General features: G+C 51.0%; 7 protein-coding genes, 1 long non-coding RNA gene and 2 other non-coding genes across 21 annotated transcripts; 6 read left to right on the top strand and 4 right to left on the bottom strand.

Annotated features, from left to right (window-relative positions):
- The first annotated feature begins 11,203 nt into the window (after positions 1-11,203).
- On the top strand, positions 11,204-13,451 carry LOC101925541 (selenide, water dikinase 2). The gene has a single exon (XR_006694642.3). It is a non-coding gene; the product is annotated as a selenide, water dikinase 2 (transcript).
- A 13,749-nt stretch (positions 13,452-27,200) lies between these two features.
- On the top strand, positions 27,201-33,444 carry DCTPP1 (dCTP pyrophosphatase 1). 2 transcript variants are annotated; one of them, XM_074026938.1, is made up of 4 exons: positions 27,201-27,329; positions 28,047-28,157; positions 28,268-28,371; positions 32,605-33,444. In XM_074026938.1, exons 1-3 carry the CDS (start codon positions 27,229-27,231, stop codon positions 28,359-28,361), a joined length of 306 nt encoding a protein of 101 aa, XP_073883039.1. In that variant the 5' UTR covers positions 27,201-27,228; the 3' UTR covers positions 28,362-28,371; positions 32,605-33,444. The 2 variants fall into 2 exon arrangements, with proteins under 2 accessions (XP_073883039.1, XP_005591714.3); XM_005591657.4 differs by lacking the exon at positions 28,268-28,371.
- A 3,671-nt stretch (positions 33,445-37,115) lies between these two features.
- LOC123570711 (small nucleolar RNA SNORA42/SNORA80 family) lies at positions 37,116-37,251 on the top strand. The gene has a single exon (XR_006694964.2). It is a non-coding gene; the product is annotated as a small nucleolar RNA SNORA42/SNORA80 family (small nucleolar RNA).
- Positions 37,252-37,546: 295 nt separating this feature from the next.
- On the bottom strand, positions 37,547-49,030 carry ZNF771 (zinc finger protein 771). Of its 5 annotated transcripts, none has more exons than XM_045383016.3 (3): positions 48,712-49,030; positions 47,963-48,112; positions 37,547-38,933 (listed from the first exon to the last, which is right to left on the bottom strand). In XM_045383016.3, the coding sequence occupies exons 2-3, from the start codon at positions 48,101-48,103 to the stop codon at positions 38,121-38,123; spliced, it is 954 nt and encodes a 317-aa protein (XP_045238951.1). In that variant the 5' UTR covers positions 48,104-48,112; positions 48,712-49,030; the 3' UTR covers positions 37,547-38,120. The 5 variants fall into 5 exon arrangements, with proteins under 5 accessions (XP_045238951.1, XP_045238950.1, XP_005591716.1 ...); XM_045383015.2 differs by having other exon boundaries at positions 48,768-49,030; XM_005591659.4 differs by lacking the exon at positions 48,712-49,030 and adding an exon at positions 48,462-48,519 and having other exon boundaries at positions 47,963-48,125.
- A 7,814-nt stretch (positions 49,031-56,844) lies between these two features.
- Positions 56,845-60,834, bottom strand: ZNF48 (zinc finger protein 48). Of its 2 annotated transcripts, none has more exons than XM_005591656.4 (3): positions 60,638-60,834; positions 60,379-60,472; positions 56,845-58,921 (listed from the first exon to the last, which is right to left on the bottom strand). In XM_005591656.4, the coding sequence occupies exons 2-3, from the start codon at positions 60,455-60,457 to the stop codon at positions 57,141-57,143; spliced, it is 1,860 nt and encodes a 619-aa protein (XP_005591713.1). In that variant the 5' UTR covers positions 60,458-60,472; positions 60,638-60,834; the 3' UTR covers positions 56,845-57,140. The 2 variants fall into 2 exon arrangements, with proteins under 2 accessions (XP_005591713.1, XP_005591712.1); XM_005591655.4 differs by having other exon boundaries at positions 60,674-60,834.
- Positions 60,835-72,037: 11,203 nt separating this feature from the next.
- On the top strand, positions 72,038-76,774 carry SEPTIN1 (septin 1). Of its 4 annotated transcripts, none has more exons than XR_012428801.1 (11): positions 72,038-72,075; positions 72,236-72,326; positions 72,423-72,509; positions 72,718-72,841; positions 73,139-73,273; positions 73,368-73,485; positions 74,871-74,972; positions 75,364-75,426; positions 75,720-75,885; positions 76,211-76,301; positions 76,391-76,774. XR_012428801.1 is itself a non-coding variant. In XM_015442486.3 (11 exons), exons 1-11 carry the CDS (start codon positions 72,058-72,060, stop codon positions 76,475-76,477), a joined length of 1,119 nt encoding a protein of 372 aa, XP_015297972.1. In that variant the 5' UTR covers positions 72,038-72,057; the 3' UTR covers positions 76,478-76,774. The 4 variants fall into 4 exon arrangements, 2 of the variants coding, with proteins under 2 accessions (XP_015297972.1, XP_005591711.1); XM_015442486.3 differs by having other exon boundaries at positions 75,364-75,463; XR_012428802.1 differs by lacking the exon at positions 75,364-75,426.
- Positions 76,775-76,919: 145 nt separating this feature from the next.
- MYL11 (myosin light chain 11) lies at positions 76,920-80,104 on the bottom strand. Its single transcript, XM_005591650.3, has 7 exons — positions 80,045-80,104; positions 79,010-79,102; positions 78,693-78,768; positions 78,386-78,490; positions 78,215-78,293; positions 77,209-77,257; positions 76,920-77,115 (listed from the first exon to the last, which is right to left on the bottom strand). Exons 1-7 carry the CDS (start codon positions 80,045-80,047, stop codon positions 77,011-77,013), a joined length of 510 nt encoding a protein of 169 aa, XP_005591707.1. The 5' UTR covers positions 80,048-80,104; the 3' UTR covers positions 76,920-77,010.
- Positions 80,105-85,132: 5,028 nt separating this feature from the next.
- On the top strand, positions 85,133-100,567 carry TBC1D10B (TBC1 domain family member 10B). 2 transcript variants are annotated; one of them, XM_015442485.4, is made up of 9 exons: positions 85,133-86,356; positions 90,907-91,006; positions 91,290-91,397; positions 91,496-91,602; positions 97,803-97,917; positions 98,041-98,106; positions 98,283-98,472; positions 98,805-98,959; positions 99,049-100,567. In XM_015442485.4, the coding sequence occupies exons 1-9, from the start codon at positions 85,413-85,415 to the stop codon at positions 99,724-99,726; spliced, it is 2,463 nt and encodes an 820-aa protein (XP_015297971.1). In that variant the 5' UTR covers positions 85,133-85,412; the 3' UTR covers positions 99,727-100,567. The 2 variants fall into 2 exon arrangements, with proteins under 2 accessions (XP_015297971.1, XP_045237985.1); XM_045382050.3 differs by lacking the exons at positions 90,907-91,006; positions 91,290-91,397; positions 91,496-91,602.
- LOC102116496 (uncharacterized) lies at positions 100,560-102,278 on the bottom strand. The gene is made up of 2 exons (XR_286900.4): positions 101,972-102,278; positions 100,560-101,350 (listed from the first exon to the last, which is right to left on the bottom strand). It is a non-coding gene; the product is annotated as an uncharacterized lncRNA (long non-coding RNA).
- Positions 102,279-102,430: 152 nt separating this feature from the next.
- On the top strand, positions 102,431-106,942 carry CD2BP2 (CD2 cytoplasmic tail binding protein 2). 2 transcript variants are annotated; one of them, XM_015442114.3, is made up of 7 exons: positions 102,431-102,500; positions 103,008-103,111; positions 103,392-103,527; positions 103,653-103,810; positions 103,911-104,346; positions 104,427-104,533; positions 104,619-106,942. In XM_015442114.3, the coding sequence occupies exons 2-7, from the start codon at positions 103,034-103,036 to the stop codon at positions 104,727-104,729; spliced, it is 1,026 nt and encodes a 341-aa protein (XP_015297600.1). In that variant the 5' UTR covers positions 102,431-102,500; positions 103,008-103,033; the 3' UTR covers positions 104,730-106,942. The 2 variants fall into 2 exon arrangements, with proteins under 2 accessions (XP_015297600.1, XP_045237987.1); XM_045382052.2 differs by having other exon boundaries at positions 104,600-106,942.
- Positions 106,943-136,722: the final 29,780 nt, after the last annotated feature.

The raw sequence follows: 136,722 nt of genomic DNA, 5'->3' as shown, positions 1-136,722 counted from the left end.
TGCTTAAAATGGATCAAATATTCCATCTGCACGTTAAAAAAAAAACACTTGTTATGCTTGTGCACATGGCAGGCCAGAGGCCCAGATTGTCCCTTTCCACTAAGGTGGTCCTCCAGTCGACCAGGCAGAGGCTGCATGGTAGCTCTTTCCCAGGATTCTACAGCCTGGAGTAATAAGTCATGCCAAGTGTTCTCTGCTATATCCCAAAATCCAGCACCCTGCGGTTCAGCCTCCAAAGGCCATCCAGCCTCCATCTCCCAACACTAAGTTCACTTCGTGTCTCTCACAACAGGGAGGAAACTTAGAATTCCTTGGAGACCTGAAGGGATGTGATGAGCTTAAGAATTTTCAAGAGCCGGGCGCGGTGGCTCAAGCCTGTAATCCCAGCACTTTGGGAGGCCGAGGCGGGTGGATCACGAGGTCAGGAGATCGAGACTATCCTGGCTAACATGGTGAAACCCCGTCTCTATTAAAAATACAAAAAACTAGCCGGGCGTGGTGGTGGGCGCCTGTAGTCTCAGCTACTTGGGAGGCTGAGGCGGGAGAATGGCGTGAACCCGGGAGGCGGAGCTTGCAGTGAGCTGAGATCACGCCACTGCACTCCAGCCTGGGAGACACAGCGAGACTCCGTCCCAAAAAAAAAAAAAAAAAAAAAGAATTTTCAAGAGCTTATCAATCAGTCAGCCCTTGTTCATCCCCGAGCAGATGTGTGGTGGTATTGTGGTGGACCTTTACTGGGCACTCCGCCGAATAACTGGAGTGGCACTTGTGCTTTAGTCCAATTGTCTATCCCTCTCACCCTGGCATTTCATCAACCAGAGGGAGGAAAAATAAGACATCATAAAGTGAGAGAAGCCCCTTATGGGTCTTTCAACTCTCACATCCATTTAGACACAACTGGAGTCCCATGGGCAATACCAGATCAATTTAAAGCTTAAAATCAAATAGCTGCAGGATGTGAGTCAATATTTTGGTGGGTAACAGTTAATAAAAATGTAAATTGGAAATTCCAGGAAAAACAAGAAATTTGTTTTTGCAATTAGTTGAGCATGTAGCCCAGTCTCTCAATGTCACTTCATGTTATGTATGTGGAGGAACTGTAATAAGAGATCAATGGCCATGGGAAGCCCAAGAATTAGTACCTACAGACCCAGTTCCTGATGAATTCCCGGCTCAGAAGAATCACCCTGATAATTTCTGGGTCCTAAAAGCCTCAATTATTGGACAATATTGCAAAGCTAGAGAAGGAAAAGAATTCACTCACCCCATAGGACAACTTAGTTGTCTGAGACAGAAACTGTACCACAAAACAGTCACTTGATGGAGTTCAAATCACACAGAGAGGAATCCATTTAGCAAATTCCCAAAGTTGTAAACTGTGTGGACCCACCCAGAGTCCCACCGGGACTGGACAGCCCCCACTGAATTATACTGGATATGTGGGCATAGAGCTTATGCCAAATTACCTGACCAGTGGGCAGGTAGTTGTGTTATTGGTACTATTAAACCATCTTTCTTCCTACTGCCCATAAAAACAGACGAACTCCTGGGCTTCCCTGTCTATGCTTCCCGTGAAAAGAGAAGCACAGCCTTGTTGCTCACACAAAGCCTGTTTGGTGGTCTCTTCACATGTACCCGTGAGACATCAACTGGAAGTGTAGTAATAAAACGTCAGATTTGAAAGGACTCCCAAATATCATCTAATCCAATGCTCCCCTGCCTCTCACAAGTCCCTTCTCTATTCCCTCCCACTAAGTGTTCAGCCAGCCCCGCTTATGCACCTCCAGACAGGATGCTCACAACTTCCCACAGAGATCCATTGCAGCTCTGCCTATAGGAAATGCTTCCCTGTGACTCCCATGCTGAGAGCTGGCTCTGCCCTTTGGAAATGCCCAGGACGAGTCTGTTCCATTCCACACCTGGAAGCCCCGTCAGAAATTTGGACAGGGTTCATGTCATCTCTTAGTCTTCTCTCTTTCTGGCTGATCATCCTTAGTTATAACTAATATTCCCCCATAAGACAAATTCCCAAGTCCTCTGATCACCACACGGGGAACACGTGCTTCAAATTTTAGGACATCTGATGCCTCAGAATAAAAGTGTAGCAGGACGAGCCGCAGACAAAACTTCTCAGACACCAAGTTGTAGAAGGAAAGGCTTTATTCAGCTGGGAGCATTGGCAAGCTACTGCCTTAAAATCCGAGCTCTCCGAGTGCACAATTTCTGTCCCTCACAACACTAAAGATTTCATATGAAAGGGTTGTGATTGATTGAGCAGTCTAGGGGATACGTGACAGGGGTTTCATGCACTGGTAGTCAGAGAGAAACAGAACAGGGCCAAGAGTTTCACAATGTTCTTCTACACAATGTAAGGAATATAGGTTTCTAAGTCATGAATTGATTTTTAACTACTGGGTTTAGGCCAGGCAGACCCAGGCCTGGTTCCGGGCCCGGCGCCGGGCTGCCTGTCTTTGGTTTTACTTCATTGTTTTTTCTTAAAACAGGTACTGAGTATAAAACAATATAAAACAACATGAGAGGATCTCTCTCTTTCCTCAAAAGCAAGAGGGGCTGGCCCAAGTGCAGTGGTGTTTACAGCAATTGATCACAACCAGTTACAGATTCCTGTATCTTTCTTTTTTTTTTTTTTTTTTTTTTTTTTTTGAGACGGAGTCTCGCTGTGTCGCCCAGGCTGGAGTGCAGTGGCCGGATCTCAGCTCACTGCAAGCTCTGCCTCCCGGGTTTTTACGCCATTCTCCTGCCTCAGCCTCCCGAGTAGCCGGGACTACAGGCGCCCGCCACCTCGCCCGGCTAGTTTTTTGTATTTTTTAGTAGAGACGGGGTTTCACCGTGTTAGCCAGGATGGTCTCGAACTCCTGACCTCGTGATCCGCCCGTCTCGGCCTCCCAAAGTGCTGGGATTACAGGCTTGAGCCACCGCGCCCGGCCAGATTCCTGTATCTTTCTCCACTCCCACTGCTTCACCTGACTAGCCTAAAATCAATTAATCAATCAATCAATGCAAATGCATGTTCCAGGAAATCTTTTTTTTTAATGCAGGGTCTTATTCTGTCACCCAGGCTGGAGTGCAGTGGCACAATCTTGGTTCACTGAAGTGATCTTCTCGCCTCAGCCTCACAAGTAGCTGGGACCACAGGCAAGTACCACATGCCCAGCTAACTTTATTTTTTGTAGAGACGTGGTCTAGCCACATTGCTCAGGGTGGTCTAGAACTCCTAAGCTCAAGCAATCCTCCCACCTCAGTCTTCTAAAGTGTTGAGATTACTTGGCATGAACCGCCACACCCAACCAAGGAAATCTTTTAATTAAAAAAAAAGAGGAAGAAGACAAGACAAATGAAATATCCAGCAATAACCAGTTGGTTAAATCAATTAAATATATCAATTTCATAGAATACTATCCAACCTTTAACAAAATATTGACTGGGCACAGTGACTCATGCCTGTAATCCCAACACTTTGGGAGGCCAAAGTGAGCAGATCGCCTGAGCCCAGGAGTTTGAAACCAGCTTCAGCAATGTGACAAAACCCTATCTTTGCAAAAGATACAAAAATTAGCCGGGTATGGTGGTGCATGCCTGTGGTTCCAGCTACTTGGGAGGCTGAGGTGGGAGGATCATTTCAGCCCAGGAGGCAGAGGTTACAGTGAGCTGAGGTCACGCCACTGCACTCCAGCCTAGGCAACAAAACCAGACCCTGTCCCGAAAATAAAAAGGTAAATTTACATGTGCTAGCATAGAAAGATTGTTATGATAATGTAAGCAGAAAAAAATCAAGTTACAAAACAGTGTGTGTCACATCTTATTTATCCATTAGGCAGGAAATCTGTTTTTTCTCAGCCTCTCACTTCCACATCTCTGCCTACTAAACATTTGTTAGGTATACTTTATTTTTTTTTAAATTATTTTATTTTATTTTATTTTATTTTTGAGACGGAGTCTTGCTCTGTCGCCCAGGCTGGAGTGCAGTGGCACAATCTTGGCTCACTGCAAGCTCCGCCTCCCGGGTTCACGCCATTCTCCTGCCTCAGCCTCCTGTGTAGCTGGGACTACAGGTGCCCGCCACCGCACCCGGCTAATTTTTTGTATTTTTAGTAGAGACGGGGTTTCACCGTGTTAGCCAGGATGGTCTCGATCTCCTGACCTCATGATCCTCCCATCTCAGCCTCCCAAAGTGCTGGGATTACAAGGTATACTTTAAAACACATTGGTGCAAGGAACTCTGCACAGTTATTTCTAGATTTTAGAAATGTCTTATTTATAGAGCACAGAAGACATGAGGTTTTGGGAACCTTCCATGTGCAATGATATTGATATTGACATACACAGTCGTCTCTCCTATATCAATGGGGGATTGATTCCAGGAAGCCCTGCAAATAACAAGTTCCGCAGATGCTCAAGTCCCTTATATAAAATGGTATAGTATTCGTATGTAACCTACACAAATCATTTCTAGATTACTTATAATACCTAATACAATGTAAATGGCATGTAAATCATTAGTACACTGTATTGTTTAGGAAATAATTACAAGAAAAAAAGTCTGTACATGTTCGGTGCAGAGATAACCATTCATTCTTTCTTTTATAATCATTTTCAATGCATGATTGGTTGAATCCACGGACATGAAACTCACAGATAAGAAGGGCTGTCTGTGTATATATCTCCATAATGTTTGCTTTCAAATAAAGAGCACATATTACTTTTAAAATAAAAAAATTAATAATAGATTTGAGATAAGCATGGCATGGTGGGAAGATAAGGCAGGAGGATCGCTTGAGCCCAGGAGTTTCAGGCTGCAGTGAACTGTGATTGCGCCACTGCACTCCAGCCCGGGTGAGTGCAGCATGGGTGAGAGACTTAATCTCTTTTTAAAAAAATAATTGGCTGGGCACGGTGGCTCACGCCTATGATCCTAGCACTTTGGGAGGCCAAGGCAGGTGGATGACCAGAGGTCAGGAGTTCGAGACCAGCCTGGCCAACATGGTGAAACCCCGTCTCTATTAAAAATACAAAAACTAGCCAGGCAAAGTGACAGGCGCCTGTAATCCCAGCTACTCAGGAGGCTGAGGCAGGAGAATCACTTGAACCCAGGAGGCAGAGGTCGCAGTGAGATGAGATCATGCCATTGCATTCCAGCCTGGGCTACACAGCAAGACTCCGTCTCAAAAAAAATCAATTAATTTTTGGCCAGATGCGGTAGTTCACAACTGTAATCCCATCACTTTGAGAGGCTGAGGCGGGCGGATCCATTGAGGTCAGGAGTTCGAGATCCACCTGGACAATATGATGAAACCACATCTCTACTAAAAATAGTCCCAGATACTGGGGAGACTGAGGCAGGAGAATCACCTGAACCTGGGAGGCGGAGATTGCAGTGAGCCAAGATTGTGCCATTGCACTCCAGCCTCAGTGACAGAGCAAAACCCTGTCTCAAAAAAATTATAATTTTTTTTTTTTTTTGAGATAGAATCTTGCTCTGTCACCCAGGCTGGAGTGCAGTGGCGCGATCTCATCTCACTGCAACCTCCGCCCCAGGGTTCAAGTGATTCTCCCACTTCAGCCTCCCGAGTAGTTGGGATTACAGACATGTGCCACCATGCCTGGCTAGTTTTTGTATTTTTAGTAAAGACAGGGTTTCACCTTGTTGGTCATGCTGGTCTCAAACTCCTGACCTTGTGATCCACTTGCCTCAGCCTCCCAAAGTGCTGGGATTACAGGCATGAGCCACCTTGCCCGGTCAAAAAATTACAATTTTTAAAAAGGATTTGCAATGCTTTGATGATCTCTGAAAGTCAGAGTGTTGCACTGTTTCCTTCTTCACTTTTCTTAGCATTTATTCATTCAACAAACACTGTCTAAGACTTTCTTTGTACCAGACCCCATGCTGAGCCTTGGGCACATGGAGACCACTGAAGAGGGGTTCCAGCAGTAGGAGCTCACAGGCGTCACAGAAAACTCAGCATGGTAAATGCTGGAACAGAGGAAAGACCAAGGTGTGAGATCACAGAGGAGGGACTTCCTCTTGAAGATAATAGTGTTTCTTGGGCAGAGAAACAGCCATTCCAAAGGACAACTGAGAGCAGCCACTGTGTTGCCTGGGCTGGAGTGCAGTGGCCATTCACAGGTGCCATCATAGCACACTATGGCCTTGAACTCCTAGACTCCAGTGATCCTCCTGCCTCAGCCTCCCAACTAGCTGGGACTATAGGCTCACCCCAGCACATGTGGCTCTCTTGCTCTTATGGCAAGAGATGATGCACTAGGGCTTCTCACATTTGCCCCAGATACAAAGCCGAAGCTTTCTGTCGCTTGGGTTGGTGGCAGCTGATGAAGGTGTGAGGGTGGTGGTCAGAGGTGTCATCTCTCAAGTTTTCTGAGGCAGAGCCTGATACTGTTAAGTCCCACAGGCAAGTCTAGGGGAAGTGGGGCTTGGGAACTGAGGCCATGCCAGGCCTCGGTCAGGCCCAGGTCAGGGACCGACAAAGGGAGCACTCACTCAGTGGGAAGGACGTTTCAGAGGTTCCGAACCTCTTGAATTTTTTTTTTTTTTTTTTTTTGAGACGGAGTTTTGCTCTTGTTCCCCAGGCTGGAGTGCAGTAGCGTGATCTCGGCTCACTGCTGTGAGACAATTTTGTCTGTTGTGTTCACTGCTGTATCCCCAGGTCTATCTAGCACAGTGGCTGGCACAGAGGAGGTCTTCAGTAAATATTTGTGAATGAACCAAGGGAGTGTTAAGCATCTATAACCAGGTATGCCCGGTAATTTTTAACCATTATTTTATTTCTTACTAGAAATAAATGAGGCTGGCCGCGGTGGCTCACGCCTGTAACCCTAGCACTTTGGGAGCCCAAGGCAGGCGGATCACCTGAGGTCGGGAGTTCAAGACCAGCCTGGCCAACACGGTGAAACCCCATCTTTACTAAAAATACAAAAAATTAGCTGGGCATGATGGCAGGGGCCTGTAATCCCAGCTACTCGCCAGGCTGAGACAGGAGAATCGCTTGAACCTGGGGAGTGGAGGTTGCAGTGAGTCAAGATCGTGCCACTGCACTCCAGCCTGGGCGACAGTGGGACTCCGTCTCACCAAAAAATAATAAAATAAATAAATAAATGAGATTATCCCATTTTTGCTAATTAAAAAAATATATATACATACACAGCACATAGGGCGGGGCTCCCCACAGGGTGGAGGGTGACAGGGCGCCCGCTGGAGTTCGGTGTGAAGTGGTGATGTGTGTAGGTGGCAAATGTTTAAAACACCATCCATTAAGGTATTAATAGGAGTTCTCTTTGGGAAATGGGATTTCAAGTTGTTTTAATATTCCTCCTTTTAACGAAGCTGTATTTTATGATTTTTCTACAATGACAACAGAATGATTTTGCAATAAGAAAAAAAAATGGGACCGGGTGTTGTGGTTCATGCCTGTAATCCCAGCATTTTGGGAGGCTCAGGTGAGTGGATCACTCAAGCCCAGGAGTTGGAGATCAGCCTGGGAAACATATCAAGACCCTATCTCTACACAATTTAGCAGGAGTGGTGGTGTGCACCTGTAGTCCCAGCTACTTGGGAGGCTGGGGTGGGAGGATTGCTTGAGCCCAGGAAGTCAAGGCTGCAGTGAGCTATGATTAAACCACTGCACTCCAGCTGGGGTGACATAGCAAGACTGTGTCTCAAAAAAAAAAAAAAAGAAAAGAAAAAGAAAAAGAGAAAATAAAGGGGAAAATGGGACTAGTGTACTAAAGGTATGTATATTTTACCACAGTGAAAAATAAGAATTTCTTAGGTGTACTGATCCTTCAAGTGTAGTGTTATAACCCCAAAATCATAATTGGGCCACATGCCTGACCCAAATGCTTTTGTTATGTGTGAAAAGCAAACCAGGGACTGGGACTCCAAACCTGTTATTCTTTTCCCAGTCTGGAGTGCAGTGGTGCCATCATAGCTCACTGTCACCTTGAACTCCCAGGCTCAAGCGAGGTCCTCTTGTTCTTTTTTTTTTTTTTTTTTTGAGATGGAGTCTTTCTCTGTCACCCAGGCTGGAGTACAGTGGTGCAATCTCTGCTCACTGCAACCTTCGCCTCCTGGGTTCAAGTAATCCTCCTGCCTCAGCCTCCTGAGTAGCTGAAATTACAGGCATGCACCACTATACCCGGCTAATTTTTGTATTTTTAGTAGAGATAGGGTTTCGCCATATTGGTTAGGCTGGTGTCGAACTCCTGACCTCAGGTGATCTGCTCACGTTGGCCTCCCAAAGTACTGGTATTACAGGCATGAGCCACTGCGCCCAGTCACAAATAGTAAACATAGCTCAATGGATCTCTCAGTGAGAAAAAGAACAAAAGGAATGCTTCCAGGTGCTGATACTGCAGCCCTCACACGGTCACCCTGGAGAGGCCCCTATGGGTCACCTGCACAGAGGCACACGCATGTGTCATTCTGAGCACAGCAGGTTGGTGACTGGCCAAGGCAGACTCTTTCTTTGCATCGGCCCAAGTGAATATTGTTCCAAGTAGAAGCAACATGGAACTGTATGGATGAAAACCTTCCCCCAAAGACCTCTGCTTCCTAGAAGGGCACGGAGTAGAGGTTATGAGTATTATCAAGGAGGCCCCTCAGCCAGGCGCAGTGGCTCATGCCTGTAACCCTAGCACTTTTGGAGGCTGAGGCAGGAGGATCACCTGAGGTCAGGAGTTCAAGACCAGCCTGGCCAATATGGTGAAACCTCATCTCTACTAAAAATACAAAACATTTGTTGGTCATGGTGGCGGGTGCCTGTAATCCCAGCTACTTGGGAGGCTGAAGAAGGAGAACTGCTTGAAGCCGGGAGGTGGAGGTTGCAGTAAGCCGAGATCGCACCACTGCATTCCAGCCTGGGTGACAGTGTGAGACTCCGTTTCAAAAAAAAAAAAAAAAGAATTACAAATTGTGCTAAGTGTGGAGAGGGAGAAGAAGTCCAAAGAACTAAGAGAATGTATAACCAGCAGCTCCTGACCTAGTCACTTTTTAACTCAGGTGAGGTGATTACAGACGTAATACAATGTTTTCCTCTTTCCTTTAGAGATATGAGGATCCTTTCCCTGTACAATAGGCTGAACATTTTGCAAAACACTTCTCAGTGGAGGTTTCCTGTGGCCCTTCCACTAGCGGAGATTGTGACCCTGGTTTAACAGAAGAGGAGACTAAAGTGCAGAGAGGCTAGATCACTTCCTCAAGGTCAGCCAGCTCACTGAGAACAATGCAGACATCACACAAGGTCTTTTGCTTTCACTCTATTTTCCCACTCCATCATATTTTCTTTTTGTTTGTTTTTTAAATTCTGAAATATAGCATACTTACAAAAAGAGTGTGGGAAAATATCTATGTACAGTTTAAAGAACAACCATGGGCCGGGCGCGGTGGCTCAAGCCTGTAATCCCAGCACTTTGGGAGGCCGAGATGGGTGGATCACAAGGTCAGGAGATCGAGACCATCCTGGCTAACACGGTGAAACCCCAGTCTCTACTAAAAATACAAAAAATTAGCCGGTCGCGGTGGTGGGCGCCTGCAGTCCCAGCTACAGGGGAGGCTGAGGCAGGAGAATGGCGTGAACCCGGGAGGCGGAGCTTGCAGTGAGTTGAGATCGCGCCACTGCACTCCAGCCTGGGTGACAGAGTGAGACTCCATCTCAAAAAAAAAAAAAAGAACAACCATGTACCGTGTACCCACCACCAGCCCAAGGAACAGAATTAAACATAGCCCAGAAGCTCCCGATGTAGCCCTCCCCTAGAAATAGCCCCTATGCTAAGTTTTCTATTCTCTTGTCTTTTAAAAAGTTTTTATTGGCTGGGAGTGGTGGCTCATGCCTGTAATCCCAGCACTTTGGGAGGTCGAGGCCAGCAGATCACCTGAGGTCAGCAGTTTGAGACCAGCCTGGTCAACATGGTGAAACGCCGTCTCTACTAAAAATGCAGTAATTAGCCGAGTGTGGTGGTGCATACCTGTAATCCCAGCTATTCAAGAGGCTGAAACAGGAGAATCACTTGAACCCAGGAGGTAGAGTTTTTAATAGATATTGGCAAACTGCCCTTCATGGCTATATATATTTACAGCGATATAGAAATTTTAGAATAGACCAGTCCTGCGGCCGGGTGCGGTGGCTCAAGCCTGTAATCCCAGCACTTTGGGAGGCCGAGACGGGCGGATCACGAGGTCAGGAGATCGAGACCATCCTGGTTAACACGGTGAAACCCCGCCTCTACTAAAAATATACAAAAAACTAGCCGGGCGAGGTGGTGGGCGCCTGTAGTCCCAGCTACTCGGGAGGCTGAGGCCGGAGAATGGCGTGAACCCGGGAGGCGGAGCTTGCAGTGAGCTGAGATCAGGCCACTGCACTCCAGCCTGGGCGACAGAGCGAGACTCCGTCTCAAAAAAAAAAAAAAAAAAGAATAGACCAGTCCTGTGTAACCTACTCTGTTCCACAGATGGATGAGTCAACCGATGCTGAAAGTGACTCCACACACAGCTGGTGGGAAGCACCATTAGAATCCATGCAGGTGTCTGGACTTTCAGTCCTAAATCTCTCTCTCTCTCTCTCTCTCTCTTTTTTTTGTCGGGGGCTGTTTGTTTGTTTGTTATTGTTGTTTGCTTTTTTAGAGTCAGTTTCTCGCTGTGTCGCCCAGACTGGAGTGCAGTGGCGCAGTCACAGCTCACTGCAGCCTCGACCTCCTGAGTCCTAGAGTTCTTGAAGTTCATGTTAACATTTCATTATACTGATGCTGCCTGCAGTTTGCTTACTTAATGGTAGTAGTTTAATTTCTAATTTCTCAAGCTTTCTGTTTTTCCCCTTGGGCTATGTTGCTACCCTGGATCGATCATGTGCGCTGTCAAGTGACCCTTGAATCCTGCCGATCATGAGGTTTGTCGAGTGACCAATCTTCCCTCGTCTACAATTTGTTGGACTTGGAAGTTACTCGAAAGGAGCAATGTTCCGTCAGCCGCTGCCAAGAAACCATTTACATTACTACGAGAGCGAAGGAAAACACGTGACGTTCTGCAATCCCTTTGCAATGGGTTTTGCAAGCCTGAGGTTGTTGCGCCTTTTAGAGTCTAGGAAGCCCGCCTCTCGGTGGCGGAGTCGTCATTGGATGTTGCAGCTGTCAATCACCTGGGGTATAAATAAGGGAGTCCGGCGGCTCCTCTATCAGGAAGATTGCGCCTGCCGTGGGGCTCGCGGTGTGAGTCGCGCTGGGTAGAATCCCTGCAGGTAATATTTGACTTTTACTTCATATTAACCTGAGTGGAAAATAAAAGGGCCCTCTTCTCCCCTCCCTTCCCTGCCGGGCAGGCGCGATGGCGGAAGCCTCGGCGACGGGCGCCTGCGGAGAGGCGATGGCGGCAGTGGCAGCAGCGGAAGGCTCCTCGGGCCCGGCGGGCTTGACTGTGAGCCGGAGCTTCTCGAACTACCGGCCCTTCGAGCCCCAGGCGTTGGGCCTCAGCCCGAGCTGGCGGCTGACGGGCTTCTCCGGCATGAAGGGCTGAGGCTGCAAGGTCCCGCAGGAGACGCTGCTCAAACTCCTGGCGGGACTGACGCGGCCGGACGTGCGGCCCCAGCTGGGCCGGGGCCTGGTGGGCGGCCAGGAAGAGGCGTCCCAGGAAGCCGGCATGCCAACAGGAGCGGGCTCCAGCCCCACCTTTCCAGCCCTGGGCATCGGGATGGACTCTTGCGTCATCCCCCTGAGGCACGGGGGCCTGTCACTGGTGCAGACCACGGACTTCTTTTACCCCTTGGTGGAAGATCCCTACATGATGGGGCGCATAGCTTGTGCCAACGTGCTGAGTGACCTCTACGCCATGGGGATTACTGAGTGTGACAACATGTTGATGTTACTCAGCGTCAGCCAGAGTATGAGTGAGGAGGAACGCGAAAAGGTAACGCCACTCATGGTCAAAGGCTTTCGGGATGCCGCAGAGGAAGGAGGGACAGCAGTGACCGGTGGGCAAACGGTGGTCAACCCTTGGATTATAATCGGTGGAGTTGCCACTGTGGTATGCCAGCCAAATGAGTTCATAATGCCGGACAGTGCCGTCGTTGGGGACGTGCTGGTGTTAACCAAACCATTAGGAACCCAGGTTGCTGTCAATGCCCACCAATGGCTGGATAATCCTGAAAGATGGAATAAAGTAAAGATGGTGGTCTCCAGAGAAGAGGTGGAGCTGGCCTATCAGGAAGCCATGTTCAATATGGCTACCCTCAACAGAACTGCTGCAGGTTTAATGCACACATTTAATGCCCATGCGGCCACAGATATCACAGGCTTTGGCATTCTGGGACACTCCCAGAACCTTGCAAAACAACAAAGAAATGAAGTGTCCTTTGTTATTCATAATCTGCCGGTAATTGCCAAGATGGCTGCCGTCAGCAAGGCCAGTGGACGGTTTGGGCTTCTTCAAGGAACCTCAGCTGAAACCTCTGGGGGATTACTGATTTGTCTGCCAAGAGAACAGGCGGCTCGCTTTTGTTCCGAAATCAAATCCTCCAAGTACGGAGAGGGTCACCAAGCGTGGATCGTTGGCATTGTGGAAAAGGGAAACCGAACGGCCCGGATCATTGACAAGCCGCGAGTTATTGAAGTCCTACCTCGTGGGGCCACAGCTGCTGCTCTTGCTCCTGACAGTTCAAATGCCTCCTCTGAGCCTAGCTCGTGAGATGAAAGAACAGAAGTTGTTTGGACTTTAGAGCCATTGTCCACAATCACGGATGGTTCTCAAGAGATGATTTTAAGAAATTTCCAAAGAAGGCTGCCTGCATAGTGGTTCTGGCTGCCCTTTCTAGGTGATTGGAATCAGCCCATCAAAAGCAGCCTTTATGTACATTCTGAGGCCAGAGTAACATTTTGAACTTTGGGGGGATGTTTGTTCATCACTTGGGTAGAAGAGGAGCAAAAATACCTCTGTTTTCTCTTTCCAAAGTAAGATGAGGCTATTCCAGGTTGAGGGATTTTTCTTTGCACTGGGTAGATTAATTTCTGCACAGGGAGTGAGATTATTAAAATAACACACAAAGTAAATTGCAAAATGAAAAAAATTTAGATCAGAAGCAAATGAGTTTTGGAGCAATATTGTTGATAACTAAATTGTCAAGAGAGATCGTATAATGCAACATCAAATTCTTTATTCAGTGTTACTGAAGTACTGGCTCTTTCCTGCTCTGGACAAGAATTGAGCAGCTTGTCTGATGACTGGGAAAGGAGGACCTGCAACCATCTGACTTGGTCTCTGTTAATGACGTCTCTCCCTCTAAACTCCATTAAGGACTGGGAGAGGCAGAGCAAGCCTCAGAGCCCAGGCCTTGGTGGTCATTAAGATGTTAAGTCTTTTGCTGCAAATTCCTGGTGATTTGATCAATAAAGAGTAATTTCTTGCTAAATAAATAAAAGAGACCTTGAAAAACTCTTCTGGCTAATGTTTGGTTGTTTGAAATTCAATACAGTCATAAAACGATACATTGAGTCTGGTATAGCAGAGTGTTTTCCCTGATCCTGGTGAATTGGGGGATTTAACACCCAGATTTAGGGTTGTACGTTCCCCCTGAGATGACAGAAAAGGATTCAAAGCAGGCATACACCCCAAGGGTTAGAGGATGGGGCAGGAAATAGCAAAAGGAAGGTGTCAACAATTCTTGAAAGATGGAAAGGAGGTGGAAGAGGGGTAACTGACTTAGAGGAATCCTTCACAGTAGGGGAAAACAAGAAGCAAGAAGATTGCTCAGAAGATGGGGTAAGGGCTGGGGATAAAAACATACTGGTTGAGAGTTTATACACGGTAATTAGATCTCTAGCGTTCTCCACACTCTTATTTCACACAGCCAGGTGACTGCCCCTCACCTACGCAGGTAAAGTTGGGAGCGTCACACACAGCAGAGGATAGGGAGCCTAACTGAAAAGAGGATAAAAATCTAAAATGAGACTGCCTAGCCCGCTGCCTCAATTAGCTATTAAAAACACTGGCCAGGCCAAGCCCAGTGGCTCACGCCTATAATCCCAGCACTTTGGGAGGCCAAGGTGGACAGATCTCTTGAGCTCAGGAGTTCAAGTTCAGCCTGGCCAATATGACAAAACTCGGTCTCTACTAAAACAAACAAAAAAAATACAAAAATACCCAAGCGTGATGGTGTGCCCCTATAGTCCCAGCTATTCAGGAGGCCAAAGTGGGAGAACTTTGAACCCGCAAGGCAGAGGTTGCAGTGCGCAAACATTGCAGTCCAGCCTGGGCGACGGGAGTGAAACCCTGTCTCAAAAAAATAAAGCCCAAAATCACTGTACCACAAGGCCTCCTAGGTGAAAGCCTTTATTGAATGATGTTAAATTGTTTTTTTTTTTTTCTTGTTTTTCCCAGAGTCGCTCTGTTGCCAAGGCTGGAGTGCAGTGGTGTGATCTCGGCTCACTGCAACCTCCGCCTCCTGGGTTCAAGTGATTCTCCTGCCTCAGCCTCCCGAGTAGCTGAGATTACAAGTGTGCACCACCACACCCGGTGAATGTTGTGTTTTTAGGAGAGATGTGGTTTCACCAAATTGGCCAGGCTGGTCTCGAACTCCTAACCTCAATCTACCGACCTCAGCCTCCCGAAGTGCTGGGATTACAGGCATGAGCCACCGCGCCCAGCTAATGTTAAGCTTTTTAATGCCTCATTCTTAAATATGAGCAGTCAAGGATCACCAGGTGTGTGAGGAGAGCCTCCAACTTAAACAGAAAAAGGAAACTCAGAGGGACAATACAGGAAATAGGAAAAAAGAATTTTAAAAAATCCACAAAGCAATAATTAAGAGAACCAGCCACTTAGAATATAAAGATAAAGCTAAAACTTGAAAATTTTTAGTAGGGGGCTGGGAGTGGTGGCTCATGCCTGTAATCCCAGCATTTTGGGAGGCCAAAAGATGGGCGGATCACCAGAGGTTAGGAGTTCGAGACCAGCCTGGCCGACATGGTGAAACCCCACCTTTACTAAAAATATAAAAATTAGCTGGGCTTGGTGGCGCGCACCTGTAATCCCAGCTACTCGGGAGGCTGAGGCAGGAGAATCACTTGAACCCAGGAGGCAGAGGATACAGTGAGCCGAGATCACGCCATTGCATTTCAGCCTGGACAACAAGAGCAAAACTCTGTCTCAAAAAAAAAAAATTCTAATAGGAGGCATAAAGTTGCAGAAATTTATCAGCAAGTAGCCCCAAAAGGCCAGGTGCAGTAACTCACATCTGTAATAACTCGCACTTTGGGAGGCCAAGGTGGGCTTGAGCCCCTGAGTTCAATACCAACCTGGGCAACATAGCAAAAACCTGTCTCTACAAAAAATACAAAAATTAGCAGGGCATGGTTGTGTGCACTTGTAGTCCCAGCTTCTCTGGAGGCTAGGTTGGGAGGATCACTTGAGCCTGGGAGGTGGAGGCTGCAGTGAGCCGAGATTGCACCACTGCAGTCCAGCCTGGGTGACACAGTGAGACCCTGTCTCAAAAAATAAATAAGCCGGGCGCGGTGACTGACGCTTGTAATCCCAGCACTTTGGGAGGCCGAGGCGGGTGGATCACGAGGTCAGGAGATAGAGACCATCCTGGCTAACACGGTGAAAGCCCGTCTCTACTAAAAATACAAAAAATTAGCCGGGCGTGGTGGCAGGTGCTTGTAGTCCCAGCTACTTGGGAAGCTGAGGCAGGAGAATGGCGTGAACCTGGGGGGCAGAGCTGGCAGTGAGCCAAGACCACGCCACTGCACTCCAGCCTGGGTGACAGAGCAAGACTCTGTCTCAAAAATAAATAAATACATAAGAAAGTAGACCATGTAGCCATAAAAAAGAATGAGTTCATGTTCTTTGCAGGGATATAGATGAAGCTGGAAGCCATCATTCTTAGCAAACTAACACAGGAACAGAAAACCAAAAAACACAAGTTCTCACTCATAAATGGGAGTTGAACAAATGAGAACACATGGATACAGGGAGGGGAACATCACACACCAGCACCTACTAGGGGGTTGGGGGCAAGGGGAGGGAGAACATTAGCACAAATAGGTAATGCATGTGGGGCCTAAAACCTAAATGACAGGTTGATAGGTGCAGTAAACCACCATGGCACATGTATACCTATGTAACAGGCCTGTATGTTCTGCACATGTATCCCAGAACTTGAAGTAAAATTAAAAACAAAAGAGTAGCCCAAAAAGATGCATAATAAAAGAAAATCTATGAAGATCAAATGAGGCAGGAGGTTCAACATCTAAGTGGAGTTCTAGAATAAGGCAGTAAAGCAGATGGAAGAAAAAATATTATCAAAGTTTTCTAGAACTTAAAAGTTGTAAACCACATACCTCTTGAATTCCTAGCATAGTACATTTTAAAAGACCCATGATAATTTTATTAAATTTCAAAATGCCAGGTATGAAGAAGAGATCCTAATAATAATGATAGCAAATGTTTATACAGCACATACTCTGTGCAGGAAGTAAGTGCTTTATATGTATTAACCCAATCTTCTAACAACCCCAATTTGTATATGAGGAAGCTGAGGTATAGGGAGAATAAGAAATTTGTCCAAGGTTGCATAGTCAGTCTTGTAGGCGGTCTGACTCCAGAACTCATGCTTCTGATCACTATGATCACATACAAAGGTGTAGGAATAATGACACACCTTTGTATGTCATAATGACATCAGACTTCGCAACCTCAAATTGGAAGCTTAAAAACAATAAAGCAGCTAGGTGCAGTGGCTCACACCTGTAATTCCAGCACTTTGGGAAGCCGAGCCAGGAGGATCACTTGAGCCTAGGAGTTTGTGACCAGCCTGGGCAATACAGTGAGATCCTATCTCTACAAAAAAATTATAAAATTAAGTTTAGCCAGGCGTGGTGGCATGTGCCTGAGGTTGAGGCGCGAGGATTGCTTGAGTAACAGAGTGAGACCCTGTCTCAGGAAAAAATATTCAAAAACACAAAAAAACAATAAAGCCATGCCTTCAAAATTCTGAGGGTAAATGATAATCTATGTAGAAGTATACAGCCAGCCACATTTTTCAAATAAGTAGAATAAAGATATCTTGGGGCATGCAGGGTATCAAAATGGCTTCATCCCATGTACTTTTTCTCAAGAAACTGCCGGAGGATATGCTCCAACAAAACAAGGAAGCAGGCCAGGCGTGGTGGCTCACACCTATAATCCCAATACTTTGGGAGGCTGAGGCAGGTGGATCATGAGGTCAGGAGTTCAAGACCAGCCTGGCCAATATGGTGAAACCCTGTCTCTACTAAAAATACAAAAAATTAGCCAGGCGTGGTGGCAGGTGCCTGTAATACCAGCTACTACTTGGGAGGCTGAGGCAGGAGAACCTCTTGAACCCAGGAGGCAGAGGTTGCAGTGAGCCAAGATTGTGCCACTGTACTCCAGCCTGGGTGACAGAGCGAGACCCTGTTTCAAAAAAAAAAAGAAAAAGAAAAAAGAAAAAAAAAAAAGAAAACCCTGTCTCTACTAAAAATACAAAAATTAGCCAGGCGTAGTTGGTGGCGGGTGCCTGCAATCCCAGCTACTTGGGAGGCTGAGGCAGGAGAATCACCTGAACCCGGGAGGCAGAGGTGGCAGTGAGCTGAAATTGCACCACTGTACTCCAGCCTGGGTGACAAAGTGTGATTCTGTGTCAAAAAAACAAAAAACAAAACAAAACAAAAAACAACAAGGAAGCAAACAAAGAAAAACATGAGATTCAGGAAATACAACCCAGCACAGGAGAGAGGTGAAGGTAATAGCTATACAGTAGGCTTACAGAGCAACCAGCCCATACTGGACAGGGAGTCTGGAAGGCCTTCCAGAAAGGCCTTCTAGAAAAGAAAAATATGAAACTGATATAATATTGATACATTTAATTGTGTGAAAATTCTTTTGGCAGGATAATCGAAGATGTGAAAACCATTAGTGGCCAGGCATGGTGGTTCATGCCCGTAATCTCAGCACTTTGGGAGGCTGAGGCAGGAGGACTGCTTGAGGCCAGGAATTCAAAAGCAGCCTGAGCAACAAAATGAGACTCTGTCTCTACCAAAAAAAAAAAAAAAAAAAAAAATTAGTGATATTCATTTAGAAAATTAGCAAATGACTGCCGGGTGCAGTGGCTCACAACTGTAATCCCAGCACTGTGGGAGGCTAAGGCAGGCAGATCACCTGAGGTTGGGAGTTCGAGACCAGCCTTACCAACATGGAGAAACCTTGTCTCTACTAAAAATACAAAATTAGCTGGGAGTGGTGGCAGGCGCCTGTAGACCCAGCTACTCGGGAGGCTGAGGCAGGAGAATCGCTTGAACCCTGGAGGTGGAGGTTGCAGTGAGCCGAGATCGCGCCATTGCACTCCAGCCTGGCAACAAGAATGAGACTCCGTCTCAAAAAAAAAAGAAAAAAGAAAGAAAGAAAGCCGGGCATGCTGGCTGACGCCTGTAATTCCAGCACTTTGGGAGGCTGAGGTGGGTGGATCACCTGGGGTCAGAAGTTCAAGACCAGCCTGGTCAACATGGTGAAACCCCGTCTCTACTAAATATACAAAAATTAGCCGGGCGTGGTGGTGGGTGCCTGTAATCCCAGCTACTCAGGAGGCTGAGGCAGGAGAATCACTTGAACCCGGGAGGAAGAGGTTGCAGTGAGCCAAGATCACGCCACTGTGCTCCAGCCTGGCAACAAGAGCAAAACTTCATTCTAAGAAAAAAAAAAGAAAAAAGAAAATTAGCAAATGATAACAAAAAATGAATCAACCCAGTGAAAAATAACTCTGTAAAACAAACCAACTTACCAACTCGAGCCCAAAACCACCTTATAGAACAAATGAAATGTAGTCATACTATAGCATTGAACATTGATTTTTTTTTTTTTTGAGATGGAGTCTCACTGTGTTGCCCAGGCTGGAGTGCAGTGGCATGATAGCAGGTCACTGCAACCTCTGCCTCCTGGCTTCAAGCAATTCTCCCGCCTCAGCCTCCCGAGTAGCTGGGATTATAGGCAGATACCACCATGCCTGACTAGTTTTTGTATTTTCAGTAGAGACAGGGTTTCACCATGTTGGCTAGGCTGGTCTCGAACTCCTGACCTCAAGTAATCCACCTGCCTTGGCCTCCCAAAGTAATCCTGGGATTACAGGTGTAAGTCACCGTGCCCAGGCAACATTGAATATTTACATAGCCAGTTATGCAAATGTATTAACATCAACATCAAAAAATAGGTAAATCAATTCAATCCATTTTTCTCCTGCTCAAAGTGCTTAAACAGCTTTTCCAGCAATTTCCCACCCCTGCTACAGATCTCCAACTTCATCTCATGGCACTCTCTCTACCTCTCTCACTACCTGCTGGCCCATCAGCCTTCCCTGGGACTTCAAACAAATCAAGATCCTTTGTGCTTGCAGTTCCCTCTGTCTGGAACCTCACCTCACACTCACCTGGCTGGCTCGTTCTCAGTTCTGTCTCAGTTCAAATAAAACCTCTTCATAAAGGCCTTCTCCCACCTCCCAGCCAACAACCAGCCACGCTCCAATGCATCACCTGGTTTATTTGCTTCGTAGCTTTTATACTAGCCTATAATTCCCTTGAGAATGTGTTAGTTCGCTTTAGAATTGTCCCCTTCTGGGCCAGGCATGGTGGCTCACGCCTGTAATCCCAGCACTTTGGGAGGCCGAGGTGGGCAGATCACGGGGTCAAGAGATCGAGACCATCCTGGCTAACACTGTGAAACCCCGTCTCTACTAAAAATACAAAAAATTAGCCGGCTGTGGTGGCACGCGCCTGTAGTTTCAGCTACTCAGGAAGCTGAGGCAGGAGAATCGCTTGAACCCAGGAGGCAGAGGTTACAGTGAGCCGAGATCACACCACTGCACTCCAGCCTGGGTGACAGAGACTCCATCTCTAAATAAATAAATAAATAAAAATACAAAAATTAGCCAGGCGTGGTGGCAGGTGCCTGTAATCCCAGCTACTTGGGAAGCTGAGACAGGAGAATTGCTTGAACTGGGAGGCAGAGGTTGCAGTGAGCCGAGATCGTGCCATTGCACTCCAGTCTGGGAAACAGAGTAAGACTTCGTCTCAAAAAAAAAAAAGAAAAAAAAAAATTGTTCCCTTCTGCTACTATGTAAGCACCAGGAACGTAGGAACGTTCAGTATCTCCAGCAGCTAGAACAGTGCCTGGTCCATAGGTACTGTCTTTTCACTCTTTTGGGGCTCTTGGCATTTCCTGCAATGAAACTGGTACCACTTTTTTTGTTTGAGACTGTAACCCAGACTAAAATGCAGTGGCACAATCATAGCTCACTGTGGCCTTGACATCCTGGGCTCAAATGATCCTCCCACCTCAGCCTCCCCTGAGCAGCTGGGACTAGAGGCACACACCACCACACACAGCTAAGTTTAAAAGTGTTTTTGTAGAGATGGGGTCTTGCTACGTTGCCTAGGCTGGTCCCTGGCTTCAGGCCGGGCACGGTGGTCTGTAATCCCAGCACTTTGGGAGGCTGAGGCAGGCGGATCATTTGAGGTCAGGAGTTTAAGACCAGCCTGACCAACATGGTGAAACCCTGTCTCTACTAAAAATACAAAAAAAATTAGCCAGGCGTGGTGGCACAGGCCTGTAATCCCAGCTATTTTGGAAGCTGAGGAAGGAGAATGGCTTGAACCCAGGAGGCTGAGGTTGCATTGAGACAAGATCACAGCACTACACAGCATCCTGTGTGACAGAGCAAGACTCTGTCAAAAAAAAAAAAGAAAAAAGAAAGGAAAGAAAGAAAGAAGGAAAGCAAGAAAGAAAGCAAGAAAGGAAGGAAGGAAGGAAGGAAGGAAGGAAAAAGAAAAGAGAAAGAAAAGGAAGAAAGAAAAGAAAGAAAAAAAGAAGAAGGCCGGGCGCGGTGGCTCAAGCCTGTAATCCCAGCACTTTGGGAGGCCAAGACGGGCGGATCACAAGGTCAGGAGATCGAGACCATCCTGGCTAACACAGTGAAACCCTGTCTCTACTAAAAAATGCAAAAAAACTAGCCGGGCGGGTTGGCGGGCGCCTGTAGTCCCAGCTACTCGGGAGGCTGAGGTAGGAGAATGGAGTAAACCCGGGAGGCGGAGCTTGCAGTGAGCTGAGATCCGGCCACTGCACCCCAGCCTGGGCGACAGAGCAAGACTCCGTCTCAAAAAAAAAAAAAAAAAAAAAAAAAGAAAAGAAAAAAAGAAAAAAGAAGAAAACTCCTGGTTTTTCAAGTGATCCTCCTGCCTTGGCCTCCCAAAGTCCTGGGATTACAGGCATGAGCCACTGCGCCTGACCCTATTTCCTTTTAGGAGGAAGTGTAGAAAGGCTTTTCAGAGGAGGTGGCCTTGAAACGGGGCTCTGCAGGATGGGTGGCATTTGGATTTGGATGTGCAGAGAACGGGGCAGGCATTCCAGATGGAGGGAACTGAGGAAGCAAAGGTTGGGAGGGAAGAGTCCAGAACATCTGTCTGGACTTCAGCAAGTGTGTATGGGCACAGGATGGAAAAGCAGGTTGAAAGAAGCCTTCAAAGGGTGTTGGGGACTCTCCGGCCTGAATGAGCTAGGCCGGAGATTCCTAAAAGCCTCTGTCATGACTCCTCCTGAAAAATTTAAGAACAAATATTCTGAATTATAGCAGCACCTTTTCTCCCAGTAGCAGAAGGATGTGCTGCAGGCATGGCCTGCTCGCCTGGCCCAATCCATCCATCCTGTCATTAAACCTTTATTGGCTTGCACTGGAAAAACACCTTTGATTTGAAAAGACTCAGGCATTCCATCTCTTGGGAAGATAGGCTCATAAAGGGCAAGTCACTGTGGCACAGTGGCTGATGCCTGTAACCCCAGCACTTTGGGAGTCTGAGGCAGCAGGATCACTTGAGTCCACGAGCTCGAGGCTGCAATGAGCTGTGATTACATCACTGTACTCCAGCCTGGCCAACATGGTGAGACCCCATCTCTAATAAAAATACAAAAATTAGCCAAGCATGGTGGCGTGTGCCTGTAGTCCCAGCTACTCAGGAGGCTGAGGCAGGAGAATCACTTGAACGGAGGTTGCAGTGAGCTGAGATCATGCCACTGCACTCCAGCCTGGGTGACACAGCAAGACTCCATCTCAAAAAATAATAATAAAAAAAATAAATAAGTAAACATTAATAATATAGAAAACATCTCACCATGTTGCCCAGGCTAGTGTCAAACTCCTGCGCTCAAGCAATCCTCCCACCTCAGCTTCCCAAAGCCCTAGGATTACAGAAGTGAGCCACCATACCTGGCTCCAAATCTTGGTCTTTTCTGCCTAGATTCTTGTGTTAGTTATTCATCTCCAGTTCCTTGACTTTCAGTATTGTCTAAATGATTGAGACTGCCACATCTGAATGTGTAGCCCTGATTGCTCCTCTAAACCTTAGATTCAAAACTTCACTGCCAACTCACCATGCCTCTTCACTTTGCCTTGCCCTAAACCACACGCCTGAGGCCATACGTGTTCAGTCCTGCCCCTCATCTTTTCCATCCCCAAATCAGTCACCATCCACCCACGGGGTTGCCAAACCCTCAAAATCTGTAAGCCATTCTATCCTTTCTCCCATCCCCCATTCAAAACCAACAAAAACCTCCAGATCTACCTTCAAAATACATCCCTAAGACATCCACTTCTCTCCATCTTCACCCCCCATCACCTGGCTCAAGTCACCATCATCTCTTGCCTGGACAACAGCAGTAACTCATCCCCCTGGTTCTACTCTTGCCTTCTCCAAATCTTTTTTTTTTTTTTTTTTTTTTTGTGTGTGGAGACAGAGTCTCGCTCTGTCACCCAGGCTGGAGTGCAGTGGCGCAATCATAGCTCCCTGCAGCCTCGAACTCCTGGGTTCAAATGATCTGCCCAAAATATGATCACTCTCCTGCTTAAAACCCTCCGAGGCTGGGAGCGGTGGCTCACACTTGTAATCCCAGCACTTTGGGAGGCCAAGGCGGGCAGATCACCTGAGGTCAGGAGTTCGAGGCCAGCCTAACCAACATGGTGAAACCCTGTCTCTACTAAAAATACAAAAATTAGCTGGGCGCGGTGGTGCATGCCTGTAATCCCAGCTACTAGGGAGGCTGAAGCAGGATAATTTCTTGAACCCGGGAAGCAGAGGTTGCAGTGAGCTGAGATCACACCACTGCATTTCAGCCTGAGCAATGGAGGGAGACTACGACTACAAAAAAAAAAAAAATCTAAAATGAAACTCATGGTGAATTGGTCTGATCTGACCTCTTTTTACTTCTCCTACACCGTACACATGCAACCACTCTCTCTTTTGCTCACTACCTTCCTGCCACACTGCAATATGCCAGGCCTTTCTTGCATTAGGCATTGGTTGTTCCCTCTGCCTAGAACTCTATGCCCCTTGATTTGTCCTTAGCTTAAATGTCACTTTCTAAAAGGCAAGTAACAGAACACCAAACTAAAAGTAGTTTGGCCATTAAAAGGGTTTATTTTCTTATATAGCCAGAGTCCTAAATTAGGGCATTTCTGGAACTTGTACAATAAGTGGCTCAGCAATGTTAGGAAGGGTCAAGTTCCTTTCTATCTGGCTGACTTGCCAATTTCAGCCTGCGGACTAGGTTTCCTCTCAATCCTCTCTTCACATACCAACATCTAGAGGTAGAAACATCCTGTGTCTTTTGGGGTTTTGTTTGTTTGATTTTTTTTTTTTTTTTTTTGAGACAAGGTCTCCATCATCCAGGTTGGAGTGCAGCAGGTTGATCATAGCTCACTATAACAAACACTCCTGGGCTCAAGTGATCCTCCCACCTTAGCCTATGAGTAGCTGGGAATACAGGTGCATGCCACCATGCCTGGCTAATTTTTTTTTAATTTTGTGTAGAGTGTTGCCATGTTGCCAGGGCTGGCCTCAATAGATCCTCCTGCCTCGGCCTCTGAAACTGCTGGGTTTACAGGCGTGAACAACCATGCCCAGCCTCTGTAATTTCTTTAAAGCACTAAGAAGAACATGTCCCAGAAATTTCCAATAGACTTCCTCCAACTTGGCCAGGCAGTGGCTCATACCTGCAATCCCAGCACTTTGGGAGGCCGAGGCGGGCAGATCACGAGGTCAGGAAATTGAGACCTGACCAACATGGTGAAACCCCGTGTCTACTAAAATACAAAAAATTAACCGGGCGTGGTGACGCGCGCCTGTAGTCCCAGATACTCAGGAGGCTGAGGCAGGGGAATCGCTTGAATCCAGGAGGTGGAGGTTGCAGTGAGCCGAGATTGCACCACTGCACTCCAGCCTGGTGACAGAGTGAGATTCTGGCTCAAAAAAAATAAAAATAAAAATAAAAGACTTCCTCCAACTTACTATCCATAACATGCTCATTCATAAACCAATCAATGGCCAGGGCAATGGGAATACTATGACCAGTCAAGTAGAACAATAAGTGGAGGAGCGTGGACTCCCGAACAAAATCAAGATTCTATAAGTGGCCGGACGCAGTGGCTCACGCCTGTAATCCCAACACTTTGGGAGGTAGAAGGGGGAGCATCACTTGAGGTCAGGAGTTCAAGACCAGTCTGGCCAACATGGTGAAACCCCATCTCTACTAAAAATACAAAAATCAGCTGGGTGTGGTGGTGTGCATCTGTAATCCCAGCTACTTGGAAGGCTGAGGCAGGAGAATCACGTGAACCCAGGAGACGGAGGTTGCAGTGAGCAGAGATCACACCACAGCACTCCAGCCTGGGTGACAGAGTGAGACTCCTAAAAAAAAAAAAAAAATCTGCAAGAATAGAAGAGGAGCCAGGCATGGTGATGCTCACCTGTAGTCTTTACACAAGTGAGCTGTGATTATGCCACTGCACTCTAGCCTGGACAACAGAGCCAGACCCTGTCTCTTCCTCAAAAAAAAAAAAAGACTGGAGAAGAGGAAAAAGAGCAATTAAGTAGGTAACCTACAGTGCTTACTATATATCTTCCTGGACTATGCAATCTAAACATGCCCCCAGTCACTTTTCATAGTATGTATGTAAATATTTATTGAGACAAGTTCTCACTCTGTTGCCCAGGCTGCAGAGTAGTGACGTAATCATGTCTTACTGCAGGCTTGACCTTCCTAGGCTCAGGTGATCCTCCCACCTTAGCCTCCCAAGTAGCTGGGACCACAGGTGTGCACCACCATGCCCAGATTTTTTTTTTTTTTTGAGACAGGGTCTTGCTTTGTCACCCAGACTAGAGAACAGTGGCACAATCTCGGCTCACTGCAACCTCCATCTCTCAGGTTCAAGCGATTCTCATGCCTCAGCCTCCCGAGTAGCTGGGACTACAGGCGTGCACCACCACACTCAGCTAAGTTTGTGTTTTTAATAGAGACAGGGTTTCACCATATTGCCCAGGCTGGTCTTGACAAACTCCTGACCTCAAGTGATCCACTCACCTTGCCCTCCCAAAGTGCTAGGATTACAAACGTGAGCCACTATGCCCAGCCTTTCATAGTATTTAAAATACAGTCACTTTTTTTTTTCATAATATTTATCGCCATTTCAGGCAATACATCATAGCATCTAACAACAGACTGTGAAGCCAAACTGCCTGGATTTGAGGCCGGCTCTACCACTTTACTAGCTGTCAAGTTATTTAACCTCTCAGTTTCCTTATCTTTAAAATGGGGATGACAACAATATTACCTACCATATCGGGTTGTTGTGAGGATTAAATCAGTTGCTATGAGAATAAATATGTAAAATGCTTAAAACAGCTACCCCAGTTCCAGTTCATTCCTGAGGTCTCACTGTATTCTAAAGACACTCTTGTATCCTTAAAATAAATTCCTTTTGGCCGGTGGGGGTGGCTCATGCCTGTAATTCCAGCTCTTCGGGAGGCCGAAGCAGGAGGATTGCTAGAGCCCAATCCAGCAGTCCTGGTTCAAGACCGGCCTAGGCAACATGGTGAAACCCTGTCTCTACAAAAACTTAAAAAAATAAAAATAATAGATTTTTTTTTTCTCGCTAAAATCAGTTTAAACTTGTTTCTGTTGCATGTATCCAATTTTGACTGCTGGATAATATCATTTGTATAAATATACCTCCATGTACCCATTCTTCCGTTGATAGTCATTTTATTTTCAATTGTTTTCACTCTTAGAAACAAAACTGTAATGAACTTCTTGCATGTGTCTCTCTGCACATATTCATTAGTTTCTCTAGGGCATATACCTAGAATTGCAATTGTCACAGCCTTGGGATTTTAATTTCCAAAATCTGACTCTGCCTTTTCCTGCACTTTCTTACGCTTTCACTTCCACCAAGCTGGAAGCCTCTTTAAACATGTGGAAATCAGAGATAGTAGCCCTAATAAGGGTACAATAATAAATCATTCTTTACAAGACTACACCTGTTCTAGGGTTTCATAAAGATCTCTGCTTCTCCCATGGCCAGTAATTCAGTGGTTCTGATTTGAAAGCAGCAACTCTGTGACTCGCCACCTCGCATATTCCCAGGTGTGAGTGAGCCTGGAGTTCCAGTGTGTGGGGTGGAGGAGGTGCTCGGGACCCATGAGGCTGGAGAGGCCGGCACAGGCCAGACCATAACAGGCCACGTGTTTCAGGGCAATGTACTCTGCGCTGGGGCCTATTACTTTCCTTAGGACAGGAATGGGGCGCCCTCCATCGTTTCAACCACAGGACACAGCGATGGCAGGGAGCTGAAGTCCTACTGTGGCCTGATCTTACTCCACTCTTCCCCTTCAATCCCATCCAAATAGTGGGGGGGTTGGCCTCGAAGGTTCTCAATGTCCTTAAGCCCCGAGAGATTTAATATCTATGCATAGGACCTTTCATTTATAGGGTTTTCCACCTGGCAGGCCCTCTTCTGCCGCCATTTCGCTTTGGCGCCCTCTGGAGCCCATAAAAGAAGTGACGCGCCTGCGCTTCCCGCGTCCTCTGCTCTTCGTCTCTTCCCGGAGTCGAATTGGTACCTATACCTTTAAGACGCAGGGCCTAGCGGAAGAATTCCAGGGCCTAAGACTAGAGCGCGCGCTTGAAGCTCCCTCAGATTGGTCCAGTGAGGGAAGGGGCGGGCTGTAGCAAACTCCACAAAAGTCACTGGTCTCTTTACTCAGGCTCCGCCCCGTGAGGCAAAAGAGAACGCCCGTAATTGGTCAGAGCTCTGGAGGCGGGGCTTCCAGCGTGGCGCGTGGGTTTCCGTGCAGTCGCGGCTGCAGCGGGTGGGCGGCATGTCTGTGGCCGGTGGGGAGATTCGTGGAGACACGGCGGGAGAGGACACTGCTGCTCCCGGCCGGTTCAGCTTCAGCCCGGAGCCCACGCTTGAGGACATGTAAGCAGGCCTGGCCCAGCTCGGGGTGGGGAAGTCGCCCCTTTCTCCCGCGTTTTGGGGAGGGTTCCTGCATGTGGTCGGGAAGCGGGCTGGCAGCGGGGCTCGGGTCCTGGCTCTGCGGGCTGTCCCTGGGCGAGCCTTCTTGCCTCATCTGCAAAATGGGCGCAGCGGTGCACACCTGAGGCAAGGGAAATTGGGTCGTGGCCCCGAGTGATCACTAGGAACGCCCTTCAGCCTAGCCCTGGGAAGATACCGGCACCCGATACCGCCTCTGCTCTCCAGGCGCCGGGCGTACGAGAGGGGCAAATGGTGTGCTGAGAGGTGGGAGAGGTTATTTCTTGCTGGAGGAGGTCAAGAAAAGCTTCTTAGAGGAAGGGCCTGTGGAACTGCCTTCTGTAAGAGAAATTGAATTTTGATGTGCGGCGATTCCAGGTGGAGGAAAGAAACTGCAGAAGTAGCAGCAGGAGATGGAATAATGAAGAGGGTTTTGTTACATTTGGCAAGATGTTAAGGGCAGCTCAGGGGCACGCCCATTTTATAGATGAGGGAACCAAGTTCCGGAAAGAGGAAATGACCTGCACAATACCATCCAATGAATTACTTGCAGAATCTCCTGGTCCCAGGCCCCCATTACATACTACTGGGGTAGCTGCCTCTGGGCCCTGCATCACTCTCTAACCCTGAGACTTGGACTTACACGCCTTTGTCCTGTTTCAGTCGCCGCCTCCATGCCGAGTTTGCTGCAGAACGAGACTGGGAACAGTTCCATCAGCCTCGGAACCTCCTCCTGGCCTTGGTCGGGGAAGTGGGAGAGCTCGCAGAACTCTTGTAAGTAGATGGAAAGCTTCCTGGTAGAGTCTGAGTTGTGGGGGAGGGGAGGGGAGCATTTATTTGGTCTTCAAACATTCATGGGTTCAATTTCCTCTCCTCATTGCAAGGCTCTTTGCTGTTGTCGGGGATGCAGAAAGGACTCACGGGTCCCTGCCCTCTAGGGGCACCCAGCCTCCTGGAAGACAGAGGTGTGAGGTGTGAAAGCAGCAGGGTAGGTCCCATCTAGGAAGAAGTAGTGGCAACAACCCTTTTCCTTTTTTTTTTTTTTTTTTTTTTTGAGACAGAGTCTCTGTCGCCCAGGCTGGAGTGCAGTGGCTTGATCTCGGCTCACTGCAACATCGATCTCCCGGGTTTAAACAATTCTGCCTCAGCCTCCTGAGTAGCTGGGACTACAGACGCCTGGCTAATTTTTGTATTTTTAGTGGTTCCACCGTATTGGTCAGGCTAGTCTCGAACTCCTGACCTCAGGTGATCCACCTGCCTTGATCTCCCAAAGTGCTGGGATTACAAGGGTGAGCCACCACGCCCGGCCCAACAACCCTTTTCCTCTGCCTCTGGGGCTGAAAGGAAGGTATTCCGTAGAGGACCTGCCTGTGGCATTCCAGACATGGGAAATACATTTGCAGGGGCAGTGAGGCAAGATAGGGCAAGTTCAATTCAGGGAGAATCTGACGCTCCTTCAGTGTAATCTTCTTGGGAAAAATCAGGGATTTGGGATCTGTTTTTTCTGATGTGTCCCAAGTGCCCAGTGCATAGTAGGCACTCAACAGGCATGTGTTGGATGAGTGATAGGGCTGTGGAGGAGAGGGGTGGGAGATGAACCCATGAAGATAGGATTAGGGCTAGAGCGTGATGGAGAGTTTGGACAGAAGACCTGACCAGAGGTGAGTGTTGGAAAGATCACTGTGTCTACAGGATGGGTTGGATGGATCACTGAGAGAATGGGGCAGGGTACACCTAGACCAGGCAAGAGGCGATGAGCCCTAGACCAGGACAGTCATTTTTTTAAGAGAAAGGGTCTCACTTTGTTGCCGAGGCTGGAGTGTAGTGATGTGATCATAGCTCACTGCAGCCCAAGGAGCTCAAACGATCCTCCTACCTCAGCCTCCCGAGTAGCTGGATCTACAGGCGTGCGCCACTACCCAGCCTGGCTAATTTTTATTTTTTATAGAGGTGGGATATCTCGCTGTTGTTGCCCAGGCTGGTCTCAAACTCCTAGTCTCAAGTGATTCACTTGCCTCACCCTCCCACAGCACTGGGGTTACAGGTTGAACCACTGCACATGACCTCATGACAGATGTATGAACATCACCTATGTGCTAGGTCTTCTAGAATCGAGATATGGCCTGGAACAAGGCAGAAAGGTTTCCGCCTTCACAGTGGAAGGAGATTGACAGTATATCAGTAATCTCATATTAGAAGATGTGGAATTATGACGAGTTCTATGAGGAAAAGAACACAACGTGATAACCCAGTCTGGCCAACATGGTGAAACCCAGCCTGGACAATACCCAGTAGAGACACCCAGCTATTCTCTACTAAAAATACAAAACTTAGCCAGGCATGGTGGCGGGCATCTGTAATCCCAGCTACTCAAGAGGCTGAGGCACAAGAATCGCTTGAACCTGGGAGTCAGAGAGTGCAGTTAGCCAAGATCGCACCACTGCACTCCAGCCTGGGCGACAGAGCAAGACTCTGTCTTAAAAAACAAAAAAGGGCCGGGTGCGGTGACTCACGCCTATAATCCCAGCATTTTGGGAGGCCAAGGCGGGCAGATCACTTGAGGTCAGGAGTTTAAGACCAGCCTGGCCAACATGGTGAAACCCTGTCTTTACTAAAAAATACAACCATTAGCTGGGCATGGTGGCATGCCCCTGTAGTCCCAGCTCCTCTGGAGGCTGAGGCAGGAGAATCGTTTGAACCCCGGAGGCAGAGGTTGCAGTAAGTCAAGATTGTACCACTGCATTCCAGCCAGGGCGACAGAGCAAAACTCCATCTCAAAAAACAAAACAAAAAAGACCAGCCTGGCCAACATGCCAAAACCCTGTCTCTACTAAAAATGCAAAAATTAGCCAGGTGTGGTTGCAGGCGCCTATAATCCCAGCTACTTGGGAGGCTGAGGCAGAGATGGCAGTGAGCCGAGATCACACCATTGCACTCCAGCTTGGGCGACAACAAGACTCTGTCTCAAAAAAAAAAAAAAAAAAAAACCGCCGGGCACTGTGGCTCATGCCTGTAATCCCAGCATTTCAGGAGGTCGAGGCAGGTGGATCATGAGGTCAGGAGATCAAGACCATCCTGGCTAACACGGTGAAACCCCATCTCTACTAAAAATACAAAAGAATTAGCCAGGCGTGGTGGCGGGCCCCTGTAGTCCCAGCTACTCAGAAGGCTGAGGCAGGAGACTGGCGTGAACCCAGGAGGCGGAACTGGCACAGTGAGCCGAGATCGCACCACTGCACTCCAGCCTGGGTGACAGAGCGAGACTGTCTTAAAAAAAACCACAAGGTGACGAGCCAGGAGGTGACATCTAGGCTGAGCCCTAAATAACAGGAAGAAGCTAGCCCGGGGAATGCTGGGGGATGGGGAAGCGTTCAAGGCAGAGGAAGTAGTGAGTGCAAAGGCCCTGTGACAGCTTGGCCTGTGTGCAAGCCAGAACAAGCCAGAGTGGCCTTAGGTGGGGAGTGAGAGTGGTGGGCAGGGGCATTGGAAAAGGCAGGCATCAGCCCATGCAGCACAGGAGGGCTTTGTCGGGAGTTTAGATTATATTCTAAGCACAGTTTGGATTTTAGCAGAGAAGGGGAAAAATGTAATTTGTGGGGTTTTTTGTTTGTTTGTTTTCAGATGGAGTTCTGCTCTTGTGGCCCAGTCTGGAGTGTGATGGCGTGAGGGCATGATATCAGGTCACTGCAACCTCCGCCTCCCAGGTTCAAGCAATTCTCCTGCCTCAGGCTCCCCAGTAGCTGAGATTACAGGCATGTGCCACCACGCCTGGCTACTTTGTATTTTCAGTAGAGATGGGGTTTCACCATGTTGGCCAGGCGATTCTCGAATTCCTGACCTCAGGTGATCTACCCACCTCAGCCTCCCAAAGTGCTGGGATTACAGGCATAAGCCACACCACCCAGCAGATTTTTGTTTTGTTTTGTTTTTGTTTTTGTTTTTTTGAGATGGAGTCTTGATCTGTCGCCCAGGCTGGAATGCAGTGGTGCGATCTCAGCTCACTGAAACCTCTGCTTGCCGGTTCAAGAATTTATCTGCCTCAGCCTCCTGAGTACCTGGGATTATAGGTGCCCACCACCACGCCCAACTAATTTTTTTGTTTATTTAATAGAGACGGGGTTTCACTGTCTTCGCCAGGCTGGTCTTGAACTCCTGACCTCGTAATCCACCCGCTTCAGCTTCCCAAAGTGCTGGGATTACAGGCGTCAGCCACTGCGCCCGGCCTGATTTGTGATTTTAAAAGATGGTCTGTGCTGGGTGCGGTGGCTCATGTCTGTAATCCCAACACTTTGAGAGGCCGAGGAAGGCAGATCACCTGAGGTCAGGAGTTCGAGACCAGCCTGGCCAATATGGCAAAACCCTGTCTCTCCTAGAAAAACAAAATTAGGCCGGGCGCGGTGGCTCAAGCCTGTAATCCCAGCACTTTGGGAGGCCGAGACGGGCGGATCACGAGGTCAGGAGTTCGAGACCATCCTGGCTAACACGGTGAAACCCCGTCTCTACTAAAAAATACAAAAAACTAGCCGGGTGAGGTGGCGGGCGCCTGTAGTCCCAGCTACTCGGGAGGCTGAGGCAGGAGAATGGCGTAAAAACCCGGGAGGCAGAGCTTGCAGTGAGCTGAGATCCGGCCACTGCACTCCAGCCTGGGCGACACAGCGAGACTCTGTCTCAAAAAAAAAAAAAAAAAAGAAAAGAAAAACAAAATTAGCTGGGCATGGCAGCACATGCCTGTAATCCCAGCCACTCGGAAGGCTGAGGCAGGAGAATCGCTTGAACCCAGGAGGTGGAGGTTGCAGTGAGATCGCGCCATTGCACTCCACTCCAGCCTGGGTGACAGAGTGAGACTCTGTCTCAAAAAAAAGAAAAGATGGTCTGGGCAGGAGTAAAAGATGAGTTAGCAGGGAGATGAGTGGGGAGGCTTCTGCAGTGGTCCAGGTCCAAGGTTTGGTCTGGGGTGGTGATGGCTAGGGCTGGGGAGAATTAGAATTGGGCCTCAAAGCTTTGTCTCAACAAATGAAATGTTCTTTTGGCCACTCGTTGGCCCAGGGAGAGACACAGACATCTTGGTATCATCTGTTGGGCTCTCTTCCCCACCTGACTCTTCCCAGGGCCCAGATGGGTTGGGTCATCATTGGAGGTGGGTGTTATTACTGCAAAGACTGGCAGAGCCCATTGTCCCAGGTTACATCTGAGTGTGTGTCTGTCTGTGTTCTGCCCCTAGTCAGTGGAAAACCGATGGGGAACCTGGCCCCCAAGGCTGGTCCCCCAGGGAACGGTTAGCCCTTCAAGAGGAGCTTAGTGACGTCCTCATCTACCTGGTGGCATTAGCAGCCCGCTGCCGTGTGGATCTGCCGCTAGCAGTGCTCTCCAAAATGGACATCAACCGGCGACGCTACCCAGCCCATCTGGCCCGCAGCTCTTCCCGCAAGTATACAGAATTGCCCCATGGTGCCGTCTCTGAAGACCAGGCTGTGAGGCCTGCGGACCTTCCCTGTGACTCCACGGGCCAGACCTCAACCTAGAAAGGTGGCCACAGGACTTGCAACTCAGGGTGGTGTCTGAAGAGCAGAGGGTGGCCCGGCCCTGGAGCCATTTTCTAGTCTTTTCCAAATAGATCGTGGGCCTGAGGTCTCCACTTCTTGAGGTCTGAGGCCCAGCAACCTCTAGAAGGTAGCCTCCTGGTATTTGCTCTCCCAGTAAAATGGTTTTGGGCAATAACTTCTAGATTCTTCCTGGATGGCCAGGGAGGCTCTCTGTCTCTGCCGGTGATGGCGAGGGGACCAGGGGTGCCTCTGAGCCCCATTCTCGTGTTTCCCTGTTTTTACCTTTTGCCTGTAGGGCAGAGAGATCTGGTTTTTAGCAAATTCCCAGTAGGATGTCATGTAAGTTCCTTCCCCCTCCTTTTAGAGATTGGAGGCTATAAGAGTCCAGATGTTGGAGCCAGGCTGTCTGGGTTCAGATGCCATCTTTGACACTTGCAAGCTGGATGACATTACTCAAATTAATCTTTATGCACTTCAGCTTCCTTGTCTATAAAATAAAAAGAATAGTACCTGCCCAATAGGGTTGTGAGGTTTCAATGAGTTACGTGAGTGCTCAGGGTGGGGCCTGGCACGTAGTAAAGGGTAAGTTTGCGGTTATTGTTATTACCTGTTTTCCTTTTTTTTTTTTTTAAAAGACAGAATCCCACTTTTGTTGGCCTGGCTGGAGTGCAGCGGTGTGATCTCGGCTCTCTGCAACCTCTGCCTCCTGAGTTCAAGTGAATCTCATGCCTTAGCCTCCCAGCAGCTGGGATTACAGGCGCCCACCATCACGCCCAGTTTTTTTTTGTTTTATTTTTTTGAGATGGAGTCTCACTCTTTCTCCCAGGCTGGAGTGCAGTGGTGCGATCTCAGCTCACTGCAAGCTCCGCCTCCTGGGTTCACACCATTCTCCTGCCTCAACCTCCCAAGTAGCTGGGACTACAGGTGCCCGCCACTACGCCCGGCTAATGTTTTGTATTTTTAGTAGAGATGGGGTTTCACCCTGTTGGCCAGGCTGGTCTTGAACTTCTGACCTTAGGTGATCTGCCCGCTTCGGCCTCCCAGAGTGCTGGGATTACAGGCCCGAGCCACCGCGCCCAGCCATTTGCCTTTTTTTATTATTATTATTTAAATATAGTGTTGAAACTGAGTCTCGCTCTGTCACCCAGGCTGGAGTGCAGTGGCGTGATCTCGGCTCACTGCAACCTCTACCTTCTCGGTTCCAGCAATTCTCCTGCCTCAGCCTCCCAAGTAGCTGGGATTACAGATGCATGCCATGATATCCAGCTAATTTTTGTAATTTTAGTAGAAATGGGGTTTCACTATGTTGGCCAGGCTGGTCTCAATCTCCTGACCTCATGATACGTTCACCTCAGCCTCCCAAAGTGCTGGGACTATAGGCGTGAATCACCGCACCTGGCCTTATTTGCCTTTTTAACTCAACTATCAGGGGCCTAGAGCAGGAAATCAGGGTCAGGTCTCTGATGTGGGGCGAAACAGGGTTTCCTCCTTGGTAGAAGTAAAGGCTACCCACCCTGCCACACCAAGGCCAATTTATTGTTTTTCCTCTCCACCTAAAGATAGTGTTGAGGGTCGAGCGCGGTGGCTCATGCCTATAATCCCAGCACTTTGGGAGGCCGAGGCAGGTGGATCACCTGATGTCAGGAGTTCGAGACCAACCCAGCCAACATGATGAAACCCCATGTCTACTAAAAATACAAAAATTAGCTGGGCGTGGTAGTGGGTGGCTGTAATCCCAGCTACTCCAGAGGCTGAGGCAGGGAAAATTGCTTGAACCTGGGAGTCAGAGGTTGCAGTGAGCCAAGATCATGCCACTGCACTCCAGCCTGGGCGACAGAGCAAGACTCCGTCTCAAAAAAAAAAAAAAAAGATAGTGTTGAGTGTGTAAGATTTGCCTGTTCTGTGACTTTGGGCACATCACTTTTTTCTGAGATACCTCTGACTGCCTCCGTCACAGGGTAGGCTAATGCAGGGGAAAGGACTTTTAAACTACAGTTGACCCTTGAACAGCATGGGTTTGAGCTGCGTGAGTCCACATTTGGTTGAATTTTTTTCAACCAAACATGGTTCAATAATACAGTATTTGTGGGATGCAAAACCCATGTGTGTGGAGGACCAGCTTTTCCTATACGTGGGTTCCGCAGGGCTGACAGGGGCTTGAGTATGCGTGGATTTGTGAACACGGTGGGGTGTGTCCTGGAAATAGTCCCCCACGTATACCAAAGGACATCCGTGCTTTCAGAATCTACAATGATCGCTGATTTGCTGCCTCTCTGAGCCAGTCTGCACATCAGTAAAATGAGGCATTCTCCTTTCCTGGCCTCACTCTCTTACGTTTCTTATCCAGTGACCCCCATTCTTATTTCCCAGGTAAAACAGCGCATCAGATTATGTGCCCAAACCCGCCTTTCTTCTGGCTCTCCAGTGATAATGGGATCCGCATCCTTACGAAGCCCTGATTCCTTCCTCTCCTTAATTGGGTGTCTGCTTTCCCTTCTGTATGATCAGTTTCTCTTCATTAGCCCTTTCTTCCTGTGCAGAAAGCATATATGAGTCCCTTCCCTGTTGACAAAAGTGAAACCATCAAACCTCGAGCAGCCTCTTCAAAGGGTTGGCTGTATTCCCCCACTCTGCTTCCCCACTGTCCCATTTACAACCTGGCCTCCTGGCTGGTTTTCACCCCCCTCCACTGAATCAGCTCTCGCCACTTTCCCCACCCTCATGACAAATGCAGCGGGCACCAGAGCAGCAGCTGATCGCCTACTCTCCCTGAAACACTTCCCTCTAGATTTCCCAGATAAGATGCTTACCTGGTTTTCTTCCTACCTCTGGCTATTTTTCCTTATTTTTAGTGGAGACAGGGTTTCACCATGTTGCCCAAATTGGTCTTGAACTCCTGGCCTCAAGTGATCCTCCTCCCTTGGCCTCCCAAAGTGCTGGGATTACTGGCGTGAGCCACCGTGCCCAGCCACTTTCAAGACTCTTCTTGAGTGCTTTCTTATGGACATGCTGTCATGGACTCCAGACCTGATATCTCTAAGCTGTTATTGCCAGTCCCCTCCCTCATGCTGACCTAACGTTCAGCATGTCCAGACTGGGGTATAACAATTGCCCCCACTTCAGCTCCTGTCTTGCTCTTCATCCTGCACCCCCATATCAGTGACACTGTCCTGCAGTCACCCAAGCTAAGAAATGAAGTCAGTCTCATCTCCTTTGCCTCAGCTCCAGGTCTACCACTATGAGTTCCAGCTCCCTACGGATGTTAGCTCCATCCTTCCCCTCTAAGCCCTCAAGGCTTTGCTACCTTGGATACTTTAACCTCACTTCCAAAACCTTTTTGTCCCCTCATTCCACCCCAGGGAACATCTGCAAGCTCTACTGACCCTGGAATGCAGCTTTAGGGGCTCTCTCCACACTTCCCCAACCCCAACTTTACCTTCAAGACCCAACTTAAGCATCACCTCTGAGAAGAGCCTATCTTCCCATCATAGCACCAGTTGACACTGGACTGCAAGTGCCTGTTTACTTGTCCCTTGTCTTTGCCATTCATGGGCTGTGGCAAAAATGGACAGAAAGATGGTCCCATCTCCTTTGCCTCAGCCATGGTGAGCCATGGTGGCTCATGCCTAATCTCAGCACTTCAAGAGGCAGAGGTGGAAGGGTTGCTTGAGGCTAGGATGGGGAGACCAGCCTGGGCACCATAGCGAGACCCTGTCTCTACATAAATAAATAAATTTTTTTTGTTACTATTTATTTTTATTACTATTTTTATTTTTTATTACTATTTTATTACTATTTTTTTGAGACAGTCTCACTCTTGTCACCCAGGCTGGAGTGCAATGGTGTGATCTCGGCTCACTGCAACCTCCACCTCCCATTTCAAGCAATTCTCCTGCCCCAGCCTCCTAAGTAGCTGGGATTACAGGCATCTGCCACTATGCCCGGCTGATTTTTTTTGTTTTTGTTTTTTGTTTTTTTGAGATGGAGTCTCACTCTGTCTCAGCCTTCTGAGTAGCTGGGATTACAGGCCAATTAATTTTTGCATTTTTAGTAGAGACAGGCTTTCACCATGTTGGCCAGGCTGGTCTCGAACTCCTGATCTCAGGTGATCTGCCTGCTTCAGCCTCCCAAAGTGCTGGGATTACAGGCGTGAGCCACCTTGCCCAACCCAAAATAAATTTAAAACAACGCATGGGTTTGGATTTATGATGGGCCGGATTCCCTGGGCCTCTCATAGTACCCCATGCCAGAGCAAACTGTAGCCCCGAACCATTGCCTGGCCTCTATGCCCGTAGGCTGCTGGCACTGAAATGGGTTGCACAGTAGAAAACAAGAAAAAATAAATTTTATAACTTTGGAATTTAAAATTTTTTATTTATTTTTGAGACAGCCTTGCTCTGTCGCCCAGCCTGAAGTACAGTGCCACAGTAGTAGCTCACTGCAGCCTCAACCTCCTGTGCTCAAGTGATCCTCCTATCTCAGCCTCCTCATTTGCTGTGACTACAAGTGTGCGTCACCATGCCCAGCCTTTTTTTTTTTTTTTTTCCCAATAGTGCTGGGATTACAGGCGTGAGTCACCGCGCGCTGGGCTGGGATGTTTTGAGGATGAAAATAAGTAAGTTTACATAACAAAGCAGTTAAAACCTTTAATGTTGTGTTACAGTTTTCTCTCCTTCACTAGACTGAGATCTGAGGGTTGTGCCTTGCTCACTGGAGCTCTGCCGAATGCAGTGCATGTCTGATGAACATAGTATACTTATGGGCCCTTTCAGATCTAGGGTTTATGAGGACGTAACCAAGGGCCAAGTGTGCGATCACCTCCTACCCCCAACACAAACGGAGATGCCGGGAACCCCTTTTAGGTTTACATCCCCCTTTGGTTCCTTGACATCTCACTTGGCACCTGAGCCTGGAGAACCCGAACTTTCTTCCTCTCCCACCCACCCCACTCATAGGCACGGGTGGGGTGAGGATATAATACTTTATTCACTAACACGGGCCAAGGGAATGTAGTGATGGAGGATGGGCACTGTTTCCAGGGACCCCGGCAGGGGATTCTCCCTGTCTTCCAGTTCCAGGGCAGCCGGGCCTGCAGTCCCCTCAATTTTCCAGACCTGGAGGCCGGCGTAGAAGGAGCCCGGGTTAGTGCAGCCAGGTCGAAGCCCCAGGGCGCCCCTCCGCAGCCCTGCGGGGCTCAGCTACCCTCGCACTCCGGGCAGCGCTCGGTGGCAGTGGCGGCCGTGGCGCCAGGGGGCAGCTTGAAGTCCCTGCCGCAGCCGGCGCAGATATACAGGCGGCGCCGCATGTGCGCGCGTCGGTGGCGAATGAAGTGCGAGCTTAGGCGGAATCGGCGGCCGCACTCGGCGCAGGGGTAGGGCCGCTCGCCTGTGTGCGTGCGCGCATGCTCCGCCAGGTTAGAGCGGTGGCCGAAGCGACGGCCACACACAGCGCAGCGGTGCGGCTTCTCGCCCGTGTGCACGCGCCGGTGCTTGGCCAACGCCGAGCTCTGGGCGAAGCGCGTGCCGCAGTCGGCGCATGCGTATGGCCGCTCGCCCGTGTGCGTGCGTCGGTGACGCGCCAGGCAGGAGCTGCCGCCGAAGGCGCGTCCGCAGTCCGGGCACGCGTACGGCTTCTCGCCCGTGTGCACGCGCAGGTGCTGTGCGTAGTTGGAGCTCTGCGCGAAGCGGCGGCCGCAATGCGCGCATGCGTACGGCTTCTCGCCCGTGTGCCGCCGCCGGTGCTGCCGCAGGTTCGAGGCGGCCGAGAAGCGCTTGTCGCACTCGGGGCACTCGTAGGGCCGCTCGCCCGTGTGCGTGCGGCCGTGTTTGGTCAGCGCCGACTTCTGCGAGAAGCGCCGCCCGCACTCGGTGCACGCGAAGGGCCGTTCGCCCGTGTGCGTGCGCGCGTGCTTGGCCAGCGTGGAGCGGCGCGCGAAGGCGCGGCCGCAGTCGGGGCACGCGTGGGGACGCGCCGGGTCGGCGGACGGCGCGGGCGCCTCGCCCGGGACCTGCGGGGAGAGGGGGATAGGTCAGCCCTTAGCGGCAGGCCCCGGAGCCAGAGACCTGGGTCTCCACAGGCTGCTCCCTCTGTGAGCCTCAGTTCCCCATCTGTGAAATAGGAAAGGCCACGGTGCTGCCTCGCAGGATGGCTGTGCGCATCCGGTGAGATAATGCGCGTAACGCACACATCACAAAGCCCAGCGGCGTTCTAGCTATTTTTATTAATTCACCCAATATTTACTGAGGGCGTGCAGTGTCCTAGACTGTTCTAGGCATGGGGATTCCGCATTAAATAAAAAGGATTTTAAAAATTACTGCTTTCAGGAATAATGGATAAGGAATGCTGGTATTGGGGATGCTACAGATTTAAAACAGGGTTGTCAAGACACCTTACCGACATGATAACGTGAACAAAGACTTAAAGGAGGTGACACAGCAGGCTACGTGGATAGCCCTCTGAGGAGCATTGCAGAGGGAACAGCAAGGCGCAGAGGCGGGAGTTGCCTGCTGAGTTCCAGAAATGGCAAGAAAAATTGGTTATAGCAGAATGCATGATGGGGGAAGTCACCGATGTGGTGGTGGAGGAGATCGCTTGGCTTATAGGGCCTTGTATTTGTTATATTTGGCTTTTTTTTTTTTTTTTTTTTTTTTTTTTTTTAACAGACAGGATCTTGCTGTGGCCCCGGCTTGGTCCCGAACCTCCTGGCTCAAGCAGTTCCTCCTGACTCAGCCTTCTTAGTAGCTGGGGTTACAGGCACATACCACTGTGCCTGGCTCTGGCTTTTAATATAAAGGAGACAGGGAACTGTAAGAGATGTCAGAGGGCTTTGAGCGGGAAGTGACCATATCCTACACATTAAAAAAGGCTCCCTCAGCCTACTGGGGTTGAAAACCAAATGAAGGAGTTGGAGAGCGCAGAAGCACAAGCCCAGTGAGGAGGCCACTACAGCCACCTGCGAAGATAGTGGCTCAGACCCAGGTGACAGAAGTGGACGGTGGATGGTGGAGGTGGTGAGAAGTGATTGGCTTCTGGATCTATTTGCAGTGTGAGAGAATAGATTTAATAAAACATTAGATATGAGATGTAAAGAAAAAGAGATCAAAATGACTTCAAGGTTTTTGAGCTTAGCAGCTGCAAAGGTGGAGTTGCCATTTACAGAGATAAGGACGGTGGGAGGAGCAAGTTGAGAGAGGAGATCTGTTTTGGATGGTGTCATGGCTTCTTGACATATCTGGAGCTCAGAAGCGACACCTAGACTGAAGATGTTAACTGAGAAGCTGTCAACCTATAGATGGTTTATAATGCCTTGAGAATTAGTGGATGAGATCATCCAGGGGATGGGCAGAGAGAACCTAGGGCAGCAAGATGGGGAGAAGCCAGGGAGGGAAGAGAGCAGGAGAGGGGCATCCTGGAAGCCAGGCCAGGACCAAGTCCAGGCTCTTAATCAGCTTTGAATAGCAAACACCTATCATTTTTTAAGCAGTGAAGAAAAAGGCAAGAGTAAAACCCAAATGCTATTCTGAGGTCTGAAACGAAAAATCTGAAAATGAGCCAATTTCACAAGCTCTGGCCTTCTAGAGATAAATATCAGAAAAAGGAAAGAAATGCCTTGTAAGAGGCACGTGAAGGGAAAACATTCTGGACTAAGAGTGAAGAGTATTGAGGGCACACTGCTCCCTTTAGAAAAAAGAATGCTCAAAACCCCAGCAAAACTGATGTCGAGTATCTACTGTGGTCAAGCAATTAATTCATGACCAAATGAAGTACCTGGGACATATTAAGGACAAGAGAGTGTCAGCTTCTCCCATATTTGATCTCCACAAGGTAATTATCATCATCCCCATTTTACAGATGGGGAGACAGGTTAAGAGGGTGACAGCAAGGCCAGGTGCAGCGGCTCACCAGCACTTTGGGAGGCCAAGGCGGGTGGATCACGAGGTCAGGAGTTCGAGCCCAAGATGTTGAAACCCTGTCTCTACTAAAAATACAAAAATTAGCTGGGTGTGGTGGCAGATGCCTGTAATCCCAGCTCCTTGGGAGGCTGAGGCAGGGAACTGCTTGAACCGGGGAGGTGGAGGTTGCAGTGAGCCGAGATCGCACCACTGCACTCCAGCCTGGGTGACAGGGCGAGACTCCATCTCAAAAAAAAAAAAAAGAGAGAGAGTGACAGCAGAGAATAGTAGGGCCTTCTCTTTCTGAAGCTGCAAGAGGGCATCTTCAAGGCCTTCAAGATTGTTTGTCAAAAGGTAGTGGCTTTGTGGTAACCAACTCAGAAATTGGAAAACAAGCCAGGCATGGTGGCTCACGCCTGTAATCCCAGCACTTTGGGAGACCGAAGCAGGTAGATCACTTGAGGTCAGGAGTTCAAGACCAGCCTGGCCAACATGGTGAAACCCTGTCTCTATTAAAAATACAAAAATCAGCTGGGTGTGGTGGCTCATGCCTATAATCCCAGCTACTCAGGAGGCTGAGGCAGGAGAATCACTTGAACCCAGGAGGCAGAGGTTGCAGTGAGCTGAGATCATGCCACTGCACTCCAACCTGGGCAACAGAGTGAGACTCCCTCTCAAAAAAAAAAAAAAAAGAAAGAAATTATTAGAAAACAGGGCAATTTGGGAAATTAGTGACCAACCAAGGGAAATCTGGTTTAAATAGTATATATACTCATAACAATAGCAACAATCAATAGCATTAAGTATTAAGTATTTGACAATAGTATTAAGCTTTGACAACACTATGTATGTTATTGTATTAAATCCTCCTGTCACCCGCCTTGAGCTGGGTGTTGTCTCTTTCGATAGCTGAGAAAGCTGAGGCTGAGGGCGATGAAATTCACATGGCTAGTGGGAGCCAGGAAGGACTCAGGGTGCCCATGAGACCATGCCGTTGTTCAGGCTACACTGTTCTGAAGTCATGTGACCAAGATGTGACAGAGGCTGAACTCCAAGTCCCTGGCACACTCCAAGAGGGATTCAAGGTTAAAATACAAGTTGATACTTTAAATGGAGAAACTCCCCACAACATGTTTGGCACCATCTGAATTCAAGGTCACATTTTCCAGTCTTGCCCTGGTTTTGAAATCTGTTGGTTTATTTCAATACATCAGCCACTGTGGAGAGAACTTGTCTCATCATATCTACGTTTTTCTGGCCCGTTTTTCCTTGGCACCCTCTTTAAGGTGACTTTGGACAGCCTGAGGGCTTCCTCATGCTGGGATCACTGACTTCTGAAAAAGAAATTCTCCACACAAGCATTGTTGATGTCTCCAGCCCAGGAGAAGGGACCTTGGGTGCCCGAGGAAAAATCTTGGTAAGAGGAGCTGAATCCAGCTCATTAAGATCCTCCTCTGCCCCAGTGTCCTGAGAAAGGCCAGGTAGGCTAAGTGAGATCAACTTCCCAGTATGAGGCCAGGTGCAGTGACTCACACCTGTAATCTCAGCACTTCGGGAGGCCAAGGAAGGAGGATTACATGAAGCCAGGAGTTGGACACCAGCCTGGGCAACACAGTTAGACCTCATCTCTACAAAAAGTGAAAAATTAGTCAGGTGTGGTGAGGTGCACAAGTAGTTGTAGTCCCAACTGCTTGGTAGCCTAAGGAAGGAGGATCACTTGAGCTCAGGCTGCAGTGAGCTACGATCACGTGCCACTGCACTCCAGCCTGGGTGACAGAGTGAGATCATGTCTCTAAAAAAAGAAAGAAAGAAAAAAAAAAAATTTCCCAGCATGAGGTATGAGGTGGTATGTGGGCAAACTTTAAAAAAGTCTCATTATAATTGTTATGCATTTATTTTCACAAATACTAAAAAACAAGAGATCACATGAAACCCACAGGTTCATCAGTACTATTGTTTAGATGAAGATAAATTTATTTAACAAAACAATGTGAATCTATTTGAAGAAAAGGATTAATAAATAATATGAGTACAACATATGAACAATACACATGTGACTGAAACTTGGCAAATACCAGACTAGGTGATCATTAATGACCCAAGTGTGTCTTAAATTCTACAACTATTAGATTTAAAAATTAGAATAAATGGTATTTGCACTATAACAAGAGGTTACTGTGGATATACAATGTAGTGTAATAATGTAATAATCCAGGTATTAGAAGTTAGTGATTTTTGTCTTCCTGCTTAAATTTTTTTTAACCAGGGCAAACATCCCAGTTTCTTCCTTAGCCATTATTTCTCTAATTAATACAATAACTCCCACTTGTTGGGCACTCACCATGTGCCAGGAACTGTGCTAAGTGCTTTTTACCAGTACTCTCTTTCTAAATTCTCACCATGACTTCGGTTAGGTGCCTTAGCCCTGTTTTATATATAAGGAAATAAGACTCAGAAGTTAAGTGAGTACACAAGGCTATACAGCTAATAAATGGCAGAGCCAGGGTTTGAACTGAAGTTACTCATTTTCCAGAACACCTATTCTCTTAACCATGATGCAATCCTTTTTTAATTCTCTCTTTTTTAAGAAAAGGTCTCACTGTGTCACCCAGGCTGGATGCAGTGGCATGGTCATGGCTCACTGCAGTCTTGGGCTCACTGCAGCCTTGACCTCCCAGGCTTAAGCAATCCTCCTGACTCAACCCCCCAAATAGGTGGGGCTACAGGGGCATGCCACCACACCCGGCTAATTTTTGTATTTTAGTAGAGACGGGGTTTTGCCATGTTGCCCAGGCTGGTCTCAAACTCCTGAGCTCAATCAATCCTCCTGCCTCGGCCTCCAAAAGTGCTGGGATTACAGGCAAGAGCCATCGTGCCCAGCCTCCATGATGCAATTCTAATCTCACTGACTAGAGTTTGAGGCCACTTATGCAGCTTGTCTCTTTCCCGTGGCCCCTTTTTGTGGTCACAGTCTTCCTTCTTTTTGGTACAAACTGTTAAACACAATCCCTGTCCTCTAGTTCCTTGCTGGAGGATATATGGTCCACAGACCAGCAACATCAGCATCACTGGGAACTTTTTAGAAATGCAGAATCTCAAATCCCACTCCAGATTTTACTGAATTAAAATCCTCATTTTAACGAGACCCCTGGGTGATCTGTATGCATGTTAAAAATTAAGAAACTGATCTAGAAGAGAAAAGAGCTACTCCTGGAGAAAGCAGGGAGCAAAGGTGAAGAGGGGCTTTGCAGGCTGAGACCACAAGGAGGGATGGGATAGGTGTCGAGGGGATGAAGCCAGAATGGCATGAGGTCTGATGGTGAAGAGCTTTGAATGCCAAGTTTAGCAGCTGAGACCTCACCCTGAGGGAAGCAGAAAACCACTCAAGGGTTCAAGCCAGGGAAAGATAGGTTTGTATGTGCATGGAACCCTCTGAGAAAATCTTTCTAAAAGACAGATTGGGTTTTGATGGCAGAGGGAGAATACTCCAGCCCCTGCATGCAGCGTAATTAAGGCTCTTCTGGACAGTGACTGGCCACAGGACTGGCAATAGCTAGGACTCACTGAATGTCACCACTGGAAGGCGCTTTCGAGGTCACCATTTCATAGATGGAGAAATGAGGCTCAGGAAGGCCCACAGCAAGCTGACGATCGAGCGCTCTTCTGGGCACCGTGCTAACAGTTCATGGGATATGTGTGCATAATCCTCGATTTCACCCATCTCCTCCAAATCCAGTCACCCTGATGACACTTCTCAGAAAGGCATTCAAGGGTCTTTTTCTATTACCCCATTTTACAGATGTGAAAGCCAAAGAAAAGCTGGTCAATGGTGGAGTTAGAACCACTGCGTGATACCATTAACAATCTGGCCCTATGTGCCTTTTATGAGTAGCCATGCCAAACCTTCACTGCACATACCCCTTGGCTCTAGCCAAGTTCCTAAATGGCACCTTTTCCTCGTCATTGCTGTTACTACCTTAGAGCAGGCCCTACCTGGCCTGGTCTCCCTATAGCAGCCAATAATTCTTCTAAACAGAAAATCCAATCATGTTCCTCCTCTGATTTTTTTTTTTTTTTTTTTTTTTTTTTTTTTTTTAGACAGAATCTTGCTCTATTGCCCAGGCTGGAGTACAGTGTGCAATCTCAGCTCACTGCAGTCTCCACGTCCTGGATTCAAGTGATTCTCCTGCCTCAGCCTCCCGAGTAGCTGGGACTGCAAGCACATGCCACCACACTCAGCTAATTTTTGTATTTTTAGTAGAGATGGGGTTTCGCCATGTTGGCCAGGCTGGTCTCAAATTCCTGACCTTAGCCTCCCAAAGTGCTGGGATTACACACATGAGCCACCATGCCTGGCCTGTTTTTGTTTTTTGACACAGGGTCTCTCTCTGTTGCCCAGGCTGGAGTACAGTGGTGCAGTCATGGCTCACTGCAGCCTTGAACTCCTGGGCTCATTCAGCCTCCAGAGTAGCTAGGACTACAGTCACCATGCCCAGCTAATTAAAAAAAATTTTTTGTAGAGATGAGGTCTCCCTTTGTTGCCCAGGGAAGTCTCGAATTCCTAGGCTCAAGTGATGCTCTCGCCTTGGCTTTCTAAAGTCCTGGGATTACAGGCGTTAGCCACCACGTCTGGCTCTTCCCATGATTTAAGGCCTCTGATGTTGCCACAGAACCTAACACAGTACGTCCTGCCCTAGCTTTCAAGGCCCCTCTGTCCCCCAACTGCCTTTCCAGTCTCATTTCCTCTGAGTCTTTGCTTTTGCTGTTTCCTTCTCCTGGAATGCACTTCACCCTCCTCTATGTGCCAAACCCCCACAAAGCCTTCAAGGCCCAAGTCAGAAATTATCTCCTCTGGGAAGCCTTCCCCACTGCCTTGAGTCGTTTGCCTTCAATCCTCTGTGCCCCCACATTCACTTCCTTGATCAACCCCAGTTCTCATGGTTCAGCCCAGGCCTTTGATAAAAATGAGTTGAGCAAGGCGTGGTGGCTCACGCCTGTAATCCCAGCACTTTGGGAGGCTGAGGTGGGCGGATCACGAGGTCAGGAGTTCAAGACTAGCCTGACCAATATGGTGAAACCCCATCTCTACTAAAAATACAAAAATTAGCTGGGCATGGTAGCTTGCACCTGTAATCCCAGCTACTCAGGAGGCTGAGGCAGGAGAATTGCTTGAACTCGGTAGGTGGAAGTTGCAGTGACCCAAGATTGCACCACCACACTCCAGCCTGGGCGACAGAGTGAGACTCCGTTTAAAAAAAAAAAAAAAAGCTGAAAAATCTCCAGAAGGATGACCTTGCCCAAGGTCCTGAGCTTTGGGGAGAAGAATAAATGTAACAGCAACTATCTCCATGTTTATTATGTGCCAGACACAGTTCTAACTCTGTGCATGTGTTGACTCATTCATTCCTCACAACTCCAAGATGTAGGTGCTGTTATAATTTCCCTTTTACAAATGAGGAAACTGAGGCATGAAGCAGTTAGGAAACTTGCCCAAGGTCACACAGTGGGTAAGTGATGGAGCTGGAAGTCCACCCTAAGCTCTGGAGCCTGTGTTTGTAACTTAGAGGCCAAAGGTGGAGATCAGGCAATCGCAGGGCTGGAAGAGGCAGGCAGAGCTGGATAATGGGCCAAGGGGTCCCGCAACAAACAGAACCAGATAGTTATTAGACTGGAAGAGGAGGCCTGAGGAGCTTGTCCCCTCCCCCAGCACCCACCACGCCCACTAGGGGGCAGCAGAGCATTCTTTCCCTGGGAACTGGCTCCTGGGCAGGAAGAATCAGAGCCCGGGCCCCTGCAAACTGAGTCCCCTGGAGCCAAGCCCTCTGCTGGGACTCAGGGCTGCTCCGGCTGTGGGCAGACAGAGTCCTCTGGGGTTCTGACAAGTGGAAACATATCTGGTGGCAGTTAGCGTCTCCAGAGGGGAAATTTAACTCATATTCTGATCTCAAAACCTTCAAATACCCTCAGAATAAAAGGTAGACTCCCTGTGTGGCCTGCCAACCACTCCCCATCATCCACACTACTGCATGACCAAACCACTCACCCTCACTGGGGCAGTGCACTACTCACTCGTCTGAGCCTCTACAAGGGCCATTTCTGGCTGGATGTGGTGGCTCACACCTAGCTGAGGTGGGAGGATCACCTGAGCTCAGGAGTTTGAGACCAGTCTGGCCAACATGGCAAAACCCCAACTCTACTAAAAATACAAAAAATTAGCCAGGCGTTGGTGGCACATGCCTGTAATCCCAGGTATTTGGGAGGCTGAGGCAGGAGAATCACTTGAGGTGGAGGTTGCAGTGAGCCAAGATCGCACCACTGCACTCCAGCCTGGGCGACAGAGCGAAACTCTGTCTCAAAACAAAACAAAAAAAATTAGCCAGGTGTAGTGGTGCATGCTGTAGTCCCAGCTACTGGAGAGGCTCAGGAGGGAGGATCACCTGAGCCCGGGAAGTCAAAGCTGCAGTGAGCTGTACTGCACTCCAGCCTGGGTGACTGAATGAGACCTTGTCTCAAACAATAACAGCAATAATAATAAAAAGGCTATTTCCTCTGCCTGGGTCCATCACCCCACTTCCGTCCCCAGACTCCTACTGGTTTCACATAAGCCATCCTTTTACTAACTTTGAGACCTGTGGCCAGTTACCAAACTGCCCTGGGCCTCAGTCTCCTCATTTGTAAAATGGAATAAATGCTCCAACATCATAGAATCGAGGTGCTTAGAACAGGGCCTGGCACATAGAAAATGCTAGGCAAGGGTTAGCTATTGTTACTGTTGCTGTTGAACTAACCTGTCCTTTCCCCCACCTCTAAATCTAAGTTCCCACTTATAGGCTTCATCATCTCCCTGTACCTGCAACCATCACGCCGGATTCTAACTGTGTGGTTACCCTTCAGTCTAACATCAAGCTCCATGGGGGATCCAAGGACGGAGTTTAATCTCCTGCACCCAGCAGGAAGCCTGGCACAGTAGGCGTGACTGTATGATGGAAGCCCAGGCAGTGGGGCAGAAGTATGGGCCAACCCTGAGGTTCTAGATCTGAGATTCTGGGAAAAGTAGGGGCAAGATCCCTGGCTTCTATCTGAGGGAGGCTGGGCCTGGACCAGGTTTGAGGACAGTGGGCCCCAGGGTGTGTGTGACACATACCTCCTTGTTGTCCATGGGGATCTTGAGTTTCACCACCTCATACTTCTCCTCACCCTCATCCTCCTCACCCTTCACCAGCAGCACCATCTCCTCCTGCATCTCTTCCTCCTCCTCCTCCTCTGCCTGCTGTTCGCCAGGCATCTTGGTGTCCTGAGGCGGGGAGCTGGATCAGAAGCTCAGGACCCGCCCCCCCCACCCCGCCCGACCGTGGCCCTGGCCCAGCAAGGCGGTGCAGCCGTGGCTTCTCCCGCCCTGCCCTGGTCTCCGAATCTGGTCCTCTCCCGTCCACCCCAGCCCGGCCCCACGCTCTGGCACAGCCCCGGGACCAGCTCATCCCGGCATTCAAGGCCCTGAACAGTTCGAATCTCCAGCCCCCGCAAGTCGCCACCATCCTTGCGCTGAGTCACTCCCCAGGGCCCGGGTCGGCGACCTGGAGCTCTGGGGCATGGGCTGGAGGCGGGATCGTAGCGGAAACCCTGGGGAGGAGGTGCGCACTCACCAGCCGAAGGTTCCGCGCTTGCGGTGCCCCAGGCCTGGGCGCCGGGCGGTTGGGCACTGAGAGAGGCCGCGGCTCCGGGGGCGGGGAGAGGGCGGGGCCGCAGGGGCGGCCGGTCATTGGTCCGAACATATGGCCCCACCCCCTGGGGCGGAGCCCTAAAGGACCCAGGAGTCCGGCCCAAACGGCTCCGAGAGGGCGGCGAGCTCAGACCTGGCGTGGCGTCCCCCGCAGTCCCGCGACTCCCAAGTACCTGGAGCCGCCCCAGCGCCCGGCGTTCAAGGTCCTCGCAGCCGAGTTCCAACCTACCCTCGCGGCCGGTCTCCTGGGGCGGGCTCGGAGGTCTCCGCTGCGCCCAGCGCCTTTGCTCCGCCCGAACTAGGCCACGTGCGCTCCCTCCCCGGCCTGGGCCTCTCGCTGGCGCCTCGCCTGGAGGGCGGACCCTGCTGCCTCCTCACTTCTTCCATTCCCTCTTTCTATCTCCTCTGCCGTCTTTTCTCCTTCTTTCTCGGCGTCGCCTATTCCGCTGGCCTCTGGGATATCTTGCTCCTTGAATACATCCTAACCAAATCAACATCCACCCAAGCTACCGCTGTTGTGTCATGCGTGGGGTGCTTACCATGCGCCAGCGCTGTTCAGCGTCTTAACACACCTGGTCTCATTTGATCGGCACAGCGATGGGTCCTGATCCATTTTACAGATTAGCTCACTGAAGTTCAGGGAGGTAAACTGATCTGCCTAAGTTACACAGTAAAGATGTCATAGCATCCCTGACAACCAGAAGCCTAGGTGGACAACAGCCCAAAGCTAAATCCAGTCCACAGGGGTACCTTGTTTGGGCCTTAGGGTATTTTTACTTTAAAAAAAAATCGTTTCGGCCGTGCGCGGTGGCTCACGCCTGTAATCCCAGCACTTTGGGAGGCCGAGGCGGGCGGATCACGAGGTCAGGAGATCGAGACCATCCTGGCTAACACGGTGAAACCCCGTCTCTACTAAACAAAATACAAAAAATTAGCCGGGCGTGGTGGCGGGCGCCTGTAGTCCCAGCTACTTAGGAGGCTGAGGCAGGAGAATGGCGTGAACCTGGGAGGCTGAGCTTGCAGTGAGCCGAGATCTCACTAATGCACTCCAGCCTGGGCAACAGAGCGAGACTCCGTCTCAAAAAAAAAAAAAATCATTTTCAAGGCCGGGCGCGGTGGTTCATGCCTGTAATCCCAGCGTTTTGGGAGGCGGAGGCCGGTGGATCACTTGAGGTCAGGATTTCGAGACCAGCCTGACCAACATGGTGAAATCCTGTCTCTACTAAAAAGACAAACATTAGCCCAGCGTGGTGGTGCACGCCTGTAATCCCAGCTACTCCAGAGGCTGAGGCATGAGAATCACTTGAACTCGGGAGGCAGTGGTTACAGTGAGCCGAGATCGCGCCATTGCACTCCAACCTGGGCAATAAGATCGAAACTCTGTCTCAAGAAAAAAAAAATAAATTGGAATATTTAATATAAAAATATATTTTATATGAAAATATACAAATTCCGCTTCCTTTGAAAAATAGCCACTTCGCTTGAAAAAGCAGATATTAGCCGGGCGAGGTGGCTCACGCCTGTAATCCCAGCATTTGGGAGGCAGAGACGGGCGGATCACGAGGTCAGGAGATCAAGACCATCCTGGCTAACACGGTGAAACCTCCGTCTCTACTAAAAATACAAAAAAATTAGCCAAGCGTAGTGGCGGGCGCCTATAGTCCCAGCTACTGGGGAGGCTGAGGCAGGAGGATGGCGTGAACCCGGGAGGTGGAGCTTGCAGTGAGCTGTGATCGCGCCACTGCACTCCAGCCTGGGTGACTGAGTGAGTCTCTGTCTCAAAAAATAAAAATAAATTTAATTTAATTTAATTTAAAAAGGAAAAAGCAGATATGCAAGTCTCCCATTTTATGAATGGGGCAACTAAGATTCAGAAATCATGCAGGAAAAGAGAAATAACATTCATTCAATAAGTGCTTACAAGTCCTATGTTATCTCTTTACAACAGCCTTGTTGGGATCAATAATATCTCCATTGGACAAAAGAGGAAACTGAAGCTTAGAGAAGTTGAGTAATTTGCTCAAAGTCACACAGCTGGCAAGCAGCAGATGCAAAGCTTGTGCTCTTCTATTGCACCAAATTACCTCTCAGGAATTAAGTTATAAAGTTGGCTCTTTCGCAGAGCTGGGAAAAGGAATCAAATGCCTGGATACTCACACATGATCCCCAAAAGCCACTTTATTGTGTTCATTCTCTGAGTATTTTTTTTTTTTTTTTTTTTTTTGAGATGGAGTCTTGCTCTGTCACCCAGGTTGGAGTGCAATGGCACAGTCTAGGCTCACTGCAACGTCCGCTTCCCAGGCTCAAGTGATTCTCCTGCCTCAACTTCCCAAGTAGGTGGGATTACAGGCACACACCACCACACCCGGCTATTTTTGTATATTTTGTAGAGACAGGGTTTCACCATGTTGGCCAGGCTGGTCTCAAACCCCGACCTCGTGATCCACCCGCCTCGGCCTCCCAAAGTGCTGGAATTAAAGGCTTGAGCCACCACACCCAGCCTCTCTGAGTATTTATTGAGTCCTATGTACCTGTCACCATTCTAGGTATGGGAGATGTAGTAGTGAACAAAACATAAAAATCTTGGCTCTTGTGGCACTACTAAGGGTGCAAAAAAAATGTAAACATGTAAATAAGGAAGATAATATCAGATAATAATAGGTGCAACGAGGGAAATCTGACAAGATGATCCAACAGGGAGCGGCTATGGTAACAGGGGCAGGCAGGGAAGGCGTCTCAGGATACAATTTTTTTTTTTTTTTTGAGATGGAGTCTCACTCTGTCACCTAGGTTGGAGTGCAGTGGCACGATCTTGACTCAATTGCAACCTCCACCTCCCAAGTTCAAGGGATTCTCCTGCCTCAGCCTCCGAGTAGCTGAGATTACAGGTGTGCACCACCACACTCAACTAATTTTTTTATATTTTTGGTAGAGACAGGGTTTCTCCATGTTGGCCAGGCTGGTCTTGAACTCCTGACCTCAAGTGATCCACCTGCCTTGGCCTCCTAAAGTGCTGGGATTACAGGCGTGAGCCACTGTGCCCAGCCTGGATACAATATTTTGTTTGTTTGTTTGTTTGTTTGAGACGGAGTCTCCAACTGTCGCCCTGGCTGGTGTACAGTGGCGGGATCTTGGCTCGCTGCAACCTCCGCCTCCCGGGTTCAAGTAATTCTCCTGCCTCAGCCTCCCGAGTAGCTAGGATTACAGGCACCTGCCACCACGCCTGGCTAATTTTTTGTATTTTCAGTAGAGACAGGGGTTTCACTATGTGAGCCAGGCTGGTCTCAAACTCCTGACCTCAAGTGATCCACCCGCTTCGGCCTCCCAAAGTGCTGGGATTATAGGTGTGAGCCACCGCATCTGGCCTGGATACAATATTTGAGATGAACCTTTAATGATGAGAAAGGGTTAGCCATTTGAAAATCTGGAAGACTAGTGTTTGAGACTGAACTGCAGAGGACTTGGAGAAGAATTTTGGTGTGTTTGAGGAATAGGAAGAAGGCTTGTGTTGCTGGATCTGAGCATCCAAAGGAATGAACAAGGGGAAATGCAGCAGGGGAGATGGAGGAGAGGTAGGCAGGGGGTAAACTTGGCCAGAACCCAACCTCTAGCGAAAGCAATGCATCTCACCCTGATTAAAAGAGAATCAGTGAGGAGACTCAGCCAGGAGCCTGTCTCTGGCAGTGAAAGCCCTACTGGAAGGAGCCTCCTGCTATTTTAAACAGGAACTTGGAAAAAGAAGGTAAAGGGCTCCATTGATGTGCCCTGCAATCATGTACAGGTATCTACTTGCAATACGATCTAGTTCATGTTCTTGAGGATCTCATAGTCTAGTAAAGAAGTTTTTGGGCCACACGCGGTGGTCATGCCTATAATCCCAGCACTTTGGGAGGCCGAGGCAGGTGGATCACCTGAGGTCAGGAGTTCGAGACCAGCCTGGCCAACATAGTGAAACCCCATCTCTACTAAAAATACAAAAATTAGCCGAGCGTAGTGGCGCATGTCTATAGTCCCAGCTACTTGGGAGGCTGAGCAGGAGAATCGCTTAAACTCTGTCTCAAAAAAAAACAAAAAGAAGTTTTTGGGGCTGGGAACAATGGCCCATACCTGTAATACCAACGCTTTGGGAGTCCAAGGCAAGTAGTCACTTGAGGTCAGGAGTTCAAGACCAGTCTGGCCAACATGGTGAAACCCTGTCTTTACTAAAAATACAAAAATTAGCTGGGCATAGTGGCACATGCCTGTAATCCCAGATACTCGGGAGGCTGAGGCATGAGAATCGCTTGAACCCAGGAGGTGGAGGATGCAGTGAGCTGAGATTGTGCCACTGCACTCCAGCCTGGGCAACAGAGCAAGACCCTGTCTTAAAAAAAAAAAAAAAAGAAGGAGAAGGAGAAAGAGAAGCTTGTGGGCGGGACACAGTGGCTCTCACCTGTAATCGTAGCACTTTGGGAGGTTGAGGCAGGTGGATTGCTTGAGCTCAGGAGTTGGAGACCAGCCTGGGAAATGTGGTGAAACCCCGTTTCTACAAAAATCACCAAAAAAAAAAAAAAAAAATTAGCTGAGCATAATGGTGCACATGCCTGTAGTCCCAGATACCTGTGTGGCTGAGGAAGAAGGAGCACTTGAATCAGGGAGGTCGAGGCTGCAGTGAGCCGATATTGCATGCTGCACTCCAGCCTGGGTGACAAAGTGAGACCCTGTCTCAAAAAATAAAAAAATTTAAAAAAAGAAGCTTCTGATTTAAAAAATACATATAAATATACAGTATGAGTGATATATGAAAAGGACAATAGGGTGTTCTGGCAGGAGAAGAGTGGGGTAAGTGAACAACTCCTTTGCGGGTATTAGGTATTTGGTGCAGGTCTCACTGAGAAGGTAACTGTGAAGAACCTTGAAAGATGCGTGGGTGTCAGGTGTAGTGATGCACACCTATGGTCCTAGCTACTTAGGAGGCTGAGGCAGGAGGACTGCTGGAGCCCAGGGGTTCAATGCTATAGTGCACTATGTTTGTGCCTGTGAATAGCTACTGTATTCCAGCCTGGGCAATATAGTGAGACCCCATCTCTAAAAAAACAAACAAACAAACAAAAACTAAAGATGAGTGGGAGTTTGCCAGATTGGCCAGGAGGCAGTAGGTTGTGGAAATATATATATATATATATATATGTTTTTTTGTTTGTTTGTTTTGATACAGGGTCTCACTCTGTCCCCCAGGCTGGAGTGCAGTGTGCAGTCACAGCTCACTGCAACCTCCACCTCCCAGGCTCAAGCGATCCTCCTGCCTCAGCCTCCCGAGTAGCTGGGACTACAGTATTTTTTGGTGGTGGCAGGAGTCGTTTTTGTTTTTTGGAGACAGGATCTCGCTCTTTTGCCCAGGATGGAGTGCATTGGAGTGATCATGGCTCACTGCAGCCTCAACTTCCTGGGCCCAAGCGATCCTCCCACCTCAGCCTCTTGAGTTGCTGGGACTAGAGGTGCGTTCCACCTAATTTTTGTATTTTTTGTAGAGATGTCTAACTATGTTGCCCAGTCTGGTCTCGAACTCCTGGCCTCCTGGCCTCCTGCCTCAACCTCCCAAAATGCTGGGATGACAGACCTGAGCCACCGCACCTGGCATGGAGAGGCCTTTGGATCACAGAGGATTCTCTCCCGCTCATAGGTTTGCTGGACATTTCTCACCTCACTTGTAATTATTTGTTCAATGTCTATCTCCCGCATAAAAACAGGTCAGGGACTTTGTCTTTATCTTTCTATCTCAGTACACAGCACACAACAGGTGCAGCTGTTGAGTGAGTAACTTATTACCCTCAAGAAGCTCTTCATGTGTTAGGTGCTCAGAGAGGGGGGTTGCTTAGAGAAGGGGATTCTAACTAACCCAGGCTGGAGGGTCAGAGTAGGCTTCTTGGAGGAAGTAGTGCTTGAGGTGTTTTGACAGAGGAGATTAACAAGAGGTGGGTAGTGGTGGAGGAGCATTCCAAGTAAAGGAAACCACATTTAAGGAGCCCAGGGCTGAAACTACACAAGTGGAAGGGCTTGAGTGCCAATGAAAGGCTTTAGGGACAGCATGTAGAGGTGATCCAGTGGGGTTTTAATGGGGGAGTGACATGGCCAGATGTAATTTTAGAAAGCAGGCCAGGCACGGTGGCTCATGCCTATAAATCCCAGCACTTTGGGAGGCAGAGGCAGGCAGATCACCTGAGGTCAGGAGCTCGAGACCAGCCTGGCCAACATGGTGAAATCCCGTCCCTACTAAAAATAAAAAAAATTAGCTGGGCGTGGTGGCTTAATCCCAGCTACTAGGGAGGCTGGGGCAGGAGAATCGCTTGAACCCGAGCGGAGGTTGCAGTAAGCCGAAGATCCTGCCACTGCACTCTAGCCTAAGCGACAGAGTGAGACTCCGTCTCAAAAAAAAAAAGAAAGAAAGAAATCAAGAAAAGAAAGTGGCCAGGCGTGGTGGCTCACGCCTGTAATCCCAGCACTTTGGAAGGCTGAGGTGGGCGGATCACGAGGTCAGGAGTTCGAGACCAGCCTGATAAACATGGTGAAACTCCGTCTCTACTAAAAATACAAAAATTAGTCGGGCGTGGTAGCGCGCGCCTGTAATCCCAGCTACTCAGGAGACTGAGGCAGGGGAATCGCTTGAACCCGGGAGGCAGAGGTTGCAGTGAGCCGAGATCGCGCCACTGCACCCCAGCCTGGCCGACAGAGAGAGACTCCGTCTCAAAAAAAAAAGAAAAGAAAGTTCACTGAAGGTCGGCTTGGAGGGCACACTGGTAGGGAAGGGAGCTAGGAAAACCAGGAAGAAGGAACTTCCAGAAGCCCCAAAGAGCTCCCCTCAGGCCATCAAGAGCCCCAGCCCCGAACGCAGGGTTCTAGGGTTTTGAGAGCCCAGCAATTTGGAAAGCGCGGGCGGAGCAGGAGGAGCCGCACTGCAGCCAGCCCTGGTCCGTTTCTAGGGAAGCCAGGCCGGTGCTTACGATCTCGCGAGAACCCGTCCAGGGATTCTTCCCGCACGGAGATCGCGGAGAGCGGGGGGCGGGAACTTGAGAGCCTGTATTTCATTGCCTTCATTGCTTAGAGGGGAGAATCGCCCTGGACTTTTTTTTTCTTTAATCTCTGGCCGATCTGGCCAGTGGTTCTCAAAACGCGAGGGATTGCAGACGTGCTTCCGAGGCCCCGCAGGGCGGTGAGAAATCCGGCGGGCTTTTTTGGGGGTGAAGGAGCACTCTGTTTGCCCTCCCTTTGGGCCGTGCAGCCGAATGACTCTTTTGCCGACGCATAAAAAGGGTCTCGGATGTCGGGTTTCCCAGGTCCCGGTGGGCGGCGCGCCGGCGTCCGGGCTTTCCACGCAGGTTCCAGACCTGTGGGCCGCCTCCCGCCGACAGCCGTCGCCATAGCAACAGCGCCCCCCGCACGCCCCCTCCTCCTCCTCCTCGCTGCCTTCCCTCTGGAGTGCCGCGCGGTTTTCCTTTTAAGGGTCGCGCTGGATGCTGTGGCGTAGGTGGTGCCTGCGGGCAGCCAGACCTCAGGCGGGGCATCGGCTGATGCAGCTGGCGGCTGTTTTTGAACCAGACGTCGGAGCCAGAAAGCCTCTGACTAAGCCAAGACAACCTCTTTATTTAATGGGCTCAAACAGAGCAAGGGAACCATACAAAATTTACAGTTTGAATTTTGCCCGCAGACACCCCTTTCCACCTTTTTCATGCCTGTGTGTACACACACACAGTCCAAGCCTCAGACGAGAATCCGTTTATTGGTAAAGAGACACATGGAAATGTGGCTGCCAGGCCTCAGAGCGTCCTGCCTTTCTCCCGGCCAGCTGGCCTCTGCTATCCACCAGGACTGGGGCTTGGCATCCAGGCTGGATACCATGAGTGCACCTTCTGTCTCTGGTCTATTCTGCCAGTGTCTCCGTGTCAGGGTGGGTTGGCTCCCTCCAGGGCACAAAGGTCTGGGCTCTGTCCAAGAGTGCCCCTCCATAGGGGTGGGTACCACCATGCCACAGAGCAGTATTTGCCCCATCCGGATGATCAAGATACCCCTGCCTCATCCCATTACCTTAAATTCCAGAAGCTCCATCACTGCAGCTCAAAAGGTAAACAAACCCTGGTTCAGGCGTTGGTCTCCCAGAGCAAGGTTGGGAGGCATCAGTGGTGCAATCAGCTTACTGCAGCCTCAAACTTTTGGGCTCAAGTGACTCTCCCACCTCATCCCCCCAAAGTGCTGGGATTACAGGTGTGTACTACCTGCCCAGCAAGGGGAAAGTGTCAGTTCTTAACAGATGAGGCAACAGGAATTCAGGGTTGAGTCCTCAGGTGAAAGCCAGTTTATTTATTCAACAAGTATCGAATGCCTACTATGTGCTAGGCAGTCTTCTAGAAGCCAGGGGTACAGCCCGTCCTGGCAAGATCCTGACTGGGCCCAGCCAGGACAGTTTCCTGAGCTTCAAGGTTACTCTCTCCAATCCCTATTTCTATCTATTCTCCTTCCTCCCCTTTCTTCCCTTCCTTCTCCCTCCCACCACCTCCCAGGCCCTTTCTTTGCTAAGCAGCAGAGCCCCTCCCTTTGGTCTCCTGGGCCTCCACCCTCCCTGGACCTGTCATTCCAGTCCTGTTGGTGCCTCCTGCTTGAGGGGCCTTGCCCTACCATCCCCTATCCCAAAGGGCCTCAGGACCAGGTGCCCACGTTGGTGCTTGATGCGGGCAGAACTGTCACCAAAACCCTTGCCACACTCTGCACACTTGTATGGCTTCTCCCCTGTGTGTGTACGCCTGTGTTTGACCAGATCTGAGCTTCGGGGGAACTCTTTCCCACAGAAGCCACACACATGGGGCTGGCTGGGTCCAGAAGGCTGGGCCCGAACTCGGGGTCGAGGGGCTGTGGGTACTGGGCCAGGTGGGTTATGTGGCCGCAGGAGAGTGGATGGTGGTGGAGGCCGGGCCCGTTCACCACGGTGGGTGCGGAGGTGCTTGACTCGGGCTGAGCTGTCAGCAAAACCCTTGCCGCATTCAGGACAGAGGTAGGGTTTCTCCCCTGTGTGCACGCGATGGTGTTTCACCAGGTCAGAGCTTCGGCGGAAGCCCTTGCCACACTCAGGGCACTTGTGGGGCTTGTCGCCCGCCAGTGGTGGGGGTGGCTCCCCGGCCTGTGGGCCCCCAGGCTCCGGCTCCAAGCCAGGCAGGCCAAAAGGCTCACCAGAGTGTGAGGGACTTCGAGGTGTCAGCGGGGGGCTGGTGCCCAGAGGAGGTGGGGGTGGGCTGGGGATCAGAGCAGGTAGGGGATAGCCTGGGAAGCTGAAGTCCTGGGGCTCCATGTGAGTGAGGCGGTGGCGAAGAAGGGTAGAGCTGAGGCTGAAGGTACGGTCGCATTCCGGGCAGGCATGGGGCCTCTCGCCACTGTGGGTGCGGAGGTGTTTGACTCGGGCGGAGCTGTCCGCGAAACCCTTGCCGCACTCTGGGCAGAGGTAGGGCTTCTCACCCGTGTGTACCCGCAGGTGCTTCACCAGGTCGGATCCCCGGGCAAACTCCTTTCCACACACATCACAGCCAAAGGGCTTGGGCCCCAAGTGACTGCGCTGGTGACTCAGGAGGCTGCAGCTGAGCACAAACCTTTTGCCGCAATCAGTGCAGATATATGGCTTGTCCTGGGCCTTCGGTCCCTGGGTAGCTGCTGTGGCTGCCCGAGATGGCTGCCGTCGGGGCACCACTGGTCGGGGGGGCTGCTCCCCCCGGTGTGTCCGCTGGTGCTTGATGCGGGCGGAACTGTCACCAAAGCCCTTGCCACATATGCCACACTTGTAGGGCTTCTCACCAGTGTGTGTCCGCTGGTGTTTCACCAGGTCAGAACTCTGCCGGAAGCTCTTGCCACATTCACCACAGATAGTGGGGCGCTCACCAGCAGGGATCCGGGACCGAGGAATCTTTGGGGGACCCTGGGCTGGTGGCCGGGCTCTATAGGGCTTCTCCCCACTATGAGTCCGCTGGTGTTTGATCCGGGCAGAGCTATCCCCAAAGCCCTTGCCACAGACCCCACACTTGTAGGGTTTCTCCCCCGTGTGGGTCCGCTGGTGTTTCACCAGATCTGACATCTGCCTGAAGCTCTTGCCACACTCACCACACACAGCGGCCCGATCACTACTAGCCTGGCCCCAGCGTGGTTCCCCCAGGAGCCGGGGGCCTCTGTCCTGAGGCTGAGGCTTTCCTAGACCCTCTCTCTGGACCCATAAGTCATCCCAGTTCTGGATGCCTTCAGGTTTGAGAGAGGCATTTCCTACTTCATGATCTGGGGCCAAATCTTCTTCTTCCTTGAACCCCAAGCCATCTTCCTGTGGGGTATGTTCGAACTCATTCGGCTGGGAAATCACGTTCTCACTCCCTAGACCTGAGGAAAGAAAAGGAAGTTGTAGACCCTCCCCTTTGGCTCAGTCCTTATCTTTGACAGCAACCTCTCCAGGAAGACTCCCTTGACAATCTGTGGTCACGGGAGCCCCAATCTGTCTCCTGTCAACCTCTGGTGCACTTACTATCTGTGCCTCGCAATAAAAACTTGTTTTAACTGGGCCCTTAATGTATGCCATTCACCGAACTCAGCATTAGTATTCAATCCTTGCAAACAATACTATAACACTATGACTATCCCCATATTACAGGCATGGAAAGACTCAGAGAATTTAAATCCCTTTGCTGGAGGTTAGAAAGGTTAGAAAGTAGCAAAGCCAGGCCAGCAAGGTGGCTCACACCTGTAATCCTAGCACTTTGGGAGGCCGAGGTGGGTGGATCACTTAAGCCCAGGAGTTAGAAACCAGCCTGGGCAACATGGTGAGACCCCATCTTTACAAAAAAATACAAAAATTAGCTGGGCATGGTGGTGCGCACCTGTGGTCCCAGCTACTGGGAGGCTGAGGTAGGAGGATCACTTGAGCCCAGGAGGTGTAGGCTGCAGTGAGCTGTGATTGTGCCACTCTAGCCTGGGTGACACAGTGAGACCCTGTCGCCAAAAAAAAAAAAAAAAAAGAAAAAAAGTAGCAAAGCCTGGTGTCTTAAGGTCTGTCTGACACTCAATCCCATGTTAATCCCTGCATTATACTGTCTATTTTGAAAACCTAGTATTTGCTATTATTATCTTATATTAGCCCATTCAGTAATTTATTACATCAGTTATCCTGTGTGTACCTGAGAGAACCCAGGCACACATCCCTTCCTCAAGAAGCTTAGGGTGGTAGGAGAGATAAGATAAAGTATCAATGGTTATAATTGTGAGTTCAGAATAACTATGTTGTCACAAGAGAGATAGGAGATAAGGAAGTAGGAACTGGCATTACGGCAGAGCGACGAGAAAATAATGGAGTGGAATGGAAGATAAGGTGTCAAAGGATGTTGGCACTAGCCTGAGCACGCACGGTTTGGAATGGACACTAGCTAAGGCTTTTAATTAGGAGACAAGGGGACGCTAGGGAAGGTTTTCCAGAAGAGACACAGATTATATCTGGACTTAGATCAATCTGGCGGCAGAATGCATCAGTGGAGAGAAAGGGGCAGAGAGGAGGCTACTGCAATTGCCAGGATAAAACAGAATGAAACCTGAAGTAGGGCAGAGGCAGAGAGGACGAGAAAGGCCGTGGGGGAGGGGGCAGAGGCCGTGAAGAGCCCCTCCCGGCCTGGTGCACAGTAGGTGTTCGGAAAGCTCCGTTCCCTCCCTCGATGTTTGCTCCCCTCCCCCTTTCTCCCCGGAGGCACAGCTCACGTCCGATCTTCCTGCATCTCGGCCGGACAAAGCCAAGCATCGCAGTCCCCACCGGCCGTTACCTGTCCGTGGTGGCGCACGGCCGAGGCCCTCACCTGTGCGGGCGCCTCTCAGCGGCTCCCTCTCCTCCTGGCCGTGGAGATCCGGGCCCCAGGGCTCTACCGCGCGCTCCATCGCCGGCACGCCGCCCTGAGCAAGAGGACAGACAGCATCCCGCGGTCACACAGCCATGTGTGGCCCGCGGCGCCCTGCCGCTGCCCTCTGCCGGCCAGCGCTGGCACCGGGTGGCGTCGGGTCCCAGGTACGGGCGCGGCTCCGGGTGCCCCCCGCCCGCGCCGCCGGCCGCCCCTGCACCTGCTGCTCCTCTCGGCGCGCAGCCGCCGCTCTCACCTTGCCGGCCGACGCCGGCTCCGCCACCCCGGCGCCCTCCGGAGCTCCTCAGCGGGGTGCGGGTGCCCGAGCCGCCAGCGGCTCCGGGATGCGGGCTCCGCGCCAAGCCAGGAGGGGGCTCGGACCCAGCCGTCCCGGGGGCGGCCGCCGGGGGCGGGGACGGGAAGCGGAAGCGCGGGGCCGCACGGAGCCGCTCTAGGACCTTGGAGGAGCTGCGCGCCTGTGGGGGTCGCCCGCGTCGGCGGGAGCTCGGTGGCCCGCGGGCGGCAGCGTGCGGCCCAGGGGCTACTCTAAGCCGAGGACGGCGGCCCGAACTCGGTGGTATTAACCGTGTGCCTCCTGGGCTGCAGCTGGGTAATGAGGCCCGAGGCTCTTCGCAATTGTGGCTGTGTGTCTCCGGCCACCCGCGCCGACCTCCGGGGCCGGCCGACTGCGCCAGCCACCCCGGCCTGGGAGAGACAAAGAAAGAGGGATCCAAAGACGGACTCGGGGAAGGGGGTGGGGGAGAGACCAAGGCAGACAAAGGGCGGCGGAGACCCCAGACGGGGCGGGGCGGGGCGCCGAGACATGGGAAACAAAGCGGGGCTGGTCCGAGAGGCCGAGGGCCCGGGGTGGGGGTGGGGGTCGGGGTGGAATGGGGGCTGGGCTGGGGAGACCGAGGCAAGAGCAGAGGCTAGAGGCAGACACCGGGTAAATGCTGCTGGGGAAATGGAATCAGACCTGGAGCCCGGAACAGAGACCCTGAGCCAGAGACTCACATCAGAGCCTTGAGTCACAGAGGACGCAAGGGCAGAGAGAGACCGAGGGACAGCGGCTGACCAAAAATACGGGGAGCCAAAGATTGGCCGCTAGAGACAAAGAGACGTAGAAACGAATAAGAGATAAAGTCATTGACGCAGAGTCCGAGGAGCAGTAAGAAGAGGCTGGGAGCCTGGAGAGAAACAGGCCCAGGAGCAGAGGAACAAAAGACGGCAGTCAGCGAAACGGGCAGAGACAAAGAGAAAGAGACACAAAGAAAGAGGCGGCCAGAAAGACTCCGGACAGGTCGGCAGCACTACAAAGGCCAGGCTCAGGGAGAGGCTGAAGAACAAGCCCTGTTTCCCATCCTGGTGGGGCCCTGGCTGGAGCTGTGTTCCCAGGCCCCAGGAGCAAGATCCCAGTATCCGCCCACTGGGCGGGCTTGGTTTTGGGGTGGAGAGAGTGTCTGGAGGTGTCTTCAGCCCCTCTGCCAATGATGGTGGGGGTAACTGTGGTTTGTGTATTAATTCACATTTATTAGCATCTTAGTGCTAAGCCAACAGTTGGGGATAAAGAGTTGAAACACCTGCAAGATTTGTCCTTGGAGAGCTACCAGTCTAAAGGAGCAAGTACACAAATCACTGAAATTAGAGAATTTAGCTGGGCCTGGTGGCCTGCCCCTGTAATCCCAACTGGGAGGATTCCCTGAACCTGGAAATTCAAGGATGCAGTGAGCCATCATCATGCCACTGTACTCCATCCTGGTCAACAGAGCGAGACCCTGTCTCTAAAAAAAAAAAAAAAAAAAAAAATGGCCGGGCGCGGTGGCTCAAGCCTGTAATCCCAGCACTTTGGGAGGCCGAGACAGGTGGATCACGAGGTCAGGAGATCGAGACCATCCTGGTGAACATGATGAAACCCCGTCTCTACTAAAAAATACAAAAAAAAACTAGCCGGGCGAGGTGGCGGCGCCTGTAGTCCCAGCTACTCGGGAGGCTGAGGCAGGAGAATGGCATAAACCCGGGAGGCGGAGCTTGCAGTGAGCTGAGATCCGGCCACTGCACTCCAGCCTGGGCGACAGAGCCAGACTCAGTCTCAAAAAAAAAAAAAAAAAAAAAAAAAAAAAAAAGAGACACACCATCATGGCACAAGTATACATATGTAACAAACCTGCACGTTATGCACATGTACCCTAGAACTTAAAGTATAATAATAAAAAAAAAAAAAAAGAGAGAGCGGGCTGGGCCCAGTGGCTCATGCCTGTAATCCCAGCACTTTGGGAGGCCAAGGTGGGAGGATCACTTGAGGCCAGTAGTTCGAAACCAGCCTGGGCAAAAAAGTGGACCTTGTCTCTACAAAAAACCAAAAATTTAGCTGTGCATGGTAGCACATATCTGTGGTCTTGGCTACACTGGAGACTGAGGCAGGAGGATCACCTGAGCCCAGGAGGTAGAGGCTGCTGTGAACCCTGTTTGTGACACTGCACTTCAGCCTGGGCAATAGAGCGAGACCCCATCTAAAAAAAGGAGAGACTGTTAAGGTAGTTGTATGGACCCGGCCGGGTGCAGTGGCTCATATCTGTAATCCCAACACTTTGGGAAGCCGAGGCAGGCGAATCACATGAGGTCAGGAGTTTGAGACCAGTCTGGCCAACATGGTGAAAACCTGTCTCTAAAAAGATACAGGGCTGGGTGCTGTGGCTCATGCCTGTAATCCCAACACTTTGGGAGGCCGAGGTGGGCAGATCACGAGGTCAGGAGATCGAGACCATCCTGGCTAACACGGTGAAACCCCATCTCTACTAAAAATACAAAAAAAGTAGATGGGCATGGTGGTGGGCGCCTGTAGTCCCAGCTACTCAGGAGGCTGAGGCAGGAGAATGGCATGAATCCAGGAGGCAGAGCTTCCAGTGAGCCGAGATCATGCCACTGCACTCCAGCCTGGGCGACAGAGTAAGACTCCACCTCAGGAAAAAATAAAATTAAATAAATAAATACAAAGATACAAAAAAAAAAAAGAAAAAAGAAAAGGAAAGAAAAAGAAAACCTTAGGCTGGGATCAGTGGCTCACGCCTATAATCCCCACACTTTGGGAGGCTGAGGCAAGTGAATCACCTGAGGTCAGGAGTTCGAGACCAGTTTGGCCAACAGGGTGAAACCCCATCTCTACTAAAACACAAAAATTAGCTGGGTATGGTGGTATGCGCCTATAATCCCAGTTATTCGGGAGGCTGAGGCAGGAGAATTGCTTGAACTTGGGAGCTGGAGGTTGCAGCGAGCTGAGATCACACCACTGCATTCCATCCTGGGCAACAGAACAAAACTCTGTCTCAAAAGAAAAGAAAACCGCCAGGCACGGTGGCTCACACCTGCAATCCCAGCATTTTGGGAGGCTGAGGCGGGCAGATCGTGAGGTCAGGGGTTTGAGACCAGCCTGACCAACATGGTGAAACCCCGTCTCTACTAAAAATAAAAAAAATTAGCTAGGTGTGGTGGCACTCACCTGTAATCCCAGCTACTCAGGAGGCTGAGGCAGGAGAATCCTTTGAACCCTGGAGGCAGAGGTTGCAGTGAGCAGAGATCACTGCACTCTAGCCTGGTCGACAGAGTAAGACTCCGTCTCAAAATATAAAAATAAAAGAAAACCTAATGTGTGCTAGAAGCTTGAGATCCAAAGATGACTATGGATTATGACCTATCTTCAAAGAGGAAAATAGAGAATAGTTCTGTTTTAATGTGCCGTGAGTTTACATATTAGGAAAGCAGTGAAAGATGAAGATAGAATGTAAGCTTATTTGGCCAGGTGCAGTGGCTCACGCCTGTAATCCCAGCACTTTGGGAGGTCGAGGCGGGCAGATCACGAGGTCAGGAGATCGAGACCATCCTGGCTAACACGTTGACACACCCTCTCTCCTAAAAATACAAAAAATTAGCTGGGCGTGGTGGCGGGAGCCTATAGTCCCCGCTACTCAGGAGGCTGAGGCAGGAGAATCACGTGAACCCGGGAGGGGATGCAGCAGTGAGCCCAGATTGCGCCACTGCACTCCAGCCTGGGTGACAGAGCGAGACTCCAACTAAAAAAAAAAAGAGAATTTGCCAGGGATGGTGGTGCAAAGCTCTAGTCCCAGCTACTTGGGAGGGAGAAGTGAGCCCAGGTTCAAGGCTGCAGTAAGCTATGATCGCACTACTACATTCCAGCCTGGGCAACAGAACAAGACCCTGTCTCAAAAAAAAAAAAAAAAAAAAAAAAAGAACTAATCCAAATTACTAAATAATTACTAAATGGGAAGAGAGCTGTCCTGTCCACCACACACTGCCCTATATGAAACTCAAGGTACTGCCTTCCTTTGTCGAGGCAAACAAGCCCCAAATATCGTGTGAATGATTCGTCATAATTAGTTGGAATTAAGCACATAAATGGACTATGGTGTCACTGTTAATTCATATAAACTCTACATTTAACACAATGACCAAGCAAGAGTCTTTTTTTTTTTTTTTTTTTTTTTTTTTTGAGATGGAGTCTCGCTCTGTCACCCAGGCTGGAGTGCAGTGGAACCATCTCAGCTCACTGCAAGCTCCGCCTCCCGGGTTCACACCATTCTCCTGCCTCAGCCTCCCGAGTAACTGGGACTACAGGCGCCCGCCACCTCGCCTGGCCAGTTTTTTGTATTTTTTTTTTTTTTAGTAGAGACGGGGTTTCACCGTGTTAGCCAGGATGGTCTTGATCTTCTGACCTCGTGATCCGCCCGTCTCGGCCTCCCAAAGTGCTGGGATTACAGGCTTGAGCCACTGTGCCCGGCCTCTTTTTTTTTTTTTTTTTTGAGACAGAGTCTTACTCTGTTACTCAGGCTGGAGTGCAGTGGCACCATCTCAGCTCACCACAACCTCCACCTCCCAGGTTCAAGCAATTCTCCTGCCTTAGCCTCCCGAGTAGCTGGAATTACAGGAGTGCACTACCATGCCCAGCTAATTTTTGTATTTTTAGTAGAGACGAAGTTTCATTTTGTTGACCAGGCTAGTCTCTAACTCCTGATTTCATGATCCGCCTTCCTCAGCTTCCCAAAGTGCAGGGATTACAGGCATGAGCCACCACGCCCGGCCGCAAGAGCCTTTTCTGCAGGGCAATTCGTTTTCTTTTTGTTATTGTTGTTTTTGTTTTATTTTTATTTATCTTTATTTTTAATTTTCTTTTGAGATAGAGTCTTACTCTGTCGCCCAGGCTGGAGTGCAGTGGCGCGATCTCAGCTCACTGCAACCTCCACCTCCTGAGTTCAAGCAATTCTCCTGCCTCAGCCTCCTGAGTAGCTGAGATTACAGGTGTGCGGCACCACGCTCGGCTAATTTTTTGTATTTTTTTTAGTAGAGATGGGGTGTCGCAATGTTGGCCAGGCTGGTCTTGAACTCCTGACCTCAGGTGATCCACCCATGTTGACCTCCCAAAGTGCTGGGATTACAGGCGTGGCCACTGCGCCTGGACTGTTTCGTTTTTTTGAGACAGGGTCTCGCTGTGTTGCCACTGCACCTGGCCTGGCATTAATATGTAGAAATGCTTCAAATATATAACTTCCTGGGCCAGGTGCAGCAGCTGTAATCCCAGGACTTTGGGAGATCAAGAAGGGAGGATTATATAAGTTCAGGAGTTCAAGACCAGCCTGGGCAACATAGCAAGATCTTGTCTTTACTAAAAATCAAAAAGCTTAACTGGGTGTGGTGGTGCGCACCTGTAGCCCCAGCTATAACAAACACAAAAACAAAAACAGATAATGTACATGTGCATATATCATGGAAAGATGTAGAGAACAGGCCTGGCACGGTGGCTTACACCTGTAATCCCAGCACTTTGGGAGGCTGAGGTGGGTGGATCACCTGAAATTGAGAATTCGAGACCAGCCTGACCAACATGAAGAAACCCTATCTCTACTAAAAATACAAAACAAAATTAGCCGAACCTGGTGGTGCATGCTTGTAATCCCAGCTACTTGGGAGGCTGAGGTAGGAGGAGAATCACTTGAACCCAGGAGGCAGAGGTTGTGGTGAGCCGAGATCGCGCCATTGCACTCTAGCCTGGGCAACAAGAGCAAAACTCCCTGTCAAAAAAAAAAAAAAAAGGCTGGGCGCAGTGGCTCATGCCTATAATCCCAGCACTTTGGGAGTCCGAGGTCAGGAGATCAAGACTCTGTCTCAAATTAAAAAAAAAAAAAATGAAGTGACAAAAGCATGTTTCCAAAGTTACAGTGTGACCCTATTTTTATAAATATAAACAGTATGTATACATATATATAGGCGTACGAGAAGGATAAATACTAAAATTGGGTTATAGAAAGATAGTGATTGGGAGGCCAAGGCGAGCAGAGCACCTGAGGTCAGGAGTTCGAGATCAGCCTGAACAACATGGTGAAACCCTGAGTCTACTAAAAATACAAAAATTAGTCAGGTATGGTGGCAGGCGCCTGTAATCCCAGCTAGTTGGGAGGCTGAGGCAAGAGAATCGCTTGAACCCGGAAGGCGGAGGTTGAAGTGAGTTGAGATCGCGCCATCGTACTCCAGCCTGGGGGACAAGAGTGAAACTCTCTTTGTTTTGTTTTGTTTTGTTTTGGAGACAAAGTCTCACTCTTGTCCCCCAGGCTGGAGTGCGATGGCTGATCTCTTCTCAGTGCAACCTCTGCCTCCCAGGTTCAAGAGATTCTCCTGCCTCAGCCTCCCGAGTAGCTGGGATTATAGGCATGCGCCACCGTGCCTGGCTAATTTTTGTATTTTTAGTGGAGACAGGGTTTCAACATGTTGGCTAGGCTGGTCTCGAACTCCCAACCTCAGGTGAACCGCCCGCCTCAGCCTCCCAAAGTGCTGGGATTACAGGAGTGAGCCACCAAAATAAATAAAAAAGAAGAAAAAGAAAAAGGCCGGGCGCGGTGGCTCACGCCTGTAATCCCAACACTTCGAGAGGCCAAGGCGGGTGGATCACGAGGTCAGGAGATCGAGACCATCCTGGCTAACACAGTGAAACTCCATCTCTACTAAAAATGCAAAAAAATTAGCCAGGCATGGTGGCAGGCGTCTGTAGTCCCAGCTACTCAGGAGGTTGAGGCAGGAGAATGGCATGAAGCTGGGAGGCGGAGATTGCAGTGAGCTGAGATGGTGCCACTGCACTCCAGCCTGGGTGACAGAGCAAGACTCTGTCTCAATAAAAATAAAAAAATAAAAAAAATTAGGCCAGGTGCAGTGGCTCATACCTATAATCCCAGCACTTTGGGAGGCCGAGGTGGGAGGATCACTTGAGGCCAGGAGTTTGAGACCAGCCTGAGCAACACATTGAGATCCTGTCTTTGACAAAAAAAAAAAAAAAAAAATTAGCTGGGCATCGTGGTGCACAACTATTCTCCCAGCTAGCTGGGAGGTTGAGGCAGGAGGATCACTTAAGCCCAGGAGTTTGAGGCTGCAATGAGTCATTGTGGTGTCACTACACTAAAGCATGGGTGACAAAGCGAGACCCTGTCTCAAAAATAAATAAAAAGAGATTACAGACGTGAGCCACTGTCTGGCCTACATTTTTTATTTTATTTTATTTTTTATTTATTTATTTATTTATTTATTTTTTTTTGAGACGGAGTCTCGGTCTGTCACCCAGGCTGGAGTGCAGTGGCCGGATCTCAGCTCACTGCAAGCTCCGCCTCCCGGGTTTACGCCATTCTCCTTTCTCAGCCTCCCGAGTAGCTGGGACTACAGGAGCCCGCCACCTTGCCCGGCTAGTTTTTTGTATTTTTTAGTAGAGGCGGGGTTTCACCGTGTTAGCCAGGATGGTCTCGATCTCCTGACCTCGTGATCCGCCCGTCTCGGCCTCCCAAAGTGCTGGGATTACAGGCTTGAGCCACCGCGCCCGGCCTTTTATTTATTTTTTTAATACAGATCGGGTCTTGCTATGTTGACCAGACTGCTCCTGAACTCCTAGCCTCAAGCAATCCTCCCACCTCAGCCTCCCAAAGCACTGGGATTACAGGCATGAGCCATCACGCCCAACTTTTTTTTTTTTTTTTTTTTTTTTGAGACAGAGTCTCGCTCTGTCACCCAGGCTGAAGTGCAGTGGCACAGTCTCAGCTCACTGCAAGCCCCACCTCCTGGGTTCACGCCATTCTCCTGCCTCAGCCTCCCAAGTAGCTGGGACTACAGGTACCCGCCACCATGCCCGGCTAATTTTTTGAATTTTTAGTAGAGACGGGGTTTCACCGTGTTAGCCAGAATGGTCTCGATCTCCTGACCATTCATGGAGACCGCCTCATGGATCCGCCTCATGATCGGCCTCCCAAAGTGCTGGGATTACAGGCGTGAGCCACCACGCCCGGCCCAACTTTTTTTTTTTTTTCCTTTAAACATGTTATTCTGCCGGGCGCGGTGGCTCACGCCTGTAATCCCAGCACTTTGGGAGGCCGAGACGGGCGGATCACGAGGTCAGGAGATCGAGACCATCCTGGCTAACACAGTGAAACCCCGTCTCTACTAAAAAATACAAAAAACTAGCCGGGCGAGGTGGCGGGCGCCTATAGTCCCAGCTACTCGGGAGGCTGAGGCAGGAGAATGGCGTGAACCCGGGGGGCGGAGCTTGCAGTGAGCTGAGATCCGGCCACTGCACTCCAGCCTGGGTGACAGAGCGAGACTCCGTCTCAAAAAAACAAACAAACAAAAAAAAACATGTTATTCTGTCAAAGGCTGTTGAATAACTCAGAGAAGAATTGATCAGGATCTGAACCCAAAGCAGGTTAATGGCATGGAGAGTGTGGAGAAAAGGGGACCAATTTTTCTGAAGGATAGGCGGGAATTGGAAACTCACTGGAAACACTTGCGGGGAGTGAGGGTGGGAGGAGTTCAGATTTTTTTTTTTTGAGACAGAGTCTTGCTCTGTCGCCAGGCTGGAGTGCAGTGGTGCGATCTTGGCTCACTGCAACCTGCGCCTCCTGGGTTCAAGTGATTCTTGTGCCTCAGTCTCCCGAGTAGCTGGGATTACAGGCATGTGCCACCACACCCAGCTAATTTTTGTATTTTAGTAGAAACGGGGTTTCACCATGTTGGCCAGGATGGTCTCGATCTCCCGACCTCCTGATCTGCCTGCCTTGGCCTCCCCAAATCCTGGGATTACAGGTGTGAACCACCATGTCCTGCTGAGTTCAGAATTTTAACTAAGACCATAGAGATGCTCAGCCTGGTGAGAGATGCAGGAGGAAGGCCGGTGGTGGAGTGCTCAGAGGTAACATGATCCCTGTCCTTTGCTTATTTATTTATTTATTTATTTATTTATTTATTTATTTATTTATTATTTGAGAAAGAGTTTTGCTCTTGTCACCCAGATTGGAGTGCAATGGCACGATCTCGGCTCACTACGACCTCCGCCTCCCAGGTTCAAGTGATTCTCCTGCTTCAGCTCCTGTGTAGCTGGGATTACAGGTATGCGCCACCACGCCCGACTAATTTTGTATTTTTAGTAGAGTCAGGGTTTCTCCATGTCGGTCAGGCTGGTCTTGAACTCCTGACCACAGGTGATCTGCCCGACTTGGCCTCCCAAAGTGCTGGGATTACAGGCATGAGCCACCACGCCCAGCGTATTTATTTATTTTTTTGAGATGGAGTCTTGCCCTGTCGCCCAGGCTGGAGTGCAGTGGCAGGATCTTGGCTCACTGCAACCTACGCCTCTCAGGTTCTAGCAATTCTCCTGCCTCAGCCTCCCTAGTAGCTGTGATTACAGGCACGCACCACCACACCTGGCTAATTTTTGTATTCTTAGTAGAGATGGGGGTTTCACCATGTTGGCCAGGCTGGTCTCCAACTCCTGAACTCAAGTGATCCGCCTGCCCTGGCCTCCCAAAGTGCTGGAATTACAGGCGTGAGCCACTGCGCCCAGCTACCCTTTCCAGATTCTTAACAGTCCCTAGATGGTATTAAGTAGCATTTTTGTTTGTTTTTGTTTTTTGAGACGGAGTCTTGCTCTGTAACCAGGCTGGAGTGCAGTGGCATGATCTTGGCTCACTGCAACCTCCACCTCCTGGGTTCAAGCAATTCTCCTGCCTTAGTAGCTGGGACTTAGTACCTGAGTAGCTGGGACTACAGGCACACGCCACCATGCCCAGCTAATTGTTTGTATTTTTAGTAGAGATGGAGTTTCACCATGTTGGCCAGGATGGTCACGATCTCTTGACCTCGTGATCTGCCCAACTCGGCCTCCCAAAGTGCCGGCATAACAGGTGTGAACCACCGTACCCGTCCTGGGGTAGATTTGTTTGCTTGTTTGTTTGAGATAGGGTCTTGCTCTGTCGTCCAGGATGGAGTGTAGCAGTGCAGTCTCGGCTTACTGCAACCTCCATGTCCTGGGTTCGAGCAATTTTCTTGCCTCAGATTCCCAAGTAGCTGGAATTATAGGCACACACCACCACGCTTGCTAATTTTTGTATTTTGCTAGACAGGGTCTCGCCATGTTGGCCAGGCTGGTCTTGAACTCCTGACCTCAAGTGATCCACCCACCTCGGCCTCCCAAAGAGCTGGGATTACAGGCATGAGCCACCATGCCCAGCCTGGTGCTGGGAATCTGAAGAAGGAACAATGACCCTGCCTATGGTAGGTGGGGAGATTGCATAGAGGCAGAGCCCTTGGAAAGAAACACTTGAAGGATGAGGAAGAGTTTAACTGATTCGGAAAAAGGAAAAGCTCAATGTGGGTAGAGAGCCAAGGATGTTTGGAAGAGTGAGAGATGGGGTGATGAGGCCAGCTGAAGGAGGCTTTGGCAGTCAGGCCAGAATTCCGACTTGACTCTGAGTTACTGGGGAGTTCCTAAAGGATTTCGAGCAGCGGAGTTCCTTGGCCAGGATTCTGAAGGAAAATCTCTCCGGCAGTGGTTTCCAAAGACCTGGAGTCCTTTTATGAATCCATTGTCTTAGCTGGAAAATGGATGGCCTTATCCACTCCCAATCCCATCATGGCTTCTGGTCCACTTAAACCATGAGAATTTTTTTTCTTTTTCTTTTTTTGAAACAGGGTCTTGCTGTGTTGCTCAGGCTGGAGTGTAGTGGTGTGATCACAGCTCACTGCAGTCTTGATCTCCTGGGCTCATGCAATCCTCCCACCTCAGCCTCCCCAGTAGCTGGGACTACAGGATTGTACCATCATGCCTGGCTAATTTTTAAAGTTTTTGTAGAGATGGTAGAGGGGCACATCCCTCTGTTGCCCAGGGTGGTCTTGAGCTCCTTGGCTCAAGCAGTCCTCCCTCCTCTGCCTCCCAAAGTGCTGAGATTACAGGCGTGAGCCACCTTGCCTGTCCTGGGAACTGGTTTTTAATCAGCTCATCAAAACCTTCATCTCACTTGCTAACAAAGGGAGCCGCTTCCTTCCTCTCTGCACATACCCCATGTCTCACCATTATAATGGAGTTACAGTGGGACTTGGAATCCAGATGTGTGAAAGATGGAGGGGTTGAAGGTGCATAGAGGGGTGATGGGCAAAGGGGTCCAGGAGGTGATAACCCCAGGTATTCTTGGCCTTGGCCTTCCCCACCTCTCTGGGACTGGGCCAGTTTGAGCATCTCAGCTGCCTCTTCTGCCCGCCCACTCGTTAGCCGCACTCAGCTTCCTGCCCCACCAGAGGAAGTGGGGAGAGACGGCAGGTGCAGTGATGGCTGGCGGAGTCATGGTGAGTCCTTATGCCCAGAAACCCAGGCATCTCGGCCCCCAGCCCCCTATGCCTAGGGTCCCCAGACCCCACTGACTCTTCCTAGCCCAGGAACTCAAATGATCCTGGGGACCCTGCCTGCCATTGCCAGCAGCCTCATATTGTCCACCCCCATCCACAGGACAAGGAGTACGTGGGTTTTGCTGCCCTCCCCAACCAGCTGCACCGCAAGTCTGTCAAGAAGGGGTTTGACTTCACACTAATGGTGGCAGGTCTGGGGGGTTTTGGAGAGGGAACTGCAGAGAGGATGCCCTTAGGAGACCCTGGTTGTCCCCTCCCCTGACCAGCTGGGCCTGTTCTGTCCACAGGGGAGTCAGGCCTAGGGAAATCCACCCTCATCAACAGCCTCTTCCTCACCAACCTCTATGAGGATCGCCAGGTGCCAGAGGCCAGTGGTAAGACCCTCCCCACCCTCCCCAGGCAGTGGCCCCTGTCCCCAGGTTACACCCTAGTCTTTTCCATCTGGGGACTCAGGTAGTTGACTACTTTTTTCTGAGACTTTCCTCCCCTGGAAAATGGGTGCAGGCAACTGTGATATTAACAAAGGAAATTAATCTTGCCTCAGAGCCTCCCTGGATCCCTGACCTCTCCCCCCTCCCACAGCTCGCTTGACACAGACCCTGGCCATTGAGCGCCGGGGTGTGGAGATCGAGGAAGGAGGTGTGAAAGTGAAGCTAACCCTTGTGGACACGCCTGGCTTTGGGGACTCAGTGGACTGCTCTGACTGGTGAGGAAGAGGGAAGGGGACAGAGGCTCAGCCTCTCACAGTGGCGACTCCCTGAAGACCAACGGGTCAGTTACAGGGCTGGTTTGTGCTGGCTCCCTATTCCAAAAGGTTGTGTCTGTTTCAGAGGGTCACTGGGTCTCTGTGCTTCTTGATGACTCGCCTAGGCCCCCACCAGTTCCCTTTAATGTCTTTGGAGGGAGCCAAAGAAATGATGTTCTATTCCCACAGTCCTGGCTAGCCTCGCCCCCTGCCCTCTGGCCTTTGATCTCTGACTTCACATCCTCTTCCCACACCCAGCTGGCTTCCCGTGGTGAAATTCATCGAGGAGCAGTTTGAGCAGTACCTTAGGGATGAGAGTGGCCTGAACCGGAAGAACATCCAGGACTCCCGCGTCCATTGCTGCCTCTACTTCATCTCACCCTTTGGCCGGGGGTCTGGTGGGGGGATCCTGGGGGCTGGGGCATTTAGGGAGGGCTGGGGGGTCTCTGCCCCCTGAGGCTGGGCACTGACCAATCCCTGGGTGCAGGCTCCGGCCCCTAGATGTGGCCTTCCTTCGGGCGGTACACGAGAAAGTCAACATCATCCCAGTCATTGGCAAAGCGGATGCCCTGATGCCCCAGGAAACCCAGGCCCTCAAGCAGAAGGTGTGAGTGATGACCTCTGGCCTTTGACCCCAAGTGAGGCCAAACCTGATTTCAGCTTAGACTTCTTTGATCTTATTATTATTTTTTTTTTGAGACGGAGTCTCCCTGTGTCACCCAGGCTGGAGTGCAGTGGCGTGATCTCGGCTCACTGCAAGCTCCGCCTCCCAGGTTTTCACCATTCTCCTGCCTCAGCCTCCTGAGTAGCTGGGACTACAGGCGCCCGCCACCGCGCCCGGCTAGTTTTTTGTATTTTTTAGTAGAGACGGGGTTTCACCATGTTAGCCAGGATGGTCTCGATCTCCTGACCTCGTGATCCGCCCGTCTCGGCCTCCCAAAGTGCAGGGATTACAGGCTTGAGCCACCGCGCCCGGCCGACTTCTTTGATCTTAAAGTGGCCTTTTTGGAGCATAGTGTCTCAGGCTAGATTGTAGGAGAAGCTTCTGAGGAATGTGGGTGGTAAGCTGCCAGCCAGCGTAGCCATGTCTCTGAAGGCTCAAAATAGGCTAGATATGCAGCCCCTGGGCTAGATGCCTGGCTAAGGCCTATTTGGGGGCGGGAGCATAGACATAAGAACATGGTGACTTCCATCTGGCCCCCACCCCGTGTCTTCAGAGCCCTTTTCCACTGTTTCTGCTTATATATCTCTCAGCCTCTCTCTCTTTTTTTTTTTTTTTAGATAGAGTCTCACTCTGTGGCCCAGGCTGAGTACAGTGGCAAGATCATAGCTCACTGCAGCCTCAAATTTGTAGGCTCAAGTGATCCTCCTGCCTCAGCCTATTGAATAGCAGGGACTACAGATGAGCACCACCATGCCCGGCTAACATTTTTGGCTGGGCGTGGTGGCAGACACCTGTAATCCCAGCACTTTGGGAGGCTGAGGTCAGTGGATTACTTGAGCTGAAGAGTTTAAGACAAGCCAGGGCAACATGGCAAAACCCCATCTCTACAAAAAATATAAAAATTAGCCAGGTGTGGTGGTGTGCACTTGTAGTCCCAGCTATTCAGGAGGCTGAGATGGGAGGATCACCTGAGCCTGTGAGGTTGAGGCTGCAGTGAACCAAGATGGAGCCACTGGACTCCACCCTGGGTGATAGAGTGAAACCTTGTTTCAAAATATATATATTTTTTTGTAGAGATGGGATCTAGCTATATTGCCCAGGCTTCTCCTGGTCTCTTAATGTCTGCCCCATATTAGAATCTTGTGTTTCTCACCATCTATGTCTCTGAGATTTTGTTTTTGTCTTCCTGTACGTCCATCTCTCCCCATCTCTGTCTTGTCTTTCTGTCTCTGACCAGCCAGTATCTCTGTGTCTCCCTGTCTCTGGTCATGCAATGTCTGTCATTGTGGCCTGTTTCACACTGTCTCTGTATCTGTTTCCCCTGAGATCCGGGATCAGTTGAAGGAGGAGGAGATCCACATCTACCAGTTCCCTGAATGTGACTCTGACGAAGATGAAGACTTCAAGAGGCAGGATGCAGAGATGAAGGTGTGGGAGACAAAGAAGGAAGGCAGGCTGGGCACGGTGGCTCACGTCTGTAATCCCAGCACTTTGGGAGGCTGAGGCAGGCGGATCCCCTGAGGTCAGGAGTTCGAGACCAGCCTGGGCAACATGGCGAGACCCCGCCTCTACTAAAAACACAAAAATTAGCCAGGTGTGGTGGCGGGCACCTGTAATTCCAGCCACTCGGGAGGCTGAGGCAGGAGAATCACTTGAACACTCCAGCCTGGGCAATGGAGCGAGACCCTGTCTTAAAAGAAAAAAAAAAAAAAAAGAGGAAGGGGCAGGAAGCAGAGGAGGTGGGTGTGGAGATTGAAGCTGGGAAAGAGAAAGTTTCTGCCATGTGGGCCAGCGGTGACCCCTGCCCCCTGCCCTCCAGGAAAGCATCCCTTTTGCAGTCGTGGGTTCATGCGAGGTGGTGAGGGATGGCGGGAAGCGACCGGTGAGGGGACGCCGCTACTCCTGGGGGACCGTGGAGGGTGAGTGAGGCCAGGCAGGGTTCCTAAGGCCAGCAAGGAGCCCGGGGCCTCTGGGTCAGGCGCACTCAACATGTGAAGTTGGGGTGGGCTTTGGTCCCAGGGGATCCTAGGGGGAAAGGGGTTCTCCTTTCCATGGGCTGCAGACCGCGGACCCTCCGCCAGAGTGGCAGCAGGACTTCCCTGTTGACCCGACCCTACGGGTGGGTGGGACCCGAAACTCCCTGACGTTCGCTGGTCCGCGCCGCCCCCCCTCCAGTGGAGAACCCACATCACTGCGATTTCCTGAACCTGCGACGGATGCTGGTGCAGACACACCTGCAGGACCTGAAAGAGGTGACGCACGATCTGCTCTACGAGGGCTACCGGGCCCGCTGCCTACAGAGCCTGGCCCGGCCTGGGGCTCGCGATCGAGCCAGCCGCAGGTGAGACCCGGGGCCGACAGTCTCGGAGCCTCCAAGGTCCCGCCTCACCCAAGACCCTGCCCTGAGGCCCCGTCCCCACCACCCGTGAGTCCGCCTTCACCACTCAGACCTCTCTCTCCCTCCCTCCTTTTCTCCCTCCCTCCCTCTCTACCTTCCTCCCTCTCTCCCTCTCCCTCTCTCCCCACCGGCTTTGCCTCCGGCCCTAACCTCAGGGACCTGGCTCCGCCTCCTAGACCCCAACCTCGCCCCAGGCCCTGCCTCCTGGGCCTCACCCACAACCTCAGGCCCTGCTCCTGATTCCTGTCCCCTTCCCACTGTCCCGCAGTAAGCTTTCCCGCCAAAGCGCCACGGAGATCCCGCTGCCCATGCTGCCTCTGGCGGACACCGAGAAGCTGATCCGCGAGAAAGACGAAGAGGTGAGCATGCACCTCGCTTCCCCCCGACAGAGGCCCCAGGTCCCTCGCTGGCCTCGCCAGGTCACCGCCTGCAATCTCGCCCTGCACAGCTGCGCCGCATGCAAGAGATGCTAGAGAAGATGCAGGCCCAGATGCAGCAGAGCCAGGCCCAGGGCGAGCAGTCAGACACCCTTTGAGGCCACGCCCCGCCCGGCCTTACCTCGGCTCCGCCTTCAGTCGGCCTCTTGTCCAATCCCCGCGCCCCACACTGCCCAGCGCCCCCTGGAACCCCGTGGGTGCCGCCCTCGCGCGGGCTAGGGGGAGGTTCTACCAGCCCGGGCCCGTAGCCCCGCCCCGGCGCTGGTCCCGCCCACCCAGACACCGCCCACTTCCCGGCCGGAGCCTGCGGCCCAGTCTCCGACCGCCCCACTGTCTTCCGGGGTGCCCCCCTCTTCTCCCAGACTGTCTTCAATAAAAACTGAGCTTCCCGCGGCCACGCGAGCCTTCTCCTTCCTTGCGGAAAAAGGCGGCGGGTGTAGATTGTGGGGCCGTCCCCCGCAGGCCTCCAGGCCGCATCCATCCCTTTGTGGGGCGCTCCCACCTGAGGCCCTCGCGCAAACACTCTGAAGGCGCCCCCCATAAGAAACAAAGACCAGTTAAATTTTATTGGGAGCCGGGGTGGGGGTCGGGCCGAACGGAAGCGTCAGCCAGCAGAGGCCCGCGGAAGCCCCTACTCCTGGTCCTTGGCGTCGCCGTGCGTGATGACGTAGCAGATGTTTTTGTAGTCGACGTTGCCGCCCACGTCGGGGGGGAAAGCAGCCCACATGTTCTTGATCTGGGGAAACACGCAGGGGGGTCTCGCACCGGCCGTTAGGCTTCCCTCCCCCAGCCCCTTTGCTGCTCCGGCCCCGCCGCGGGGCCCACTCACCTCCTCCGGGGTGAAGCGGTCACACTGCGTGGTCAGCAGCTCCTCCAGGCTGGAGAGAGGTGATACACCGGGAGTTGCGATTGGGTTCCTGGTTCCTTTCCACTCCCTCGCACCTCATCCCCTTTGCCAGCCCCAGCCTCCCCCGAAAACCCAGGTCACTCTACTTCCTTCATTGGCCTCCCAGACACTCGCTTTTGCCCTCTCCGCTCACATTTGCTGTGAAAATGCAGTCTTGCCGCCCATTACCACAATCTTAACTACTCCCTGACCTCTGACAGTGACTAACCCTTCGTAGGAATTTTTGGGGGTTTTTTTGTTTGTTTTGAGACAGGGTCTCGCCCTGATGCCCAGGCAGGAATGAAGTGGTTTGATCATAGCTCACTGCAACCTGGAACTCCTGGGCTCAAGGCATCTTCCTGCCTCAGCCTCTAGCGTAGCTGCGACTATAGGTGTTTGCCACAACGCCGGCGATTTTTTTTTGTTTTTTTTTTTTGGAGACGGAGTTTTGCTATTGTTGCCCAGGTTGGAGAGCAGTGGCATGATCTCGGCTCACTGCAACCTCCGGCTCCAGGGTTCAAGCGATTCTCATGTCTCAGTCTCCCGAGTAGCTGGGACTGCAGGCGCCCGCCACCACGCCCAGCTAATTTTTGTATTTTTTGTAGAAACGGGGTTTCACCATGTTGGCTAGGCTGGTCTTGAACTCCTGACCTCACGTGATCCACCCGCCTTGGCCTCCCAAAGTGCTGGGATTACAGGCATGAGCCACTGCGCCTGGCCAGCCCGCGAATTTTTTAGTTAATTGTTTAGAAACAGGGTCATGCTGCGTTACCCAGGCTGATCTCAAATTCCTGTCCTCAAGCGAATCCTGTCTCCGCCTCCCAAAGCACTGGGATTATAGGCCTGAGCCACAGGGCCCAGCCTTGGTAGGAATTTAAGGAGGCTTTCAGTGTGGGAGCAGCTGGTGGAGTGGGGGAAGGGTTGGAAGGGTGGGAGAGCTGATGCTTACAACTTCTTCTTGATGGTGCCCTTTCCTTCAGGGTCCAGGACCTTGAAGGCTCCAGTTATCACATCCTCAGGGTCGGCACCTGGGGGGGACAGAGGGCACATGAAGCTGATGGGTCCCTGAAGGATCTGGGAAAAGGCAGCTGGGGCCATGGATCCAGGACACTCCACTCACCCTTGAGCTTTTCCCCGAACATGGTCAGGAAGACGGTGAAGTTGATGGGACCACTGGCTTCCTTCATCATGGCATCCAACTCCTCATTCTTCACATTGAGGCGGCCTGGAGGGGGTTGGGGGAAGCGTGGGCTGGAGCAGCCTCCTGGGGCCAGGCCTGTGCTTCCTACTAATTCAGATGATCACATCCGTTTTTCAGCTGGGTAGACTGAGGCCCAAGGTGGAGCTGACAGGGCTGGAACCCAAGGCCACTGAATTTCCTAGACTCTGCAGCCTTGAATATTCCCACCTGGAGGTAGGGGGCTCACCCATGGCTGCGAAGGTGTCCCGAAGGTCCTCCTTGTCGATAATACCATCACGGTTCTGGTCGATCACAGTGAAGGCCTGGGGAGGGCCGGGGTGGGGAGGGTTAGGTCCCCCATGGCCCAGCCTCAGCATCCCTACCCCAGGCAGATCAGATGCTGGCTCCCAGCCAGCTGTCCTCTTCCACCCCAAGCAGGGAGGGGAGGAAGGAATTCTAAACCTTTCCCCTCCTTTGAACAGGTGCACATTCCAGGGAGAGGGCGGGGGAGAGGGCCAGCAGGGCTGTTTTTGGTCAGTCTTCCAGTTTCCCTTGTCCCCTCACCTCCTTGAACTCCTGGATCTGAGTCTGGTCAAACATGGAGAAGACGCTGGAACTTCCACCCTCTACTGCCCTTCTCTTGGCCTTCTTGGGTGCCTGGAGGGTGAGGGTTGAACAAAGGGGCCCATGGATGAGTCCCTCCACCTCTCTGGGAGCAATGAATTAGATTCAGAATTCTTTGAGTCCCTGTTCCTAAAGCAACCCTTTAGCCTGAGTCTCCCCTTCCTGGGGACCTCTTTGCTGAGGGGGCTTGCTTTGATTGCATTCTCCAAATTCCCCTCTGTGGCTCCTGGGTCTCCAACTCTCTATCCCCTACAATGGGTGGAAGCTTCTTCTCAGTGCCCTGAGCCTAGCTCCTCTGAGCCCCAGACTTGCTGAGGCTCAGCCACTCATTTGCCCTGTTTGAGCCTCTTTTCTTTTCTTTTCTTTTTTCGAGACGGAGTCTTGCTCTGTCACCCAGGCTGGAGTGCAGTGCTGCGATCTCGGCTCACCGCAACCTCTGCCTCCCGGGTTCAAGCGATTCTCATGCTCCAGCCTCCTGAGTAGCTGGGATTACAGGCATGCACCACCATGCCGAGTTAATTTTTGTGTTTTTAGTAGAGACCGGATTTCGCCATGTTGACCAGGATGGTCTCAAACTCCTGGCTTCAAGTGATCCAACCGCCTTGGCCTCCCAAAGTGCTGGGATTACAGGCATGAACCACAGCACCTGGCCCCAGCCTCTACTTTCTCATTTGTAAAATGGGATGGGAGTTATTGCCCGGCTGGTGCCAGAGCACTTTAGGAAGATGGAATACAGGAACGAATGGATCAGGTTTTGAGAGGGACTGGGGCCCTGTGAGTTGAATGTCTGGGCGGATTATCATTGATTGGATCCTTAAGGCCATCACACGGTCTGTTTTCCATCAGTGATGCCGAGAAAGAGACGAGCATCCTTTTAACTTTTTGTTGGACTGGGAACCAGCTACTTTCTTTCAAAGGGTGAGGCTGCCCTGAGGTCTAAGGGATCTGAGCAGGGGTTAGAGGATTCTTACTCACCATGTCTTCAGTCTCCCGGGGGGCAAGGCAGCGGCTCCAGCTGGAAAGAAGCAGGGAGTCAGCATGGGGCAGTTCCTCTGGGGTTATATAGTCCTGCCCCAGGGAGCCCTTAACATACCAAGGTAACCTTAGCCCTGCGGGTGCCCACCCCAGATACCAAAATAGCCCAACTTAGGGCCTTTCCTTTCTTGGAGGGCCAGCAGCAGCTGGAGCCCAGGGGGGAGGAAGGGGGAGAGCAGGTCTTGCGATGCATGTCTCACTAGGGCCTGGGCAAGAAGGGATGTTCTTTCTCCCAAAGAGGGGCTGGAATGTGCCAGAGTTTAGAGAGGACCCAACCCAAGGCATCGTTCTGGGAGATACATGAACCAGATCCTGTACCCCTGAGTGGGGTGGGCTCAGATATATTTATTTATTTATTTATTTATTTATTTTTATTTATTTATTTTTTTTTTGAGAGGGAGTCTCGCTCTGTCGCCCAGGCTGGAGTGCAGTGGCCAGATCTCAGCTCACTGCAAGCTCCGCCTCCCGGGTTCACGCCATTCTCCTGCCTCAGCCTCCGGAGTAGCTGGGACTACAGGCGCCCGCCACCTCGCCCGGCTAGTTTTTTGTATTTTTTAGTAGAGACGGGGTTTCACCGTGTTAGCCAGGATGGTCTCGATCTCCTGACCTCGTGATCCGCCCGTCTCGGCCTCCCAAAGTGCTGGGATTATAGGCTTGAGCCACCGCGCCTGGCCGGGCTCAGATTTAAACCCAGTAAACGTCCGGGTGCAGTGGTTCACACCTGTAATCCCAGCACTTTGGGAGGCTGAGGTGGGAGGATTGTTTGAGGCCAGGAGTTCAGGACCAGCCTGGGCAACATAGTGAGACCCCTGTCTCAATTTTTTTTTTTTTTAAGACAGAGTCTCTCTCTGTTGCCCAGGCTGGAGTGCAGTAGTAGCGTGATCTTGGCTCACTGCAACCTCCACCTTCCCGATTCAAGTGATTCTCCTGCCTCAGCCTCCTGAGTAGCTGGGATTATAGGTGTGCCAAGACACCAGGCTAATTTTTTTTTTTTTTTTTTTTGTATTTTTAGTAGAGATGGGGTTTCATTCACCATGTGGGCTAGGGTGGTCTCAATCTTCTGACATTGTGATCCATCCGCCTTGGCCTCCCAAAGTGCTGCGATTACAGGTGTGAGCCACTGTGCCCGGCCCCCAGTCTCTATTTTAAATTAATAAAATAAACCCAGTAAACATGTATTGAATGCACACAGTGTGCCTTGTGCTAGGCTGGGCTTTGTAGGTGCACTTTGGCAGACACAATCCGTCTACCCCCACATGGTGGAGTTCATAGTCGAGTGTGTGTAAATGTGAGGATGGTAAGAAAGAGCCGTCTGTGGAAGCTGAGGGATCAGGTGGATCTCCTACCTCCCTTCAAGGAGAGGGGAATTTTTTTTTTTCTTTTTGAGATGGAGTCTTGCTCTTGTCGCCCGGCTGGAGTGCAATAGTGTGATCTTGGCTTACTGCAATCTCCACCTTCTGGGTTCAAGGGATACTTCTGCCTCAGCCTCCTGAGTAGCTGGGATTCCAGGCACCTGCCACCATGCCCAGCTATTTTTTTTTTTTTTTTGAGATGGAGTCTTGTTCTGTTACCCAGGTTGGAGTGCAGTGGTGTGATCCTGGCTCACTGCAACCTCCGCCTCCCGGGTTCAAGTGATTCTCCTGCTTCAGCCTCCCGAGTAGCTGGGACTACAGGCGTGTGCCACCACGCCCGCCTAATTTTTTTGTATTTTTAGTAGAGACGGGGTTTCCCAGTGTTAGCCAGGATGGTCTCGATCTCCTGACCTCGTGATCCACCTGCCTCGGCCTCCCAAAGTGCTGGGATTACAGGCGTGAGCCACCATACCCGGCATCTAATTTTTTGTATTTTTAGTAGAGATGGGGTTTCACCATGTTGGCCAGGCTGGTCTCGAACTCCAACCTCAGGGGACCTACCCGTTTCAGCCTCCCAAAGTGCTGGGATTACAGGCGTGAGCCACCGTGCCAAGCTGAGAGGGATTTTTTTGAGGTGAGATACTTTGTGGTCTCGGGTTTTGTGCTGGGCCTTGGTTTCCCCTCTGTAAAAGGGAGAGGTAGTTCCCATCCCACAGAACTTGCATTATAACTAATAATTGGCCGGGCGCGGTGGCTCAAGCCTGTAATCCCAGCACTTTGGGAGGCCGAGACGGGCGGATCACGAGGTCAGGAGATCGAGACCATCCTGGCTAACACAGTGAAACCCTGTCTCTACTAAAAAATACAAAAAACTAGCCAGGCGAGGTGGCGGGCGCCTGTAGTCCCAGCTACTCGGGAGGCTGAGGCAGGAGAATGGCGTAAACCCGGGAGGCGGAGCTTGCAGTGAGCCGAGACCGCGCCACTGCACTCCAGCCTGGGTGACAGAGCCAGACTCCGTCTCAAAAAAAAAATAATAATAAAAATAAAAATAAAAAATAATTATCCCTGCCTTGCTGGAACTTACAGTCTAGCCATAGAGACAGGAATGAATGCAGAAAGTGACATACCAGGGCTGGTCAGGAGCCCAGAAGTGGAGGGCTCGGCAGCCCTGTCTAGGAGTATGGGAGTGGCTTCATGAGGGCTAGGGAGTCAGGTGCAGGTGGAGGAGCAGGTGTGTTGGGCAGAGGGCACGGCCTGAGCAAAGGCCTGGAGAGCACAAGATCAGAGGTATTCAGGTTGCCAGAATTGTGATGGGGCTGGTGACCAGCCCCTGAGGGGCCTTCAAGGCCAGGCACAGAATGGAGACCCTGGGGAACCTTGGAAAGGTTTCATGCAGAAGAAGGATGTGATCTAGTATGAGTCTAGAATATTTTCTCTGGGTACTGGTGTGGAGGCTGGAACTCAGGAGGGGAGGCAAAGACCCTAAGAGGACAGCCAGCTGGTCACCTTCCGTGAGGTGCCTTGATGGCCAGTGGCTGCTCACTTCATTCTGGCCAAGAGCCAGCTTGGCTGATTGTGTAGCTTTGATGTACCCTCTCTTCTCCCTCTGGGCCTCAGTGACCCAGTCCCCTCCATGCAGCAGAAGTCTGGAAAAATAGTGGCTGAGGAAGCCCCAGGTTGGCAAGGACAACCATCTCCTTCTCCTCCTGCTCCCTCTAGGACCCGATGTCCTGAAGAAGATGCCTTGCCCTCCCCGCTCCCTCCTCCTCCAGGCCCATGCCGATACCTCTAAGACATTTTCTTTTCTGGGCACTGAGGCCCAGCCACCTGTTGTCTCTAAGAAGAGAGAAGGAGCCACCCTAAACTTAGCAGCTGCCCTTAGCCTCCCACACCAGCCCCTCCCTGCCTCAGACGGCAGCTGCCTCGCCTTATAGGGTTACCATGGGGGTCCAAGCCAGGGAGGAGCCCACTTATTACTGGGTTCTGGGAGAGCAGGAGGACTCCAAAAAGGGGAATGGGAGGAGTGCTCAGGAAGCTTGGGTCAAATGGGAGATGGGAAAGGTGAGGAGGAGATCAGACACTGAATGGGAATTGACAGGACTTGGGACTGCGTTGAGAGTGAGGGACCTTTGAGAACTCAGAAACCAAGGAGGAACTGAAAAGTCGGGAGCTAGGTCTCACTGGAATTCCAAATGGTGGATGCTATATGGAAATCGGACTATGGGGGTCAGAGAAAGAAGAGGGTGTTTAGAAGTTGGAAGGTTGGAGATCATAACGTCAGGTCTTTATGCTTGTGATCTAAGGACAACCTGGGAGCGCTCATGAGATTGAGGTCGGGGTTCTCAGTGGAACATGAGGAGCACAGAGGGATGTGGCACTGAGGGGAAGGGGTTGACGGGACTGGGGCCTCGGATCCCCAAAAGAATAGTAACACACATATGGGGAGTTCATGGTACTGGGGATTCATGGATTTGGGGTTTGAGATCCTCACTAGAAGAAATGGTGGGGGTACTCAGAGGCGTAAGGTCTGAGGAATTGGAGCCTGGGTTCTGGGGAGGAGCTCAGATAGATGGGAACTGAGGAGAGGGACTTGGAGGTTGGGATTCCCGCAGGAAATGGGTGAAGCAGAGAGATGGGTTGCTTATAGGATCTAGGGGCTCTGGCTATTGCAACCTGGGCCTGGAGTGTTGGGGTTAGTTTGGGGCCGGGATCGGAGAATTACAGAGTAAAGGCTGAGGGTACTGGGTCAGGGCACTGGATCTGTGGTGGGGCTCAGGGTCCCACAGACCACCAGAGTTGGGGGCTCACGAGTTAAACGAATAGGGGCCCGGGAAGGACTCGAGAAGGGCAGCGCGGCACTCATTGGTTGAGGGCTGCACTAATGCCCCCGCCTCTTCTCCGTACTGTCCCCAGCTGTCACCCTCCTGTAGGGCTTGTCTCCGGTTGTCACCGACTATCCCTGGGCTGGCACCGCCTGCTGGCAGCGTCTTTGCCCTTTGGATGCTCCCATTGGCTGAGACAGCTATCTATTTTCCTGTCCTGTGGTCGAAGTGGGAGAACACGATCATTGGCTGACGAGGCGAATTAATCTCTAGTTTGCCCCGCCTCCTCCCAGCTGTCATTCCTAACTGACCATTTTGGGAGACTTAAAGAATTCCTCAGCTCTTCCTATTGACTGCGGATGCTGTCTGTCACCGCCTAAAGAGACATCACTGCCTGTCAATTTGGCCACCACCTACTCCCCTTTTCATTGGCTCCGTTTTTACCGTTCCTATTGGTCAAGAAGCTGCCAGGCCCCACCTCTTACTCGTACAGCCCCTGCCTTCTCCTCCGCCCTTCCGCGGTCATTCACTCTTCAGTCATATTTATTGGCCAGGAGGTTCAGGCTCCTGCGTTTCTATTGGTTATTTCTTTGGTCCCACCTCCCCCTGCCTTTCTTCGTCCTCTGACTGGTCTTACAGCCCTACGCCTTCTCCGTTTCCTCTTTCCAGATGAGCCACCCCTTTTTCGCCTCCGGCCCCGCCTACGGTTCCAACGATTGGCAGAAGCCCAGCTCTCTCTCTCCCACTATTCGTCCAAATCCTCTGACGAGGCGGGAGAAAAAAGGAGCGCGATGGGCCAGTCCGCGCGCAGGCGTGGAACACCGAGATGCTGGCCGCGGAGCCGGCTCTGCGGCGTGTGCGCAGGCGCGAGGTCGGCGGCTCGCCCCAAGCGGGAGGGAGGGGGCGGCGGCGAGAGCGCGCGAGGGGGTGAGACGGCACGAGCTAGACCCCGGCGCGCGGCGCCCCCGGACCCCTGCCCCGCCTCCGCGCGCCCAGCGGCCGCCCCGCCTCCGGCGCGCGCCGAGCCGCGCCCTTCGCCCTCTCCCCTTTCTCGGCTGGTCTCGCCGGGAGGCCCGAGGGGCGGCGCCTTCTGCGGCCTCCCCGGCGAGGGGATGTGAGGGGCGGCCCGCGGCCATGGAGACCGGCCCGGCGCCCCTGGTGGCCCCGCCGCGCCGTCATGGCGCCCCCGCGGCCCCGTCGCCGCCGCCCCGGGGTTCCCGGGCCGGGCCCGTCGTGGTGGTGGCTCCGGGACCTCCAGTGACTACGGCCACTTCGGCCCCCGTCACCCTGGTGGCCCCCGGGGAGGCGCGGCCCGCCTGGGTCCCGGGGTCGGCCCAGACCTCTGCCCCGGCCCCGGCCCCAGCCCCGGCCGTCACGGGCAGCACGGTGGTGGTGCTGACCCTGGAGGCCTCGCCCGAAGCCCCAAAGCCTCAGGTCCCCTCCGGCCCGGAACCCTCAGAGCCCGCGGCCGTGGCTGGAGCTGAGACGTCAAGGGCTCTGGCCGCAGGGGCAGACTCTCCGAGGACAGAGGAGGCTCGACCCTCACCCGCCCCAGGATCAGGGACCCCCACCGGGACCCCTACCAGGACCCCTTCCAGAACGGCTCCTGGGGCCCTGACCGCCAAACCCCCGCTTGCCCCCAAGCCGGGAACCACAGTGGCCTCAGGAGTGACTGCACGGAGTGCATCAGGACAAGTGACAGGTGGGCATGGAGCTGCCGCAGCAACATCATCATCAGCAGGACAGGCTCCTGAGGACCCCTTAGGCCCTGGCGCAGGCCCCTCGGGGACTTGTGAGGCTCCGGTAGCTGTCGTGACCGTGACCCCAGCTCCGGAGCCTGCTGAAAACTCTCAAGACCTGGGCTCCACGTCCAGCCTGGGACCTGGCATCTCTGGGCCTCGAGGGCAGGCCCCGGACACGCTGAGTTACTTGGACTCCGTGAGCCTCATGTCTGGGACCTTGGAGTCCTTGGCGGATGATGTGAGCTCCATGGGCTCAGACTCAGAGATAAACGGGCTGGCCCTGCGCAAGACGGACAAGTATGGCTTCCTTGGGGGCAGCCAGTACTCGGGCAGCCTGTGAGTACCAGTGGGCACCCAGCGGGACCGCCTCGGGGAAGCAGAGGTTGGGGGAGGGCGAAACGATACACTTTGCCCAGACTCTGGCAGCCCAGCCTCCTCTGAGGATCCAGGGGGTGATCAGCGCGAGCTGCCGTTCCTTGAGCATCCTGAGGTGCCTGTGACATTGGCATGTTAGTGAGTTTCAGACCAGGGGTCAGGAGGTCTAGGTTTAAGCCTTGCCTTTGATGGGTTGTGTGCCCTTGAGCCAGTGGCTTCCCCAGTTCCGTGCCTCAGTTTCTTCCTCTATAAAGTGGATTGAATGAAATGATACCTGAGGTCTTCCCAGCTCTTCGATGGGGAACTCCCGCTACAGGCCGGATATTCTGGAGGGTTGGTTGGGCGAGGGTTCTGGTAGAGACCCTTGGTCCCTTAGGGGTGGAGAGCCTGGGAGGGGTGCAGGCACCTCCTTTCCCCCATAGCCCTAGGTCCGAGGGATGGAGTAGAAAGGTGGGGAAGTCTGCCTGATGGAAGGGAGACGGTGCAGTCAGGACCTTGCTGTGAAACAGGGCAGTCTTGTATCTGCACTGAAGTAAAGGGGGTGGGAGAGGCCTCTTCCCCATTTCCTCATCTCCCCAGCCGGGCTTACTCTTTCCTAGTTCCCTCCCGGGCCTGAGTCACTCCCGAGGTAGGGGGTGATTGCCTCTGACTTCTTCCTTCCCCCTCTCTGGATCCTGCCCCGTTGTTCCTGTGCCCCTTTGACCTGCTGGGCCAGTCAGCCTACAGCATCGCCTGGGCCCTCAGGTGTCAGGCCCCAGGTGCTAAGGATAAATAGTCCTTTTAAGGAGTCAGTCATCTGGAGAGAAAGACAAGTACTTAAACAGTTGGTTTCAATAGAAGACCTCAGGTTTAGCCTAGAGATCCCCAGAGGGTTTCCTGAGTGCACACAGGCAGGGAGTCAGCTGAACCTGCTCTGAATCGTGAAAAGTAAGTAGGATTTAGTCTTGGCTATGTGTGCAGGGATAGGGGAAAGCCCTGTGGGAAGGTTTTCCAGGCAGGGTTCGTGAGCCAACCAAAATCAGAAAGCCTTTGATTGGGTACCAACATTCAGGGTCTTACATGGGAAAGCAACTGAAGTTTGACCCTGGTGCTTTCCAGGCACGAGGCCTCGGTTTATAGATGAAGAAACAGAATTAGTGCAGTTGAGTGAATTGTCCTCCTCAAATAATCTGGATCTGTGTGACCAGTGGCTCTCTCCTCAATAGCAGGCTGTCCTGAGGAACTCGGGCTGAATTCAGTTTGAGGGAGTCCCTCTTGTGTGCCAGGCACTGTGCCGGGTGCTGTTTCTCTGCTTTGTAGTGTTGTTTCTCTAAGATCAGCTTCTCTGCCAGAGAACTCTACCTCTGGGGCAAGACTGACTGTAATCGACATCACTTTCTCAGCGTTCAGTGGCTCGCTGCTGTCCACAGGATGAAGTCCAGGCTCTTTGGCCCGCGCACAGCCTCTCTGGTCACCTCTGCCACCACTCCTCACTGGGTGCTTTGCGCTGTGGTTCTGCTGAACTAGTTGTAGTCCTTTCCCCTTCATATTCAGGCTGTGCACCTGCCAGGAGTGTTCTTCTCCCCTTTCTTTGCCTGCTAAGTTCTACTCATTTCTTCATGGCTTACCTCAGATGTCCCCTCCTCCAGGAAGCCTTCCCTGATACCCACTGCCCCCACTCCAATTAGATGCCTCTTTGGTGCATCTTTGTCATTGCATTTCCCATACCATATTACAGTTTACGCTCCTCTTAGGCTGTAACCTCCTTGAGGGCCAGAAGGTGTCTTACTCTTACCAGCCCTTGGTAGAGTTTGGAACTGACTTATGATAGAAATTAATGAGAGATGGTTTCTCTATTTAAGGAGCTTCTAGAACAAAGGAAACTAACATTTAACGAGCCCCTTCTATTTAACAATTGTTTATATGCAGTTTCTCAATAGTGTTCTCATAACTTTGTGATGTAGGTGGTGGTGTCTTTTTTAATTTTTTAATTTTTTTCTTTTGAGACGGAGTTTCGGTCTTGTTGCCCAGGCTGGAGTGCAATGGCGCGGTCTCGGCTCACGGCAACCTCCACTTCCCAGGTTCAAGCGATTCTCCTGCCTCAGCCTCCCTAGTATCTGGGATTGAAGGCATGTGCCACCACACTCGACTAATTTTGTATTTTTAGTAGAGACAGGGTTTCACCATGTTGGCCAAGCTGGTCTTGAACTCCCAAACTCAGGTGATCCTCCCACCTCGGCCTCCCAAAGTGCTGGGATTACAGGCATGAGCCACCGCGCCTGGCCTGGTGGTGTCTTTTTATAATTGAGGAAGGGACTCAGGTCATCCCTTGCCAAGGCTCCCCAGGGTCTCAGAGACGGAACTGAAATTTGAACTTAGGTGGGTTTGATTCTTTTTTTTAATTTTTATTTATTTATTTATTTTTTTGAGACGGAGTCTCGCTCTGTCACCCAGGCTGGAGTGCAGTGGCCGGATCTCAGCTCACTGCAAGCTCCGCTTCCCGGGTTTACGCCATCCTCCTGCCTCAGCCTCCCGAGTAGCTGGGACTACAGGCGCCCACTACCTCGCCCGGCTAGTTTTTTGTATTTTTTAGTAGAGACGGGGTTTCACCGTATTAGCCAGGATAGTCTCGATCTCCTGACCTCGTGATCCGCCCATCTCGGCCTCCCAAAGTGCTGTGATTACAGGCTTGAGCCACCGCGCCTGGCCTGGTGGGTTTGATTCTTAAGACCCAAGCTTTCTTCTGTTCCACTCACCTCCTAGTACTGACTCCTACAAGTAACTGAAGAATGTTGGGGCACCATAAGTATGAAGCTCTGACAGAACAGTGGGTAAATAGGGCAGGGAGACCTTTATTTGCCTGGGATGATTTCAGGGAGGAGGAGTAGAGTAAATTGCAGGTGACCCAAGGGATCACAAAAGTTTGATAGGACAAAACTCAGATGGTAGTGTCTAAGGAGACAGAAGTACATTTGTTCTGTATTTTTTTTTTCATTATTATTTTTTGAGATGGAGTCTTGCTGTGTCGTCCAGGCTGGAGTGCAGTGGCGCAATCTCGGCTTGCATCCTCCGCCTCCTGGGTTCAAGCCATTCTCGTGCCTCAGCCTCGCGAATAGCTAGGATTTCAAGCACATGCCACCATGCCTGGCTAATTTTTGCATTTTTTAGTAGAGACAGGGTTTTACCATGTTGTCCAAGCTGGTCTCGAACTCCTGACCTCAAATCATCCGCCTGCCTCGGCCTCCCAAAGTGCTGGGATTACAGACGACAGCCACCATGCCCGGCCTATTTTATTATTTTATTTTTATTTTTTGTAGAGATAGAATCACATTATGTTGCCCAGGCTGGCTTTGAATTCCTGGCCTCAAGTGATCCTCCTGCCTCTGCTTCCCAAAATGCTGGGATTACAGGCATGAGCTACCATGCCTGGCCCTGTAGAGTATTTTATTTTATGGATAGTATTACTTTTTTTTTTTTTTTTTTTTTTTTTGAGACGGAGTCTCGCTCTGTCGCCTGGGCTGGAGTGCAGTGGCCTGATCTCAGCTCACTGCAAGCTCTGCCTCCTGAGTTTACGCCATTCTCCTGCCTCAGCCTCCCGAGTAGCTGGGACTACAGGCGCCCGTCACCTCGCCCGGCTAGTTTTTTTTTTTGTATTTTTTGGTAGAGACGGGGTTTCACCGTGTTAGCCAGGATGGTCTTGATCTCCTGACCTCGTGATCCACCCATCTCGGCCTCCCAAAGTGCTGGGATTACAGGCTTGAGCCACCGCGCCCTGCCGATAGTATTACTTAATGGGCACCTTGCTGTGTGTTATTTTGTATAAACTCAACAGACCCATTCAGGCAGGTATTGTTATTTTCTGCACCTTACAGATGAGGAAATTGAGGCTTAGCAAAATTAAGTGATTTGCTCAAGGTCACACGATGAATAAATGGTAAAGCTAGGACTTGGATCCAGATCTAATGCAAAATGTGGCTTTAAAATACTCCATACTCATCCCAACACTTTTGGAGGCCGAGACGGGCGGATCATGAGGTCAGGAGATCGAGACCATCCTGGCTAACACGGTGAAACCCCGTCTCTACTAAAAAATACAAAAAACTAGCTAGGCGAGGTGGCGGGTGCCTGTAGTCACAGCTTCTCGGGAGGCTGAAGCAGGAGAATGGCGTGAACCCGGGAGGCAGAGCTTGCAGTGAGCTGAGATCCAGCCACTGCACTCTAGCCTGGGCGACAGAGCGAGACTCCATCTAAAAAAACAAACAAACAAACAAAATACTCCATACTCTCTCCCCAGATTTGGATGTGTCAGAAGTGAGATTTAAATATGACCTCTGAATAGAGATCCATCAGGGAAGGAAGGCCTTTCAGTGTGCCTTGGGATGACCAAGTGGCCAGACATCCTGATGTTTGGTAGCTCACAGACTATCCAGTTTCTCGTTTGAACTTGGGGAGGTGGCTCGCCTCAGTTCCACCTGCAATGCAGGTTTTACCCTATTGCTACTGACCCCTTCTGTGCTCCCCGCACCCTGCAGAGAGAGCTCCATTCCCGTGGACGTGGCTCGGCAGCGGGAGCTCAAATGGCTGGACATGTTCAGTAACTGGGATAAGTGGCTGTCACGGCGATTCCAGAAGGTTTGAGGGCTGAATGGTGGGCAGGGCAATGCGCAAGTTGGGAGGGGCGGCGTGTGCTCCAGGGAAGCCCAGGAAGCTGATAATATCTGCCCTCTAGACCACACTAGGGATAGATGGGCCCTGGCAGGCGAATGGCTTTAAAAATTGAAGGCCAGGCTAGGTCCAGTGGAATCAAGCCTATGGGATGTGGGGGGAGTATCCAGGGAGCCTGTGGACTGCTAGGGAAAGCTTGGAGGCTGTGCCGGCCCTTGAAGCTGTCCCCCCTCCTGCCACTTTGCCTTAGGTGAAGCTGCGCTGCCGGAAGGGGATCCCCTCATCTCTCAGAGCCAAGGCCTGGCAGTACCTGTCTAATAGCAAGGAACTTCTGGAGCAGAACCCAGGAAAGTTTGAGGTGCGTGCAGCTCCAGGGTGTGGGGACATGTGGCCCTGTCTGTGCAAGGGGTATCAGTTCCCCCAGATCCTGAGGTAATCCCCGCTGTCCCACTGCAGGAGCTGGAACGGGCTCCTGGGGACCCCAAGTGGCTGGATGTGATTGAGAAGGACCTGCACCGCCAGTTCCCTTTCCACGAGATGTTTGCTGCTCGAGGGGGGCATGGGTAAGGTGGCCAGACCATGGGGATCAGTCAGCAAACATTGGCTGGAGGATCCACCTTTTATCTAGGTGGATACAAGACTGAATTGAAAGTGGTTTTTGCCCTCCAGGACTTGTAGAAGAGAGATCTGTAATGGACTAAGTGTCAAGCCATGTCAAAGGAACTGTCCCGGGAAGGAGACTTGACTCGGGTTGTGTGTGGGGGCACATCACGGGCTCCTTGAAGAGCTTGCATTTGGGCTGGGTTTTGGAGAGGTGGGAGCTATAGCAGTGGAGCAGGGTTTTCCTGCCTGGGGGTTATGGAAAAGATCACCAGGGACCCTTAAATGCTATGCCAAGGCATTTGGAATTTTGTTCTATAGACCAGGCTTCCTCCAGATGTCAATATATACTGTTCTCTAGTAGTATGCAAGGTGATCTTAGGGAGTTCTCGGATGGACGTTTTTTTTTTTTTTTGAGATGGAGTCTTCCTTTTGTTTTTTTTTGAGACGGAGTCTTGCGCTGTCGCCCAGGCTGGAGTGCAGTGGCGCGATCTCCGCTCACTGCGAGCTCCGCCTCCCGGGTTCACGCCATTCTCCTGCCTCAGCCTCCTGAGTAGCTGGGACTACAAGCGCCCGCCACCGTGCCTGGATAATTTTTTGTATTTTTAGTAGAGACGGGGTTTCACCGTGGTCTCGATCTCCTGACCTTGTGATCCGCCCGCCTCGGCCTCCCAAAGTGCTGGGATTATAGGCGTGAGCCACCGCGCCCGGCCTAGAGTCTTCCTTTGTTGCCCAGGCTGGAGTGCAGTGGTTCGATCTTGGCTCATTGCAACCTCTGCCTCCCAGGTTCAAGCAATTCTCATGCCTCAGCCTCCTGACTAGCTGGGATTATAGGTGCACACTATCATGCCCGGCTCATTTTTGTGTTTTTAGCAGAGACGGGGTTTCACCATGTTGGCCAGGCTGGTCTTAAACTCCCAATCTCAAGTGATATGCCCGCCTTGGCCTCTCAAAGTGCTGGGATTACAGGTGTGAGCCACTGCGCCTGGCCAGATGGAATTTTTTTTTTTTTTTTTTTGAGATGGAGCTTTGCTCTTGTCGCCGAGGCTGGAGTACAGCGGCACGATCTCGACTCACTGCAACCTCTGCCTCCTGGATTCAGGTGATTCTCCTGCCTCAGCCTCCGAAGTAGCTGGGATTACAGGTGCCCACCATCATGCCCGGCTAATTTTTGTATTTTTAGTAGAGACGGGGTTTCACCATATTGGCCAGGCTGGTCTCGAACCCCTGACCTTAGGTGATCTACCTGCCTCGGCCTCCCAAAGTGCTAGGATTATAGACATGAGCCACCACGGTCGGCCAGACAATTTTTTTTTTTGTTTTTGTTTTTTGTTTTTTTTTTGAGACGGAGTCTTGCTCTGTCACCCAGGCTGGAGTGCAGTGGCCGGATCTCAGCTCACTGCAAGCTCTGCCTCCCGGGTTCACGCCATTCTCCTGCTTCAGCCTCCCAAGTAGCTGGGACTACAGGCGCCCGCCACCACGTCTGGCTAATTTTTTTTGTATTTTAGTAGAGACGGGGTTTCACTGTGTTAGCCAGGATGGTCTCGATCTCCTGACCTCGTGATCTGCCCGTCTTGGCCTCCCAAAGTGCTGGGACAGACAATTTTTTTAATCAATAATTCATCCTTTAGCAAATATTTATTTAGCATCTGCTATCTGCCAGGCACTGTCTAGTCACAAATGATTGCAGTGAACAAAAAACGAAAAACTCCTCTCATGGTGTTTATATTTTAGTGGGGACAAACAATAAATCAGGGAAAGGAACGTATGTTGTATGTGAAATGATGGTAAGCATTAGGAGGTTATTTTTATTTTTACTTTTATTTGTTTTTTGATAGGATGGGTTTTCATCATGTTGCCCAGGCTGGTCTTGAACAACTGGGCTCAAGTGATCTGCCCACCTCATCTTCCTTAAGTGCTGGGATTACAGGCGTGAGCCACTGTGCCTGGGCCTAAAGAGCACTTTAAAGCAAGAGGGAAATAGAGAATGTGAGTGGGGATGGGGTTATAAATGACTTGATCCCACTTATGTTTTAAAAGGGTCATTCTGGCTACCATGCTGAGAACAGACTATAGGCAGACAAGGACAGAAACGAACCAGTTAGGAGACTTCCTGTAATCCAGAGAGGGGTGAGAGCTAGACCAGCATGGTAGCAGCAGGAGTATGGAGAGAAGTGGTTGGATTCTGGATATATTTTGAAGGTCGAGTCAAAGGGATTTGCCAATGGAGTGTGAGGGGAGAGAGGGGAGTAGGGTTTTTGGCCTGAGAAATGAGAAGAATGGAGTTGCTGTTTACTAATATAGATGGGGTAAAGGTAGCTGTGGGGGGCATATCAGGAGCTCACTTTTGGAACGTTTATTTTTTATTTTTATTTTTTGAGACGGAGTCTCGCTCCGTTGCCCAGGCTGGAATGCAGTGGCACCACTTTGGGTCACTGCAACCTCCGCCTTCCGGGTTCAAGCAATTCTCCTGCCTCAGCCTCCTGAGTAGCTGGAATTACAGGTGCCCGCCACCATGCCCAGCTAAGTTTAGTATTTTTAGTAGAGACAGGGTTTCACCATGTTGGCCAGGCTGGTCTCGAACTCCTGACCTCAAGTGATCTGCTTACCTCGGCCTCCCAAAGTGCTGGAATTACAGGTGTGAGTCTCCGTGCCCAGCAGGGAACATTAAATTTAAAATGCTTATTGGACCTCTAGATGGAGATGTAAGTTCAGTGTACAATATACACAAACCTGGATTTCAGGGCAGACGTTTAAACTGGAGATAAATTGGAAATTAAGAGTCGTCAACTTATAGAGGGACTAAATCTTACCCAGGAGACTGGATGAAGTCACCAAGGCAACAAGTGTAGACACAAAAGGAATCGATGCGCAACATCCAGCGATTGAGCCCTGCAGCTCCAATATTTTGAGAATGGAAAGATGAGAAAGAGCTGGTAAAGGAGACTGGAATGAGAAGCTAGAGGTAGGAGGAGGACCAGGAGCGTGTGATTGGGAGCAAAGTGAAGCGGGGTTTCAAGGGTCAGCTGTGTGAAATGCTGCTGAAGGGTCCAATAAAGTCCAGCCTGAAAATTGACCTCTGGATTGCACACTGGAGAAGTCAATAGTGACCATGTTAAAAACAGTCTTGTGGCTGGGCGCGGTGACCTGATCACCTGAGGTCGGGAGTTCAAGACCGGCCTGGCCAACATGGTGAAACCCCGTCTCTACTAAAAATATTTTAAAAAGGCCAGGCACGGTGGCTCATGCCTGTAATCCCAGCACTTTGGGAGGCCGAGGCGGGGGCGGATCATGAGGTCAGAAGTTTGAGACCATCCTGGCTAACACAGTGAAACCCCATCTCTACTAAAAAAAAAATACAAAAAATTAGCCAGGTGTGGTGGTGGGCGCCTGTAGTCCCAGCTACTCAGGAGGCTGAGGCAGGAGAAAGGTGTGAACCTGGGAGGCGGAGCTTGCAGTGAGCTGAGACGGCACCATTGTACTCCAGCCTGGGCGACAGAGGAGACTCCGTCTCAAAAAAAAAAAAAAAAAAATTAGCTGGGTGTGGTGGCAGGCGCCTGTAATCCCAGTTACTCAGGAGGCTGAGGCAGGTTGCAGTGAGCCGAGATCGTGCCATTGCACTCCAGCCTGGGCAACAAGAGCGAAACTCTGTCTCAAAGAAAAAAAAAATAGTTCTGTGGCTGGGCGTGGTGGCTCACACCTGTAATCCCAGCACTTTAGGAGGCTGAGGCAGGCAGATCACCTGAGGTCAGGAGTTTTTTGAGACCAGCATGGAGAAACCCCATCTCTACTAAAAATAGAAAATTAGCGCCGGGCGCGGTGGCTCAAGCCTGTAATCCCAGCACTTTGGGAGGCCGAGACGGACGGATCACGAGGTCGGGAGATCGAGACCATCCTGGTTAACACGGTGAAACCCCGTCTCTACTAAAAAATACAAAAAACTAGCCAGGCGAGGTGGCGGGCACCTGTAGTCCCAGCTACTCGGGAGGCTGAGGCAGGAGAATGGCGTGAACCCGGGAGGCAGAGCTTGCAGTGAGCTGAGATCCGGCCACTGCACTCCAGCCTGGGTGACAGAGCGAGACTCCGTCTCAAAAAAAAAAAAAAAAAAAAAAAAAGAAAATTAGCCGGGCGTGGTCGGGAGGCTGAGGCAGGAGAATTGCTTAAACCTGGGAGACAGAGGTTGCAGTGAGCCAAAATCACGCCATTGCACTCTAGCCTGGGCAAGGGGAGTGAAACTCTTGTCTCCAAACAGAAACAGTTTTGTGTGGAGCAGTGGGTGAAACCCTGACTGGAGAACGGGAGGAAAGAGATTGAGGACAGTGAATTTATAGGTAGGGAAAGAAACAGTGTGGTATTTGGAGAGAGGAGAGGGGTAAAGATACTTGTTTTTTTTGTTTTGCTTTGAGACAGTCTTGCTCTGTCACCCAGGCTGGAGTGCAGTGGTGTGATCTTGGCTTACTGCAACCTCCGCCTCCCAGATTCCCGGATTCAAGTGATTCTTCCACCTCAGCCTCCCAAGTACCTGGGATCACAGGTGCCCGCCACCACACCTGGCTAATTTTTGTATTTTTAGTAGAGATGGGGTTTCGCCATGTTGGCCAGGCTGGTCTCAAACTCCTGACCTCAGGTGATCCACCCACCTTGGCCTCCCAAAGTGCTGGGATTACAGGCCTGAGCTACTGTGCCTGGCGAAGAGACCTTTTTTTTTTTTTTTTGAAACTCAAAGAAATAACAGCACGTAGGTATGCTTGTGGGAATGGTGTAGTGGAGAGAGAAATTGATAGTGCAGGAGCAAGGGGAGGGCTGTTGGAGTGGTGGCCTGTACAGGCGAGAGGGGATGGGATCCTGGGCCCAAGTGGAAAGGAAGTGCTTGCCAGGATCACAGACTCTTCACCCATAGCAACAGGGAGAAGGCAGGGACACAGAAGCAGGCAGGTGGGTGATAGGCGTGGGCGCTTGTGGAAGTTACATATTTATTTTAATATGCATTAGGTAAAATAACCATTATCAAACCTGTCATTTCGTGGATGCTTTTGCAAAGTGGAGAAAAAATGTCAAGTAAATAATAGTAGGGTTGGCCGGGCGCGGTGGCTCAAGCCTGTAATCCCAGCACTTTGGGAGGCCGAGGCGGGCGGATCACAAGGTCAGGAGATCGAGACCACGGTGAAACCCCGTCTCTACTAAAAATACAAAAAATTAGCCGGGCGCGGTGGCGGGCGCCTGTAGTCCTAGCTACTCGGGAGGCTGAGGCAGGAGAATGGCGTGAACCCAGGAGGCGGAGCTTGCAGTGAGCCGAGATCGCGCCACTGCACTCCAGCCTGGGCAACAGCGTGAGACTCCGTCTCAAAAAAAAAAAAAAAAGTAGGGTGGTATGCAGATAAAATACAAATGAAGATCACACTTGAATGCCTGGAGTTTTGGGAAAAGCTATTCTGAGCACTGGTCAGGAGGAGGATGTGTGAGACTGGAGGCAGGGAGAGGATTTGGGAGGTCATTTTTTCTGGGCAAGAAATGGAAGTCTGAGCTGCGAATGGCTGTGGAGGTAGAGAGCAGGCAGGAGTGGAATTCAGGGTGCAATGCTGCTTAGGCTTGGAGGAAGAGGCTCTTTTCTGATGTGGGGCTGAGTGAATGGAAGTCCTGGACATGGCAGTGGGGCACCCTCAAGAGGAGCAGGTCTAGGGTGCAGATTTTATTCTTTTGTATGCAGAGACAAGAGAAAGGGCTGAGGCACAGCTGGCTTCCAAGCCTTCCCCAAGAGCCATGAAATCCAGTGAGACCCATAAGGCAGGCCCTGCTCTGGGGAGCTCCTGCTTTGCGGTAACAAAGACATTCAGTGCTAGAGGAGGGCTGATGCTGCGGCTGTGGAAAGCTTCCTGGAGAAAATGACCTGGAAGGTTTCTGGGATGTGGCAGAGGAAGGAGGGTGAGGGTGCAGCCTGTGCTGGGATGGCAGGGAGCATGTGGAGTGTGTAGCCAAAGGCGGAGCCTTGGGGCCTGGAGTGCTCTGCTGTGGGCTGAGCCTTTAGCTGAAGCTTGCTCAGCAGGACTGGACAGGTGGATGGAAGGTCCTGGTAGTAAAGCTCTGGGATGAATCTGGAACTGGGCTTGGGAACAGAGCTCTTGGCCCCTGTGACTGCCCTCATGGTCTTCCCCAACCCCCACAGGCAACAGGACCTGTACCGAATCCTGAAGGCCTACACCATCTACCGGCCTGACGAGGGTTACTGCCAGGCCCAGGCCCCCGTGGCCGCGGTCCTGCTCATGCACATGCCTGCGGAGGTCAGCTCCCTGGTTCTGGGCCGGGAGGGGCAGGGGGGATCTCAGCCTGCAGTGGTGATGGGGGAGCTCCCTGCTCCCTGCTTCTCAGGCCCCACCCCTCCTCCTTGTTCTTGCTCTTCTCAGCAAGCCTTTTGGTGCCTGGTGCAGATCTGCGACAAGTACCTGCCAGGTTACTACAGTGCAGGGCTGGTGAGTGTCTGAAGGCTGGGTGCATCCAGAGCTGTGGCATTTCCTCCAGGCTGCAGGGAGGTCCTTGCCTTGCCCCACCCTGGCCTTCTCAGCCTCTGCCCACAGGGCCTGCCAGTTCTCCCCTGATGGGGGCACAGCTGACTTAGCCCTCTTCTCATGACTTGTCCCACCTGTAGGAGGCCATTCAGCTGGACGGGGAGATCTTTTTTGCGCTCCTGCGCCGGGCCTCTCCACTGGCACATCGCCACCTGCGGCGGCAGCGCATCGACCCTGTGCTCTACATGACGGAGTGGTTCATGTGCATCTTCGCCCGTACCCTGCCCTGGGCATCGGTGCTGCGTGTCTGGGACATGTTTTTCTGTGAAGGTACTTCTGTGGCCCTCCAGGCCATGAGGGGCTATGGTGGCTACCAGGGGTTCTGTGGTCCCTGGACAAAAGGTACTTGTGGGTGGAAGTTTCACCATAAGCAGCTGGGGGCTGGAGAAACAGGCCTGATTTTGGTTCTGCCCCCAACCTAGATCCTGCTCTCCCTGCCAAGATCCTGAGACTGATAGCAGCTCATTTCCTTTCATGGGGCCTCAGTTTCCTCATCTGAGATTGGCAGTAGATGGGGATGAGGGCTGTGAGTCCGTCCTAATCAGGACAGGCTGAGATCCTGGGTCTGACCACCCTGTGCTCTCTACTCTTCACCCCTGCAGGCGTTAAGATCATCTTCCGGGTGGCCCTGGTCCTGCTGCGCCACACGCTGGGCTCGGTGGAGAAGCTGCGCTCCTGCCAAGGCATGTATGAGACCATGGAGCAGCTGCGTAACCTGCCCCAGCAGTGCATGCAGGAGGACTTCCTGGTGCACGAGGTAGGCCTGCACCCTCAGCACAGCCCCTGCCTGCATCAGCCCGCTCCCACCCTCAGCTCCATTCTGGTATGCACTTCCTCTCTGTCCAGGTGACCAATCTGCCAGTGACAGAAGCACTCATTGAGAGGGAGAATGCAGCCCAGCTCAAGAAGTGGCGGGAAACACGGGGGGAGCTGCAGTATCGGCCCTCACGGCGACTGCATGGCTCCCGGGCCATCCATGAGGAGCGCCGGCGGCAACAGCCACCCCTGGGCCCCTCCTCCAGCCTCCTCAGCCTCCCTGGTCTCAAGAGCCGAGGCTCCAGGGCTGCTGGAGGGGCCCCCTCCCCACCGCCTCCCGTCCGCAGGGCCAGTGCTGGGCCTGCCCCAGGGCCTGTGGTCACTGCTGAGGGACTGCATCCATCCCTTCCCTCACCCACTGGCAACAGCATCCCATTGGGTTCCAGCAAGGAGACCAGGAAGCAGGAGAAGGAGCGGCAGAAACAGGAGAAGGAGCGGGAGAAGGAGCGGCAGAAGCAGGAGAAGGAGCGGGAGAAGGAGAGGGAGAAGGAGCGGCAGAAGCAGGAGAAGGAGCGGGAGAAGCAGGAGAAGGAGCGGGAGAAGCAGGAGAAGGAGCGGGAGAAGCAGGAGAAGGAGCGGCAGAAGCAGGAGAAGAAGGCTCAAGGCCGGAAGCTTTCGCTGCGTCGAAAGGCAGATGGGCCCCCAGGCCCCCACGATGGTGGGGACAAGCCCTCAGCAGCCGAGGCCCGGCAGGACGCTTACTTCTGACCTCTGCCCTGGGGCTGGACTGCATGGCCCCCTTCTTTCCCTCAGCCAAGAGCAGGCCTGGCCCGAGGTGCCACCCCCTAGCCCCTCGGCAGGCTGTCCCTCACTGGGGAAAGTGGCTTGGTTCCCCATCTCCTCGCCAGCCGCTGATCCCTACACGGGCAGGACAGATGGGCAGCTGCAAACGAGTCTGGAGCCTCTCATCTCCCATGAGGCTCAGCTGGGGTCTTTGTCGCTCCTGCCCCAGTTCCCTCTGGGTCCCCTACTAGGTGCTGTCCTGATTGGCCCGTTGTCATCCCAGGGGTGACTCCTGGTGATGGGAGTCAGCAGTTTCAAATTCTTACACTCCATGGCTCCCCTTACCATGAGGTGGAGCTGGCTTCCTTTTCCCTGTCTTCAGCCCTCCCTGTCTCCAATTCCTGGCCTGGGCTCTCCTTCTGGACCTTTCTGTGTTGTAATTATGTACAGAGGATGGGGTTGGCCTGGGGTGGGGATGCTCGCTTTTGTCTTCTGTCCTTTGGTTCTCCTTCCATAATGCTCCTGTACCCAGTTTATTTAAGGGGACATGCACTGGAATAGGAAATGTCCCCCATATCCCTTCCCGCACCCTGCTGTGCACCCTCCAAACCCACCTTGCTCTGTGTTCTCAGGCCCCCCTGCTTTGTCTCACCAGGACCCCTACCTTTCACCTTGTTCCCTTCCACCCCTCCAGTTAGTCCCTATCTGGGTAAGGGTCTTCCCTTGAGCTCCAGGGGGTGGAACCCAATGTTTACATTCTCTTCTGTCTCTGCCCCCACCCCATGCAGCGCTTTGAGGAATCAGAAAAGAACCTGCTGTTGTACCCGAGTCTGTCTCCTGCCTTGTTACTTGATGGGGGTTGGGGTGGGGTAAGGATGAGGGAGGGAGGGAGAGACAGAGCCAGGACCTGGGTCTCTGTTAAAACAGTCTGCTGTCTTGGCAAGTAGGTATCTCTTGGCTTTGGGTCCATCTCTCAAGTCACTCATCAGACACTGGTTGAGCTCCTACTCCAGCTTTGCCTGGGATGTGCTGTCTCCATTGTCACTGGCTGCCTGGAGCTCTCTAGGTACCACCTGCAGCACCCAGATCTGCTTCCCAAAGTGCTCATGCAACTCCTGGAAGCTGGAACGGGTACTCATGGTGGCTAGAAAGCCAGTGTCCTCTGGGCATGAGATGGGTTCTTGGCCAGCTGCCTGGCACAGCTCCCGGTATTAGGTCTTGAGTGGGGGCAGCAGCCCAGCCAGCCACCTCCAGCTCACACCAGCCAGTGCCCACAGCCAAGTCTCCAGGTTTTCCTGGGTTTCTGCAGCCAGCTTGTAGGCCCGCCCACCCCAGGAGTCAGGATGGTAAAGGCATAGGGTTCTTAAGGTGTAGCTCCACCTGGCAGTTCTCCAACGGGATGAGGCCCAGGGGTGCATGATCGGTCTGGTGTTCTAGGTAGAAGAGGTTTCCTTGGAGGATGAACCATCGGTGCTGGTAGCTGAGGTTTCGGGTCCCCTTCTTTAGCAACATGCCTTCCTGGTCTGGGGCCTGTGTTCTGTAACCATGGAAGAAACTGAGCATGGACTTTCTGTGCAGTTCCATCGTGATCCAATATGGGAGGAAATCCCTAGGGAGAGAGAAGTGGCCCATCTAGTTGCCTTGGGGAAGAGTAGGGGAACTCTCACACTGTCCTCGTCTGGCTCCAGCAGGTGCCGCCTGGGCAGTCTTTGCTTAGGGGGATGCAGGCTCCGAGTGTCCTCAAGAGCTAGAGGTTCCAGTACAGGGGCTGACCCCCCGCCACCTCCCCCAGTCCCGCTTCTGCTTGGGCCACATTCTGTTACCTGGGCACGAGTTGCTAGGCCCTGTTTGCTCAGAGGAGCTTCATGCTACAGAGAGGCACTGTTGCCCTTTTCCAGGCCGTGGTGCTAGGCCCTGTTTGCTCAGAGGGGCTTCATGCTACAGAGAGGCACTGTTGCCCTTTTCCAGGCCTATCTGAGAGCAGGGCACAGGGACTTCTGGCCTGGGTACTGGTGCCAATGCCACCTCTCCAGTGATGGCTCTCCCACCTCAGAAGCCAGGAACTCGCCCAGGGTATGGGCGTGGGACAAATGACTTCCCCTGGGTCCTAAAGGGAGCTGTGTCCAGAAAGTGCCCCGAGAGCCGTCCAGGGGCCCCGGGCTGGCCATCGGGAGAGCCAGGCTTCCCCTCGGGGAGGGCAAGGCTCCACCTCTCAGATAGGAGAGCTTACCACCGGACCACAGGAGTGGGAAGGCAGGATTTCTAACGAGACGGTAGGGGCGCTGAGCCCTCAGCCCTGGTGGAAGGGTGACTCGAACCCAGCACAGGAAAACGGGGCAGCGACCCACTGGCCCTGCTCGGACTTTGCCCCTCCATCCTGACCCTGGGCGACCCTTTAAGTAGATGCTCTCGTTTTTCTCCAGAGCCTCTACTGCTTGAATGAGGGAATCGAAGGTACTTCCGGCCATTTCTCACGCCCGGTCAGAGTGTAGGCATTCACAGGTCCCCTCTTCTCGCCATTGTCCTCCCACGCGACTGACGTCACTTCTTGCGGGAGAGAGGGTGGAGGCGTCTTCCCTCGCTCACCGCGTACTTCCGCCCGCTCTTCCAGTTAGTTCCCTAACCCGAGTGAAGCCACTTCCGGGCTTCCCAGGCGCCTTCCACAGTCCTCTTCCGGGTGATGGCGGCCGGGTGCCCCGGATGTAGCCTTGGCGCAAGCATCTCTTCTTTTCGCCACCTCGCCTCCCGCGGAGTCCCAGGTGAGCGCGCGAGGGTGGGACAGCCCGGATCCCCGTGGCCCTCTAATTTGTACACAGCCCGGGACAGTTGGGGCTCACCACACGGAATTGGGAGTTCGGAGCAGGGAGGAACGGGGTGGCGAGAGCGCCAGGTCCTGGGTCTGCCCGGGCCCCGCGAGCTCCGAGAGAGCCAGAGTAGGAGGCGGGGGTCAGCCGGTCGAGCCGGTGGCGCCCAGACTGCGGGGGCTGGAGTTGGGAGCGGTCACGTGGTGAAGTCTGTTCCCTGTTGGCCAGGGTCAGGGGATCCAGAGGGTCCGCTCCTCCGTCCCCACCCCATTTAACTCGCGGATGCTAGACCCAAGTCCTGCAGGCCTCCTGGCTGCCAGCTTCTCTTCAGCCCTTGCTTTTGTGCTCCCTCCGCTCCCAAACTGTACCTGTCACAGACCAGGAAAAATATTTGCTGTGCTGGGTCCTCTGGTGGCGAGTCCCCTCCTCACCCCATTCTCTTTCTCTGTATCCTTTCCTCAGCTTGAGAAACACCTCTCTGCCCCGTCATGCCAAAGAGGAAAGTGACCTTCCAAGGCGTGGGAGATGAGGAAGATGAGGATGAAATCAGTGTCCCCAAGAAGAAGGTGAGGGGGCCAGACTCCTTTGTGTGGGGGAAAGAGAGGAGCTAGAAGCCTGAGGAGAAAGAAAGCTGGCGGGAGTGGGGCGGGGCGGGCAGGCAGAGAAAAGCCTAGTTTTTTCAGGTTCTCTGAAGAATGGGTTGGGAGCATCTTCAGTGTGGGTCCTAAAATATTTGGGGAAGTAGTCGAGATCCTGAAATATTTGGGGAATATTTGGGTCCAGATCCGGAAGTATTTGGGGAGGTAGCCAGTAACCTGCATTTCTTGACTTGACTCCTGCTCACAGCTGGTGGACCCTGTGGCTGGGTCAGGGGGTCCTGGGAGCCGCTTCAAAGGCAAACACTCTTTGGATAGCGATGAGGAGGATGATGATGATGGGGGGTCCAGCAAATACGACATCCTGGCCTCAGAGGATGTAGAAGGTGAGCTGTACCCAAGAATACACTCTGCTGGAGAAACAAGTAGGGGCCTCTGGTGGTGTGGAGTGAGGGAGGCTCCAGTCTCTCTTTTCCATGCCTAGAAAAGGGCACCTGTGTCTTTGGTACAGGTCAGGAGGCAGCCACACTCCCCAGCGAGGGGGGTGTTCGGATCACACCCTTTAACCTGCAGGAGGAGATGGAGGAAGGACACTTTGATGCTGATGGCAACTACTTCCTGAACCGGGATGCTCAGATCCGAGACAGCTGGCTGGACAACATTGACTGGGTGAGGCCCAGGGGCTGGTGTGGCTGGGGCCGGGGAGTGGCGGATGCTAGGCCTGCTCCCATGGCAGTTCGTGGGAAATCACTGCATCTTTCCATGACAGGTGAAGATCCGGGAGCGGCCACCTGGCCAGCACCAGGCCTCAGACTCGGAGGAGGAAGACAGCTTGGGCCAGACCCCAATGAGTGCCCAAGCCCTCTTGGAGGGACTTTTGGAGCTTCTGTTGCCTAGAGAGACAGTGGCTGGGGCACTGAGGCGTCTAGGGGCCCGAGGAGGAGGCAAAGGGAGCAGCAAGGGGCCTGGGCGTCCCAGTTCCCCTCAGCGCCTGGACCGGCTCTCCGGGTTGGCCGACCAGATGGTGGCCCGGGGCAACCTTGGCGTGTACCAGGAAACAAGGGAACGGTTGGCTATGCGGCTGAAGGGTTTGGGGTGTCAGACCGTGGGACCCCACAATCCCACACCCCCACCCTCCCTGGACATGTTCGCTGAGGAAGTGGCAGAGGAGGAACTGGAGACCCCAACCCCTACCCAGAGAGGAGGTAAGCTTGGAGGACAGAGGAGGGGGCAGTGGGCGGGAAGTGAGACACCGGAGGTCAAATGGCTTTGCCTGTTATTTTAGAAGCAGAGTCGCCAGGAGATGGTCTGGTGGATGTGATGTGGGAATATAAGTGGGAGAACACGGGGGATGCCGAGCTGTATGGGCCCTTCACCAGCGCCCAGATGCAGGTGAGCTGCTTTCTCCCTCCTTCTGGCTTGTCCCTGCTTCCCCTACTCCTGTCAGTCCTTCCCCAGCTCTGCCCTCTCCTTGCAGACCTGGGTGAGTGAAGGCTACTTCCCGGACGGTGTTTATTGCCGGAAGCTGGACCCCCCTGGTGGTCAGTTCTACAACTCCAAACGCATTGACTTTGAGCTCTACACCTGAGCCTGCTGGGGGCCCAGTTTGGTGGGTCATTCTTTCCTGGACTTTGTGGAGAAGGCACCAAGTGTCTCAGGCAGTGAGGAAATTGGAGGCCATTTTTCAGTCAATTTCCCTTTCCCAATAAAAGCCTTTAGTTGTGTATTGGGGCCTTGGCTGTGCTGACGGCCAGAAGCCAGGGGCCTTCTCCACAGCCACTTTGGACTTGCCTTGGTCCCTGAGTGTTTGCTCCCATGAAGATCTTCTTTGGAGGTGCCTGTCAGGTGTCCTGTGGCCTCACTGCCTGGACTCTGCTTGCTGTGTAAACACCCCCAACTGCGCTACTTTGTGTTCCTCTCTGAGGTTTCTTGTTTGATTCCCCTTAGGTCTTTGGCTTTCAGGATGTCAGATTCTTTGTCCTTGTAGCCACCAGGGGATGGAGCCCCAGAAGTGGAGCTTTTAGGCCTGGAAGGACCGGGGCATGGAGAAGACATTGGGTCTCTGTTGGGGGTGGGCATGGAAACGTTTTACTCTTGCTCCACCCTCTCAAGCTCCATAGACACTGGGCAGAAGTGGGATGAGTGGTCCAAGACCGAGATCCCTAAGGTTCTGAGAGCCAGTATCTTCCCTAGCCTGGCTTTCTTCTCTCCTTGCAGTCGTTCCCATAGCCCTTCAGTGAAATGCAAACTCAGTGGCCAAGCGTGGGCCAAGCGTGCGTTGTACTGGCACAGAGGGGCAGTGACTCACTGGAGGTCACAGGAATCAAAGGGCTGGCCCAGAACCAGTGGGCTCCTTTCCCAGACCTTTCTTGGCACAAAGCCTTTGCTGCCTGGCCTTTGAGGCCCTGCGGCCTACATTCTCTCGGCCCCACTAGGTGCCTGGCACAGGGCTAGTGCCTTCAGGAAACTGAGGTAGCTGGGCTGGTCCCCTTCCAGGAATTCAGAGTTTGGTGGCAGAGGCATGGGTGTAATTCTATAGCCTGGGCCTGGCACCCTCCACCCCCTACCCCCTACCAGCATTGCCTTATGCCTCCCTTGCACCACGTTAGATGGTTTCTTCCGGTTTTCCATTCTGGCTGCCCTTTGGAATCTCCTGGGGAGCTGTAATATCTATTTGGATATTCGGATTGAGCTGGTCTAGGTTGTGGCCCAGGCATTGGGTATTTCGGAAGCCTCTAGGTGTTTTCAGTTTGCAGCCAAGCCGAGAGAGAGCCCCTGGGTCCGACCCCCATGGTTGAGGCACCGCTAGCAGGAGGGCTGGCTCCTGGACCCCACTGTGGTTGTAGAGCTGAGCGTGTGTGTGGCTTTAGTGCCGTCCATTAGTTACGGGGATCTGGGCACCAGAGCTGCAGGACACTTGGAATCCCAGGGCAGAAAGGGCCAGACGAGCAACTAGGAAAGACTTGGGGGCCAGGGTGGAGTGGGGTTACCGGACGCTCTTGTGAGGCCTGCTCTAGTGCCTGCTCACACTGGAATTTCATTCACTCCAAGAAGCCATCAGGGGTAAGATACCTTCCTTTAAACATCACTAAGAAAGAAGAGGCCTGCCAGTGACACAGTAAGATGCCATTGATCTAAAGATGCGTCTTGATTTCAGAAAGGTCCGGAAGTGGAAAGCAGGTGTCAGGGCTGAGGTACAGGGTTCACCTGTAGGCCCCAGGGATGGTCTCTCAGGGGTGCTGAGTGAGTGCATGGTAAATCAATGGAGCCCAGGGGCGCCTCCTGCCGGTGTCCTCCAGGCACTCAAACCTAGCCCTTCCGAAGCCGACCTCACGTGACCTCACAGCCCCTCCTTAGGGCGCCTCACTGACGACGGTGGTGGGTGGAATAACAGCCACCAAAGAGGTCCAGGTTCTGAACCCCAGAACCTGGGAAAGTGTTACCTTGTATAGCAAAAGGGACCCGGCGCCTCTGCTTCAGTTCAGGATTTCATGGTGGGGAGATGACCCTGGGTGGTTGAGGTGGGCCCCGAGTAATCATGGGGGCCCTTATAAGGGAAAGGGAGTCAGGAGGGTCTGCGCGTGAAGCAAGGAAGCTTCTGGCTCTGAAGATGGCAAGAAGGCCCAGAGCCAGGCGATGAGGTGGCCCCTGGAGGAGCTGAAAAAGGCATTGGATTCTGCCCCAGAGCCTCCGTGGAGAAACAAAGCCGCACTGACACAGCTTCAGCCCGGTGGAAATCATTTTGGACTCCTGACCTCTAGAACTGTAAGATAATAAATTGGTGTGGTTTTCAGCCTCTCAGTTTGTGGTAATTTGTTAACAGCCCCAATAGGAAACAACTACTCATGCATCCAGCGGATGCCTCATGAACCACCCAATCTCGCTAAGTTCTCCCTTCCTGTGACCACATTGCTATTTCAGGTCCCTGTCAGGACTTATAAATGTGGCTGTCTCTTGCTAGGGTGGCCTTTATAGTACATCTGAATCAGCGCTCCTTGGCTTTTTATTTGTTTTGTTTTTAGAGACAGGGCCTTACCTAGGCTGGAGTACAGTGGTGTGATCATAGCTCACTGCAACCTTGAACTCCTGGGTTCAAGTGATCCTCCCACCTCAGCCTCCTATGTAGCTGGGTCTACAGGAGTACACCACTTCACCTGGCTAATTAAGAAACTTTTTTTTTTTTGTAGTGGCAGGGTCTTGCTTTGTTGCCCAAGCTAGTCTCAAACTCCTGCACTCAACAGATCCTCCCAGCTCAGCCTCCCAAAGTGCTGGGGTTACAGGTGTGGGCCACTGTGACCAGCATGCTTTTCTTTTTTAGTTGTATATATGCAGTTTATATGTATACAGTTTGTAAGATATATATACAGAGAGATTTTGTTTGAGTAAGCTTTTTTTTTTTTTTTTTTTTTTGAGATGGAGTTTTGCTGTTGTTGCTAGGCTGGAGTGCAAATGGCACGATCTCAGCTCACTGCAACCTCCGCCTCCTGGGTTCAAGGGATTGTCATGCCTCAGTCTCCCGAATAGCTGGGACTACAGGCACCTGTCACCACGCTTCAGTACCCTTCAGTGGTTTTTTGTATATTCACAGGGTTGTGCAACCATCACCACAGTTTAATTTTAAAACTTTTTTTTCCTGCCATGAAAGAAACCTGACCCATGAGTAGCCCCTCCCACTACTCCCCACCCTTCCTCACCCCCCAGCGCTGGCAACCACCCATCTACTTCCTGCCTCTAGATTTGCCTCTTCTGGGCATTGAAGATAAATGGAATCATACATGTGGTCTTCTGGGTCTGGCTTCTACTTGGGCCTATGCTTTCAAGTTCAATTATGTTGCAGATATCTTCATCTATCTCGCTTTTTTTTGTTTTGTTTTGTTTTGAGACTGAGTCTTGCTCTGTCACCCAGGCTGGAGTGCAGTGGCGCGATCTTGGCTCACTGCAACCTCTGCTTCCCAGGTTCGAGTGATTCTGCCTCAACCTCCCAAGTAGTTGGGATTACAGGCCTGTGCTACCATGCCCAGCTGGTTTTTGTATTTTTAGTAGAGACCAGGTCTCACCATGTTGGCCAAGCTGGTCTCAAACCCCTGACCTCAGGTGATCTCACCTCGGTTTCCCAAAATACTGGGATTACAGGTGTGAACCACTGTGCCCAGTCCTCATGTTTATTGTTGAATAACAGTGTATTGTGTGGATGTACGATATATTACTACTAATTGAATTTCACCCTTTAAAAAATTTTTTTCTTACTAATTCAACTTTACACTTTTTAAAAATTTTTCTTTTTTTCTTTTTTTTTTTTTTGAGACAAAGTCTCGCTGTGTCTCCCAGGCTGGAGTGCAGTGGCGTGATCTCGGCTCACTGCAAGCTCCGCCTCCCGGGTTCACGCCATTCTCCCGCCTCAGCCTCCCAAGTTGCTGAGACTACAGGCGCCCGCCACCACGCCCGGCTAGTTTTTTGTATTTTTAGTAGAGACGGGGTTTCACCATGTTAGCCAGGATAGTCTCGATCTCCTGACCTCGTGATCCACCTGCCTCGGCCTCCCAAAGTGCTGGGATTACAGGCTTGAGCCACCGCGCCCGGCCTTAAAAATTTTTCTAGTTTTCCCCTAATGTCCTTTTCTGCTTCAGGATCCCTTCTGGCACCATGTTATATTAAGTGGTCACATCTCCTTAGCTTCCTCAGCTTGACAGCTTCTCAGACTTCACCTGTCTTTGTTGACCTTTACAGTTTCAAGGAGTGCTGGTTAGGTATTTTGTAGAATATTCCTTTTTTTTTCTTTTTGGGACAGAGTCTCTCTCTGTCACCCAAGCTAGAATGCAATGGTGCGATCTCTGCTCACTGCAACCTCTACCTCCCGGGTTCAGTGATTCTCCTGCCTCAGCTTCCCGAGGCAGGAGGCTGGGATTATAGGTGTGTGCCACCACGCCTGGCTAATTTTTGTATTTTTAGTAGAAATGGGATTTCACCACATTGGTCAGGCTGGTCTCAAACTCTTGACCTCAGGTGATCCATCCGCCTCGGCCTCGCAAAGTGCTGGGATTACAGGTGTGAGCCACCGCACCTGGCCTCAGAATATTCTTTTTAAAAACAACTTTTTAAATTTAAAAAATATATATGTATATATTTTCTAAATATGAGGTCTCACTATGTTGCCCAGGCTGTTCTTGAACTCCTGGGCTCAAGTGAGTCTCTCGCCTCAGCCTCTTACAGTGCTGAGATTACAGGTGTGAGCCTCCACACCCAGTTGAATATTCCTAAAATCTGAGTTTGTCTGATCCTTTTTCTCATGAATAGGCTTGGGTTATGGAGTTTAGAGAGGAGGACCACAGAGGTGAAGTTCTTTGCTTTTCACTTAAAACTTTTTTTCTAAGCCTTTTTTTGAGACCAGGTCTTGCTCTGTTGAGCCAGGTGGAGTGCAGTGGTGCAATCATGGCTCAGTGCGGCCTTGAGCTTCTGGGCTCAAGTAATCCTGCCTCAGCCTCCCTAGTAGCTGGAGCAAGAAACGCATGGCGCCACGCCTGGCTAAATTTTTGCGATTTTTTTTTTTTTTTTGTAGAGACAAGGTTTCACCATGTTGCCCAGGCTGGTCTCGAACTCCTGACCTCAGGTAATCCGCCCACCTCAGCCTCCCAAAGTGCTGGGATTACAGGCGTGAGCCATGGCACCCGGGCCTGAATGCAGCCTCTTGCCTTGGCCAGGTTATCATTCAGAGAAGCAGCAGGAGTTGGGGAAGGAAGTCCCAGCACTCCTAGCAGAGGCGTGGGGTGTCAGACTCTGTCCTGGGCACTTGCTGGGGCCCTGTGAGAGACAAGGCCTGCACAGGAGTCCAGCGGGGTTCAAATAAGTGAAGGCTCCGGCTCCTCACGCGGAGGAATGAGGGCTCTTCATGTCTCTGCCACATCTGCCACCCCTGCCCATGAGGAGTGGCTAGTTACCCAGACCCCAGAGCGGCAGTGTGGCCAGCTTGATGACCTGCTGCTAGTCGTGCATGCCATCCCAGGCAGGGAGTCAGCCTGAGCTACTTGCCTTCCGTTCTGCTCCTGGCAGGAACCAAGCTGGAGACCTGGACATGCCCAGCTCCTCCTGATGTGGAGACCTGAGAGGAGTTTCTCTCAAGGATGGATTCCAAGGCAGGTGTTTTGTGTGGGGCCCAAGTAACAACAGTGCTCCATGGAGTCAGCAGCCACTCTGAACTCCCTGTGGAGCCCAGTCCCCAGCCGCCAGGCACCCTCAGGGGTATGCTCTGCAAGGGAGGGTTCAGCGGCCCCTGACCACCTACACCCCCTGCAGCGGGCCACCCCTGCCATCTCCAGTTGGCCGCTGCAGATGGCTGCGACCCTGTCCTCACGAGGCCCCTGTTCCCCAGGAGGCTTCTGTGTCCCCTTATGTAAGATCCCAGCTTCCCAGCTGCCCAAGCAGACGTGGCACATGACCTGCCTGTAAAAGTCAGCAGCAGGTGCTGGCAGCCTCTGGTTTCCCTGTTCTTATTTATTATTATTTATTTTTTTATTTGTATGTATGTATGTATGCATGCATATATATGTATTTATTGAGACGGAGTTTCACTCTTGTTGCCCAGGCTGGAGTGCAGTGGTGTGATCTCGGCTCACGGCAACCTCCACCTCCTGGGTTCAAGCGATTCTCCTTCTTCAGCCTCCTGAGTAGCTGGGATTACAGGTGTCAGCCAGCACGCCCAGCTAATATTTTTGTATTTTTAGTAGAGATGGGGTTTCACCATGTTGGCCAGGCTGGTCTTGAACTCCTGACCTCAGGGATCCACCTGCCGCAGCCTCCCAAAGTGCTGGGTTTACAGGCGTGAGCCACCGTGCCCGGCCCTTTTAATTTTTTTTTTTTCTTTTACTTTTTTCTTGAGACAGAGTCTTGCTCTGTCACCCAGGCTGGAGTGCAGTGGTGTGATCTTGGCTCACTGCAACCTCTGCCTCCTGGGTTCAAGCAGTTCTCCTGCCTCAGCCTCCTGAGTAGCTGGGATTGCAGGCGCCCGCCACCATGCCCAGCTAAGTTTTGTAGTTTTAGTAGAGATGGGGTTTCGCCATGTTGGCCAGGGTGGTCTTGAGCCACCTCCCAAAGTACTGGGATTACAGGTGTGAGCCACCGCACTCTGCCATTTATTTTTAGAGATAGCATCTTGCTGTGTTGCCCAGGCTGGAGTGCAGTGGTGCGATCATAGCTTACTACAGGCTGGACCTCCCGAGCAAGTGATCCTCCCACGTCAGCCCCTTTATTTTTATTTTTTGTAGACATGGGGTCTCACCTGTTGACCAGGCTAATCTCAAACTCCTGGCCTCAAATGATCCTGCCTGGGTCTCCCAAAGTGTTGGGATTACCGGCATGAGCTGCCACGCCCAGCCCAGTTTCTCCATTCTGATGCCATCATACTTGCTCTTACCTTCCTGATATCCCACCCATCCCTATTCCCTCCCCATACAGCTACCCTGCAGCTCTCAGTGGCTTCAGACCTTGTAGCTCCAGTACATTCTTTGGGACACATTTCTCTGTCTTGAACACTTCACATTCCCTTGGATACAATGTGGGCATTTGCCCTCTGGCCTCAGACATCGAAGCCTCTTACCTGGCCCAGCCTTCCCAGGCTTATACACTAAGCCTGTTCTCTGCCAGGCGTGTAATCCCAGCTGAGATGGGCAGGTGGCTTGAGCCCAGGAGTTTGAGACCAGCTGGGCAATATGGCGAGACTCCTTCTCTACACACAAAAAAAGTGTGTATATATATGTATTTGTGTGTGTATGTGTGTGTGTGTGTGTGTGTGTGTGTGTGTATTTATCAGGGGAAGAAGAGGGTGTCTGGCATTTATTAGGGACCTAAATAAGTTCAGAATATTATGTTTAATCTCCTTGACTACCTATTGAGTTACATATCTCTCCCACTTTGCCGATGAGAAAAACGAGGCTCAGAGAGGTGACATGCAACGTCGCATAGCCTGAGGGTGGTAAAGCCAGGATTTTAACCCAGCTCTTTGGGACTCTAAAGTCCAGTCAGAATTTTTGGTGAAGTGTCTGCTCGTATTTTTTGCCTGTTTTAAAAACTGAATTGTTTGTCTTCTGATTGATTTTGTAAGAGACCTTGATCATTATATATTCCAGATATGAGTCCTTTGTCGGATTCTGTTTTGTGAATATTTTCTTGATCCATGACTTGTCTTTCTTTCCCCCCCCATCATCATCTTTTGAAGAGCTAAAGTTTTAAATCTGATTAAAATTTAATTTGCTGATTTTTTTTTTTTTTGAGACAGAATCTTGCTCTGTCACCCAGGCTGGGGTGCAGTGGTGCGATCTCACCTCAGTGCAACCTCCGCCTCCCAGGTTCAAGCAATTCTTCTGCCTCAGCTTCCCAACTAGCTGGCATTAGAGGTGTACACCACCATGCCTGGCTAATTTTTGTATTTTTAGTAGAGATGGAGTTTCACCATATTGGCCAGGCTGGTCTTTTTTTTTTTTTTTTTTTTGAGACACAGTCTCACTCTGTGGTCTAGGTCGGAGTGCAGTGGTGCAATCTTGGCTCACTGCAACCTCTGCCATCTGGGTACAAGGGATTCTTGTGCCTCAGCCTCCCGAGTAGCTGGGACTACAGGCTGCCACACCCAGCTAATTTTTGTATTTTTAGTAGAGAAGGGGTTTCATCATGTTGGCCAGGCTGGTCTTGAACTCCTGACCTCAAGTGATTGGCCCGCTTCGGCCTCCCAAAGTGCTGCGATTACAAGTGTGAGCCGCCGCACCTGGCTTAATTTGTTGATTTAAAAAATCGTTTGTGCTTTTTGTGTCCTATTTAAGAAATCTTTGGGCCAGGTATAGTGGCTCATGCCTGTAATTCCAGTATTTTGGGAGGCTGAGGCAGGAGGCTCAATTGAGTCCAGGAGTTGGAGACCAGCCTAGGCAACATAGCAAGACCCTGTCCCTACAAAAATTTAAAAAATTAGCCAGGCATGGTGGCTCGAGCCTGTAGTTCCAGCTACTCCATTGGCTGAGGCAGGAGGATCTCTTGAGCCTAGGAGTTTGAGGCTGCAGTGAGCTCTGATTGTGCCACGGCACTCCATTCTGGGTGACAGACCAAGACTTTGTCTCTAAAGAAATGAAATAAAAAAAATAAATAAAGTAAAATGCATTTTAAAAATTAAAAAAAGAGCCAGGCACGGTGGCTCATGCCTGTAATCCCAGCACTTTGGGAGGCCTAGATGGGCAGATCACCTGAGGTCAGGAGTTTGAGACCAGCCTGGACAACATGGTGAAGCCCCATCTCTACTAAAAATAGAAAACTTAGCTGGGCATGGTGGCTGATGCCTGTAATCCCAGCTACTCGGTGGCTGAGACAGGAGAATCGCTTGAACCTGGGAGGCGGAGGTTGCAGTGAGTTGAGATTGGGCCACTGCACCCCAGCCTGGGCAACAGAGGGAGACTCGGTTTAAAAAAAAAAAAAAATTAAAAAGAGCACTTCTGGGAGTGAAAAAGAAAAACCTTTCTCTTGATGCCTAGAGAACTGTGCTAGCTCCAAAGATAAAGCTTTTACTTTAGGCGCTGGCCTCAAATTAATCTTGTAGGAACGTTTTTTTGTTTTGTTTTGTTTTGTTTGTTTTTTGTTTTTTGAGACAGAGTTTCGCTCTTGTTGCCAGGCTGGAGTGCAGTGGCACGATCTTAGCTCACTGCAAGCTCCACCTCCTAGGTTGAAGTGATTCTCTGCCTCAGCCTCCTGAGTAGCTGGGATTACAGGTGCTGGACACCATACCTGGCTAATTTTTGTATTTTTACTAGAGATGGGGTTTCACCATGTTGGTCAGGCTGGTCTCAAACTCCTGACCTCGTGATCTGCCCACCTCGGCCTCCCAAAGTCCTGGGATTACAGGCGTGAGCCACTGCACCCGGCCTTATTAATTATATTTAAGGCTATTCAAGTTTTCTTTTCTTTTCTTTTCTTTTCTTTTTTTGAGACAGAATTTCACTCTGTTGCCCAGGCTAGAGTGCACCAGTGTGATCTTGGCTCACTGCAGCCTCTGCCTCCCAGGTTCAAGTGAGTCTTGTGCCTCAGCCTCCCCAGTAGCTGGGACTACAGGCGCACATCACCACACCCAGCTAATTTTTGTATTTTTACTAGAGACGGGGTTTTGCCATGTTTGCCAGGTTGGTCTTGAACTACTGCTGGCCTCAAGTGGTCCACCTGCCTCGGCCTCCTGGGATTAGCACTTTGGAAGGCCAAGGCGGGTGGTTCACCTGAGGTCAGGAGTTCAAGACCAGCCTGTCCAACGTGGTGAAACCCTGTCTTTACTAAAAATACAAAAAATTAGCCCAGCGTGGTGGCAGGCACCTGCAATCCCCGCTACTCAGGAGGCTGAGGCAAGAAAATCGCTTGAACCTGGGAGGTAGAGGTTGCAGTGAGTTGAGATTGCACCATTGTACTCCAGCTTGGGCAATAAGAGTGAAACTCCGTCTCAGACAAAACAAAACAAAAGAGAGAGAGAGAGAAAAAAAAAAACCCCACAAAGTGCTGGGATTACTGGTGCGAGCCACCTTGCCCGGCCTATTCAAGTTTTCTATTTCTTTTTCTTTTTCTTTTTAATATGGAGTCTCGCTCTGTCCCCCAGGCTAGAGTGCAGTGGTGCAATCTCGGCTCACTGCAAGCTCTGCCTTCCGGGTTCACGCCTTTCTCCTGCCTCAGCCTCGCGAGTAGCTGGGACTACAGGCGCCCACCACCACGCGCTGCTAATTTTTTGTATTTTTAGTAGAGACGAGGTTTCATTGTGTTAGCCAGGATGGTCTCGATCTCCTGACCTTGTGATCCGCCTGCCTTGGCCTCCCAAAGTGCTGGGATTACAGGTGTGAGCCACCGTGCCTGGCCTTCTATTTATTCTTGAGTGAGCTTTGGTGGTTTATTATTTTTAAGGAATTTGTCCATTTTGTCTGTGTTGTTGAATTTACTGGCATAAAGTCGTCTATGAAATTTCCATCAAAAATTTTACTTTTGATGGGTTATTTGTACTTTGAACATGTCATTGGACTGCCTCTGGTTTCTGTTGTTTCAAATAAGAAGTCACTGAGCCACCGCTGGTCGGGTGAGGTGGCTCATGCCTGTAATCTCAGCACTTTGGGAGTCTGAGGCAGGAGGATTGTTTGAGGCCAGAAGTTTGAGACCAGCCTGGGCAACACAGTGAGACCCGCATCTCTACAAAATAAAAGTTAAAAAAAGCCAGCTGCTTGTCAATATTGATGTTTTCCTACACATGATGAGTCTTCCCAATTGCTGCTTTTATGATTTTCTCTTTGTCTTTGAACAGTTTACGATGTAGCTGGCTATGGATCCTTATGTATTTATCCTGTGTGGCATTCTTTGAGCTTCTTGGATGTGTAGATTACTGTTTTTTTTTTTTTTAAATCAATTTTGGGAAGTTTTTTTTTCCATCATTTCATCAAATATTTTTTTCTGCCCTCTCTCTTTGCTTTCCTCCTGGGACTCCTATATGCTTGTTGTGCCTCCCACAGGTCTCTCAGTCCTCCTCTTCCTCCTCCTCCTCCTCTTTCTTCTTCCTTCTTCCTTCTTCCTTCTTCTTCCTCTTCCTCTTCCTCTCCTTCTCCTTCTCCTTCCTCTCCCTTTCCCTCTCCTTCTTCTTCCCTTCTCCTCTCCTTCTTCTTCTTCTTTCCTCCTCCTCCTTTTCCTCCTCCTTCTTCTTCTCTTTCTTTTTGGAGACAGGATCTTGCTCTGTTGCTCAGGTTGGAGTGAAATGGTGGAATCTCAGCTCACCTCTGCCTCTTGGGTGGTCCTCCCACCGCAGCCTCCTGAGTAGCTAGGACTACAGGTGCACACCACCACTCCTGGATAATTTTTGTTTGTATTTTTTTTGTTTTTTGAGATGGAGTCTCGCTCTGTTGCCCAGGCTGGAGTGCAGTGGCGCGATCTCGGCTCACTGCAAGCTCTGCCTCCCAGGTTCACACCATTCTCCTGCCTCAGTCTCCTGAGCAGCTGGGACTACAGGCGCCTGCCACCACACCTGGCTAATTTTTTGTATTTTTAGTAGAGACAGGGTTTCTCCGTGGTCTCAATCTCCTGACCTCGTGATCCGCCCGCCTCAGCCTCCTAAAGTGCTGGGATTACAGGCGTCAGCCACTGCGCCCGGCCAATTTTTGTATTTTTTGTAGAGACAGGGATTCACTATGTTAGCCAGGCTGGTCTTGAACTTCTGAGCTCAAGCAATCTGCCCACCTCAGCCTTCCAAAGTGCTATTCATTTTTCTTTGCTTTTTTTCCTCTTTCTTCTTTACTTTGGATGGGATGGTTGTTGTTCTTTCCTTTTCTTTGTTTTTTTCTTTTGAGATGGAGTTTCACTCTTATTGCCCAGGCCGGAGTACAATGGCACCATCTCTGCTCACCACAACCTCTGCCTCCCAGGTTCAAGTGATTCTTCTGCCTCAGTCTCCTGAGTAGCTGGAATTACAGACATGCACCACCACGCCCAGCTAATTTTGTATTTTTCGTAGAGAAGGGGTTTCACCATGTTTGTTAGGCTGGTCTCAAACTCCTGACCTCAGGTAATCCACCCACCTTGGCCTCCCAAAGTGCCGGGATTACAGTAGTGAGCCACCACGCTAGCCCCCACTTTTTTTTTTTTTGGTGACAGAGTCTTGTTCTGTCACTCATGCTGGAGTGCAGTGCAGTGCAGTGGTGCAATCTCAGCTCACTGCAACCTCCGCTTCCTGGGTTCAAGTGATCCTCCAACTACAGCCTCCTGAATAGCTGGGACTATAGGTGCACACCACCATCCCTGGCCAATTTTTGTATTTATTTATTTATTTATTTTTTGGAGAAAAAGTCTCGCTCTTGTCGCCCGGGCTGGAGTGCAATGGTGAGATCTCAGCTCACTGCAACCTCCACCTCCCGGGCTCAAGTGATTTTCCTGCCTCAGCCTCCTGAGTAGCTGGGATTACAGGCGCCTGCCACCACACCCGGCTAATTTTTGCATTTTTAGTAGAGACGGGGTTTCGCCATGTTGTCCAGGCTGGTCTCGAATTCCTGACCTTAGGTGATCTGCCTGCCTCAGCCTCCCAAAGTGCTGGGATTATAGGCGGGGGCCATTGCGTCTGGCCAATTTTTGTATTTTTTGTAGGGACAGGGTTTCACCATGTTAGCCAGGCTGGTCTTGAATTCCTGAGCTCAAGCATTCTGCCCACCTCAGCGTTCCAAAGTGCTATTCATTTTTTTTTTTTGCCTTTTCTCCTCTTCTTTAGTTTGGATGGTTGTTTTTCTTTTCTTTTCTTTTCTTTTTTTGGGGGGATAAGGTCTTGCTCTGTTGCCTAGGCTGGAGTGCAGTAGTGCATTCATGGCTCACTGTAGCCTCAATCTTCTGTGCTCAAGCCATCCTCCCACCTCAGCCTCCCAAATAGCTGAGACTACAGGTATGCACCACCACACTTGGCTGAGTTTATTTATGTATTTTTTTTTGGTAGAGATGGAGTCTTGCTATGTTGCAGAAGCTGGTCTCGAACTCCTGGGCTCAAGGGATCCTCCTACTTTGGCCTCCCAAATCACTGGGATTACAGGCATGAGCCGCTGCACCTGGCCCAGCTTGGCTAGTTTCTGTTGATCTTCAAGTTCATCAATTCTGTCTTCTGTCACCTCAAGTCTATTGTTAAACTCCTATAGTGAATTTTTCATTTCAGTTACTGTTCTTTTCAACTCTGGAATTCCCTTCCCTTTTCTTTTTTTGTAACCAGTCAAACCATTTGTGTGTGTGTGTGTGTGTGTGTGTATATATATATATGTGTGTGTGTGTATATATATATATGTGTGTGTGTGTGTGTGTGTATATATATATATATATATTTTTTTTTTTTTCTTTTTGAGATGGAATCTTGCTCTGTTGCCCAGGCTGGAGTGCAGTGGCATGATCTCAGCTCACTGCAACCTCCACCTCCCGGGTTCAAGCAATTTTCTGCCTCAGCCTCCCGAGTAGCTAGGATTACAGGCACCCACCACCACACCTGGCTAATATTTTTGTATTTTTAGTAGAGATGGGGTTTCACCATCTTGTCCAGGCTGGTATTGAACTCCTGACCTCGTAATCCACCTGCCTGGGCCTCCCAAAGTGCTAGCATTACAGGCGTGAGCAACCGCGCCCGGCCTCCAGTCAAACCATTACAGTTCAGTGGCATTAAGTACATTCATAATGTTGTGCAACCTTCATAACTATCCATTTGCAGAACTACTTTTTCATCATTTCAAACAGAAACTCTACCTATTAAACAATAACTCCCCATTCCCCCATCTTCCCAGCTTCTGGTAACCTCTATTCTTCCTGTCTCTATGAATTTTCCTACTCTAGGTACCTCATATAAGTGGAATCATACAATATTTGTCTTTTTGTGTCTGGTTTATTTCACTTAACATAGTGTTTTCAAGGTTCATCCATTGTTGTAGCATGTATTAGAATTTCATTCCTTTTTAAAAAAATTATTTATGGCCAGGTGCAGTGGTTCACACCTATAGTCCCAGGACTTTGGGAGGCCAAGGCGGGAGGATGACCTGAGTCTAGGAATTCAAGATCAGCCTCGGCAACATGGCTAGACCCCATCTCTACAAAAAAATACACAGATTAGCTGAGCGTCATGGCACACACTTGTAGTCCCAGCTACCTGGGAGGCTGAGGTGGGAGGATCACCTGAGCTCAGGGAGGTTAAGGTTGCAGTGAGCTGTGATTGCACCACTACACCCAAGCCTGGTTGACAGTGAGACCTTGTCTCAAAACAATAAAACGAAGTAAAATAATTTCTACCCCCTTATCAAGATTCTCTATTTTTGATTCATTGTCATCACACTTTCCTTTTGAGTCTTTAAACATGGTTTACTTTAGTTCTGTGAATGTGTTTTTATTATTATTATTATTATTTTTTTTTTTTTTTTTTGAGACGGAGTCTCGCTGTGTCTCCCAGGCTGGAGTGCAGTGGCGTGATCTCGGCTCACTGCAAGCTCCGCCTCCCGGGTTCACGCCATTCTCCCGCCTCAGCCTCCCAAGTAGCTGAGACTACAGGCGCCCGCCACCACGCCCGGCTAGTTTTTTGTATTTTTAGTAGAGACGGGGTTTCACTGTGGTCTCGATCTCCTGACCTCGTGATCCACCCGCCTCGGCCTCCCAAAGTGCTGGGATTACAGGCTTGAGCCACCGCGCCCGGCCGTTTTTATTATTTTTTAAAATTTTTATTTTTATTTTATTTTCTTTTTGAGACGAAGTCTCACTTTTGTCCCCCAGACTGGAGTGTAGTGGTGCAATCTCAGCTCACTGCAACCTCTGCCTCCCAGGTTTAAGCGATTCTCTTGCCTCAGCCTCCCAAGTAGCTAGGATTACAGGTGCCTGCCACTACACCCGGCTAATTTTTTTTTTTTTTTCCCTGAGATGGAGTCTCGCTCTGTTGCCCAGGCTGGAGTGCAGTGGCACAATCTCGGCTCACTGCAAGCTCCGCCTCCCGGGTTCATGCCATTCTCCTGCCTCAGCCTCCTGAGTAGCTGGGATTACAGGCGCCCGCCACCACGTCCGGCTAATTTTTTGTATTTTTAGTACAGACGGGGTTTCACCATGTTAGCCAGGATGGTCTCAATCTCCTGATCTTGTGATCCACCTGCCTCGGCCTCCTAAAGTGTTGGGATTACAGGCATGAGCCACCACGCCCAGCCAATTTTTGTATTTTTAATAGAGATGGGGTTTCACCATGTTGGCCAGGCTGGTCTCGAACTCCTGACCTCAGGTGATCCACCCTTCTCGGCCTCCCAAAGTGCTGGGATTATAGGCGTAAGCCACCGCACCTGACCTTTTTTTTTTTTTTGAGACAGAGTCTCTCTGTGTTGCCCAGGCTGGAGTGCAGTGGTGCCATCTTGGCTCACTGCAACCTCTGCCTCCCAGGTCCAAGCGATTCTCCTGCCTTAGCCTCCTTAGTAGCCCAAGCTACCCATAAGCTCTAGGCTGACCCTAAGGCTGCAAGCACAGAAAAGATCCCAAAGGACCAGACCTGGCTGACTGAAAAACAGCCTGAACTTTGTGCTCTACCAAGTGTGCACCACCATGCCTGACTCATTTTTGTATTTTTAGTAGAGATGGAGTTTCACCATGTTGGTCAGGCTGGTCTTGAACTCCTGACCTCAAGATCCTCCTGCCTCGGCCTCCCAAAGTGCTGGGATTACAGGCGTGAGCCACCACGCCTGGCTATTTTTATTTTTATTTTTTTTGAGATGGAGTCACGCTGTCACCCAGGCTGGTGTGAAGTGGCATGATCTCAGCTCACTGCAGCCTCCGCCTCTCAGTTCAAGCAGTTCTCCTGCCTTAGTCCCCTGAGTAGCTGGAATTACAAGCATGTGCCACCACGCCCAGCTATATTTTTCTTTCTTTTTCTTTTTTTTTTTGAGACGGAGTCTTGCTCTGTTGCCCAGGCTGGAGTGCAGTGGTGTGATCTCGGCTCACTGCAAGCTCCACCTCCCGGGTTCATGCCATTCTCCTGCCTCAGCCTCCCTAGTAGCTGGGACTACAGGCACCCGCCACCACACCCAGCTAATTTTTTGTATTTTTAGTAGAGACGGGGTTTCATCACGTTAGCCAGGATGGTCTCGATCTCTTGCCCTCATGATCCGTCCGCCTCGGCCTCCCAAAGTGCTGGGATTACAGGCATGAGCCACCTCGCCTAGCCACGCCCAGCTAATTTTTGTATTTTTAGTAGAGACGGGGGTTTCACCATGTTGGCCAGGCTGGTCTCGAACACCTAACTTCAGGTGATACACCCGCCTCGACCTCCCAAAAGTGCTGGGATTACAGGCGTGAGCTACTGCATCTGGCCATGAATGTGTTTTGAACAACTGCTCAGTCTTTGTCTTGCTATATGCAACATCTGGGGATGATCAGTGACTTTCCACTGCTTACTTTTTTCCCCTTGCGTTTGAACTGGATTCTAATGCCCCCTATAGGCGGTTGTTGTCATTGCTTTGTGTTTGTTTTATAATTTGCCATGGTGTGTGCCCACTGGTGTCTCTGCCTCATTTTTAAAAAATTCTTGTTTTTGTTTTCAAGTTTGAATTCTTAGGAATACCCCTGTGTCTGTGTAGCCTTAGGTCAGCCAGATAGAGGCTGGGCTCACTCACCTTGAGCCAAGGAGAGTTCTCCTCTGCCAATGGATCTGGGTGTGGGTGGGAGAGCACAAAGTTCAGGCTGTGTTTCAGTCAGCCAGGTCTGGCCCTTTGGGATCTTTTCTGTGCTTGCAGCCTTAGGGTCAGCCTAGAGCATATGGGTAGCTTGGGCTGTCTCTGCTTTCTGCTGCAAATGAAACTAATTTGTGTGACCCAATTGCAAATACATCAGGTTTCTACTCGCTTGCCACTAAGATTGTCACTTGCACTGACATTGCTGGGCATGGGTATCGTCCCTTTCTCCCAATCAAATGAGCTCCCTTTGGCAGTAAAGCTGCCAGCCCTTAAGGTGTGCCCACCGTGGCAGAACCTCTGCAGCTATCCAGCTGGGAATGGGGAGAGGGGGAGCCGTCCTGGCAAGAACACCATAGAACCCCCCACTGTTCTCACTCAGAGGTGAGCAGTTTTCAAGCATATATATGCCTCTGAGACTGCTATAGGTCTTTCTTTGTTTTTCTAACATGTAATTACTTTTGTGTGTGTGTGTGGAGACACGGTCTCACCATGTTGCCCAGGCTGGTCTCAAACTCCTGGTCTCAAGCGATCCTGGTGCCTTGGCCTCCCAAAGTGCTGGGATTACAGGGGTGCATCCCGCACCTGGTCTAAGGGCTTTCTTTTCACCTTTGTTAGTCATGACCAGAATTGCCCCTAGTCTGGTTAATTTGGCCCCACAACTGAGCAGCCTGCTTCTGAGTCTTCTACAGGATGCCTCTATGCTCGGCGGTCTTTCTTTTTTTTTGAGACGGAGTCTCACTCTGTCGCCCAGGCTAGAGTACAGTGGCATGATCTTAGCTCACTGCAACCTCCATCTCCTGGGTTCAAGTGATTATCCTGCCTCAGCCTCCCGAGTAGCTGGGACTACAGGTGTGTGCCACCACACCTGGCTATGTTTTTTTTTTGTATTTTCAGTAGAGATGGGGTTTTGCCACATTGCCCAGGCTGGTCTCGAACTTCTGACCTTGTGATCGCCCACCTCGACCTCCCGAAGTGTTGGGATTACAGGCATGAGCCACCATGCCCGGCCAAGAGAAGGGAAAAATTCATTACCATGAAATGTGTGAAATTGCAATGGGAAGGCCGGGCGCGGTGGCTCAAGCCTGTAATCCCAGCACTTTGGGAGGCCGAGGCGGGCGGATCACAAGGTCAGGAGATCGAGACCACAGTGAAACCCCGTCTCTACTAAAAATAAAAAAAAAAATTAGCTGGGCGCGGTGGCGGGCGCCTGTAGTCCCAGCTACTCAGGAGGCTGAGGCAGGAGAATGGCGAGAACCCGGGAGGCGGAGCTTGCAGTGAGCCGAGATCGCGCCACTGCACTCCAGCCTGGGCAACAGCGTGAGACTCCGTCTCAGAAAAAAAAAAAAAAAAAAAAAGAAATTGCAATGGGAAGAAAACATACTCCAGGTGAGGGTCGAACTCACAACCTTGGCATAACCCACACATATACTGCTGTATAAGTACCAAGCGTTAACTGATTGAGCCACTGGAGCACGTGGTGGTCTTTCCACTCTGGTTGGTAAACCCTGTGCTAGCCTTGCCCGGTCTGAGCCCTGGGATTGTCCTGTCTGCTCTTTTCCGGTGGTCATTCTGCGGGCTCCCACAGGGGCCACACAGTGCTCAGCTGGACTGTGGCCCCTCTGCAGATGGCTGGAGCTCTCCTTGCATTCCTTATTACTCTGCCTTGCGAATCCCACCTGCCTTGGCCTCTCTGAAATCCAGTCTCTATTTCCTCCACTCGGGGAGACTGCTGGACCCTGTGAGTCCCTTTCCTGTGCTACAGCCTGGAAATTCTCTCCAGACAGGAAGCTGGCCAGTCCTAGGATTCATCTCCTTTGTTTCTCATTTCTCAGTGCTCACTGCCCTGTGCTGCTGGTGTGCAGTGTCTGAAAGGCCAAGATTTTGGGTGGGTTTTTACTTGTTTAAGATAGGTAGGTATATCTGGCCGGCGTTACTCCTCCTTTCTGGTTGGAAGACCCCACTTAGATTTTTTTTTTTTTTTTTTTTTTTTTGAGACGGAGTCTCACTCTGTCACCCAGGCTGGAGTGCAGTGGTGTGATCTCGGCTGACTGCAACCTCTGCCTCCCAGGTTCAAGTGATTCTCCTGACTCAGCCCTCAGCCTTCCAAGTAGCTGGGATTACAGGCATGTGCCACCATGCCCAGCTAATTTTTGTATTTTTAGTAGAGATGGGGTTTCACCATGCTGGCCAGGCTGGTCTCAAACTCCTGACCTCGTGATCTACCTGCCTTGGCCTCTCAAAGTGCTGGGATTACAAGTGTGAGCCACCGTGCCCGGACTTTTTTTTTTTTTAAATTAGAGACAGGATCTCCCTGTGTTGCCCAGGCTGGTCTTGAACTCCTGGGCCCAAGCAAGCCTCCTAAAGCGTTGAGATTACAGGCATGAGCCCCTGCACCTGGCCTTAGACTTTTCTTTTCTTTTTTTTTTTTTTGAGATGGAGTCTTACTCTGTTGCCCAGGCTGGAGTACAATGGCATGATCTCAGCTTACTGCAAGCTCTGCCTCCCGGGTTCAAGCGCTTCTCCAGCCTCAGCCTCCTGAATAGCTGAGATCACAGATGCCCACCACCATGCTCGGCTAATTTTTGTATACATATATTTTTTATTTCTTTTCTTTTCTTTTTTTTTTTGAGACAAAGTGTAGCTCTGTCGCACAGGCTGGAGTGCAGTGACACACTCTTGGCTCACTGCAACTTCAGCCTCCCAGGTTCAAGTGATTCTCCTGCCTCAGACTTCCGAGTAGCTGGGATTATAGGCGCCCACCACCATGCTCGGTTAAATTTTGTATTTTTAGTAGAGACAGGGTTTTGCCAAGTTGGCAAGGCTGGTCTCAAACTCCTGACCTCAGGTAATTCGCCCACCTTGGCCTCCCAAAGTGCTGGGATTACAGGTGTGAGTCACCACACCCGGCCTAATTTTTGTATTTTCAGTAGTGACGAGGTTTTGCGATGTTGGCCAGGAGGGTCTCAAACTCCTAACTTCAAGTGATCTGCCCACCTCAGCCTCCCAAATTGCTGGGATTACAGGTGTGAGCCACTGAGCCCAGCCTAGACTTTTCGATTACACTATGCTGTGTCCCATCCCAGCCCAACCCTGCCTGGTGCCCCAGCATCCCTGGCAGCAGAGAAGGTTGAAGGGGAAGCTTCTGATTTTCCATAAATCTCGCTGAAGTTCTTCAGGGAGGTCAGCAGGGGGCACCATTCTCTGTGCTCACGCACTCATGTGCAATGCGGACTAGCAGCAGGTGTGAGGAAGGGCAGGGATAGAGCCTGGCCTTGAATGTCACAGCCATGAGATTTCTGTGACCCTACTGCCACCAACTTGTCTGGTATCCACGAGGAGGCAGGACATGTGACACCCACCTGGGTTCCCTGGAATGTTTGTCTTCTGAGGCTTTGGCCTCTGATTGTTCCTGAAGTTGCCTTTGGTATAATAACATCTAACATTTAGTAAATATGAAAAATGTGCTCTAGGCTAGGTTTCGTATATGGTAGTCCTTGTGATATGATTGTCATGCAGGTGTAGACCCTTTAGTAGCTAGAATGTGGGGCCTTCTGGGGTTTCCTGAAGGAGTGGCCAGAGTAACCAGGGTGGGAGGGTTTGGGGGAGGGCCTTGGGCCATTGGCTAATTAGCAAGAGGCACAGAAGGATTTCAATATTTTAGCAACTGGGAGGCTGGGCAAGGTGGTCATGCCTGTAATCCCAGCACTTTGGGAGGCCATGGCAGGAGGATCACTTAAGCCCACAAGTTCGAGACCAGCCTAAGCAACGTAGTGACACCCCCGTCTATTCAAAAAATTTCAAGAAGTGGCACACGCTGTAGTCCCAGCTGCTCTGGAGGCTGAGGCAGGAGAATCAATTGAGCCCAGGAGTTTGCAATTACCACTTCACTTCAGCCTGGGCAATGTAGTAAGACCCTGTCTCTAAAAATAAGTAAATAAATAAATACCTTCTTGGAACAGTTGTATTGAGGCTTTTTTTTTTTCCTTTTCAGCAAGCATCTTTTGGAAAGTATTTATTTTGGTCGGGTGCGGTGGCTCACGCCTCAGCCTCCCAAGTAGCAGGGATTACAGGCGTGTACCACCACACCTATCTCATTTTTGTATTTTTAGTAGAGATGGGGTTTCACCATGTTGGCCAGGCTGGTCTTGAACTCCTGACCTCAAATGCTCCACCCGCCTCGCCCTCCCAAAGTGCTGGGGTTATAGGCGTGAGCCACTGAGCCTGACAAAGTCTATTCTTACTCTTAAAAAAAAAAAAGAGGCCAGGCGCGGTGGCTCACGCCTATAATCCCAGCACTTTGAGAGGCTGAGGCAGGTGGATCACAAGGTCAGGAGATCAAGACCAGCCTGGTCAACATGGTAAACCCCATCTCTACTAAAAATACAAAAAATTAGCCGGACATGGTGGCAGGTGCCTGTAATCCCAGCTACTCAGGAGGCTGAGGCAGAAGAATTGCTTGAACCTAGGAGGTGGAGGTTGCAGTGAGCCGAGATTGCACCACTACTCTCTAGCCTGGGCAACAGAGTGAGATCCTGTCTCAAAAATAAATAAATAAGGCCGGATGCAGTGGCTCACGCCTGTAATCCCAGCACTTTGGGAGGTCGAGGTGGGTGGATCACCTGAAGTTCGAGATCAGCCTGGTCAACATGATGAAATCCTGTCTCTACTAAAAATAAAAAATTAGCTGGGTGTGGTGGCATGCACTTGTAGTCCCAGCTACTCAGGAGGCTGAGGCAGGAGAATTGCTTGAACATGGGAGGCAGTGGTTGGGCCATAGAGAGAGACTCCGTCTCAAAATAAATAAATAAAATAAATAATAAATAAAATAAAATAAAGTCTACTCTTACTCTTAAAAAAAAAAAAAAAAAAAAAAGGCCAAGCATGGTGGCTCACGCCTGTAATCCCAGCACTTTGGGAGGCCAGGGCGGGCAAATCACGAGGTCAGGAGATCGAGACCATCCTGGCCAACATGGTGAAACCCCGTCTCCACTAAAAATACAAAAATTAGCTGGGCACGGTGATGCGTGCCTGTAATCCCAGCTACTCAGGAGGCTGAGGCAGGAGAATCGCTTAAACTAGGGTAGTCAGGGCCGGGCGCGGTGGCTCACACCTGTAATCCCAGCACTTTGGGAGGCTGAGGCGGGCAGATCACAAGGTCAGGAGATCAAGACCATCCTGGCTAACACGGTGAAACCCCGTCTCTACTAAAAATGCAAAAAATTAGCCGGGCGTGGCAGTGGGTGCCTGTAGTCCCAGCTACTCGGGAGACTGAGGCAGGAGAATGGCGTGAACCCAGAAGGCCGAGCTTGCAGTGAGCCGAGATCGCGCCACTACACTCCAGCCTAGGCGACTGAGCGACATTCCGTCTCAAAAAAAAAAAAAAAAAAAAACTAGGGGAGTTGGAGGTTGCGGTGAGCCAAGATGGCGCCACTGAACTCCAGCCTGGTGATAGAGTGAGACTCTGTCTCCAAAAAAAAAAAAAAGAGGCCAAGCGCAGTGGCCCAGGCCTGTAATCCCAGCACTTTGGGAGGCAGAGGCGGGCGGATAACGAGGTCAGGAGATGGACACCATCCTGGCCAACATGGTGAAACCCCATCTCTACTAAAAATACCAAAATTAGCTGGGCATGGTGGTACGTGCCTGTAATCCCAGCTACTTGGGAGGCTGAGGCAGGAAAATCGCTTGCACCAGGGAGTCAGAGGTTGCAGTGGGCCGAGATTGCTTCATTGCACTCCAGCCTGACAACAGAGCAAGCCTCTGTCTCAAAAAAAAAAAAAAAAAAAAAAAAGGAGGAAATCCTCCTGCCTCAGCTCCTGAGTAGCTGAGATTACAGATGTGAGCTACCACATCTAGCTCTAATTTAAGTATCCACATGTGGCTAGTGGTTATCTATTGGAACACGCAGTTCTAGAGGCTTTAATATAGGGACTCCTTATGGAGAAATGGGTATGGTTAAAGGAGGCTACAAGGAACGCTGAAGCCCTAAGAGACTAGCAACTGTGGGAGCCTGTTACTGTTTCTAGGACTGATGGGGTAACAGGAAGAAACTGTTACTGAAACTCATTAAAACCTGGGGATGTAGCAGAAGGGACCACCTGACAGGTGCTCTGATGTGGGTGGGGAGATGAAGCCACTGCCAGAGACGTGAGGCACAGCAGGAAGGGAGCAGAATAGAAATGTCCCGACTATCCTCCCCGTTGCAGCTCCAGCCAGTCCTCCTTTTAGCTAAACTCAGGTGAAATCCAGGCCAGCACGGTGGCTCCCCCCTGTAATCCCTGCACTTTGGGAGGCCCAGGCGGGGAGTTCGAGACGAGCCTGGCCAACATGGCAAAACCCCGTCTCTATTTTTTTTTCTTTTTGAGACGGAGTCTCGCTCTGTAGCCCGGGCTGGAGTGCAGTGGCCGGATCTCAGCTCACTGCAGGCTCCGCCTCCCAGGTTTACGCCATTCTCCTGCCTCAGCCTCCCGAGTAGCTGGGACTACAGGCGCCCGCCACCTCGCCCGGCTAGTTTTTTGTATTTTTTAGTAGAGACGGGGTTTCACGGTGTTCGCCAGGATGGTCTCGATCTCCTGACCTCGTGATCCGCCCGTCTCGGCCTCCCAAAGTGCTGGGATTACAGGCTTGAGCCACCGCGCCCGGCCTAAAACCCCGTCTCTATTTAAAAATACAAAAAATTAGTTAGGCATGGTGGCGGGCGCCTGTAATCCCAGCTATTTGAAAGGCTGAGGCAGAAGAATTGCTTGAACTGGGGAGGCGGAGGTTGCAGTGAGCTAAGATCCTGCCACTGCACTCCAGCCTGGGTGACAGAGCGTGACTCCATCTCAAAACAAAACAAAAAACAGAGGGTGGGGGAACCTCCAGGGCAGAGGGTAGGGCTAAGAATAGGTCTGGGAGTGAGGGTAGATGATGACCAGCCCAGAGCCACAAACCCCAAAACATCACTCTGAACCCCAAGGCTCTGAGGAACCCTGTCTGAAACTACTTCCTAGGTGGGACACGTCTAACTGAATGGAAATGGAACTGAACAGATACGAGGGTGGAGGGAACCCCGGAGGTCCCTTCTGAGGGATCTTTGCTTAGTTCTGTTCTTTTCCTTTTTCTTCTTTCTTTCTCTTTCTCTCTCTTCCTTTCCTCTTTCTTTTTTTTTTTTTTTTTTTGACTGAATCTCGCTCTGTCACCCAGGCTGGAGAGTACAGTGGCATGATCTTGGCTTGCTGCAACCTCCACCTCCCCGGTTCAAACGATTCTCCTGCCTCAGCCTCCCTAGTAGCTGGGATTATAGGTGCCTACCACCACGCCCAGCTAATTTTTGTATTTTTAGTAGAGACAGGGTTTTGCCAAGTTGGCAAGGCTGGTCTCAAACTCCTGACCTCAGGTAATCCGCCCACCTTGGCCTCCCAAAGTGCTGGGATTACAGGTGTGAGCCACGCTCCCAGCCTTTGCTGAGTTCTTAAAGCCTGAGACGGGAAAAGAAAAACAGTAAACTCTGACAAGCTTTGTCGTGAGCTGGGTAATTTCACTATTTTCTTGTTTAACTTTATGAGTGTCCTGGAGAGGGCAGCACCATTACCTTTACTTTAGAGCTGGGACAGAGACAGTCCATGGCACCTATCCATTGAGGAATGGAGTCAGTCCTCCAATGGAGGGAGGCCGATTGAGATGTGATACTGAGCGTCCTATCAGTTGTTCAAGGGCTGGGGCAGATCTAATGTTTTGTCTGTACTGGCCAATACTTAGGTGGCCAGGGCCCCAGCTCTGGAAACCTGTAATGGCTGCTACCACCTCTGACTTTGCTGGGTGCACACATCTGCCCAGACTCAATGTGCTGCAATCCCATGCAACCTCCAGGCCCACACTGAGAATCAAGAATTGTGGACTGTTGATTCTCCAGATCTTCTCAAAAGCCCAGCTGCTGGCTGGGTATACAGTAGCTCACATCTGTAATCCTAGCAATTTGGGAGGCTGAGGCGGGCGGATCACTTGAGGTTAGGAGTTCAAGACCAGTGTGGTCAACATGGTGAAACCCCATCTCTACTAAAAATACAGAAATTACCTACCTGGGTGTGACGGTGGGCACCTTTAGTCCCAGCTACTCAGGAGGCTGAGGCAGGAGAATCCCTTGAAACCAGGAGACAGAGGTTGCAGTGAGCCGAGATCGTGCCACTGCACTCCAGCCTTGGTGACAGAGCGAGACTCTCTCTCAACGCTTGAGGGCTGAGTGAACACTCCTTAAGTCTCTAACTATTTCCAGTTATAGCCACTGGTCGACTTAGATCAACAGAAGTCTATATGGATTACTCTAATGGAGTGCAAAAAGATCTGAACTAGGACCTCGTTGTGAATTCTGATCCTACCCCTTACCAGCTGTGTGACCTTGGGCAAGACATGGAGTCTCTCTGAGCTGTCACTACCCTCTCTGTAAGTGAAGTGGCACTCACTCCTTTTTTTTTTGAGACAGAGTTTTGCTCTGTTGCCCAGGCTAGAGTGCAGTGGCGAGATCTCAGTTCACTGCAAACTCCGCCTCCTGGGTTCACGCCATTCTCCTGCCTCAGCCTCCCAAGTAGCTGGGACTACAGGCACCCGCCACCACACCAGGCTATTTTTTTGTATTTTTAGTAGAGATGGGGTTTCACTGTGTTAGCCAGGATGGTCTCGATCTCCTGACCTCGTGATCCGCCCGCCTCGGCCTCCCAAAGTGCTGGGATTATAGGCTTGAGCCACTGCACCTAGCCAGTGGCACCCACTTCTTGTTGGTCCTCTTCTCCTAAGTGACACACACCCATTTTTTAAAATTTTAAGATAGGGTCTTATTCTGTCGCCCAGGTTGAATTGCAGTAGCGTAATCCTATGTCACTACAAACTCAAACTCCTGGGCTCAAGCAATCCTCCCAGTTCAGCCTCCCGAGTAGCTGGGACCACAGGCACGTCCCCCCGTGCCTGGCTAATTTTTTTAAAAATTTTAAGTAGAGATAGGGACTCACTGTGTTGCTGTGTTGCACAGGCTGGTCTCAAACTCCTGGACTCAAGTGGTCCTCCCACCTCAGCCTCCAAAAGTGTTAGGGTTACAGGTAAAAGCCACAGTGCCTGCTGACACTCACTCTTAAGTTGAGTTCACACAGACCCCTGGCTTTAAATATCATCCAAATGTTTATGTCCCCCAAGTTTTCATCTTCACTGCAGACCTCTTCTGTGAGCTTCAGAACTGCTCACTTGAAACTTCCTCTTGGGTTTCTGACAGGCAACACAAACTTAACATGTCCCAACATGAACTTTTTTTTTTTTTTTTTGAGACATAATCTTGCTCTGTTGCCCAGTTCGGAATGCAGTGGCCAGATCTTGGCTTACTGCAACCTCTGCCTCCCAGGTTCAAGTGATTCTCCTGCCTCAGCCTCTCGAGTAGCTGGGATTACAGGTGCGTGCCACCATACCCAGCTACTTTTTTGTTTTTTTTTTTTTTTTTTTTTTTGAGACAGAGTCTCGCTCTGTCGCCCAGGCTGGAGTGCAGTGGCCGGATCTCAGCTCACTGCAAGCTCCGCCTCCCGGGTTTACGCCATTCTCCTGCCTCAGCCTCCCGAGTAGCTGGGACTACAGGCGCCCGCCACCTCGCCCGGCTAGTTTTTTGTATTTTTTTAGTAGAGACGAGGTTTCACCATGTTAACCAGGATGGTCTCGATCTTCTGACCTCGTGATCCGCCCGTCTCGGCCTCCCAAAGTGCTGGGATTACAGGCTTGAGCCACCGCGCCCGGCCACTTTTTTGTATTTTTAGTAGAGACAGGGTTTCACCGTGTTGGCCAGACTGGTCTCAAACTCCTGAGCTTGAGCAATCTGCCTGCCTCTGCCTCCCAAAGTGGTGGGATTACAGATGTGAGCCACCGCGCCTGGCCCCAAAACGAACTCTTTATCTTCTCCCCCATACCTGCTCCTCCTGCGGCCTTCCCATATCAGAATACAACAATTCTACGCTTATAGTTGGTGTGGCCAAAAACCTTGGTGTTGTCCTCAGTCCTCTCTCACACATCCCCAAATCCAATCTGTCAAGAAACCCTGGTGATCACTTGAGCCTAGGAGTTTGAGACCAACCTGGGCAACATAGCAAGACCCTGTCTCTACAAAAAATACAAAAATTAGTGGCAGGGCGCGGTGGCTTATGCCTCTAATCCCAGCACTTTGGGAGGCTGAGGCAGGCAGATCACGAGGTCAAGAGATTGAGACAATCCTGGCCAACATGGTGAAACCCCATCTCTACTAAAAGTACAAAAATTAGCTGGGTGTCGTGGCATGTGCCTGTAGTCTCAGCTACTTGGGAGGCTGAGGCAGGAGAATCACTTGAACCAGGGAGGCAGAGGTTGCAGTGAGCTGAGATCGTGACACTGCACTCCAGCCTGGTGACAAAGCGAGACTCTGTATTAAAAAAAAAAAAAAAAAAGCTGGGCATGGTGGCACACACCTGTGGTCCCTGCTACTACTCAGGAGGCTGAGGTGGGAGGGTCGCTTGAGCCCAGAAGTTGAGGCTGCAGTGAGCCATAATTGCACCAGTGCACTCCAGTCTGGGCCACAGAGCGAAACTCTGTCTCTAGAAAACAGAACAGGCCGGGCGCGGTGGCTCAAGCCTGTAATCCCAGCACTTTGGGAGGCCGAGACGGGCGGATCACGAGGTCGGGAGATCGAGACCATCCTGGCTAACACGGTGAAACCCCGTCTCTACTAAAAAAATACAAGAAAACTAGCCGGGCGAGGTGGCGGGCGCCTGTAGTCCCAGCTACTCGGGAGGCTGAGGCAGGAGAATGGCATAAACCTGGGAGATGGAGCTTGCAGTGAGCTGAGATCCGGCCACTGTACTCCAGCCTGGGTGACAGAGCGAGACTCCGTCTCAAAAAAAAAAAAAAAAAAAAAAAGAAAACAGAACAAAACAAAGTTGAATCTCTCTAAACTCTACACATTGACTCAGAGCGAAAGTGCTAATAATGACCGAAAGCATGCCCTATGGCCGCCTTTCCTCTCTGACCTCGCTTTTCATGCACTCTGCTCCAGCCATACTGACCTCCTTGGGCTTCCCAGAACACTCCAAGCAGGACCCGGTTTAGGGGACATCTGAGGGGAGACTTGAGGGAAGAGAGGGAGTCAGCCATGCAGTGTTCAGGGGGAAGCCCACAGACTAACAAAGCTGTGGTCATGTGACTAAGTTTCCACCAATAAGTACTTGTAGTCAAAAAGGAAGAAACACAGTAGTTCCTCAGAGAAGGTCGATATTTCCTGACACTCACTTCTGAAACTAATTTTCATATAAGAACATATTTCATGCCAGTTGATGTCATGGATATAATGGCTGATGGGCAACACACCACTCCTGAGGAACGGCTTGGGCGCTGGAGCCAGACAGACCAGCCTGAAGGCAGCCACCCCTCACTGTGTACCCTTGGGAACATTTCTGAGTCTCAGTTTTCCTCACCTTTAAAATGGGCATAGTAAAAGAAAAAGAAGAGCCAGGCATGGTGGCACAGTCCGGTAATCCCAGCTACTCAGGAGGCAGAGGCGGGAGGAGTTTGAGGCCATGCTGGGGAACATAGGAAGATCCTGTCTCTTTAGATTTAAAAAATATTAAAAAGTAAAAGTAAAGAAAAATGGGCATAGAGTATGCATCTCACAGCATTATTAAATTGTTCCTTAATTCCCACAAATATTTGTTGAACACCAACCATGTGTCTGGCATAGGATTGTGACAATGAATGAAATCAAGGGCCAGTCACTTGTCCTCTTGGAGGTAGCCTTCTCTGGAGTGACACAGACTCTGCATATGTAGGAAGCAGGCATCATGGAGAAACATCACGTGGGAAAGTGGGGGAAGGAAGTGCTCCTTTCTACAGGCTGATGTCTCTGAGAAGGGGACATCTGAGGGGAGACTTGAGGGAAGAGAGGGAGTCAGCCATGCAATGTTAATGGAGAATCCCACGGACTAACAAAGCCGTGGTCATGTGACTAAGTTTCCACCAATAGAATGTGAGGAGGTGATGTGTGTGACTTCTGGTCTTCCGCCTTAGGAAGTAGGCCAGCTCCATACTCTCCCTTCCTGCTGGCTGGAGATCCCCATAACAGATTCAAACGTGCAGGTGACAAATGGTGCCCTACTGGATGGCAGAACAGTGATGAGGAAGGGACCTTGGTCCCTGAACGATGAGAGAAGCAGAGCTGCCTCCCTAACTACCACCACTTCACTTGAACATGTCTCTTCTTTTGTTTATTTATTTATTTGCTTTTTGCAGACACATCTCTTCTTTTTTTTTTTTTTTTGATACAGAATCTCACTCTGTCCCAGGCTGGAGTGCAGTGGAGCGAGCTCGGCTCATTGCAACCTCTGCCTCCTGGGTTCAAGCTATTCTCCTTCCTCAGCCGCCTGTCTCGAACTCCTGACCTCGTGATCCACCTGCCTTGGCCTCCCAAAGTGCTGGGATTACAGGCATGAGCCACTGCGCCCAGCTTTATTTTTTAAATTTTTTATTCTTGAGACGGAGTCTCACTCTGTCACCCAGGGTGGAGTGCAATGGCAGGATCTTGGCTCACAGCAACCTCCACCTCCCAGGTTGAAGCGACTTTCCTGTCTCAGCCACCCAAGTAGCTGGGATTACAGGCGCCTGCCACCATACCAGGCTAATTTTTGTATTTTTAGTAGATGGGGTTTCGCTATGTTGGCCAGGCTGATCTCAAACTCCTGACCTCAGGTGATCTGCCTGCCTTGGTCTCCCAAAGTGCTAGGATTACAGGCGTGAGCCACCACGCCTGGCAGTTTTCTGGGATAATTTATTAACTTTTTATTCCAACACTTTCTGTGTTTGTACAGATGAGGTCTTGCTATATTACCCAGGCTGGTCTTGAACTTCTGGCCTCAAGCCATTCTCCTTGGCCTCCCAAACTGCAGGGATTACAGGAGTGAGCTACTGTGCCCAGCTCCTTTATTCTAATGCTTTTTGTAATTTAGTATCATGACTTTAATTTCTAAGAATTCAGTCTTTGCTCTATTTATTTATTTGAGATGGAGTTTCGCTCTATTGCCCAGGCTGGAGTGCAGTGGTATGATCTTGGCTCACTGCAACCTCCTCCTCCTGGGTTCAAGAGATCCTCCTGCCTCAGCCCCCAGAGTAGCTGGAACTAAGGTGCCTGCCACCACACCCGGCTAATTTTTTTTTTTTTTTTTTGTATTTTTAGTAGAGACGGGGTTTCACCTTGTTTGTCAGTCTGGTCTCAAACTCCTGTCCTCAGGCGAACCACCCGCCTCAGCCTCCCAAAGTGTTGGTATTACAGGCATGAGCCACCGTACCCGGCCCAATTTTTTGTATTTTTAGTAGAAACGGGGTTTCACCGTGTCAACCAGGATGGTCTCGATCTCCTGACCTTGTGATCCGCCTGCCTTGGCCTCCCAAAGTGCTGGGATTACAGGCGTGAGCCACCACGCCCGGCCCATTTTTTTTTTTTTTTTTTTTTTTTTTGATATGGGTCTTGCTCTGTCACCCAGGCCAGAGTGCGGTGGCATGAGCACAGCTCATTGCAGCCTCAAATTCCCAGGCTCAAGAGATCCTCCCACCTCAGCCTCCAGAGCAGCTGAAATTACAGGCACATGCTACCACGCCCTGCCCAGCTAATTTGCCCAGCTAATTTGTTTTTTTTTTTTTTTGGAGGCAGCAGCTTCATCTATTAGGGGCTTTGGTTGGGGTGGGGAAAGGTGGCCCAGATCAGAGGCGCCAGAAAAAGAGCTTGGAGCCGTGGTCTAGCGTGCACTCGCTGGGGTCCGGCTGGCTCCCGTCCAGCTCATCTTTTTTTTTTCTTTTGAGATGGAGTCTTACTTTGTGACCCAGACTGGAGTGCAGTGGCGCAATCTCGGCTCACTGCAACCTCTGCCTCCCGGGTTCAAGCGATTCTCCTGCCTCAGCCTCCCGAGTATCTGGGATTACAGGCACCCGCCACCACACCCGGATAATTTTTGTATTTTTAGTAGAGATGAGGTTTCACCATGTTGGCCAGGCTGGTCTCGAACTCCTGATCTCAGGTGATCCACCGGCCTCGGTTTCCCAAAGTGCTGGGATTACAGGCATGAGCTACCGTGCCCAGCCCCACCCAGCTAATTTTTAAATTTTTTGTAGAGACAGGATCTCACTATGTTGCCAGGACTGGTCTCAAACTCCTGGTCTCAAGCGATCCTCCCGCTTTGGCCTCCCAAAGTGCTGGGATTACAGGGGTAAGCCTCGTTCCCGGCCTGAAGCAGCATTTTCTCAAATGTCTCTAAGAATACCAGATTTTTTTTCTTTTTCTTTACATAAATTGTTTCCTCCAGGATTACTTTTCTTTTTTTTTTTTTTAAATGTACTTAGGATGCATTTGGTTACAAATAACTAACCATCCGACTTATAGGAAGCTCACAGAAGGGGGTGGCTGGGGTTCAGGGCCCGTTGATCAGACATTTGCCATGTCTTGGGATCCCGTGCTCTTCCTCCACCTCCTCCTCTGCAATCCTGCAATGTTTCCGTCCCGGGGCCTGTTCCTTTCAGAGTTAGAGGATGTATCCTTAATCATGGCTGGTGGGAGGCAGAAGTCACTGCCGCTGGGTTCTCTTTTAATTAAAAGGAAGGAGTCTTTCTAAGAAGCCTCCCTTCCTTTTATCTCAGTGGCTAGAATTGGGGCATGTACCCTTTCCTGATGCATGGTGGGCAAAAGGGGAGTGGTTACTTTAGGTTGGTCAGACTTTGTTGGAGCTGAAGAAGGAAGGGGTCAGTGCTCAGGGTGTGTATGGGGGTGGGCACCTGAACAAATCGGGGTACTTTTAGGAAAGAAGGAGGCAGAATGGACGTTGGGGATGGTTTATCTTGGTGCTTTCCTTTCATGTTGCAAGGTTTCTTTGAATGTTGTTGATATTTCTTCCAGGCACGATGGCTCATGCCTGTAATCCCAGCAGTTTGGGAGGCCGAGGTGGTTGGAATCTCTTGCACTCAGGAGTTCCAGACCAGCCTGGGCAACATAGGGAGACCCCCGTCTCTACAAAAATTAGCCAGGCCTAGTGGTGCGCACTGGGAGGATTACCTGTGCCCAGGAAGTTGAGTTGAGGCTGTAGTGAGCTGTGATCTCGCCACTGTATTCCAGCCTGGGTGAAGGAGTGAAAACCTGTCTCAAAAAAAAAAAAAAAAAAAAGCTGGTATTTCTTTCAAGTCCCATCATACTTAAGAGTAAGCCAACAAAAGACTGGCCGGGGCTTGTGGTACTGGAGTAGAGCTTTCCAACTTGAGGGCTCGACTTTCATATCAAGTGTGAGAATAAACTAAAGACTTATTTAGGTGCAAGATTACTTTGGGCACGGTGGCTCATGCCTGTAATCCCAGCACTTTGGGAAGCCGAAGGGTGAG

Source organism: Macaca fascicularis, chromosome 20, assembly GCF_037993035.2.
Source record: "Macaca fascicularis isolate 582-1 chromosome 20, T2T-MFA8v1.1".
Lineage (NCBI taxonomy): Eukaryota > Metazoa > Chordata > Mammalia > Primates > Cercopithecidae > Macaca > Macaca fascicularis.
The sequence above is the reverse complement of the archived record's forward strand: the minus strand, read 5'-3'. Positions and strand labels throughout refer to the sequence as shown.

What these genes read in the sequence shown, in the direction of transcription:
- DCTPP1 (XM_005591657.4), top strand. Translation starts at nt 27,229, where the DNA reads ATGTCTGTGGCCGGTGGGGAGATTCGTGGAGACACGGCGGGAGAGGAC. An exon ending in GAGCCCACGCTTGAGGACAT is followed by an intron (nt 27,330 to 28,046) that starts GTAAGCAGGCCT and finishes GTCCTGTTTCAG; the next exon opens with TCGCCGCCTCCATGCCGAGT. An exon ending in GGAGAGCTCGCAGAACTCTT is followed by an intron (nt 28,158 to 32,604) that starts GTAAGTAGATGG and finishes TTCTGCCCCTAG; the next exon opens with TCAGTGGAAAACCGATGGGG.
- ZNF771 (XM_045383016.3), bottom strand. Translation starts at nt 48,103, where the DNA reads ATGCCTGGCGAACAGCAGGCAGAGGAGGAGGAGGAGGAAGAGATGCAG. An exon ending in TCCCCATGGACAACAAGGAG is followed by an intron (nt 38,934 to 47,962) that starts GTATGTGTCACA and finishes CTCTCCCCGCAG; the next exon opens with GTCCCGGGCGAGGCGCCCGC.
- ZNF48 (XM_005591656.4), bottom strand. Translation starts at nt 60,457, where the DNA reads ATGGAGCGCGCGGTAGAGCCCTGGGGCCCGGATCTCCACGGCCAGGAG. An exon ending in GCTGAGAGGCGCCCGCACAG is followed by an intron (nt 58,922 to 60,378) that starts GTGAGGGCCTCG and finishes TTCTTTCCTCAG; the next exon opens with GTCTAGGGAGTGAGAACGTG.
- SEPTIN1 (XM_015442486.3), top strand. An exon ending in CCAGGTGCCAGAGGCCAGTG is followed by an intron (nt 72,510 to 72,717) that starts GTAAGACCCTCC and finishes CCCCTCCCACAG; the next exon opens with CTCGCTTGACACAGACCCTG. An exon ending in CCCAGGCCCTCAAGCAGAAG is followed by an intron (nt 73,486 to 74,870) that starts GTGTGAGTGATG and finishes GTTTCCCCTGAG; the next exon opens with ATCCGGGATCAGTTGAAGGA.
- MYL11 (XM_005591650.3), bottom strand. An exon ending in GGCACCATCAAGAAGAAGTT is followed by an intron (nt 77,258 to 78,214) that starts GTAAGCATCAGC and finishes ACCTCTCTCCAG; the next exon opens with CCTGGAGGAGCTGCTGACCA. An exon ending in ACCGCTTCACCCCGGAGGAG is followed by an intron (nt 77,116 to 77,208) that starts GTGAGTGGGCCC and finishes GTGTTTCCCCAG; the next exon opens with ATCAAGAACATGTGGGCTGC.
- TBC1D10B (XM_015442485.4), top strand. Translation starts at nt 85,413, where the DNA reads ATGGAGACCGGCCCGGCGCCCCTGGTGGCCCCGCCGCGCCGTCATGGC. An exon ending in TGTCACGGCGATTCCAGAAG is followed by an intron (nt 91,007 to 91,289) that starts GTTTGAGGGCTG and finishes ACTTTGCCTTAG; the next exon opens with GTGAAGCTGCGCTGCCGGAA. An exon ending in GTTACTACAGTGCAGGGCTG is followed by an intron (nt 98,107 to 98,282) that starts GTGAGTGTCTGA and finishes TCCCACCTGTAG; the next exon opens with GAGGCCATTCAGCTGGACGG.
- CD2BP2 (XM_015442114.3), top strand. Translation starts at nt 103,034, where the DNA reads ATGCCAAAGAGGAAAGTGACCTTCCAAGGCGTGGGAGATGAGGAAGAT. An exon ending in GGCTGGACAACATTGACTGG is followed by an intron (nt 103,811 to 103,910) that starts GTGAGGCCCAGG and finishes TTTCCATGACAG; the next exon opens with GTGAAGATCCGGGAGCGGCC. An exon ending in TCACCAGCGCCCAGATGCAG is followed by an intron (nt 104,534 to 104,618) that starts GTGAGCTGCTTT and finishes CTCTCCTTGCAG; the next exon opens with ACCTGGGTGAGTGAAGGCTA.